General features: G+C 36.1%; 2 protein-coding genes across 2 annotated transcripts; both read right to left on the bottom strand.

The window, feature by feature from the left end:
• Window positions 1-4,590: 4,590 nt before the first annotated feature.
• On the bottom strand, window positions 4,591-20,187 carry LOC128205010 (uncharacterized). Its single transcript, XM_052906405.1, has 5 exons — window positions 19,770-20,187; window positions 17,205-17,363; window positions 16,513-16,711; window positions 5,269-8,528; window positions 4,591-4,944 (listed from the first exon to the last, which is right to left on the bottom strand). The coding sequence occupies exons 4-5, from the start codon at window positions 7,966-7,968 to the stop codon at window positions 4,591-4,593; spliced, it is 3,054 nt and encodes a 1,017-aa protein (XP_052762365.1). The 5' UTR covers window positions 7,969-8,528; window positions 16,513-16,711; window positions 17,205-17,363; window positions 19,770-20,187.
• A 14,485-nt stretch (window positions 20,188-34,672) lies between these two features.
• LOC128205009 (uncharacterized) lies at window positions 34,673-67,546 on the bottom strand. The gene is made up of 16 exons (XM_052906404.1): window positions 67,185-67,546; window positions 64,620-64,778; window positions 63,928-64,126; window positions 52,684-55,943; window positions 52,029-52,359; window positions 46,252-46,348; window positions 45,260-45,325; window positions 42,843-42,948; window positions 40,661-40,735; window positions 40,000-40,086; window positions 39,534-39,637; window positions 38,625-38,811; window positions 37,571-37,735; window positions 37,046-37,246; window positions 36,108-36,216; window positions 34,673-34,785 (listed from the first exon to the last, which is right to left on the bottom strand). Exons 4-16 carry the CDS (start codon window positions 55,381-55,383, stop codon window positions 34,673-34,675), a joined length of 4,341 nt encoding a protein of 1,446 aa, XP_052762364.1. The 5' UTR covers window positions 55,384-55,943; window positions 63,928-64,126; window positions 64,620-64,778; window positions 67,185-67,546.
• Between the last annotated feature and the right edge of the window lie 51,091 nt (window positions 67,547-118,637).

The raw sequence follows: 118,637 nt of genomic DNA, 5'->3' as shown, positions 1-118,637 counted from the left end.
GTATTTCAATATGGGAGAGAAAAAGTAATCAAATACGCCAGAAATTCCCCATTTCGGACTAGAAAATGTTCAAAGTACATTGGGGGAGTACCCCCCCCCACACACACACCCCACATGCCCAAACTTTAAGCTCAATAGTTTCCACTCTGAAGGAGGGGCGCAAGTGCCTTAGTTACACCCCAAGATATAAAGCAAGTACAAGACCTTATTTCTGAAATAGACTATCCGTGGGGTCAGTCTTGACACAAAACTTTAATATAAGCTATGAAACGTGTGAGGTGTTGATCTAGCCTGAAAAATAAGGCATTGATCTGTAAATCTGGACTAGATGTGTATGTACTTTTGGTCAATTTTTGCTTAACTCGACGGGCTCCTTGCTACTTTTGAGAAGTAGCTTGTTTTTACCCTGAGGGTTCAATGTTTCTAAATAGAAATACGTAGGTGAGAAATAGCACAACCCTGAGGGGCATATTGTTCGTATATAGAAGTTCATTTGCCAGTTTTGGCTCAACGCTAATGGACTCCTTGCTTCTATTTAAAAGTTATTTCGTAACGTTTGGCCCATCCCTGAGTAGGTCAGTTTGGTCTATCCCTGAGTGGGTCAGTTTTGCTCAACTCTGAGTGGGTCAGTTTGGTCCATCTCTGAGTGGGTCAGTTTGGGTCATCACCGACTAGGTCAGTCTGGCCCATCCCTGAGTGGGTCAGTTTTGCTTAACTCTGAGTGGGTCAGTTTAGCCCTTCTTTGTGTGGGCTAGTTTGGGCCATTACCGAATAGGTCAGTTTGGCCCATCCCTGAGTTGGTCAGTTAGGCTTAACTCTGAGTGGGTCAGTTTAGCCCATACCTGTGTGGGCTAGTTTGGGCCATTACCGAATAGGTCAGTTTGGCCCATTCCTGAGTTGGTCAGTTAGGCTTAACTCTGAGTGGGTCAGTTTAGCCCATCCCTATGTGGGCTAGTTTGGGCCATTACCGAATAGGTCAGTCTGGCCCATCCCTGAGTTGGTCAGTTAGGCTTAACTCTGAGTGGGTCAGTTTATAAAACCAAATTTGGTCATAATGTGTTTTGGCATCCCTGTCGATAATTTTTCCATACCATAACCATTGACCATTTCGATAACCATCCATATCGCTCTAGTCACTTGGGAGTTATCGTCCTTTGACTATAAAAAATAAATATAATCAGTCGTGTCCGATCAATAACTTTAGAAGCCTTTGAAAAATCATCACTACCAGGCGTATTTTGTGACATTTGACGCTCTTGTTTCTATATAAAAGTACATGGTTCAATAAGACTCAACCCTGAGTGGCATCATCATCATCATCATCATCACCACAACCACCACCACCACCACCACCACCACCACCACCACCATCATCATCATCATCACCATCATCATCATCATCATCATCATCATCATCATCATCATCATCATCATCATCATCATCATCATCATCATCATCATCATCACCATCATCATCACCATCATCATCATCATCATCATCATCATCATCATCATCATCATCATCATCATCATCATCATCATCATCATCATCATCACCATCATCATCATCATCATCATCATCATCATCATCATCATCATCATCATCATCACCATCATCATCATCATCATCATCATCATCATCATCAAAATCAGAAGCAGCATCCAGCATTGACCTTTTTGTAATTTTTAAAACTGCACAAGAATAAAAACGAAAGATCAATTAAGATAATTTATTAATACATTTTATTTTGCATCATTTCTTGCAAAAAAATATATTTTGCATAGGCATGTATAACAAATAATTTATCAGAATACATTATTATCAATGATTGCCATGAAAAAATAACGGCATGGAATTGCATCGATTGTATGTACAATTCTTCTCACAAACAATTCTTGAACACGAATGTTCCTTGCATTGAGTATACATGATTTTATACAATACATGAACTCAATATCGATCCGCTGAGGAACTGGTAGTGCATGTACATAACATTTGCAAAAATAGCTACATGTTTGACAAAACCATCTTTACATAATGCATGTTTAGTACACAATATTACTATCAAATTTTATGAATATAAATGCTTGTTGCATTAATTTTCACATTATTATAAATATAAAACTCAACAAGAACTTGTATTATATATACATAACATTTGTAAACATTTTACATGTGTAACAAATATATGTTCATAGTGCATGTTTAGACAATATTATGAATTAAATTGTTTGCATCCAAAATATTTTCTTATAAAGTCGAACCCCGTTGACTCGAATTCGCTTGGCTCGAATTCCTCGTTGGCTCGAACTGAATGTTTAGGACCGATTTCTATATTATACTAAACAAAGGCATTCCCGCTTGGCTCGAGATTTCTGAGGCTCGAGGTATTTTCGCCGGTCCCTTGGAGTTCGAGCCAACGGGGTTCGACTGTATATAAGTTAACACAACCTATGACACATGAGCGCAAGTTGAATCTTGATTGACAAAATTTACAGAAGGTTCCACGTAAGTTTTAGCATTCATACTGAGTCCATTATCAATACATAATATGGGTTCAAAATGATGGTAAATCTTTATTTTATTTTAATAGTGTTTTTATTGCTTTCAGTAGAGCATTGAAATGAACACTGTATACAAACTAGTCGCAAACATAACTGTTTATACAGAGTCTTGTCACCGTCTGAGACCCACGACTTACACATTCCGCTCACTCCATGCAACAGATAAATAGGTCTCCCGTGGGTATCCGACGATGACTTTTCGTAAAACATTTCAAAGTAACTTTAAACCTGTACTCTCACAAATTTTTGATTTTTATTTTATTTATTTTGCCTCAGAATTAGCTGATTTGGTAGCAATGCCTTAATACAGTCATAAAAGATAACTCACAACAGAAATGTTCTAAATTGTTTGGGAAATAGCCGATAAAATTATATTTCTTAAAGCATTAGTAACATTTCTAGCCATAAAACACCAATTTTACATGAATATGAAAACAACGGTCTGCTCTTTTGTCAGCAGTCTTATGTCACTGATTTCCAGTAGAAAAGGCTAAGATTGGCTCATTTCAGAAATAAAAGAGTCAAAACAATCAATCTGTGAGAGTGCAGCTTTAATACAACGAATAAACAAAATACACTACTCCTGTAAATAGAATGTCTTTTCCACAGATCCAAACAGTAACAATGATGATGAATATTTCTGTGTTGAAATATAAAAAAAGGAATATCTAAAGTAAAACGATTTTCAAAATATGAAATACAAATCGGTTTCAGTTTTTATCAATGTTTGTTTGTCACTAGAATGTTTTCAATACATACAATACATACAATATACAGACAAGAAAACTGCATAAACAACATGTTTAAAGAGACTCACTCAAAGATTTTATTAAACTTGAAATCGAGTTCTTATACATATTATTACGCGAACACAAGAACGATTACTGGCATATCTATAATAAATATTTAGTGGGAACTTCTGACCCTTTTGACTGGTCCCTTTAATATATGTTTTTATATGTTTTCATATGTAAAAACATTGAACATTTATAAACCCACAGAACTATCGTAAACTCTGCAAAAACATAAAGTACACGCATAAATATACTAGCAATCGTATTTTTAAGTTCCAAACTTTATATCAGCATATATTTATTTGTAATATCTTTTTTTGCATTTAAATTCAGTTTCTTTGTGACAGACGTATAAAAAAGCTACATATTTTTTCTCTAATTTTGTAAACGTTCTTTTTAAATATTTGAAACGGGATATAAAAACATGTTCTGTAGACAGATGAATCACACCAAAAATGAATATTCTTATGTTTAAGCTAACTAAATATGAAGCTAACGTCACTGTTATATGCTTCTTAAAAGGTACAATTTGTTTGGATCAAAATTTTAATATATTGGACAGGCAGATACAAACAAAGTACAAAAGTTAAAATACAACAAATGCTCGCTGTACATAATTTGTACAGCGTGATGTCGAAATATCCACAAAATATAAAAAAAAAACATCTGAAAGGTTTTGGCACCCAATTCTGCGATTAAACAGGGGACAACTCTATAAGACGATACGAAATATGACGTTGTAAGCCGAAACGGAATATGAATTTGTAAGCCAAAACGGAATATGACGTAGTATGACGTAACGGAATATGACGTTGTAAGACGTAACGGAATATGACTGTGTAAGACGTAACGGAATATGACTGTGTAAGACGTAACGGAATATGACGTTGTAAGACGTTACAGAACATGACGTTGTAAGACGTAACGGAACATGACGTTGTAAGACGTAACGGAACATGACGTTGTAAGAAGTTGTAAGACGTAACGGAACACGACGTTGTAAGACGTAACGGAATATGACTGTGTAAGACGTAACGGAATATGACGTTGTAAGACGTAACGGCATATGACTATGTAAGACGATACGGAATATGACTATTTAAGATAAACGAAATATGACTGTGTAAGACGAAACTTTATGTACAAACATTAAATGGTAAAACTATTCATTTCGCTGGATCGTTAAATTTAAAGATGCACTATATAGATTTCTATCCAATGCGAACTTTAGTTAATTTGATTTCATCTGCAAACTCTTCAACACAATGTGATTCTCGCTAATAATGTCTTCACCGCAGACGGTGTTGGAAATGCTAGACTGCTGTGTTTCTATCTTGACTTCCTTGATCTCCCAAACCCGTCGTAAACATTCAATCGCCGAATCTAATTCCTCTTTTGTTGCACCCAGAACAGGACAATCAGAGAAACTGATATCTGATACACGGAGCCCGACAGGCAGTTCGACCATTCCGCCTGCAGCATTGTCTGAGGCTTGAATAGGCTCTGTACATGTCAGTAAGGTTACAAGCTGCTGGGCTTTAACTATTTTCACCTCTTCAAATTCAACCTTTTTCACAGCAATCGTCTTGATAAAATCAAAAACATTAATGTCAAAAAGCATAAAGCGAAACTTGAATGATTCAAACTTCTGAGCATAAGTTCGACTAACAGTCAAGGAACTGAATATTTCCGAAGATAAGTTTTCAAACCATATTCTTCTACAAGGACAACTACTTTCAGATATGAACTGTAAAACATTGTTGCAAACTTCTGTTTGTGCTCCAAACAATCGAACCTCCTCCAGATGTGGAAGGCCTAATGTCCCTATTTGTAATATATCACATGTTCTGAGTGTTTGTAACTGTACACATTCCGATAAATCTACGCTATGAATATTCGTTGTATGTACTAAGCTTAGCATCGTAAGTTTGCTTGAGAACTTGGACCCGCCAACAAAGGAAAACTTCACGGGCGGTATTTCTGGTATCAGTTCAGGCTTCACGTAAACCCAGAACTTCTTTAGACAAGACGGGTTGATGGTTACGCGGGACAGACGGGTATTCTGTATAGTTATGTTTGAGAGATGTGTGAGACCGCTGAGATCCAGGTGAGTATCTGCAGGGAATGTCAATTTGACAAGCCGCAGTTTCTGAAGTGCATCACAACGTTGCATGCTACGTACAACGCATATACCTGTTACAGAATCGGATGAGGTATTTTCTATAACTAATGTATGTAATTGCGGACAATTTGCCAAATCAAGGGGAACATCCATGGTCACGTGCACTAAGCTGAGTTCTTTTAGATTGGAAGAGAATTGCGACCCGCCAACAAAGGACAACTTCACGGGCGGTATTTCTGGTATCAGTTCAGGCCTCACGTAAACCCAGAACTCCTCTAGGGAAGACGGGTTGATGGTTACGCGGGACAGACGGGTGTTCTGTATATATATGTTTGAGAGATGTGTGAGACCGCTGAGATCCAGGTGAGTATCTGCAGGGAAGGTCAATGTGCCAAGCCGCAGTTTCTGAAGTGCATCACAACGTTGCATGCTACGTACAACGCATATACCTGTTACAGAATCGGATGAGGTATTTCCCATACCTAATTGCTGTAATTGCGGACAATTTGCCAAATCAAGGGGAACATCCATGGTCACGTGCACTAAGCTGAGTATTTTTAGATTGGAAGAGAATTGCGACCCGCCAACAAAGGACAACTTCACGGGCGGTATTTCTTGTATTAGTTCAGGCTTCACGTAAACCCAGAACTCCTCTAGACAAGATGGGTTGATGGTTACGTGGGACAGACGGGTATTCTGTATATATATCGTTGAGAGATGTACGAGCCCGCTGAGATCCAGGTGTGTATTTTTGCAAAAGGTTACACCGTCTATGAATATTTCATGCACATTTTGTGGAAACTGAACGGTTATATCCGTCGTTAATCTTACCAATGATATATCAGTCAAACACGTTAATTCACTGAGATCCAGGTGCGTATCTGCAGGGAAGGTCAATGTGTCAAGCTGCAGTTCCTGAAGTGCATCACAACGTTGCATGCTACGTACAACGCATATACCTGTTACAGAATCGGATGAGGTATTTTTCATAACTAATTTCTGTAATTGCGGACAATTTGCCAAATCAAGGGGAGCATCCATGATCACGTGCACTAGACTGAGTTTTTTTAGGTTGGAAGAGAATTGCGACCCGCCAACAAAGGTCAACTTCATGGGCGGTATTTCTTGTATCATTTCAGGCCTCACGTAAACCCAGAACATCTCTAGGGAAGACGGATTGATGGTAACGCGGGACAGACGGGTGTTCTCTATAGTTAATGATGAGAGATGTGTACATTTCGAAAGTACGATATGGTCATCGCGAAACTTAACATCGTCTACCAGTAAGTGCACCAATGAATTTGAGAAAAAGTTCTGGTCTATTGCTGTAGTAAATGAATAGTTGCTAATGAAAAGTGTTTCCAATTCAATAGCGCTTTCTTGTAAAAGTGCATGATCAGTTCCAATGCCAAAATCTGCGTTAAGCAGTGAGTGTTTCAATGAAATACGTGGCTTTTTAATTCCGTTGTCGAAACATTCTTTGTGGGTCATTTTTATTGTAGTTTGATATGCAATTAGTTCGGATTCGTAAAATGTGCCATCTCTAACAAACAACCGTTTCCTTTCATTAAACGTATCTAAACACTTGCGACCATTTTCGTAGTTCATCACACATAAAAAAGACAAAATATCGGGTGACACAACAGAATCAAAATTTTCTTTGAATTTTCTCCAAATATCACTATCAAACCCTTGCGAAGATAGAAACACACATGCAAGCATCTCCTTATAAGTCTGATGTAAAAATGTGTACACATTGCTCTCTCCTGATATAGTTTTCAAGCTTGTTTTCGAAAGAAGTCCAGATTTGAGAAGTAACGTCGTTTCATCTTTCCTAAGTTCCCTTATTTGGTGTTCTTCCATTAAAGATTTATTATCGCCTAAGAGTGAATAGGCAGCCAGTTTTCCAATAGCGTAAATTAGTTTTGCTAAACCACAGCATGCGTAATTTCTTTCATCAAAACATTCGGGAAGTGCATGTGGTTGACCATTGTTCTTGTAATACTCACTGAGATCTTGTACGAGTGATTCCTCCTTCTTTTCGGTACTACGTAACATCCGTTCTATCATATTTGCGTATACATGCGACCTTGTCTTACCAAGGCATGTCAGTTCGGTCTGACGAGGTACTAACGTTGTACCGGAATCTGAACATAATCTGTGAACGGTTGCATTGACCGAACATGTTTTATTCTCACTGCGTTTATCGTGATAGATACATAACAACTGCAGCGCAAACATTGGATTTTCGAGCTGAGATTCTAAACATTGAGTTTTGACAGCGTCTAAGAAATCATCTGTATCATATGATGTCTTGAAATGCTTGTTCAAACATCCGTTCGCAAGATTCACAAGTTGTTCGGACAAATCTTGTTTCATAACCTCAATTTGTGCATGTGTATATTTTCTTGGCATACTTATGTTTGCAAGTTTCCAAGGACGTGATGTAATGAGAACAGTATACTTTCTATTTACAGGCATAGACATTATCAAGGGAATTTTACATTCATCTAAGCCGTCTAAAATGAACAAACCGTTTTCTTTCGACAATATATTATCAAAGGCTTTATTATCCCGCGTTAACTTTGTGTCAACAGATTCCGTATGCGAGAAAATGATATCCTCTAATTTAGCGCGTTGGTTTTCACATAAATTGATGTAAAACAAATAAGTAAATTCCTTCAAATACTCAATAATGCTAGAAACGTTTTGGGTGCCACTAACCGTTGATTTCAGATCGGTCGTTCCCTCTTGAACCTTACACCACGATAAAACTAAAAACTTACAAAATGATGTCTTTCCAACACCAGCGTCTGCGGTGAGAAATATGATACCTTTCGAACTGAACAACTGTTCCAAATTCGAAAGAGGTTCTGTAATCTGTTCTATTGATGTCTTGTCTTTATGAATCGACTGAAGAATAACCCTACTAATGTTTGGCCATAAATAGAGGTCCTCAAGTCCTGAATCTTCCAGATCTAAGCAATGACCAAGCGGTAGCGAGCAGTTATTTGTGCCATGATATACGATGAGACCTTTCTTCAGATCTGTAAAATAAAGGACCAAGCAATAGTGTGCAGTTGTTTTCTGGTGATACATGATAAGAGCCTCCTTCAGATCTGAAAAATAAAGGGCCAAACGTTAGCGTGCAGTTGTTTTCCGGTGATACATGATTAGAGACTCCTTCAGATCTGTAAAATAAAGGGCCAAACGTTAGCGTGCAGTTGTTTTCCGGTGATACATGATTAGATCCTCCTTCAGATCTGTAAAATAAAGGGCCAAACGTTAGCGTGCAGTTGTTTTCCGGTGATACATGATAAGATCCTCCTTCAGATCTGTAAAATAAAGGACCAAACGTTAGCGTGCAGTTGTTTTCCGGTGATACATGATAAGATCCTCCTTCAGATCTGTAAAATAAAGGGCCAAACGTTAGCGTGCAGTTGTTTTCCGGTGATTCACGATAAGATCCTCCTTCAGATCTGTAAAATAAAGGACCAAACGTTAGCGTGCAGTTGTTTTCCGGTGATACATGATAAGATCCTCCTTCAGATCTGTTAAATAAAGGACCAAACGTTAGCGTGCAGTTGTTTTCCGGTGATACATGATTAGATCCTCCTTCAGATCTGTAAAATAAAGGGCCAAACGTTAGCGTGCAGTTGTTTTCCGGTGATACATGATAAGATCCTCCTTCAGATCTGTTAAATAAAGGACCAAACGTTAGCGTGCAGTTGTTATCCGGTGATACATGATTAGATCCTCCTTCAGATCTGTAAAATAAAGGGCCAAACGTTAGCGTGCAGTTGTTTTCCGGTGATACATGATAAGATCCTCCTTCAGATTTGTTAAATAAAGGACCAAACGTTAGCGTGCAGTTGTTATCCGGTGATACATGATTAGATCCTCCTTCAGATCTGTAAAATAAAGGGCCAAGCGTTAGCGTGCAGTTGTTTTCCGGTGATACACGATAACAGTCGCAGTAAGATCTGTAAAATAAAGGGCCAACCGTTAGCGTGCAATTGTTTTCCGGTGATACACGATAACAGTCGCAGTAAGATCTGTAAAATAAAGGGCCAAGCGTTAGCGTGCAGTTGATAATTCGGTGATACTTGATAAAAGCAACCGTCAGATATGTTTAATGAAGGACCAAGCGCTAGCGTGCAGTTGTTTTTCTTGGTGATACAGGATAACAGTCGCCGTCAGATCATTATCATGGAAACCAGAGAACGGTGTTCCTGCTTTATAGAGTATTTTTCTTCGATTACTAATATCGTATATTATACCTCACATAAATTTATCCCTTCTTTATATATATAATCTCGATCGGTTCGTATATCACAGTATTTTGATGAAAATTCAGTTTTATGACGTCAGCGGTCAATATTATATTTTGGGCCGGTCTGGACCTCGCCGAAAATGTAATATGGACCGCTGATGTCATAAGATTTGATAGTGCGGCTTGCTATTTTCACAACGGCGAAAAACATGTCGCAAGTAAACATTATCAGGTTTGTTAAAAAACACATTTAAATCGCTTTAAAAATATTGACTTATAATGAAAAGTGTTCGGTATAATATAAGAAATATAACACACCACCTCGGGCCATATGGCATATTAAGGACCGGTCAGTCAGCCCCCGAAGGTGAATGGATCTCGGCTAGTGCCTGAGTCCATATACACCAGTGGTGGCTGAATGGCCGGTCCTTATAATGTCATATGACCCTCAGTGGTGTGTTATATTTCTTAAGTAAGATCCCTGCCCGAAACACACATTTTTAAATACACATGAATGTATTGTAAAATAAATAAACGTTTTATAAATACAATTCGATGATAGAAAGACCATTGATGCAACACATCAAAGGGTGCCAAAATTTAGCATGTAAAGTTCGTTGGAAATGAATGACAAACGAATTATAAAAATAGCTTTTTTAAATAATATTCTTTCATCGGTTTTAATTAAACACCACGTGACGGCTCTCGTCCAGTCTGTGTCTTACAAATAGAGTGGGAATGATACGCCGAGAAGCCGATCGTGATGTACACTGTGATATATGTATCCGTAACGTGAAATATTGCGATACGGTTCTTTTAATATTATTTTTAAATATTTTTTCCGGTGTCAATTACAAACACCACGTGACTACTCTCGTGCGGCAATGTGTATATTGGATATATTGCGATATATATATTTTATTTTAAGCACTATTTAAGTAATTGCAGATACGCAGATGATATTGACCCATGAATCATGAATAAATACTTTTCATCAACATGATATAACTGGTTTTTTGTTATCATATTTAAGATTTTTTTTTATTACAGTTGAATGATTTTTAACAGTATAATTTATGCATTTGTTGCAAAGAATACAAAATTATTCTAATATTTACAGTAAAATCGGATCGTACTTTTGACGGGATGATGTACAATTCTGTTTTTGACAGAATCAAGTCTTGGATTAAACTATTTTTACGTCTTATTTGCATTGTGTCGGTCATTGCCTGGCGTTTGGAAAACTATTAAGTATATAGGTTACTTCTATTTTACGGTTAAAGCTTTAAAATATATGTTCAGATGGGAGATAATGCCGTGTAGTAGTCAACCATATTGTTATGCTGTACGTCATGCCATACTTTGGTTAAAATTGTTTTGTTAATTGAAACCATTTCCATAATTTCAGCGTTGGGTTGATTACAAACTATTTGTTAGATGTTTTTACACCTGTTATTTGAAATATGCAACTGTGTTTGTAACAGGTTGGCAAACGCCAACGATTTAGGATGTTGCTAATTGCCAAACAAAGGAGGTGTCAGTCGAAGCCATACTGACCTTAGCTTACTGTATTATTGTTTCTTTGTATCTAACTTAGAACCTTGACATGTTTTGAACTATTTGAAATCAGAAGTAATTAGTTTGAGCTGAGCTGACAATCTTTTTGAAGTATTTCCTGTTTTTCTATTAGTTTAATTTATGTAATGCATGACCGAGCCGCACAATATAAGATAACAGATTTTTAAATGTTGAGAGGAGAGGAGAGAAAAAAGGTAGTTCTTAATAGAAAACGGACTCTTGAAATTTGTCTGAGCTCGGAGATGGTTTTACCACAGTCCAGCAAACTATAGCGTTGTCGCTGTTATACAATATATTTGGTGTTAATTTTTGGACTACAAATACTGTGTTATTGCATCAAGTATTTGTTAAGGAAAGAACAACAGAATAAAATCGTGAGAAGAACTTGCTTCGTGAAAAGGATTTGGTTTGGACTTCAATAGCTAATTCCCCATAGGTGTCAAATAACGGGTTTATAGTTAAAAACTCACGGCACAACAATATCGCTAACACTAGACCGCTGAAAATGTTTTCTGCTACGCTTTTCTATAAATAAATTACGTCTCTGGTCGAAGACGTTTCAAAATTTCATCATTCAGAACAATCTTTCATAACAATTTAACGTTTATTGCTTATAAACTGTTTTAAACGATATCATTAATATCACAAACGGAAACATATCACCCGAATCACTCAGGGTTACATGCAACTAATACTTACAAATAAGATACGAAACGTGCTTTGAACGGCATCATGCACTAAATAAGGTAAGTAACTGCATAACGTTACTTAAGATGAAACAACAGACATCCGAATTGTTGTATTCTAGGCTTTAATAAATACAAATTATGTATTATATTCACAGCTAGAGAACAAGCTGTACACATGTTGATCAACGTGTTGTTGTATTATCTTTCAGAGAAATTAGAAATTACGAAATTAATACCAACTTTCCTTACAAAGTTTTGACTATGTTAAAAAACATTCTATCATTAGTTATAAATTAATATTCGTGTAATTAGACGTGCATTGTGCTTTTTTAAAACCTTAAATACAATTTTAGATAAGCACGATGTACGTCTATTTACACGGATATTACTTAATAACTCAGCGGAGCACCGGCATTTCATACAGAGCGCCTCGTTCCCACAAGGCGTCAATTAGCCGTTAATAAGAGGATGTTTACCTAAGGCTTTTCTGATGAACAAATATACATGCATTTGGGAAACGTGTTTAAATGGAATAAAATCGTATTTGCAATTTTGATTTATATATTTCTTATCAGTAATTTGCATCGTCGTTATTAGAATAGAACATCAAAAGTTCGATGTAACGCAACATTTTGTAACATGTGGACCATTTTTCCTCAAAATCTTGGGTTTCAGAGCAAACAATTACTTTATATCAAGCACTTTTATTTCGATGATCGTGAGTTCAATTATTCAATCTTTAAATAGAGTTAAAACGTTTTACAAAATTCGCTGGGAAATTTGTGTAAGGGTGTGTCGTAAGTTTGAAAGGATATGAGGTATGTTTGACCATAGACAAGATGGTTGCCGTAACGCGGGGAGTTGTGTAGAAGGATGTGATATACGTCTTATAGTATATGAGGTATATGTGACGACCATAGACAAGATGACTGACGTAACGCGGGAAAATAAACGGAAGGATGTGTCATACTTCTGAATGGATAGGAGGTATGTTTGACGACCATAGACAAAATGACTGACGAAACGCGGGAAAATAAACGGAAGTATGTGTCATACTTCTGAATGGATAGGAGGTATGTTTGACGACCATAGACAAAATGACTGACGTAACGCGGGAAAATAAACGGAAGGATGTGTCATACTTCTGAATGGATAGGAGGTATGTTTGACGACCATAGACAAGATGACTGACGAAACGCGGGAAAATAAACGGAAGGATGTGTCATACTTCTGAATGGATAGGAGGTATGTTTGACGACCATAGACAAGATGGCAGACGTAACGCGGGGAAATAAACGGAAGGATGTGTCATACTTCTGAATGGTTATGAGGTATGTTTGACGACCATAGACAAGATGACTGACGAAACGCGGGGAAATAAACGGAAGGATGTGTCATACTTCTGAATGGATAGGAGGTATGTTTGACGACCATAGACAAGATGGCAGACGTAACGCGGGAAAATAAACGGAAGGATGTGTCATACTTCTGAATGGATAGGAGGTATGTTTGACGACCATAGACAAAATGGCTGACGTAACGCGGGGAAATAAACGGAAGTATGTGTCATACGTCTGAATGGATAGGAGGTATGTTTGACGACCATAGACAAAATGGCTGACGTAACGCGGGGAAATAAACGGAAGGATGTGTCATACGTCTGAATGGTTATGAGGTATGTTTGACGACCATAGACAAGATGGCAGACGTAATGCAGTGAAAATAAAAGGAGGGATGTTGTGAAGATGGCTGCCGTAAAGAAAAGCGTTTTAGTTATAACAGAGCGTATTTGCCCAATGCCTTCTTTTGGTGTATGAAATAACAAACAGTTTATCAAAGCACACTTCCTTAATAATTTAAAGATGTGTTGCTACTCCCAAATAAGATGTACCACAATTCATGAAATTGTTTTAATTACCGAAAAGGATGTATAAATATCGAAAACAATTGTTTTACGAATGATAAATTTGGCTTAATTTGAATGAAAGGTACAGGAAACACTGTGTTTCTGCCTTATGAGACGATTTCTGTAAATTGACTTACCAGTTAATTGATATTTGTGCGTTTCAGCCATTTTTTACACGGTTACAATCTCGTTATCGGTAGTTAATATTTTCCATAAATGCATTATTTAGTAAGCAGTTAAAAGTTTATTTCTCAATGATGATGTTTGTTGTACATGTGCATGTATCAATTTAGAAAAGTAGTTGCACTTAAAGGCAAAAATACCCCCCTTTCAACAGAAACCGTCAAATGTTCCGACAGTGTTAAAAGTAAACAGATCAATTAATAAAATTATGTAAATATATTTCCATTTTTAAATCATTTTCAACAAAAAATTTCAGCATTCTTTTTTTCGAAAACGTTTAATTGACTTCAATCACAATAAAGGGAATATCACTTGTTTAGTAAGCCTGAAAACATGCTCTCTGCGGGCGCTTTTGACGTTATTTGCGAGTATCGGGGATTTAGTCTCATTGGAGCCCCAGTGACTGATACAAACGTTATTTTGAAGTATATTGACTACTTCACTACGTATAATGTATCCAACACAATCCATCTTATTAAAGTGACACTCTTTTCTAATTAAATGAGAATGCGTTTTTAAAGGATTGGTTACATGTGCCCAGGCGGTATAATATGGAATGCCGTTAGGGCCATCGCCTGTAAATGTGTTGATCTGAAACGCGATACTCGATAGGACGATGATGAAAACGATGATCACGAATCTACGTTGATGAAAACGCGGCAGTACGATGATAAAAACGTGACCAAACGACAGTACGATCATCATCATCATCATCATCATCATCATCATCATCATCAACAACAACTATGACAATTACGCATCATATATATCGTTATCACCATTTTAGTCATCGTCGCATCATGTTTAGCAATATGTCGTCGTTGCATTATTGTTATTATAATTATCATCATCCTAGTCGTGATCGTCGAATTATCATTACTTGTATTATCATCATTGTCGTCGTGTCGGATTATCATATCATTTTCATCACCTTAGTCGTCGTCGTCGTTTTAGTCACATTATGATTTGTTTTATTATCATTGTTGTCGTCGTAGTCGCATCATCATCATCATCATCATCATCATCATCATCATCATCATCATCATTATAAGGGAGGGTCGGGTTCCCCTGCAGAAACTTCTAATTCATCATAGTCACTAGAAAGCACTCATTATTATGTCGTGTTCTTAGAAGAAATGTTTGTGGATCATTCTAGACGCTATTGTTCTAAGAATACAGCCTATATTTTTTTCGGTAGTAGTACTAGTAGTGGTGGTGGAGGTGGTGGTTGTATTAGTATCATTGATAAAAAAAGGCAGGTGCTCAGGTTAATTTGACGTTACGTCACTTTACTTCAGTCTTTGTCATTCGCTCTAGCGGTTCGCTATTGTTAGTTTTTCCAATCAAATGGAGAATTAACAAGACGTTTGTTAAAGGAATGTATGATTAACATTAAGTTGGTCGTTTTTATGATCGTACAATTCCGATAATGGCAGATTGTAAAATCCTTCTGAAACGCACACCTGCATCTGACATTATGCGCATGCGCACCGGATGTCAAAAGTACGATGATGAAAACCCGATAGTACAATGGTGAAAACGCAACAGTACGATGGTGAAAACGCGATAATACGATGGTGATTAGAAGACAGTTCGGTAATAAAAAACGCGACAAAACGATGATAAAAACACGACAGAACGATGATGAAAACACGACAGAACGGTGATGAAAACGCGACAGTAGGATGATGAAAACACGACGGTAGGATGATGAAAACACGACAGAACGAAAATGAAAACGCGACAGTAGGATGATGAAAATGCGACAGTAGGATGATGAAAATGCGACAGTAGGGTGATGAAAACGCGACTGTACGGTCAGGAAAACGTGACAGTAGGATGATGAAAACGCGACAGTAGGATAATTAAAGGGCGACAATTTGATGATGAAAACACGTCAGAACGATGAGGTGAACGCGACGGTGGGATGATGAAAACACGACAGTAGGATGATGAAAACGCGACAGTACGATGAGGAAAACACGACCGAACGATGATTAAAACGCGACACTAGGGTACGATAATAGGATGATGAAAACTCGACAGTACGATACTACGATAACGAAGACGTGAAATCACGACACTACAATGATGAAAACGCGACAATACGATGGTGAAACAACAATAGTATATCGCATTATTATCATCATACTGTCGTATTATCGCGTTTTCGTAATCGTACTGTCGCATTTTAATCATCGTACTGTCGTATTTTCGTTATCGTAGTTTCATGATTTCGCGTTTTCATTATCGTACTATCGAGTATCGCGTTTCAGATCAACACATTCACAGGCGATAGCCTTAACGGCATTCCGTAGTATGAACGCAAAAAGGCACGCAAGAAAATTCAGTGAAGCTTTCTTGCAGAAAGCATTAACTTTATTACAAAATAAAACACTGACCTGATTTAAATAAGGACTGATCACTTTCATTCAACGATTTTATGTTTTGAGTGGCTATATTTTCAGCCGTTTGTAAAGCAAGGACGCCTTCATCTGTTTTCCTCTGAAGCACGTCAACAAGGTCAATCGCTTTCCTCTCTAGCCCTTCAAGTGCTGCTTTGATGTCTGAAGGTGGAATCACACAGTCGTCACTCTCCAGCTGTAAAGAAAATTAGTATGTCTATATTTATTACATTCGGAACTCCTCGGCCATTTTCCTCTCATGTAAAAGTGAGACAATGCGATAATCTTCTCTCAAAGTGTCAAACTTAAATGGCCCTGAGCCAATAATCAAATACACAGGAAATTTGCCCCTACTCACACCAAGTGCAATTAACAAAAAACGCCAAACATTCCATAAACTAGGCCTTTAACTAAGTCTTTAATTAAAACTTAGATCAACAATTACAAGCTAAACACTACATTTAATTAATCATATCATTCCAAATGTTACGAGCTTCTTCTACTGATGTCCCGGCATACATCTGGTGTTGTTTGCGATAAAAATGGCTGAGGAGCTCTGAAATTATTAATTACTAACCACATGTGTACGCCGACGTACACAAAAATAGAAAAAAAACCCATAAAGTTCATGTACACCTCGAACATTAAAGCGATCCTTTATATATAGAACGTATTCCACAACGTCTTACCTTATCAAGCTGGTCTATGGCATCTTGCGCACGGGGATTTGCTTTGTGAAATGTTGGGTCAGATAATAAGGCCTTCAGGTCTGTAAACCAGACTTTCAAGTTATCGTCAGTAACTTCCGGTTTCGGGGCATGGCGGACATGCTTCCCAACATCTCGGACCTGCGTAAGGGAATCATTATATTGTGAATAGTGATGTAAGCTCAAGGTAAAACGCCCGTCGTTAACTATTTATGGGCGAAAGGTGTAAGGTCTGTTAACCGTTAGTGAACGCAGCTAATGATAATGCGTCAGTTGACCATACTTAAACGTGGTTAAAGCTATAGTGCCACTTATCTGTTGCCAGATGTAAGATAATGTTATGTAGAATATAACCATAAATGGACTCAAGCTTAAGGTTTAACGTCAACAATTTATGGGTAAAAGTTCAAGGAAAAATACCGTCGTTATTTTTTTACGAAAGCAAACTTAAGGAACTTTAACCGGTTATGGTCGTGCGCTAATGGTTGAACGTCTGTTCACCGTATATTCGTGAAATAAAGGTATAGCGTACATCGTTAACTGTTAATACATACACTTTAAAGGGACTGTACACCAGATTGGCACCAAAAAAGTTTTTTTTTCTGTAACGAATCTCAGGACAATTATTTAATAGAATGTGTTACGCTTTGATATTATAATTGTACAGAAAAGTACCGAAATGTAAAAAAAGTGTGTCGGATACCGAGTTCGAACCCGTGTCGCCAAATTGCAGACCAGCGTCGTATCCACTGAGTTACGACGGCGTACTATACTCGGGTGACATAATTTAGCTATAGACCTATCTCAGTAATATCACGTGATAACATCGACTAGCCAATCACGCATAAGGAATGAATTCTACTACTGGCAGGTAGACATACCCAGTAATCTTTTTTAATGGAAAAATACGAAATAACTGCTAAACTTAAATACATTGTAAACTATGTGGTACTTCAGTTAGTAAGTTTCAATGCATTGTACACATTGAAACCATGTTTATATCAGTTTTTGACAATTTTCTTTTCCTTGCAAATTGATCATCTGGTGCACAGTTGCTTTAAATGAACTGCCTTTCGTCAATTGTGAATAATTCTGATGAACGCAACTTCTTCGGATATGTTCGGATTTAGAATGAACGCATAACAACATACATGAAGATTGAATCTACTTCATCTTGTTATTTATGTATTTATATATGGTGTCAGAATGCGTCGAAAAACTTAAATTGACATTTAATAAAGATTTAATTAATGATATGTGAAATGTAATGAAGTCATTAGTGTTAAAATTTTACGTTTTGAATCAAAGTTATTTCAAGTGGTTGGTCTTTGTCGAGCTATTGTGACGTAAATTGTTAAACTGTTTCCGCTTACGGTCGGGTCGTTCCATTTATGGAATAGGTGAGAAATAATAACTGTAAGCTTTTCTGACATGAAATGAATAATTTGTAACAACTCCTGAATAAAATAATGAACTATTGGTGTAAAAGATAATGGCATAAACCCCGCAATATATTCCTTAAATGGATGTAAAGTAATGCTATGACATTGATATGAGCTTAAGGTATGACGTCGTAAGCCGTTAATGGACGTGAGCCAAGGGTATTACATCCGTTAACCGAATACGGACAAGAGCTTAATGTTTAACGTTAGTTACTCGTTTACGGTCGCAAGCATAGTAAACATGTGATATAACACTTGTATACTTAGATCTTATTATATATAACATGTTGCCCAGCTTCATACGCTAATTAACCCCACATGATGTTAAATCAATAAATGCTGTACATATTTTTTTGTATTACTCAACAATCGTAAAATAAAGCCAGCTGTTACCTTATGTATACATCTTATTTGTCAAAATATATTTCTCCATTCAAATACCTACCATAGTTGAAATTTATAATATCTATGAAATGCGTAAATTGAAGTTATCGAAAGGTAACGAGTGCGTATAAAAGACCTTTTCTAAAGGCATATCTTTGCGCAAACGGACCTTTGCTCGTTGATGTGCAAAGTGATGTAAATGGACGTTATCTTGACTTCATATATTTGTGCAGTGTAGATATGGACATTACATGAAGGTGACAAGTGCATAAATTGACGTGAGATACGATACGAAATGTCAGAATGGGCGTGCTAAATTTTAAAGTACGTAATTTGTCCAAAGCAACAGGTATAAATTGCGAAAATTGACCGAAAACAAATGTTTAAAATTAGTAAATAGATCGAAAGCTGAAGGAATAAAGTGAGTAAATTATCTTAAAACAAAAGTGATGAAATGATTGCACTAAACCAAAAGCTAAGGGTATTAAGTGCGGTAAAGGACGTGAGTTCACGGTAGCAAGTTCGTAAATGGAACTATTTGACATTTCTCAATATTTCTGTAACACATTATTCAGTAACTCATATTTAAGGTCAAAATCTGACGAATGTTTTGCGTCACTTTGATTATCAATAAAGTATAAACTTTAAAAGCTAAGTTTGTGTAGAGAATGCATTGCGCTATAACTTTGATGTAAGTAATAAGGCATTACACTCTACGTACCTTGGTGCAAAGATTGCGTTGAAGGGATAGGTCAGCGGTAAATTACTGTTGAAATTCTTTACAGTTGATGTAGACACTAATTATCCCGTTTAAGTCAGTATCGTCCTCATTGTCCACATCTGCGTAGCCATCTGGGGGCATAAAGCACTTGGCAATATCCCACGCGTTTACACACCATTTCCTTGCATCAGTATTCTTCCATGATGGTTTCCCAAATCTGTGTTTCTGTTCTATGACATCACGGAGCGTATCACAAATGTTTTTTGGGCATGGCCTTGTTGGGATTAATATCTTCGTATTTTGGTCCATGTGAAATTTGCACCTTCCCGAATCGCAGACTTTATTTCTTGGATTACACTGCACAATTTCTACTGTCCTACAGCTATTGCAAATTAAACCTATATCCATCCTTTTATGGATTTTGTCGGAAACAGTGTTACGATAATCGTTACATTTTATTATAAGGCACGGACGAAACATACGACTCTTGTGAAAACGGCATTGTCATGCATTGCAAATCTTGTTATTAGGGTCGCACGGTATTACTTCAACAATGGAGCAGTTCTCACAGAGGTCAGGAACAAGATGTTTTATTGCTATTTTTAACGTTTCGGTGCGAATGTCATCACAAACATTACAAGCAAACGAAGCAAGTCCTTGCTTTGTAATGTTCACAGCCACCGACCCCTTAAGCCAGTTTTGGCTTCCGGGTGTTGTCAATATTTTCTTGTAATCCTCCATTTTACCAGCTATCGTGATAATATCCCATTCGAGTTCTTTAGTGGCAACAGCTTCTTTATTAGTTTATGGTCGGCATTCGTCTTTCGACAATCATTTAGTGTTTATAAGTATATGACATCGACTTGTCTGCAACATAAGTAAATAAAAGCATCGAAAATGGCATTGAAGTGTTTCAAAACAACAAACATCAAATCTATATGACAACTGTTAAAGTCTGAGTATATGAAAGAAATTAATATTATAAAAAATGAAATTTTCTTGGTACTAAATTTATTCATGCACTCGGAACGAAATGATGTCCTTTTATAATTGAAATGAGTTGTCTTGATTCTAATTACCTTAGTAAAGAGTGAATCCTCACATCACCGCTTTATTTCTATCTCATGAAAATATCAATAATAATTGCAGTCATATTAAAGGATTTTCAAGCACAGGAAATGATTCTCTTATAAAATTCACAAATGCATCCGATTACTCTGAAGGTTCGTGATAAATATGGAAATGAAAAGATTCTCCAGATCAGTGGTATACGGCGTGATTTCAAAATCGGTGAAGGTAAGAACACTTTGTTGGAGGGTCATTCAAAATTTAGTTAAAAAGAACTTCATCACTTTATTCAAATTAAGAATGCCACAGATAATTTCAATGTTATTGACTATCTGGTAACGTCCAAGAATGAGTTTGTAGCGTACTGCTTTCGGTTGACCTCATCATCGTCATTGGGAACGTTTATTTCTTCGTTTGCCACGTTGCTGCCGGACTGTGCTGGTTGAATGACCGCATCACTATGTTTGTGGTCGCCATGTAAATCAACATAAGTAGACTTCTATGTGACAGTATATTTCGTCAAACCGCTGCATTTTGTCTGAAATAAGCCATTTGCAAAATGCAATAAACCTGCTACCCGGAGATACGGAAATACGGACGCTTATGTTTCCTTTTATTGTGCGGTGATTAAGAAATGTCAGGTTGTCTAATACCTCGTTGCATTTTATATTTGAAAACAAACATGTACTAAACTAAAACACTGCTTTGCAAATGATTTGCCTCTCATATGTAAAAGTCGTCGGCTTTTTCTATACAGCAAAACTGACGCGTGACCGATCTGTTAGCCTGGCGTTTGGTGTCCCCACCAACGCCATCACATGACCATTTGTCGGTCATGAAGCATTTGCACCGCAAAAGCATCTTGTAAGGATTAGCTACAACATAAGACATATGTTTGTTTCGGTACTGACTAGTAAGTGAATCTGAGGTTTAGTGAATGGTTGGCTTATGCATCGATGTACCTGATACAATCAACCGTGATTCATGCTATACAAGGTAACCCTCATGCGTATATTAAACGTGATTGTAAAATGCAGAGCATTTATATACATGTATGTGTATTTATTTAATTTATACGTTAACATGGTGATTATATTGTAAACGCTGTACGTTGTACGAGCCTTTATACTATTTCTGTTCCGTTCTTAAAACCTGACAATAAACAACAAGTTTTTTTTAATTAAATTTCACTAATGACGATGATTTATAAATAACAGTCCACAACATTCTGTTTGAAAAATACTATTTATTATAACAATGCTTTCATGAACATACGTATCTATAGCATAAACATACGTAATCTTACAGTGAACATGGACATTTTCATTGAAGCATTTATTTTAAATGCGAACTAACCCATCAATAAGTACCAAGCTTAAGACTTGTAGTTTTACAACTTAACAGAAATGAAGCTAATATTTGGTTGCTCGCCTGCTGGAAACAGGTTATAAAATCTAAGACATTTAGAACATGAAGGGGAAGTCTTAATGCCTAGGAAGGAAATCGCTCGCTTCACTCGCTCCGTCATTCTTAATCATTAAGAGTTTACTTTTTGTATTCTCTACAATAAACAGTAGCTAGAACGACCCTCGTGCGGGTTTTCAAAATGTCCTCATTCAATCCAAAGTCAGGACCGTCTGCTACTTCTTTGTATGCACTTGAAAAGACACAAAGAGTGCTCTCATAAAAACAAAAGAAGACTGGAGATTTTGTTTGATATAATGTACAATAGATGTAATAAAATATAAGACCAGTCGCCGGGTGAAGCATTTATTAGGCTGTTAATTAAATGTTTGGGTTTCAATTTTGTACTAATTGTCAGAAAACATTTAGGTATGCAATGATGATGATCATTGTCAGAAAACGTTAACGAGCTGGCGTAATTTACTAGACTTTAGAAACATTGATACTTGGAACAAAATTTCGTTTTGAAATGCTGTACTGTATTCACTGTTTATGTCCATATACATTTTCCTCGGTCATAAGAATGTAAATGTACAGATCACCTAGCTGTGAATTTAAAACCATTTATATTTTTCATTAAGCATCATTTAAAATCATTGATAATTAATTAATGTTCTAACTATTTCAATGAGCTATGTAATTAAAACATAAAGTAACATATAATACAGCGTTGGTCCTGGCTGAATACAAGTTTTATTTTAATTAACGTGATCTTCTGGAAAATAGAGATGCATCCATTATTTTCTTAAGTAACTTTCGTTGCACCCGTAATTTGTCATTTGACTAGTAGATTATATCATATACTATGGATGAAATCATAAAATATGTACGGTGGGCCCATATGTATAACATATATGTGTAAACGGTATATTTTGGACTTTATACCCTTAAATGCCTTGTCGTACAACATACTGTTGTCCGCAGTCGCCAATAGAGTAAGCCCCTATCGCCATTGGGGCAGTATTAATCATGAGCTTTGTCGTTTTTTGTCGTTAATTGAAAATGCCATTCATAGTTTTATCAATTTGCTAATATATGAGAGAATTGAACAATCATAAATTAGTATAAATAGATATAAACATATAAATAATGAGCACAAATTGAAGAAAATCAAATTATTATGTTGCCATTCGTAACGTTTATACAGATTTAAGAATAATTATTTTATTCATAAAATCATTTTTGAAATGGCCCCCTGACAATTTGTTCACAAAAAATCAGACATACTTTTATGATTTGTATCTGATGTGTATTTAAAAAAACGTACAATCACGTTAAACCCGGACCCCTATCGTTAATTCATGTTCCTTCGTCGCGTGAAAAGTTGACCCTCGTTGAAAACTAATCAATTCTAGTATCCAATAGCAAACATAGTCAATAATATGGTCATGTTTCACTGAATGTATCAATTTTATATGTTAGTTATTTATACCAAACACTCCAATTAGCTACACCAATCTTAGATCCAATCGGGATCGATATTGGTAACCACCCCAACTGTAGTCGATCCCAATAGTCGCATGCACGTGATTGACGTCGCGTGGAATAGGTCTCAATTCTCTACCATAGAGGATCCCGTGATCAAAATGGACCAGACAACATTTATTATAAAATAAAACATATGTTTGATAAAAAAAAAAACATTTTTTTAACAAACAATTGTAAAAACTGATTAAAGAAAGAGGAAACATAATGATACACCCAAAACGTTTGTGTTATAACGTTATACAAATATTGGGCACATTTATTGGGTATATAATAACTTGTTCTCAAACTTGTAGGTTACGTTTTCTTACATCTTGGTTTACGAACCTTAGGGCCCGATTTATCAAAGTTCAGGAAAAAACGTTTCGGGTGATGTTTTTCAATGATCATGTAGGAACTGTACGTAACCCAACAGTTACATAGGCTCACACGATAACCCTTCCGCCAATCAAATCGCAGGAATTCAGTTGAGATACTTCTGGTTTGAGTTACCCACAGAAAAACTTCTGGTGAAAGAGGTCGGAACACAGAAAAACCGGAAAACACTTTAATGTTAATAAGTATATACAATCAAGAATGTACGGCTGGGGTTTATACTATTTTGTGTTTGAGGGGTGAATTACATATACCAACATATTAACATTCTTACACAGTGATAGGTGCTGATATTAACAGAACAGTGGCCAGGCAGGGTTTTATGTGGTTACCTGTATGTAGAGATTGATCTAATCACGGAAGAAACCATGCTCTCGTACGCTATTGTTTATGATAATATCAGCAAAATCTAAATTTAAATAACATGATAAATTCAATGCCACCTCTAAGTAACGCCTTCCAAAGATTTTTCCTATCAAGCTAGATTATGATTACATTTTTACCAACTACACATCAATGAACCATGCTGTAATTCCTATATATATCATGCTACTTTTGCTATTTAATTGTATATGATTATCCATTAATAATAAGTCACACTCAAGAACCAACCATTTTACAGTGGTATGCATATTAGCGGAACCGTGCGCATGTGGATTGTCGGGAAAACTAGTTGATGTTAAATTATCACTGTTGTTCAGTGCTCAAATTTATCTTACGTTTTTTAATTGTTACATGAATATATATAATAAGGAACAGCTTTTGTAAATACTTGTTCCAATATTGGTACCTATTTTAACTATAAGCTATTACTTTCAGGTACTGTTTTGTATGTTTGTTATTCATGTTAGAAAATAGCTCAATGGGCTAATGTTTTCTTGTTATCATATACCCGACTTTAAAAAGAAATAATTTTATTTTGTATCTTGTATATTTGATATATGATAAATTTGAAGGTAAATCTAATTGATTTGAAGTGACATTTGCTCAAACAAAGATGTATAGATATGTATACATACATGTGTGTAAATCTTAGTTTAGTAAAAGTGCATTTAATTATAAATGATTTAATTCTTAGGGTTTTTTTACATTGGAGTAAACATATCAACAACGCATATAGTTTATTCTTTTATTATAAATATACATTACGATCCAGTGGCGGGTCGCTCAAACACCCTCCCCTTTCCCTAAAATTGTCGAAGTGAACATTTTTATCAATATGGTCTGGATAAATCCCGGATAATTAGATTTGTGGTAACCTTAATATTACCTTCAGCTGGAAATCGGTGTCCGATCAATATATGAAAAACGCTCAGGCCAAGATACCTCGAACTTGGTAGAGATCTATTAAACATGGCCTTACTTTTGTCATGTCAGTTGCTCAAATGTCAAGGTCGTGGTGACCTTAAGCTGAAAATCCGATTTCGTTCAAAAACTGAAGGCTTATATCCACGTACCTCAAACTTGGTATCCTGATTTAATGTATCTGCATCCTTTTAGTTACGTTTCAAAACATTCGCGACGTCTTGTTCCTATTTGGAATTTGGAATAGTAAATGATAAACTTATAAATAACATATACTATGTTTCAGCTAAGTCGTGAGCCATAACTTTACTGAAACTAAATAAATATTGATGCGGTTTAACTTTAATTCCATGTACTGAAAGCTGCACGCTCATAGATTGACCGATTTGACAACTTTTTTATTTGTTTTATTTCAGAATCAGCTGCTTTTGGCAACAATGTTTTCAAATTAGTCATAGAGGATAACACACAATAGAACAGCTCTCAATTGTTTGGAAAGTGACGATTTGTTTCATTTGCTTAAAGCGTTAGTAACGCTTTTATCTATAAAACATCACTTTTCAAGCGTAAATGTTAAAATCTGCGACCTGATATTTTACCAGCAGTCTAATATCACCGTTTTCAAACATTTACGCAAAATCTTGGCTCATTCCCAGACCAAAACTTCAAAAAAAGTCTAAATGGCCAATCTGTAAGAGTGCAGCGGTATTTTAAATAAGTTTTGTATATACAATAAAATATTTTTGTATTATAACTATTACAATGATAACATGTATTGATACATGCTTTCCATAACTTTTTGCTTTGTGTTATGTATTAGTCATATTTTATTCGGTCATATAATATGTATTAAGTTATTTCAAACTTGAACTTTATATTGGTTATTGAACATGTATTTATTGAATATAATTTTGATTGATAATGAACAATATCTTTCAGTCTAAAAACATATTCTCATGTTGATTTTAATTTCTATAGAGTTCCGTTTATAATTGTAATAGTGCTATTAAATGTCCCTGGTCCCAGCGTAAAATTAATTAATCAGTATTTTCCCATGACCCGAAATATACTGACTATTGTTCTAGTCAAGTATCTCGTTCACTCTTTGAATTTGTATCTTACAAAGAAAAACTGATTGTATAAGAACAGATTATTACACTGGCGGGTGCTTCATTGTTCTCAGTTAAAATAACAAAGATATATAATAACTAAAGATTAAGCGGAGCACAAAAGAAGTGTCCAGTCTTATCTACAAAACGAGCCAATTTATACAAAATGTCACCATTTTAATTCTCTGCGGGAGATTTTCGAAACAAATACGCAATAGTCAATTACCCACACAGGCGTTCAAATTGACTGAACTCCAAACCTTTGGCAAAAGTAGATAGAGGTGTTTTGTGTAAATTTGAAACATTTGGAAGTGCGTTAATTTGTTAAGAATGCAAACGCTGTGAATAGCTGATTAATTACTGGTGTCTTTGAAAAGTTCACTCGTGGTTGATTAATAACGCGCTAGTATTGTAACTCCCATCTCCCGTCCCACAACTAGTATAATAATGGTTTTAACCCGAGGTAACATTGGTACTATACTAAAAAGAATCAAGTATTTTTCGTTGTACAGCCGATCTCTGACGTTTATTTCATTAATCGTTAAAAAGGTATCCCATTTCTGATACAACTTCAACACTGATCACTTTTCAACAACGGTTTTTATTAAAATTTAATGTTGAAATGACAGTGTCATTTATTAACGCTTATTTTCAACAAAGTCAACATTTAATATTACACCGGATGACCCCCCCCCCCCTCTTGGAACCAACCATGTATTTACTATAATCTAGACCAATGGCTGCGGTTTTAATTGTAACAACCATATTTAGACACCATCTTAAATACTTATATATAAATCCGACCTACAATCCCGATATTTTGGGGTAGTTAGATCGGATATAAACGATTTTAAGTGTTAAGTCTTATGTTTTAAGCGGAAGGATATCAAGCCAATGGTTAAACACAATCAATAAGAGACAAACAACATAAATACATCGTTAATAACGAAAGGTTTGGAATTCCGTTATGCAACAAATTACTAAAGGTTCCGTCTTGCAACGAAGTACAGCGGGTTTCCGTCTCGCAACGCAATATTAGGGGTTTCGTCTTGCAACGTAATATTGGGAGTTCCGTCTCGCAACGCAATATTGGGGGTTCCGTCTTGCAACGCAATATTGGGGGTTTCGTCTTGAAACGTAATATTGGAGGTTCCGTCTTGCAACGTAATATTGGGGGTTTCGGTCTTGCAACAAGATAATGGGGTTTCGTCTTGCAACGTTATATTGGGGGTTCAGTTTGTGCAGCGTTATATCGGGGTTTCCGTCTCGCAACGTAATATTGGGGGTTCCGTCTTGCAACGTAATATTGGGGGTTTCCGTCTTGCAACGTTATATTGGGGGGTTTCCGTCTTGCAACGTTATATTGGGGGGTTCAGTTGTGCAACGTTATATTGAGGGTTCCGTCTTGCAACGATATATTGGGGGTTCCGTCTTGCAACGTAATATTGGGGGTTTCGTCTTGCAACGTAATATTGGGGGTTTCGTCTTGCAACATAATATTATGGGTTTCGTCTTGCAACGTAATATTATGGGTTTCTTCGTCTTGCAACGTAATATTGGGGGTTCCGTCTTGCAACGTAATATTGGGTGTTCCGTCTTGCAATGTAATATTGGGGGTTCCGTCTTGCAACGTAATATTGGGAGTTCCGTCTTGCAACGTAATATTGGGGGTTCCGTCTCGCAACGTAATATTGGAGGTTTCGTCTTCCAACGTAATATTGGGGGTTTCGTCTTGCAAAGTAGTATTGGGGGTTTCGTCTTGCAACGTAATATTAGGGGTTCCGTCTTGCAACGTAATATTGGGGGATTTTTCGTCTTGCAACGTAATATTGGGGGTTCCGTCTTGCAACGTAATATTAGGGGTTCCGTCTTGCAACGTAATATTGGGGTTTCGTCTTGCCACGTAATATTGGGGGTTCCGTCTTGCAACGCAATAAAGGTGTTTCCGTCTTGTATCAAAATAATAGGGTTCCGTCTTGCGAGATATTGGGGTTAACATTCTACAACGAAATATTGGAGTTTACGTCTTGCAACGAAATATTGGGCGTTCCTTATGCCTTGAGGTTTTTTACGCAATCATCAGGGTGTGTAACTATCCCATGATTGTCAGTTTAACACACCATTCATTGACTCTTACCCGATTAGGTAAGATCCACTTTGCCTCGGGGAAATAATGTTTAAGAAGTTATAAAGGTACTTTTGATGGTAATATACAATGAAATAGTAAATGCTGATTGGTTGGATTAGAGTAAGTGCGGTCTAGAGGAACTAATGATGTCAGACACACGTTTATTCAGTGGAGGCAACTCTAACAGAACAAGTAAGCGTAATGACATTTATCTGTGTCCGTAACACGCCAGGTCCATTCCGGCTATCATGTCAAATATATTCCGCTTATCGCGTCAGGTCCATTCCGCTTATCACGTCATGTCCATTCCACTAATCACGTCAGATTCATTCCGGTTATCATTTTAGGTCCATTCCGGCCAACGCGTCAAGTTCATTTTGGATATTAAGCCATGTCCATTCCGGCTATCACGTCAGGTTCAGGCCGGTTTTGTCGTAAGGTCCATTCCGCTGATCACGTCAGGTCCATTCCGCTGATCACGTCAGGTTCTTCCAGCTATAACGTCAGGTTCATTCCGGCTACCACGTCAGGTTTGTCCGGCTTTCACGTCAAGTCCATTCCGCTGATCACGTCAGGTCCATTCCGCTTATAACTTTAGGTCGATGCCGGCTATCACGTCAGGTCCATTCCGGCTGTCACGTCAGGTCCATTTCAGCTATCACGTCAGATTCATTCAGGATATCACGTCAGGTCCATTCTGGCTATCGTGTGAGGTCCATTCCGGCTATCATGTCAGATTAATTCCGGCTATCACGTCAGGTCAATTCCGGCTATCGCGTCAGGTTCATTCCGGCTATTACGTCAGATTCATTCAGGCTATCACGTCAGGTCCATTCCGACTATCACGTCAGGTCCATTCCGGCTATCGCGTCAGGTTCATTCCGGCTTTTACGTCAGATTCATTCAGGCTATCACGTCAGGTCCATTCCGACTATCGCGTCATTCCAATTACGGCTTTCACGTCAGGTCCCTTCTGGCTATTACGTCAGGTCCATTTCGGGAATCACGTCAGGTCTATTCCGGCTATCACATCAGATTCATTCAGGCTATCACGTTATGTCCATTCCGGCTATCGCGGCAGGCCCATTCCGACTATCGCGTCATTCCAATTACGGCTTCCACGTCAGGGCCCTTACGTCTATTACGTCAGGTCAATTCCGGCTATCGCATCCAGTCCATTCTGCTTATCACGTCAGGTTATTCCCGGCTATCAGATCAGGCTTTTTCCGGCTATTACGCAAGGTTCATTCCGCCTATCGCGTCAGGTCCATTCCGGCTATCGCGTAAGGTCCATTCCGGTTATCACGCAAGTCCACTCCGGCTATCACGCAAGGCCCATTCCGTCTATCGCGTCATGTCTATTCCGGCTATCGCGTCATGTCCATTCCGGCTATTACGCAATGTCCATTTCGGCTATAGCGTCAGGTCCATTCCGGCTATCACGCAAGGTCCATTATTGCTATTACGCAAGGTCCATTCCGGCTATCACGCAAGGTCCATTCCGGCTATTACGCAAGGTCCATTCCGGCTATCGCGTCAGGTCCATTCCGGCTATCACGCAAGGTCCATTCCGGCTATCACGCAAGGTCCACTCCGGCTATCATGCAAAGTCCATTCCGGCTATCGCGTCATGTACATTCAGGCTATCGCGTCATGTCTGTTCCGGGTATCGCGTCATGACCATTCCGGCTATCGTGTCATGTCCATCCCGCTTATCACATTAGGTCCATTCCGGTTGTTTTACTCGCCTCCTTTTTAGGCAGTGCTTTGCCGCTAGGCTGTGAATCAAGCTCGTACTAATATTATCTATTATCTAAAACAAGAAATGTTAATTCAGAATTAATACAATAAAAGGCAGTTCATTAAATGTACCTTTAAAGACCGTGGTCTCTTTGATACCATAATTTAACTTAGCTTCTACGACAATAATAACACAGCACTTTTAAAACTCTTCTGCAAAAATACTATTTTAAAACAATATAAATGAAAATAACACAATGTCCTATAATTGACTAGAAAAGAATCAATGACTGAATACATAAAATTATTTTCAAGTTCCGTCGATCCAGAGATAAGGTATTATCAAGTTCTGTCCATCTAGACATACAACAAGGTATTATCAAGAGCCATCTAAAAGCCATATCTGCAATATATCAACAATTCAATATATATGTATAACTTAAATTGATCTTTCATCAGAAATATCTTAATATCTTTACCTGCAAATACATTAAATTCAAATATCTGTTGAGAAAATACAGGTGCATCTATTTGTTTTACAAAAACTAAACTAACTAATACTGCAATCTTAAAGGCTTTATCAAGGTTTTACGTCATAAAATTAAACCATTTATTTCAAGCAGCTTTATAGTTCATCTCTTCATAAAAGACATTCAATGATAAATATTTTGGCAAACAAATTAACTGTAATCTTGCACCATAAAATCGACGTCCAAATGTTAAAGTTCAAAGCAATTGAATGTCCTCACATGCACCTATATATTAAAGGCATTTAATATATACTATGCGAATGCCATAAATAAAACTAAGCATGCAAATATAGACTCAGAATTAAACCTATTAATATAAATGAGTTAAATTACGAAATGGAATTACTCTAATGTTCGGTGAAATACTTGAATAATATAATTCATGTTAATGGCATTCATATACGTACAGGAGCGACAACATATGACATCACATAACGATCGAAAAGAAATTCAGTATGAAATGCTATACATGTAAATAATTTCAATAATTTTCAATGAAATGATCAGGAATACTAAACAAGTAATGCTAAATTTAAGACTAATGTTCTAGTCTCAGAATGAAAGAATGCTATTTAACCTCCTAATTTGGATATTTATACATGATAAACCTAGGTTAATAAAACGGATAAAAACATTTTAAAGACTGTCGTCTGTTTAAAAATCCTATGCAACAGCAGTCAACAAGTCTGTCTATATGTTTGCTACATGCGTAATCACGATCTGCACCAGCAGAAGTTAACCAACATAATAGATGGCTAAACATGGTACAGTCTGTCTAAAACATTTGTTAAAAAGCGAAGTCATCGTCTGAAGGTGTCAGTGCAGGCGATCGTAACTGATTATTACTGTTGCTTAATGCATAATTATGGTCTACAACACCAGCAAAAGAAACTTAAGCAGACGGCAGAACATTCAGACCGGAACTTTTTGTCACAAAAACCGTAGATTATTGGGTTGGCCATGTTGTTGATGACAAACGATCGTAGAAATATGTTGTAAACTGCCACACCAATCGGAGACATATCCATGAGAAAATCGGACTTGAACGATATGGCAACCATTGGTATTAAATGTGGTATAAAGCTTAACACGAACACAACAGTGATAATGAATAATATGAGGGTCACTTGCTTTGTTCTCAAGCTTGGACCTCTGTTAGATATTGATTCACTACGTGGAGTTGCCAAACGATTATTTCCTCTGTTCTTCCGCTGAGATTTGGGCGTTGACGCATCCGAATAGCTTCCCATACGGGTCTTTCTTAGAATCAGAATTGTCCAATGAAAATCGAGCAGAGGAGTTCTCGCTTGAATTTGGAGCATTCCCAATGGTTGTGCCATTTTGTTTTTCTGTGCCCCGGTTGGTGTCATTGACTAACTCCATATCACTGTCGGATTCTGCAAATGAGTCCTTTGTTTTCCTTGAAATATTATAAAATAGTTAGTCAAATACAAGTGCTAATAATAGTAACAGTTGTTGCCTCATGTAATTATATAGTAGTGTGACAGGGGCCATGCATTCCTCTAGAAGTATTTTTCAGAAACATTCCACCATTTGTGTCATTGATATTGCATTAACACGGAAAAGTTTTGAAGGCGTACAATAGGGCACTAGGTCCTTATTCACCGGCGTGTTGAGTCTTGGTCAGAAAAGTGAATTCTAAATTGTTTTAAAATATTTATAAAATAACATTTGTTTACAAAACATGTTGTTTTTTTATTGTAGAACAGATGATTTTATGAAAACGTTCAACAGTGTTTAATATAATTGCTCTTGAAATAGCATTTGTACAATAAAAACAATATTTTGATTTTCCGGGTCTGAGTCTCAAACCCGGACTGAAGATCGAAAATACGGGGACAAATAACTATATATGAATATGAAATATCAGTGTTAACTATCTGATGTAAAAATCAATTGCATTTATGAAGCTTGTACATTTTATACATGTAAACTGAACTTGAAGCGTATGTAAACACTTTCGAAATAAAATCGTTTTCATCCATTTCCTGTAAATGTTTCATTGCCGGAAACGACTTTCAAGAAATACTAGGGATAAAACGATGATCGAGTATTGTCGAAAGTCGATTATTTGTGTCCGAAGTCGCGATAATCGATTTCATTATTCCATAATCGATTATCTCTAATGTACGGCAAAGGTAAGTAACCGTGTTGTGTATGTACTGATTTCCTTTAAAACGGGAAACGGTACGGACTTACGGGGTTATACGGCAATTAGAAATCAGGGGAGCTAACTCTCGCAACATCCGTTTCAAAATGTCAGCCCCTATGGACGAACGTGTCTTTTTAAAGAAAAAAATCATCTTCATTGTAATATCAAATATAAAAAAAATTATCAAGTAAAAATGATTATTTATTCAGCATTTCCCCATGTTATATCTTGCTAGAAAAATATTAAATTCATTTCGACATAATGTCATGATAATTGATAAGTATTTCATGTAACAGATTGGATTTTGTTTTTAAATGCTACATGTAAATACATTTTGTACTACATTTTTGTTCCAAATTATGTAATATCTTTATTAAAGTGATGAAAATGCTGATAATTATGTAAATAATTCATCAGTTTATGGTTGATCTTTTTAATAAATATAAAACTACTGTCTGGTATATACTTGTAGTGTGGGAAAATCAAGTTTTTATTTTCAATATTTTAGAATTAAGTTATCTCCTAAAAACATTTTACTAAATTATCAATTGTAACCTGGAATGTATAACAAAACAGCATATAAAACATAACTGATTGAAATATGTTTATTCATTTAAAGACATGTATGTACAAACCAATATAGTTTTGGATATATTTGTAATATATTCACTTGTTCCGTTTTGATTATATAATCGATGATTGATCGAAATGGCTCGTCCGATTATTTTCGATGATCGATTATGACTTTGGTCCGATTTTGAATCCCTAAGAAAAACCATCTTTAAAATGTAAACGTTGTTGCTTCTATATGAAATGGCATACAGAGGATAATTGTTCGTTTCCGTGTTAGATCGTAAACAGTTACATTCCGTGAGTGACGCGTTCATAATGGTTTTCACGCTTGACGTTTACACGGTGAAATATACTGCGATCTTACAATGAACCAAATAAAAATATGCTATGCCTAAAAATGGTATAATAAGACATTTTTCTGCATTTTATCAGTAAAATGCGCTATTCTGTATGTTAACGTAACGTCATTTCGGAAACGCAGTCGTTAAAATGTGTATAAACCACCTGGAAGCATATAATATGTTAATAATTCGTTACTATTACAAAACCACTCCGGGTCATTAAATGTACAAGTCTATGAACGTTTTTACTCCGGTACGATGAAAGAAATTTCGACTTGTATAATAAATAGACGGTCACAATTTGTTATCAGTAATTGATATTGTCCATAAATGCATTATTTAGTAAAAAGTTAAAGGTTAATCACTCAAAATTTATGTTTGTTATACATGTGTATGTATCGATTTTAAATATGTGAATCACTCGTATATGTCGGAGAATATCTTTGTTTTTAAACAGCAACAAATGTTTGTAAAATGGTTATTATTTTACCCAGTTTAAAAACAACAACACACACAGTGAATTAGAAGTGAAAACAAATGTGAATCTAAGAGCCTCCTAACAGAAACTCTATTCTACAATGGGCAATAACTCTACCAATGAAAATGCTGCACTTACAATCCGCCAGACGTGTGAACCAGCAGCGATACAAGGGTAGATAATCCAGGATACAAACAGTTGTTCGCCAATAACGCGTATTTGAATTCATCTTCACAAACGACATGTTCTGAAAAAGAGGAAGGAAAATTAGTGGAATGTAGCCTTTCATTAATTTGCCTGACTTAACAAGCTAAGAAACAATAGTTTACAGTCAAGGACTCAGACAGTTCTTTGTCAATAACGCATATTTGAATTCATATTCATATGCAACATGTTCTGGAAAGAAGGAAGCAGAATTAGTGGGATGTAACCTTGTTGTTTTACAGTTAATCAATAACTAGTGTTTGTGGCCGTAATATAATTTCTGGTAAATGACTTCAAAAGGTTCAGGAGATATTCCAATTGTCAATATAGATTAACTACAAACAAATTAATATCTTCTTTTCTGGCTTAATAGACACTGATTCTTTAGAACTCACTACCTATTTAATATTTTAATATATATATGGAAAGATTAAAGTCATATTCTAAAAGGTTAAATACCTTTAATTTTGTTAATTTCAAAACAAAACATCCCTAGGAAGATAAAAAATATTAACAAGTAGGCAAAATACAACCAAACTAGGTTTTCAATGATTCAAGTCAAGTCAAGTCAAATAAATTTTATTTATAAGTCGGAGCATTAACAATAAAACACAAGCTATGCAGAGCTTTTGATACTGACTACTAATGATTGACAGAACAACTTCAGCTTTCATTGCGAGATTCAGTTTCAACTGTTTGTATATTCAGTAACAGTGACCTTCACCTTGACCCCAGTGGCCCAAAATGCATTCCCATGAAAGGTTTCCATAAACTCTTCCTAAATACCAAGTACAGCAAATACATGTCAACCCTAACTTAAGTTATTCATTTTCAATTGTTTTTCCATTTTTAGTAACAGTGACCTTGACATTGTCCCCATGGATTCCAAAATGCAATTCCATGAAAGGTCTCCATAAACTCTTCATAAAAATCATGTTAAGTTAAGATACAACCAACCCAACGAAAGTAATTCAGTTTTAACAGTTTTTATATCTTTAGTAACAGTGACCTTGGGCTTGATCCTAGGGGCCCAAACGCAATCCCATGAAAGGTCACCATAAACTCTTTCTCTATTCAAAGTTTGGTCAAGATATGTCAACCCTTATAAAAGTTATTAAGTTTCATAGGTAAGTTTGATGTTGAATGCCAGGACACCCAAACAAGGACATACGTCATTCACTCTTCGAAGGGTTCACTATGAGAAAACCTGGTTAAAGCCTAGCTACAACAACAAGTAGCTATGGTACCGCATGGCTATTCCAGTTTAACTTTGTGCTGCATGGCTATTCAAGTATAGTGCGGTTTGGCTATTCAAGTTAACTATCAAGAAAGTTTCATTTTCAAATCAAAATCAATCTTTCGTACCTGCAAACTTGACGTGGATTTTGTTCTCCGGTTTAAAAAGCTGGATGTACTGTTTACACTTTGGAGCAAAGTCCTTCACAGCCCATGACCTCAATATCGTGTGCTGGTCCTATAAAGTATAACAATAAGTAAATTTATCAACCGCAAAAGAAAAAAACTGGATATACTCTTAGCACTTTCCAGCAAAATATTTGACGGCCGATGGCCTCCACAAGTGTTTTGATCCTATAAAAAACACCATGATCAACAAATCAAATAATAAAAGGTGAAATATCACAGAAAAAGTCTGATGTTATACATATTGGAGCTTCTGAGCAAAACCCTTCACTGAGTGAAGGAGGGAAACCCTTTCCCAAGCAAAACCCTTCACCGAGGGAAAAAGCAAAACCCTTCCCCAAGCGAAACACGTCGCCGAACGAAAAAGCAAAACCCTTCCCCACAGCAAAACCCCTTCAACAAGCGGAACCTTCACAGACTGAAAACCTTCTCTGAGTAAGTCCCTTAACATGATCTTCCCGTCGCATGACCTTGTGTGCTGCTTGCTCATAGCAAAGATAATAAGGAATATATAAAAGGCCAAAGATCAGAGTAAAAGCAGCATGGTTATATTGTTTACACTTCGGGACAAGGTCTTTCACCATACATGATCTCAAAATTGTGTGCTGATCCTAGAATAGACAGTTATAACAGTGATAACATTAAGTGGCAAAAAGGTCAGAGTAGTGGTTATAATTGGTGCAAAGGTCCTATGCTAATCCTGCAAAAAGTGAAGGCATTGGACAATGTCTTATGCATTATTCTAGGTTTTAATTTAAGGTTGAATATTAACTTTAATCGTTTAATACAACATTACGCATGCTTTATTGAGATTAAGTTAACAGAGTGCCAACAAAACATACATAGTCATCAGGAAATTAGCCTTTGAAACAAACACTTACAGCTTGTGTCCTGTCTTTGATGTAACGAGGTGCGAGAATAAAGCAGGCCTCTGCGCTGGCTATACGACACCGTTTCAGGTCTGTATCCTTGAGAACGGATCCCCGCATGTACACGACGCGCTGCGACCATTTTGGGTCCTTCAGGATCACTTGCATGTTCACATCCATTAGTTCCGAGGCCATCAAGACCACAACATGTTCCTGAACAAATATTGTTATGTTATTTAATGCAAAACAACAACTTTACCCACTTGCATTCAATATCACTTTAGCTTCTATGACTCATTTCATGGAACTGTTTATTTACACAGATATGTGTTCATACAAGGACATATCATCTTTAAACATTTAGCAGTCTAAGTGAAAGTAGCTTAAAAAACAATTCATAAGATTTTATTTCTAATTCACAATAAAAATAAATCAAACTACAAACTCGCAAACACGTATTTTTTTATCCTGTAAACCAGCAATAACACAAAAATATACATTCACCATTTTCAGAATCAGATCACTTCTTATTCTTACCTCTAGTTTTGGATGAGCATAAAACTCGAGCAAGAAGTCCATGACAGTGTCTGTCTGTAGGGTACGCGAGACAACGACCACATGTTTACACCCTGCCGCGCGTCGTTCACTGTATTCACTGCCAAACTTCATACGCTCCGCAATCGTGGAGGCTATCATCTGGATCTGTGACCACAAGGAAATAGTTTGGGTTGGAACAGTTTTATTTCCACTCATTGCGATGAAAGCTGAGAGCTTGTAGAACCAAGCTGAAGTATTTTTCCTGGTAGAAACCAGTATTAGAGTAATGGTTAAAAAACCAAGAGAAATTGCTCCAGAATGGTCTTGAACCCATGCCTCTTAGGTGATAGGCAGTCGTCCTCAATACCGAAGGACTGACAGATTGGTAGTTTTCACATTATTTTTTTAATTTTTGTCTCAGAATCAGCTGATTTTGGTATCATTGAATTCAAGTCAGGCATATAAGATATCTTACACTAGAACAGATTTCAGTCGTTTGAAAAATGGACAATTTTTGATATTTTCTAAAGCATTAGTAACACTTTTAGCCATAAAACATCAATTTTCGACCATGAATATGAAAAACTGCAATCTTAAGTCAGCCGTTTAATATCACTGGTTTTAAGACATTTACATAAAAAAGGCTCATAGCAAGACAAAATTTAAGAAAAGTTGTGAAAACGGTATCTGAGAGAGTGCAGTTTTACAGGCAAGAGTTTCAAAATATAAACAATTCAATACCATGCTAGCACTCGTACATTTTTCTCAGTCAGACAATGATATGAAGACGAACCAAGGCTAAAAACAAAGGGCATAACTCAACAATTATTAAATGAAGAGTAATGGGCCTTCCTATACATGTGTGTATTGTCTCTGGCAACATGTGTACCAAATTTCATTCAATCATCTTCAACAGTTTTTGAGTTAAGACCTAGGTAAAAGTTATAGCACGACGGTGACCACACTGCTTAAAAAGGTGCAAACAATGATCTTAAAGCTATAACAATACCTTGACTTGTTTTCTTCAAAATTTAGACAGGTAAAAATGTCTTACCTGCATCGGAATAAAGGCAAATGCTATACAGATCATTAGGATCATGAACACTTGTGACGGCCAGATATCGGGCGATATGTCCCCGTAACCCACAGTTGAGAACGTTACTATCACAAAATACACTGCGTCGAACATGTTGAGTTGAACCTCAGCACTTGCTCGCTGGATGTGCTGTATACCACAGATCCTGGAAAGGGAAGTTAGAAGCGCAAGATAGGAGCACTGCCAGTGGATGCCAATGGTTGCTAATATTTGTCAGGCTACCAATGGGTATGCTTAATATTTTAGATCCGTAACTGACTGAACTTGATTCATTGATGCCAGGTTTTTAAATGTTTTTTTTATCTGAAAGACTAAAATGGTCGTACAAAAAGCACAGCAGCATTTGAAGATAAATTTTGAAATACATCTTAAATGTTCATGATTACAACAACAGTGCAGCAGAGCAAACACAGAGGTTCCTCAGTGAAATGCGGAGAGAACTCATTTATTATCAAAGCTAAACTTATGGGCCTTCCTTGTGTTTTTTCTCTGGCAACATGTGTACCAAGTTTTATTTGAAAATATTTAAAAATAATTGAGTTATGGTGTAGGTTTAATTTTCAGCCCTACAATGCTGAAGACACCAAGCCTATCACAATGCCCTGATCATTTTTCATTGTAAACAGACAGGCTAAACTTGAGATAAAGTGGTAATAATATCAAAGAAGAAGTTTATGATACTTAAGACAATTCACAACACTTTATTCATCAAACAGATCTGAGAAACTACATGTATGTGTTTAGTGAAGATCAACAAAAATACAGACATGGTAAAGATCATCCAAAATATGAACAACAAAAATGTTAGCATGATAAAGAAAGATCAACCAAACTTTGTTCATGTTAAAGATCAACAAAAATACTTACGTGGTAAAGATCATACAGAAAAGCGTGGCGATGAGAATCAGACACTGTTGAGAGAGTGTCACAGAAATAGTCTGGAATCGCTGTCTAGTACGATGCAGGTCATTCTGAAATACACGATATCATGTTTTTTTACTGGATTCTTAAAATTAATCTTCATTTTTTTGGTTCAGAATTTTCACTCATTTGAATAAAAAATAAACCTTAACTCAAACAAGTATGCTGGAGTTTTGCAAAACTTTGAACACCAAAAAGGTATGGATAATTGCTTTTATGGAATATCAGCTATGCAAAACCTATATGCCTAACAAGGCAAAAACTATCAAAGGTTTACTTGCATATTAATGGTTAAGTTAATAATGTCTATCAAGTGTTTGTGGTAAGAACCAGAAAATCAAACCCCAGGGCAAGTGCGGAAACTGGTAAAAGACTTCCCTAATGTCCCGTGTGCAACAATAATAAATCTTACCAGTAATCTATCGAGAGCTTTCTTCACAAGCCAACATGATAGAAATGACGGTACAAAAAGGTTCTGTAGCAGCGGAGGATAGCACAGCTGAAATGATAATGGTGCAACTACTTCAAACTGCATGAAAACATTCTGATAAGTTAAGCACCTTCTACAGTATTAAGAGGGTGGTGAAAGCAAAATGAGCAAATGGGCAAAATTTTGTTTAATTTGCTTTGATAAAATTTGAAAAGCTCCATGATCATCATGATTGTAAGTTGTTTTTTTTTGCATACCACAAGTGTGTCCATTAAACTTCCACAGCAGTTAAGATTTGAAAATCAACAATGATGACGTTTACAATGCTGTTAACTTTAACAAAAATTGTGAACAATCTGCACTATGAGTATTAGGTTTAAGTCAATTTATTTAAGACTTCAAAAGACCAAAATAAATGCTGACTTTCTTAGTGTTGAGCACGAAATGCCTCTATATTGGCCAGAAGGCATGCAGAACTCTTACATAACCGACTTAAAAACCCAAATAAAGCCTAAATGGAAAGCAGTCAGCTGTATCAGCTTGATAAAATTTTGGTTGCCAGAGCTCTTCTGAATAATTATATATGAATCTGTCAGACGATCCTATTGGCCGAGGCGTAAACCTGAACACTAATCTCACTTACTGTCACAATAAAAGGGACGGAGCTGAACACCTCCAGGATGAAGTTGGCTTGTAGAAACTGCTCACTTCTATTACCCTGCAAAATACATATAGATAAGATTAAATCATACCGACATAATGAATAGTGACAGTTTGATTTTAACTTGAAACAGCAAAAAAATAGGATTTGTGTGATACCATTTATTTATACAGGGTCTGTATTCAATCAACAACTTTGAATCTGAGTGTTTTGATTGGACCGTAATAATTGGCTAATAAAATGAATGAAATCACTCAGGCATGACTTAGGATAAAGATAAGAATTATATTAAAAACGGCCCCTGGAGTCAAAGCCCCACACTTGTGTGTTTCGTAGACTCATCCTCTCAGAATGGGAATGCGATAAAAGATGGGTAATAAATGGTAAAATCTGTTATTTTGAACATGGAATTAATGATCTAAAAGCAATTGAATTTTAGAATAGAAATAAAATTTGTGTCATTCAAAGTCTTAACTTTTTTGGTAAATTTAGGCCATGTATTTAAATGCAGACGACCAATGTGTGTTTGATGACAAAAACAAGGATTAAAAGTTATTTACATAAGCGTTAGTACGCTTGTCTTCCAATCCATTTAGAATTATTTTATATAATTTTGAATTATTTGTATATTGTGCAGTCATTTTTGTGTATCCTTGAACTGATTAATATATTTAAACAAATTAAACAAAACATTGATTCATTAGAGCTGGTGTCAAATGACCATAAATGTTGTTTTAGCACAAGTATCAAATGTTTATGTGCTTAGATCAAATTAACGACAAACTATGCTCTATGTTACTAAGTTCATCTACGAAAAGAGGCTGGCTATTTATCATAGGCAATTTATTAAATTAATTCCTTACTTTGTTCTGATTAATAATTCTACTAACTATTTGCATACTAAATCAGTCTGTCAATCATTCAATAAGCGTTCTCAAAAACAACAATTAACTAATAAATCTGCACATGCAAATACACTTACACAAACAGATTCACATTTATTTCTTAAAGCGATATTTAACATTAACTCACATTTAGATGGAAATACATTAGATGGAATATGTCTCACACAACAATCTCCAATCACAAACAAAATTGGCCACGAAACAATATGAATATGCACAACAAGATTTCTTTAACAAAATAAAACCATTGAAAAAATGAAATAAACATAACATTTACAAAAAAAAATTCCCTAAAAATACCAAGATATTGTAAGAGAGGAGGGAGTTGACTTAAGGAAGCCGCACACGGGTAAATGTATCTACTTTAACATACATTAATAATTCATTTCAGGCCACAATAAATAATAAAGAGTTCTATTGGTGTTTCCCTTCCTGCTCTTAAAGCTGCAGTCTCACAGATTAGCAACTTTTATTTTAATTTTGTCTTGGAACGGGCTAACTTGAATGTCATAAATGTCTTGAAACCTGTGATACAAGACTGCTGAAAAAAGATCAGATCGTAGGTTTCCATATCTACATTCGAAAATGGTTTAATGGCTAGCTTTAAGAAAAGTGAGTTTTTCGGCAGTTTTTCAAACAATTGAACTTTAAGCAAAATGAGTTTTTCGAAAGTTTTCCTTATAATTGAGACCTGTTCTATTGTGCTTTACCTTATTTGACTGAATTGAAGGCAATGATGCCAAAAAGGCTGATTCTGAGACATAAATTAAAAGAAAAATCAATACCGTAAATCTGTGAGAGTGCAGCTTTAAGGGTGGTTGCATGTGGGTATTTTTTGTTGTTGTTTTGAAATGAAAAAAAAATAATTTGGTTCCAGTAGAGGAACAGTCTAGGAAATTATTGTGGTTTAGACGAGAAACACCAAACAAACTATTACTGTACTGTGGCCTCATACTTACATATTATTTATTCTGTTGCGTAAGGATATACACAAAGTCATAATTAGATTTTACTACCTTAGGAAACCTGGTTCAACTTTTATAAAAAAATTGCTTACTGAAACAAACTTCAAAGGATCAAAATTATTCATATAAAAATACCTCTGAAGACATTTATCAATTTAACTTACAAAAACATTCATGTGATACAGGAATTTAGTGTTGAAAGGGACTATCTGTTACCCAACTCATCTATAATTTTTAAAATTTATGCTTTGTTACTAAACACCCAACAAATATCTTGGAATTTTGTCTTGTTACCTTTGCGACATAAATTTTTAATAGACCCTTGACGAACGTTATCACAGAGAGGACAACTTGCATGACCCACAGCCACATTGGACGATGGACCCATAACATCACATGCCTGTAAAATAATATATAATCTCGTTATATTGGTAACAAATACCCTTCAGAAAACCCTCAGCTGCATCGAACGATGGACCCATAACATCACATGCCTGTAAAATAACATCTAATCTTGTAATACTGGTTACAAATACCCTTCAGAAAACCCACAGCAACAGAGGACCTTGGACTCATTATTAACATCACATGCCTGTAAAACAATATATAATCTAGCTATATTGGTAACAAATACCCTTCAGAAAACCCACAGCATCAGAGGACCTTGGACTCATTATTAACATCACATGCCTGTAAAACAATATATAATCTCGCTATATTGGTAACAAATACCCTTCAGAAAACCCTCAGCTTCATAGGAAGCTGGAATCAAAACATTTTGTTTAACTAAATGTCATGGCTTGTAAGCTAAATGATTAGCGAGAATAACGCATCTAAAAATAGATCAGTTGAACTAGTACCATGTGGGCAAGTGGTTTGTTTGTCTGTACATTAACATTAATATCAGAACGGTATTAAGAATAGGTTCAGCTTAACTGTGCAGGTAAATTACAGTGCAATTCATTATTTTTTCTTAATTTTGGAATGTTGTCCTTGACAACCTGGTAAAAAAACTGTTACACTCTGCACACACAACCCTCGTGATGGAATTAATACACGTACGCGCCCTGAAATTTAATAACTCAGGTTGTGCATGCAGTTACATTTTCTAAAAAACTGTATCCCTCAATACTTAAAGTATGTTTTAGATAATTTTGTTTTACTGAAGGTTAAAAAAGGTGTACATAGGACCTTGACATTGATATTTATATAAGCACAATATGTGGTTATTTACCATGTGTTTTATTCAGTTATGTAATGATCCATTTATTCACCTTTAATGTGTATTAAAAAAATGCACTTTTGTTACAGAGTAATTGAAGATACTAGCAGCATAAAATTGCATGAAAAACAGCCATTTAACATAATTATGCAAAAAGTTGAATTAATTTGCAAAAAAGTTGAATTCATTATGTAACTTGATAGTGTTATAAACGAAAAATAATTATAAGCATGTGTCATCTTAATTCTTTTAGATAACAATTATCAGAAATAAGGAAAACATATCTATATATTACCACTTTAAACCTATTTTATTTATTCACACTTTTTAAAGAGTGCCATATTTAATTCTATGTTAATCTGAATGCATCTTTTCATGAAAATATTTGTATGTACAAAGAATTGCAATAAACTTCACTTTAAATGAAATCAAAGTTTAACCGCTTTGAAAACAAATCCACTTTAATAGTCTATAACACCCCAATAAAAGGCAGGTGCTTTTAATGACAAAATGGGTATTTTTTAAAAGAAAGAAGGGCTTAAAATGGCTCATTTTTTACAAAAAAAACTCTTTAGAGATAAAAGGGGAAAAAGCAAATGTCAATAATAAGAATTCTATTTATAAGGTTCTTACTTAGAAAATTCTTTCACATTAACTATTACATTAAAATAAAGATGAAAACTTCATGTATATAAAATGCTCTTTTATGAATTTATCATGCAAACATATCATATCAACACAAGTTATGTTCATGATCATTTTTCAAAACTAAGGTTACAGAAGGACACAAAGGATATTCAGTTTGTCAAGTGTCAAATTTCATAGAGTGATTCTGTTTTAAATCTGTTTTACAATCATGACATGGGAAAGAGAGAAACATCAGTGGTCTTACAATGAAAAGAGCATCATATTTTATCACCTATTTCTCAAATGTTCACCTTGAATTACAACCACTTTGAAGTAATTTGAGAAATGTTAAATCCTAGATTCTGCCTTGACCTAAATGTACCAGTAAATCAATGTTATGTTTGCATTATGAAGGAGTTATTGCCCATGAATAGAAAATTATAGCAGTAATAATTTAGCTATTAATAAATCAAGGGGCAAGAACTCCTTCATAATGAATAATCAATCAATTTGAAAAGTTAAATATCGTAAAAAATTGATATAAAGGACAGTATGTTTTATTTGATGATTAACACACATACATACACAAAAAGACAAACAAGCTGTTTTTATACTTGTTGCACATTTAAATATTTATTGTCTTAAGTGTAAGTATTTTTCATCCAGATATTCATATTTTTTGTGGTGCAATCAATTTATATTTTTACCAATAAAAGAGCCATTGGAAACAGTTCCAAAAAGACAAAAAATATCAGACTGATGAAAAGATACTCATTATCTGGTCAACATCCAGTATGTCATGTGTTCTAATTCAATTAATCAAATAGTCAATACACAATAATTTGCCACAAAACCACCTTACCAGTTGACCTTAGATGAACCTGAAGATTGTTTTGTGCCGTTGACGACTTGGCACGGATCGCCAGAACTGGAAATAAAGCATTCTGTAAGTCAAGGTTGACAATAATTCATGATATAAAGGAAAGCATTTTTGTTTCAGTGTAGGACGCAACATATTTCATCAAGTGATATAGAAGAGAGCATTTTTGTTTCAGTGTAAGATCGCAACATATTTCATCAAGTGATATAGAGGAGAGCATTTTTGTTTCAGTGTAAGATCGCAAAATATTTCATCAAGTGATGAAGATGAAAGCATTTTTGTTTAAGTGTAAGATTGCAACATATTTCATCAAGTGATATAGAGGAAAGCATTTTTGTTTCAGTGTAAGATCGCAACATATTTCACCATATGAGTACCAAGAGATTTATTTCACGAGTGGCATTCACGAGATGAAATTAAATGCAATCGTACATGTAAAGAATTTTTTGTTACATTATGTTGAAGAAGAAAAAGGGTATAAAAATGAAGTTAAAAAAGGAAAGGACGCCTTATTGTATCCAAATGTAATGTTAATAAAGAAATGACACTGATGAAAATGAGTCCCAGTTTGTGAGTTTTAAAATTTCTAAACAGTGGAAAAGCTCTAACTGAAAATTTGAAAATTCAGACTCAAGCATGACTTTGGAATTGACCCGGTCTTCACTATATTATTCCGATAATAGTACAAGATATACTATGGAAAAACAGGCTAGGGAAATTTTGCAATGCATGAATTCAACCGTAAATGTTCAGTATTTCTGTATAGCCTAAGGTGTGTTTCAGGCCGTCCAATCAAATGTCTGAATTTTACCTCATCAATTATTCGCGAGTACAATGTTTATGCAGTCCATTTGCCCAGTGTATCCAATGGAATTGCATGTTATGAAAAGACTAGGAACAAGCATGGACTTTTTAAGCTTCCAGCGTTTGTAACAACTGGTGGATCAAGGGTTGTTCAGATTAAAAAATCTTACCACTCGTACGTTGACATATCATCAAGAATGACTCGTACGAAGTAGAGTATACACACCAGGCTCTTCGCAATGACGTCAAACACCGTGAAAGCCAGACCTGTAAATAGCAATTATAAAAAGTAAGTGCATAAACTGGATATAAATATCCTGTAAGTTCGCTTTGTATATTTGTATTCAAAGTAAAATGAGTATCTATTTGAGATGAAAAAAATGAGCCCAAATTTTAATTAATGGACTGGAAATAAGTTTTGTCATAAACAAACACAAATTTTAGACAGAGTTGTGAGCTATACGAAAGTTATGCATTGATAACATGAAGTGATAATGTCAATCAACCAATCACGCAACACCACATCCGTAATTAATTTTCAATCGCGTTACAGACACTAATGAAATTTGTAGTCTTCAAATACGATATTTGAGCAAAATTCAATATTTGCTGAAGGCTCCCAGCTTTTGGAAAAAAAAAAAATTGTAATTGAAAAAGTGCATTTTACAAACCATGGGCGAGTCACTTTAAACTACACTTCTCCGTTTCACTGTTTTAAAACAAATCAATGACGCGGAAACATTTAAAGGCTGTTCCTCAATTATCTATGCTCTAGGCTGATCGATAGAATATAAGACCTTTCCAAATAACAGTTATCAGGGGCGGTCCAGGAATTGACGTTAGAGGGGGTGTAACTTAAAGGCGCATCTTTTTGCCTTAAACTGTTTGCGTGGCGTTACTCCATCAAAATGTTGTTTAAAATTCGTAGTCGGTAAAGGTGCATTATGAGCGTATTTTATTATATATTTTTTAAGCTAATGACATAAAAAGGAAAATTGGACGACTTTAGAGGGTTCACGCACCTGAAGCCCCCACCCCCTTCTCTTAATCCGCTTGTGGTTATAGAGGTACAAATAATACTCAGTGTGTCGTCTGCAACATTACTCAATGTTGATTCAATTTTAATGGTAAGAGACCTCATTGCCATCAAATTCTAAATGTATGACTCTTGTAAATATTTAAAAAAAAAACTGTTAAGAAAAGCCCAGATGTCAAAACAAATAAATATCATTAAATACCTCATCGCGGGATCATACTGTGTTGATACCACAAGCGGGTGCAGAGGGAGGGGGGGCAGGGGGGGGGGTGTGCACACCTTTTTATTATTTTACTTTGTATTTCAATATGGGAGAGAAAAAGTAATCAAATACGCCAGAAATTCCCCATTTCGGACTAGAAAATGTTCAAAGTACATTGGGGGAGTACCCCCCCCCACACACACACCCCACATGCCCAAACTTTAAGCTCAATAGTTTCCACTCTGGGGGAGGGGCGCAAGTGCCTTAGTTACACCCCAAGATATAAAGCAAGTACAAGACCTTATTTCTGAAATAGACTATCCGTGGGGTCAGTCTTGACACAAAACTTTAATATAAGCTATGAAACGTGTGAGGTGTTGATCTAGCCTGAAAAATAAGGCATTGATCTGTAAATCTGGACTAGATGTGTATGTACTTTTGGTCAATTTTTGCTTAACTCGACGGGCTCCTTGCTACTTTTGAGAAGTAGCTTGTTTTTACCCTGAGGGTTCAATGTTTCTAAATAGAAATACGTAGGTGAGAAATAGCACAACCCTGAGGGGCATATTGTTCGTATATAGAAGTTCATTTGCCAGTTTTGGCTCAACGCTAATGGACTCCTTGCTTCTATTTAAAAGTTATTTCGTAACGTTTGGCCCATCCCTGAGTAGGTCAGTTTGGTCTATCCCTGAGTGGGTCAGTTTTGCTCAACTCTGAGTGGGTCAGTTTGGTCCATCTCTGAGTGGGTCAGTTTGGGTCATCACCGACTAGGTCAGTCTGGCCCATCCCTGAGTGGGTCAGTTTTGCTTAACTCTGAGTGGGTCAGTTTAGCCCTTCTTTGTGTGGGCTAGTTTGGGCCATTACCGAATAGGTCAGTTTGGCCCATCCCTGAGTTGGTCAGTTAGGCTTAACTCTGAGTGGGTCAGTTTAGCCCATACCTGTGTGGGCTAGTTTGGGCCATTACCGAATAGGTCAGTTTGGCCCATTCCTGAGTTGGTCAGTTAGGCTTAACTCTGAGTGGGTCAGTTTAGCCCATCCCTATGTGGGCTAGTTTGGGCCATTACCGAATAGGTCAGTCTGGCCCATCCCTGAGTTGGTCAGTTAGGCTTAACTCTGAGTGGGTCAGTTTATAAAACCAAATTTGGTCATAATGTGTTTTGGCATCCCTGTCGATAATTTTTCCATACCATAACCATTGACCATTTCGATAACCATCCATATCGCTCTAGTCACTTGGGAGTTATCGTCCTTTGACTATAAAAAATAAATATAATCAGTCGTGTCCGATCAATAACTTTAGAAGCCTTTGAAAAATCATCACTACCAGGCGTATTTTGTGACATTTGACGCTCTTGTTTCTATATAAAAGTACATGGTTCAATAAGACTCAACCCTGAGTGGCATCATCATCATCATCATCATCACCACCACCACCACCACCACCACCACCACCACCACCACCACCATCATCATCATCATCACCATCATCATCATCATCATCATCATCATCATCATCATCATCATCATCATCATCATCATCATCATCATCATCATCATCATCACCATCATCATCACCATCATCATCATCATCATCATCATCATCATCATCATCATCATCATCATCATCATCATCATCATCATCATCATCATCACCATCATCATCATCATCATCATCATCATCATCATCATCATCATCATCATCATCACCATCATCATCATCATCATCATCATCATCATCATCAAAATCAGAAGCAGCATCCAGCATTGACCTTTTTGTAATTTTTAAAACTGCACAAGAATAAAAACGAAAGATCAATTAAGATAATTTATTAATACATTTTATTTTGCATCATTTCTTGCAAAAAAATATATTTTGCATAGGCATGTATAACAAATAATTTATCAGAATACATTATTATCAATGATTGCCATGAAAAAATAACGGCATGGAATTGCATCGATTGTATGTACAATTCTTCTCACAAACAATTCTTGAACACGAATGTTCCTTGCATTGAGTATACATGATTTTATACAATACATGAACTCAATATCGATCCGCTGAGGAACTGGTAGTGCATGTACATAACATTTGCAAAAATAGCTACATGTTTGACAAAACCATCTTTACATAATGCATGTTTAGTACACAATATTACTATCAAATTTTATGAATATAAATGCTTGTTGCATTAATTTTCACATTATTATAAATATAAAACTCAACAAGAACTTGTATTATATATACATAACATTTGTAAACATTTTACATGTGTAACAAATATATGTTCATAGTGCATGTTTAGACAATATTATGAATTAAATTGTTTGCATCCAAAATATTTTCTTATAAAGTCGAACCCCGTTGACTCGAATTCGCTTGGCTCGAATTCCTCGTTGGCTCGAACTGAATGTTTAGGACCGATTTCTATATTATACTAAACAAAGGCATTCCCGCTTGGCTCGAGATTTCTGAGGCTCGAGGTATTTTCGCCGGTCCCTTGGAGTTCGAGCCAACGGGGTTCGACTGTATATAAGTTAACACAACCTATGACACATGAGCGCAAGTTGAATCTTGATTGACAAAATTTACAGAAGGTTCCACGTAAGTTTTAGCATTCATACTGAGTCCATTATCAATACATAATATGGGTTCAAAATGATGGTAAATCTTTATTTTATTTTAATAGTGTTTTTATTGCTTTCAGTAGAGCATTGAAATGAACACTGTATACAAACTAGTCGCAAACATAACTGTTTATACAGAGTCTTGTCACCGTCTGAGACCCACGACTTACACATTCCGCTCACTCCATGCAACAGATAAATAGGTCTCCCGTGGGTATCCGACGATGACTTTTCGTAAAACATTTCAAAGTAACTTTAAACCTGTACTCTCACAAATTTTTGATTTTTATTTTATTTATTTTGCCTCAGAATTAGCTGATTTGGTAGCAATGCCTTAATACAGTCATAAAAGATAACTCACAACAGAAATGTTCTAAATTGTTTGGGAAATAGCCGATAAAATTATATTTCTTAAAGCATTAGTAACATTTCTAGCCATAAAACACCAATTTTACATGAATATGAAAACAACGGTCTGCTCTTTTGTCAGCAGTCTTATGTCACTGATTTCCAGTAGAAAAGGCTAAGATTGGCTCATTTCAGAAATAAAAGAGTCAAAACAATCAATCTGTGAGAGTGCAGCTTTAATACAACGAATAAACAAAATACACTACTCCTGTAAATAGAATGTCTTTTCCACAGATCCAAACAGTAACAATGATGATGAATATTTCTGTGTTGAAATATAAAAAAAGGAATATCTAAAGTAAAACGATTTTCAAAATATGAAATACAAATCGGTTTCAGTTTTTATCAATGTTTGTTTGTCACTAGAATGTTTTCAATACATACAATACATACAATATACAGACAAGAAAACTGCATAAACAACATGTTTAAAGAGACTCACTCAAAGATTTTATTAAACTTGAAATCGAGTTCTTATACATATTATTACGCGAACACAAGAACGATTACTGGCATATCTATAATAAATATTTAGTGGGAACTTCTGACCCTTTTGACTGGTCCCTTTAATATATGTTTTTATATGTTTTCATATGTAAAAACATTGAACATTTATAAACCCACAGAACTATCGTAAACTCTGCAAAAACATAAAGTACACGCATAAATATACTAGCAATCGTATTTTTAAGTTCCAAACTTTATATCAGCATATATTTATTTGTAATATCTTTTTTTGCATTTAAATTCAGTTTCTTTGTGACAGACGTATAAAAAAGCTACATATTTTTTCTCTAATTTTGTAAACGTTCTTTTTAAATATTTGAAACGGGATATAAAAACATGTTCTGTAGACAGATGAATCACACCAAAAATGAATATTCTTATGTTTAAGCTAACTAAATATGAAGCTAACGTCACTGTTATATGCTTCTTAAAAGGTACAATTTGTTTGGATCAAAATTTTAATATATTGGACAGGCAGATACAAACAAAGTACAAAAGTTAAAATACAACAAATGCTCGCTGTACATAATTTGTACAGCGTGATGTCGAAATATCCACAAAATATAAAAAAAAAACATCTGAAAGGTTTTGGCACCCAATTCTGCGATTAAACAGGGGACAACTCTATAAGACGATACGAAATATGACGTTGTAAGCCGAAACGGAATATGAATTTGTAAGCCAAAACGGAATATGACGTAGTATGACGTAACGGAATATGACGTTGTAAGACGTAACGGAATATGACTGTGTAAGACGTAACGGAATATGACTGTGTAAGACGTAACGGAATATGACGTTGTAAGACGTTACAGAACATGACGTTGTAAGACGTAACGGAACATGACGTTGTAAGACGTAACGGAACATGACGTTGTAAGAAGTTGTAAGACGTAACGGAACACGACGTTGTAAGACGTAACGGAATATGACTGTGTAAGACGTAACGGAATATGACGTTGTAAGACGTAACGGCATATGACTATGTAAGACGATACGGAATATGACTATTTAAGATAAACGAAATATGACTGTGTAAGACGAAACTTTATGTACAAACATTAAATGGTAAAACTATTCATTTCGCTGGATCGTTAAATTTAAAGATGCACTATATAGATTTCTATCCAATGCGAACTTTAGTTAATTTGATTTCATCTGCAAACTCTTCAACACAATGTGATTCTCGCTAATAATGTCTTCACCGCAGACGGTGTTGGAAATGCTAGACTGTTGTGTTTCTATCTTGAATTCCTTTATCTCCCAAACCTGTCGTAAACACTCAATCGCCGAATCTACTTCCTCTTTTGTTGAACCCAGAACGGGACAATCGGAGAAACTGATATCTGATACACGGAGCCCGACAGGCAGTTCGACCATTCCGCCTGCAGCATTGTCTGAGGCTTGAATAGGCTCTGTACATGTCAGTAAGGTTACAAGCTGCTGGGCTTTAACTATTTTCACCTCTTCAAATTCAACCTTTTTCACAGCAATCGTCTTGATAAAATCAAAAACATTAATGTCAAAAAGCATAAAGCGAAACTTGAATGATTCAAACTTCTGAGCATAAGTTCGACTAACAGTCAAGGAACTGAATATTTCCGAAGATAAGTTTTCAAACCATATTCTTCTACAAGGACAACTACTTTCAGATATGAACTGTAAAACATTGTTGCAAACTTCTGTTTGTGCTCCAAACAATCGAACCTCCTCCAGATGTGGAAGGCCTAATGTCCCTATTTGTAATATATCACATGTTCTGAGTGTTTGTAACTGTACACATTCCGATAAATCTACGCTATGAATATTCGTTGTATGTACTAAGCTTAGCATCGTAAGTTTGCTTGAGAACTTGGACCCGCCAACAAAGGAAAACTTCACGGGCGGTATTTCTGGTATCAGTTCAGGCTTCACGTAAACCCAGAACTTCTTTAGACAAGACGGGTTGATGGTTACGCGGGACAGACGGGTATTCTGTATAGTTATGTTTGAGAGATGTGTGAGACCGCTGAGATCCAGGTGCGTATCTACAGGGAATGTTAATTGGAAAAGCTGCAGTTCCTGAAGTGCGTTACAACGTTGCATATTACGTACAACGCATATACCTGTTACAGAATCGGATGAGGTATTTTCTATAACTAATGTATGTAATTGCGGACAATTTGCCAAATCAAGGGGAACATCCATGGTCACGTGCACTAAGCTGAGTTCTTTTAGATTGGAAGAGAATTGCGACCCGCCGTCAAAGGACAACTTCATGGGCGGTATTTCTTGTATCAGTTCAGGCTTCACGTAAACCCAGAACTCCTCTAGGGAAGACGGGTTGATGGTTACGCGGGACAGACGGGTGTTCTGTATATATATGTTTGAGAGATGTGTGAGACCGCTGAGATCCAGGTGAGTATCTGCAGGGAAGGTCAATGTGCCAAGCCGCAGTTTCTGAAGTGCATCACAACGTTGCATGCTACGTACAACGCATATACCTGTTACAGAATCGGATGAGGTATTTCCCATACCTAATTGCTGTAATTGCGGACAATTTGCCAAATCAAGGGGAACATCCATGGTCACGTGCACTAAGCTGAGTATTTTTAGATTGGAAGAGAATTGCGACCCGCCAACAAAGGACAACTTCACGGGCGGTATTTCTTGTATTAGTTCAGGCTTCACGTAAACCCAGAACTCCTCTAGACAAGATGGGTTGATGGTTACGTGGGACAGACGGGTATTCTGTATATATATCGTTGAGAGATGTACGAGCCCGCTGAGATCCAGGTGTGTATTTTTGCAAAAGGTTACACCGTCTATGAATATTTCATGCACATTTTGTGGAAACTGAACGGTTATATCCGTCGTTAATCTTACCAATGATATATCAGTCAAACACGTTAATTCACTGAGATCCAGGTGCGTATCTGCAGGGAAGGTCAATGTGTCAAGCTGCAGTTCCTGAAGTGCATCACAACGTTGCATGCTACGTACAACGCATATACCTGTTACAGAATCGGATGAGGTATTTTTCATAACTAATTTCTGTAATTGCGGACAATTTGCCAAATCAAGGGGAGCATCCATGATCACGTGCACTAGACTGAGTTTTTTTAGGTTGGAAGAGAATTGCGACCCGCCAACAAAGGTCAACTTCATGGGCGGTATTTCTTGTATCATTTCAGGCCTCACGTAAACCCAGAACATCTCTAGGGAAGACGGATTGATGGTAACGCGGGACAGACGGGTGTTCTCTATAGTTAATGATGAGAGATGTGTACATTTCGAAAGTACGATATGGTCATCGCGAAACTTAACATCGTCTACCAGTAAGTGCACCAATGAATTTGAGAAAAAGTTCTGGTCTATTGCTGTAGTAAATGAATAGTTGCTAATGAAAAGTGTTTCCAATTCAATAGCGCTTTCTTGTAAAAGTGCATGATCAGTTCCAATGCCAAAATCTGCGTTAAGCAGTGAGTGTTTCAATGAAATACGTGGCTTTTTAATTCCGTTGTCGAAACATTCTTTGTGGGTCATTTTTATTGTAGTTTGATATGCAATTAGTTCGGATTCGTAAAATGTGCCATCTCTAACAAACAACCGTTTCCTTTCATTAAACGTATCTAAACACTTGCGACCATTTTCGTAGTTCATCACACATAAAAAAGACAAAATATCGGGTGACACAACAGAATCAAAATTTTCTTTGAATTTTCTCCAAATATCACTATCAAACCCTTGCGAAGATAGAAACACACATGCAAGCATCTCCTTATAAGTCTGATGTAAAAATGTGTACACATTGCTCTCTCCTGATATAGTTTTCAAGCTTGTTTTCGAAAGAAGTCCAGATTTGAGAAGTAACGTCGTTTCATCTTTCCTAAGTTCCCTTATTTGGTGTTCTTCCATTAAAGATTTATTATCGCCTAAGAGTGAATAGGCAGCCAGTTTTCCAATAGCGTAAATTAGTTTTGCTAAACCACAGCATGCGTAATTTCTTTCATCAAAACATTCGGGAAGTGCATGTGGTTGACCATTGTTCTTGTAATACTCACTGAGATCTTGTACGAGTGATTCCTCCTTCTTTTCGGTACTACGTAACATCCGTTCTATCATATTTGCGTATACATGCGACCTTGTCTTACCAAGGCATGTCAGTTCGGTCTGACGAGGTACTAACGTTGTACCGGAATCTGAACATAATCTGTGAACGGTTGCATTGACCGAACATGTTTTATTCTCACTGCGTTTATCGTGATAGATACATAACAACTGCAGCGCAAACATTGGATTTTCGAGCTGAGATTCTAAACATTGAGTTTTGACAGCGTCTAAGAAATCATCTGTATCATATGATGTCTTGAAATGCTTGTTCAAACATCCGTTCGCAAGATTCACAAGTTGTTCGGACAAATCTTGTTTCATAACCTCAATTTGTGCATGTGTATATTTTCTTGGCATACTTATGTTTGCAAGTTTCCAAGGACGTGATGTAATGAGAACAGTATACTTTCTATTTACAGGCATAGACATTATCAAGGGAATTTTACATTCATCTAAGCCGTCTAAAATGAACAAACCGTTTTCTTTCGACAATATATTATCAAAGGCTTTATTATCCCGCGTTAACTTTGTGTCAACAGATTCCGTATGCGAGAAAATGATATCCTCTAATTTAGCGCGTTGGTTTTCACATAAATTGATGTAAAACAAATAAGTAAATTCCTTCAAATACTCAATAATGCTAGAAACGTTTTGGGTGCCACTAACCGTTGATTTCAGATCGGTCGTTCCCTCTTGAACCTTACACCACGATAAAACTAAAAACTTACAAAATGATGTCTTTCCAACACCAGCGTCTGCGGTGAGAAATATGATACCTTTCGAACTGAACAACTGTTCCAAATTCGAAAGAGGTTCTGTAATCTGTTCTATTGATGTCTTGTCTTTATGAATCGACTGAAGAATAACCCTACTAATGTTTGGCCATAAATAGAGGTCCTCAAGTCCTGAATCTTCCAGATCTAAGCAATGACCAAGCGGTAGCGAGCAGTTATTTGTGCCATGATATACGATGAGACCTTTCTTCAGATCTGTAAAATAAAGGACCAAGCAATAGTGTGCAGTTGTTTTCTGGTGATACATGATAAGAGCCTCCTTCAGATCTGAAAAATAAAGGGCCAAACGTTAGCGTGCAGTTGTTTTCCGGTGATACATGATTAGAGACTCCTTCAGATCTGTAAAATAAAGGGCCAAACGTTAGCGTGCAGTTGTTTTCCGGTGATACATGATTAGATCCTCCTTCAGATCTGTAAAATAAAGGGCCAAACGTTAGCGTGCAGTTGTTTTCCGGTGATACATGATAAGATCCTCCTTCAGATCTGTAAAATAAAGGACCAAACGTTAGCGTGCAGTTGTTTTCCGGTGATACATGATAAGATCCTCCTTCAGATCTGTAAAATAAAGGGCCAAACGTTAGCGTGCAGTTGTTTTCCGGTGATTCACGATAAGATCCTCCTTCAGATCTGTAAAATAAAGGACCAAACGTTAGCGTGCAGTTGTTTTCCGGTGATACATGATAAGATCCTCCTTCAGATCTGTTAAATAAAGGACCAAACGTTAGCGTGCAGTTGTTTTCCGGTGATACATGATTAGATCCTCCTTCAGATCTGTAAAATAAAGGGCCAAACGTTAGCGTGCAGTTGTTTTCCGGTGATACATGATAAGATCCTCCTTCAGATCTGTTAAATAAAGGACCAAACGTTAGCGTGCAGTTGTTATCCGGTGATACATGATTAGATCCTCCTTCAGATCTGTAAAATAAAGGGCCAAACGTTAGCGTGCAGTTGTTTTCCGGTGATACATGATAAGATCCTCCTTCAGATTTGTTAAATAAAGGACCAAACGTTAGCGTGCAGTTGTTATCCGGTGATACATGATTAGATCCTCCTTCAGATCTGTAAAATAAAGGGCCAAGCGTTAGCGTGCAGTTGTTTTCCGGTGATACACGATAACAGTCGCAGTAAGATCTGTAAAATAAAGGGCCAACCGTTAGCGTGCAATTGTTTTCCGGTGATACACGATAACAGTCGCAGTAAGATCTGTAAAATAAAGGGCCAAGCGTTAGCGTGCAGTTGATAATTCGGTGATACTTGATAAAAGCAACCGTCAGATATGTTTAATGAAGGACCAAGCGCTAGCGTGCAGTTGTTTTTCTTGGTGATACAGGATAACAGTCGCCGTCAGATCATTATCATGGAAACCAGAGAACGGTGTTCCTGCTTTATAGAGTATTTTTCTTCGATTACTAATATCGTATATTATACCTCACATAAATTTATCCCTTCTTTATATATATAATCTCGATCGGTTCGTATATCACAGTATTTTGATGAAAATTCAGTTTTATGACGTCAGCGGTCAATATTATATTTTGGGCCGGTCTGGACCTCGCCGAAAATGTAATATGGACCGCTGATGTCATAAGATTTGATAGTGCGGCTTGCTATTTTCACAACGGCGAAAAACATGTCGCAAGTAAACATTATCAGGTTTGTTAAAAAACACATTTAAATCGCTTTAAAAATATTGACTTATAATGAAAAGTGTTCGGTATAATATAAGAAATATAACACACCACCTCGGGCCATATGGCATATTAAGGACCGGTCAGTCAGCCCCCGAAGGTGAATGGATCTCGGCTAGTGCCTGAGTCCATATACACCAGTGGTGGCTGAATGGCCGGTCCTTATAATGTCATATGACCCTCAGTGGTGTGTTATATTTCTTAAGTAAGATCCCTGCCCGAAACACACATTTTTAAATACACATGAATGTATTGTAAAATAAATAAACGTTTTATAAATACAATTCGATGATAGAAAGACCATTGATGCAACACATCAAAGGGTGCCAAAATTTAGCATGTAAAGTTCGTTGGAAATGAATGACAAACGAATTATAAAAATAGCTTTTTTAAATAATATTCTTTCATCGGTTTTAATTAAACACCACGTGACGGCTCTCGTCCAGTCTGTGTCTTACAAATAGAGTGGGAATGATACGCCGAGAAGCCGATCGTGATGTACACTGTGATATATGTATCCGTAACGTGAAATATTGCGATACGGTTCTTTTAATATTATTTTTAAATATTTTTTCCGGTGTCAATTACAAACACCACGTGACTACTCTCGTGCGGCAATGTGTATATTGGATATATTGCGATATATATATTTTATTTTAAGCACTATTTAAGTAATTGCAGATACGCAGATGATATTGACCCATGAATCATGAATAAATACTTTTCATCAACATGATATAACTGGTTTTTTGTTATCATATTTAAGATTTTTTTTTATTACAGTTGAATGATTTTTAACAGTATAATTTATGCATTTGTTGCAAAGAATACAAAATTATTCTAATATTTACAGTAAAATCGGATCGTACTTTTGACGGGATGATGTACAATTCTGTTTTTGACAGAATCAAGTCTTGGATTAAACTATTTTTACGTCTTATTTGCATTGTGTCGGTCATTGCCTGGCGTTTGGAAAACTATTAAGTATATAGGTTACTTCTATTTTACGGTTAAAGCTTTAAAATATATGTTCAGATGGGAGATAATGCCGTGTAGTAGTCAACCATATTGTTATGCTGTACGTCATGCCATACTTTGGTTAAAATTGTTTTGTTAATTGAAACCATTTCCATAATTTCAGCGTTGGGTTGATTACAAACTATTTGTTAGATGTTTTTACACCTGTTATTTGAAATATGCAACTGTGTTTGTAACAGGTTGGCAAACGCCAACGATTTAGGATGTTGCTAATTGCCAAACAAAGGAGGTGTCAGTCGAAGCCATACTGACCTTAGCTTACTGTATTATTGTTTCTTTGTATCTAACTTAGAACCTTGACATGTTTTGAACTATTTGAAATCAGAAGTAATTAGTTTGAGCTGAGCTGACAATCTTTTTGAAGTATTTCCTGTTTTTCTATTAGTTTAATTTATGTAATGCATGACCGAGCCGCACAATATAAGATAACAGATTTTTAAATGTTGAGAGGAGAGGAGAGAAAAAAGGTAGTTCTTAATAGAAAACGGACTCTTGAAATTTGTCTGAGCTCGGAGATGGTTTTACCACAGTCCAGCAAACTATAGCGTTGTCGCTGTTATACAATATATTTGGTGTTAATTTTTGGACTACAAATACTGTGTTATTGCATCAAGTATTTGTTAAGGAAAGAACAACAGAATAAAATCGTGAGAAGAACTTGCTTCGTGAAAAGGATTTGGTTTGGACTTCAATAGCTAATTCCCCATAGGTGTCAAATAACGGGTTTATAGTTAAAAACTCACGGCACAACAATATCGCTAACACTAGACCGCTGAAAATGTTTTCTGCTACGCTTTTCTATAAATAAATTACGTCTCTGGTCGAAGACGTTTCAAAATTTCATCATTCAGAACAATCTTTCATAACAATTTAACGTTTATTGCTTATAAACTGTTTTAAACGATATCATTAATATCACAAACGGAAACATATCACCCGAATCACTCAGGGTTACATGCAACTAATACTTACAAATAAGATACGAAACGTGCTTTGAACGGCATCATGCACTAAATAAGGTAAGTAACTGCATAACGTTACTTAAGATGAAACAACAGACATCCGAATTGTTGTATTCTAGGCTTTAATAAATACAAATTATGTATTATATTCACAGCTAGAGAACAAGCTGTACACATGTTGATCAACGTGTTGTTGTATTATCTTTCAGAGAAATTAGAAATTACGAAATTAATACCAACTTTCCTTACAAAGTTTTGACTATGTTAAAAAACATTCTATCATTAGTTATAAATTAATATTCGTGTAATTAGACGTGCATTGTGCTTTTTTAAAACCTTAAATACAATTTTAGATAAGCACGATGTACGTCTATTTACACGGATATTACTTAATAACTCAGCGGAGCACCGGCATTTCATACAGAGCGCCTCGTTCCCACAAGGCGTCAATTAGCCGTTAATAAGAGGATGTTTACCTAAGGCTTTTCTGATGAACAAATATACATGCATTTGGGAAACGTGTTTAAATGGAATAAAATCGTATTTGCAATTTTGATTTATATATTTCTTATCAGTAATTTGCATCGTCGTTATTAGAATAGAACATCAAAAGTTCGATGTAACGCAACATTTTGTAACATGTGGACCATTTTTCCTCAAAATCTTGGGTTTCAGAGCAAACAATTACTTTATATCAAGCACTTTTATTTCGATGATCGTGAGTTCAATTATTCAATCTTTAAATAGAGTTAAAACGTTTTACAAAATTCGCTGGGAAATTTGTGTAAGGGTGTGTCGTAAGTTTGAAAGGATATGAGGTATGTTTGACCATAGACAAGATGGTTGCCGTAACGCGGGGAGTTGTGTAGAAGGATGTGATATACGTCTTATAGTATATGAGGTATATGTGACGACCATAGACAAGATGACTGACGTAACGCGGGAAAATAAACGGAAGGATGTGTCATACTTCTGAATGGATAGGAGGTATGTTTGACGACCATAGACAAAATGACTGACGAAACGCGGGAAAATAAACGGAAGTATGTGTCATACTTCTGAATGGATAGGAGGTATGTTTGACGACCATAGACAAAATGACTGACGTAACGCGGGAAAATAAACGGAAGGATGTGTCATACTTCTGAATGGATAGGAGGTATGTTTGACGACCATAGACAAGATGACTGACGAAACGCGGGAAAATAAACGGAAGGATGTGTCATACTTCTGAATGGATAGGAGGTATGTTTGACGACCATAGACAAGATGGCAGACGTAACGCGGGGAAATAAACGGAAGGATGTGTCATACTTCTGAATGGTTATGAGGTATGTTTGACGACCATAGACAAGATGACTGACGAAACGCGGGGAAATAAACGGAAGGATGTGTCATACTTCTGAATGGATAGGAGGTATGTTTGACGACCATAGACAAGATGGCAGACGTAACGCGGGAAAATAAACGGAAGGATGTGTCATACTTCTGAATGGATAGGAGGTATGTTTGACGACCATAGACAAAATGGCTGACGTAACGCGGGGAAATAAACGGAAGTATGTGTCATACGTCTGAATGGATAGGAGGTATGTTTGACGACCATAGACAAAATGGCTGACGTAACGCGGGGAAATAAACGGAAGGATGTGTCATACGTCTGAATGGTTATGAGGTATGTTTGACGACCATAGACAAGATGGCAGACGTAATGCAGTGAAAATAAAAGGAGGGATGTTGTGAAGATGGCTGCCGTAAAGAAAAGCGTTTTAGTTATAACAGAGCGTATTTGCCCAATGCCTTCTTTTGGTGTATGAAATAACAAACAGTTTATCAAAGCACACTTCCTTAATAATTTAAAGATGTGTTGCTACTCCCAAATAAGATGTACCACAATTCATGAAATTGTTTTAATTACCGAAAAGGATGTATAAATATCGAAAACAATTGTTTTACGAATGATAAATTTGGCTTAATTTGAATGAAAGGTACAGGAAACACTGTGTTTCTGCCTTATGAGACGATTTCTGTAAATTGACTTACCAGTTAATTGATATTTGTGCGTTTCAGCCATTTTTTACACGGTTACAATCTCGTTATCGGTAGTTAATATTTTCCATAAATGCATTATTTAGTAAGCAGTTAAAAGTTTATTTCTCAATGATGATGTTTGTTGTACATGTGCATGTATCAATTTAGAAAAGTAGTTGCACTTAAAGGCAAAAATACCCCCCTTTCAACAGAAACCGTCAAATGTTCCGACAGTGTTAAAAGTAAACAGATCAATTAATAAAATTATGTAAATATATTTCCATTTTTAAATCATTTTCAACAAAAAATTTCAGCATTCTTTTTTTCGAAAACGTTTAATTGACTTCAATCACAATAAAGGGAATATCACTTGTTTAGTAAGCCTGAAAACATGCTCTCTGCGGGCGCTTTTGACGTTATTTGCGAGTATCGGGGATTTAGTCTCATTGGAGCCCCAGTGACTGATACAAACGTTATTTTGAAGTATATTGACTACTTCACTACGTATAATGTATCCAACACAATCCATCTTATTAAAGTGACACTCTTTTCTAATTAAATGAGAATGCGTTTTTAAAGGATTGGTTACATGTGCCCAGGCGGTATAATATGGAATGCCGTTAGGGCCATCGCCTGTAAATGTGTTGATCTGAAACGCGATACTCGATAGGACGATGATGAAAACGATGATCACGAATCTACGATGATGAAAACGCGGCAGTACGATGATAAAAACGTGACCAAACGACAGTACGATCATCATCATCATCATCATCATCATCATCATCATCATCATCATCAACTATGACAATTACGCATCATATATATCGTTATCACCATTTTAGTCATCGTCGCATCATGTTTAGCAATATGTCGTCGTTGCATTATTGTTATTATAATTATCATCATCCTAGTCGTGATCGTCGAATTATCATTACTTGTATTATCATCATTGTCGTCGTGTCGGATTATCATATCATTTTCATCACCTTAGTCGTCGTCGTCGTTTTAGTCACATTATGATTTGTTTTATTATCATTGTTGTCGTCGTAGTCGCATCATCATCATCATCATCATCATCATCATCATCATCATCATCATCATTATAAGGGAGGGTCGGGTTCCCCTGCAGAAACTTCTAATTCATCATAGTCACTAGAAAGCACTCATTATTATGTCGTGTTCTTAGAAGAAATGTTTGTGGATCATTCTAGACGCTATTGTTCTAAGAATACAGCCTATATTTTTTTCGGTAGTAGTACTAGTAGTGGTGGTGGAGGTGGTGGTTGTATTAGTATCATTGATAAAAAAAGGCAGGTGCTCAGGTTAATTTGACGTTACGTCACTTTACTTCAGTCTTTGTCATTCGCTCTAGCGGTTCGCTATTGTTAGTTTTTCCAATCAAATGGAGAATTAACAAGACGTTTGTTAAAGGAATGTATGATTAACATTAAGTTGGTCGTTTTTATGATCGTACAATTCCGATAATGGCAGATTGTAAAATCCTTCTGAAACGCACACCTGCATCTGACATTATGCGCATGCGCACCGGATGTCAAAAGTACGATGATGAAAACCCGATAGTACAATGGTGAAAACGCAACAGTACGATGGTGAAAACGCGATAATACGATGGTGATTAGAAGACAGTTCGGTAATAAAAAACGCGACAAAACGATGATAAAAACACGACAGAACGATGATGAAAACACGACAGAACGGTGATGAAAACGCGACAGTAGGATGATGAAAACACGACGGTAGGATGATGAAAACACGACAGAACGAAAATGAAAACGCGACAGTAGGATGATGAAAATGCGACAGTAGGATGATGAAAATGCGACAGTAGGGTGATGAAAACGCGACTGTACGGTCAGGAAAACGTGACAGTAGGATGATGAAAACGCGACAGTAGGATAATTAAAGGGCGACAATTTGATGATGAAAACACGTCAGAACGATGAGGTGAACGCGACGGTGGGATGATGAAAACACGACAGTAGGATGATGAAAACGCGACAGTACGATGAGGAAAACACGACCGAACGATGATTAAAACGCGACACTAGGGTACGATAATAGGATGATGAAAACTCGACAGTACGATACTACGATAACGAAGACGTGAAATCACGACACTACAATGATGAAAACGCGACAATACGATGGTGAAACAACAATAGTATATCGCATTATTATCATCATACTGTCGTATTATCGCGTTTTCGTAATCGTACTGTCGCATTTTAATCATCGTACTGTCGTATTTTCGTTATCGTAGTTTCATGATTTCGCGTTTTCATTATCGTACTATCGAGTATCGCGTTTCAGATCAACACATTCACAGGCGATAGCCTTAACGGCATTCCGTAGTATGAACGCAAAAAGGCACGCAAGAAAATTCAGTGAAGCTTTCTTGCAGAAAGCATTAACTTTATTACAAAATAAAACACTGACCTGATTTAAATAAGGACTGATCACTTTCATTCAACGATTTTATGTTTTGAGTGGCTATATTTTCAGCCGTTTGTAAAGCAAGGACGCCTTCATCTGTTTTCCTCTGAAGCACGTCAACAAGGTCAATCGCTTTCCTCTCTAGCCCTTCAAGTGCTGCTTTGATGTCTGAAGGTGGAATCACACAGTCGTCACTCTCCAGCTGTAAAGAAAATTAGTATGTCTATATTTATTACATTCGGAACTCCTCGGCCATTTTCCTCTCATGTAAAAGTGAGACAATGCGATAATCTTCTCTCAAAGTGTCAAACTTAAATGGCCCTGAGCCAATAATCAAATACACAGGAAATTTGCCCCTACTCACACCAAGTGCAATTAACAAAAAACGCCAAACATTCCATAAACTAGGCCTTTAACTAAGTCTTTAATTAAAACTTAGATCAACAATTACAAGCTAAACACTACATTTAATTAATCATATCATTCCAAATGTTACGAGCTTCTTCTACTGATGTCCCGGCATACATCTGGTGTTGTTTGCGATAAAAATGGCTGAGGAGCTCTGAAATTATTAATTACTAACCACATGTGTACGCCGACGTACACAAAAATAGAAAAAAAACCCATAAAGTTCATGTACACCTCGAACATTAAAGCGATCCTTTATATATAGAACGTATTCCACAACGTCTTACCTTATCAAGCTGGTCTATGGCATCTTGCGCACGGGGATTTGCTTTGTGAAATGTTGGGTCAGATAATAAGGCCTTCAGGTCTGTAAACCAGACTTTCAAGTTATCGTCAGTAACTTCCGGTTTCGGGGCATGGCGGACATGCTTCCCAACATCTCGGACCTGCGTAAGGGAATCATTATATTGTGAATAGTGATGTAAGCTCAAGGTAAAACGCCCGTCGTTAACTATTTATGGGCGAAAGGTGTAAGGTCTGTTAACCGTTAGTGAACGCAGCTAATGATAATGCGTCAGTTGACCATACTTAAACGTGGTTAAAGCTATAGTGCCACTTATCTGTTGCCAGATGTAAGATAATGTTATGTAGAATATAACCATAAATGGACTCAAGCTTAAGGTTTAACGTCAACAATTTATGGGTAAAAGTTCAAGGAAAAATACCGTCGTTATTTTTTTACGAAAGCAAACTTAAGGAACTTTAACCGGTTATGGTCGTGCGCTAATGGTTGAACGTCTGTTCACCGTATATTCGTGAAATAAAGGTATAGCGTACATCGTTAACTGTTAATACATACACTTTAAAGGGACTGTACACCAGATTGGCACCAAAAAAGTTTTTTTTTCTGTAACGAATCTCAGGACAATTATTTAATAGAATGTGTTACGCTTTGATATTATAATTGTACAGAAAAGTACCGAAATGTAAAAAAAGTGTGTCGGATACCGAGTTCGAACCCGTGTCGCCAAATTGCAGACCAGCGTCGTATCCACTGAGTTACGACGGCGTACTATACTCGGGTGACATAATTTAGCTATAGACCTATCTCAGTAATATCACGTGATAACATCGACTAGCCAATCACGCATAAGGAATGAATTCTACTACTGGCAGGTAGACATACCCAGTAATCTTTTTTAATGGAAAAATACGAAATAACTGCTAAACTTAAATACATTGTAAACTATGTGGTACTTCAGTTAGTAAGTTTCAATGCATTGTACACATTGAAACCATGTTTATATCAGTTTTTGACAATTTTCTTTTCCTTGCAAATTGATCATCTGGTGCACAGTTGCTTTAAATGAACTGCCTTTCGTCAATTGTGAATAATTCTGATGAACGCAACTTCTTCGGATATGTTCGGATTTAGAATGAACGCATAACAACATACATGAAGATTGAATCTACTTCATCTTGTTATTTATGTATTTATATATGGTGTCAGAATGCGTCGAAAAACTTAAATTGACATTTAATAAAGATTTAATTAATGATATGTGAAATGTAATGAAGTCATTAGTGTTAAAATTTTACGTTTTGAATCAAAGTTATTTCAAGTGGTTGGTCTTTGTCGAGCTATTGTGACGTAAATTGTTAAACTGTTTCCGCTTACGGTCGGGTCGTTCCATTTATGGAATAGGTGAGAAATAATAACTGTAAGCTTTTCTGACATGAAATGAATAATTTGTAACAACTCCTGAATAAAATAATGAACTATTGGTGTAAAAGATAATGGCATAAACCCCGCAATATATTCCTTAAATGGATGTAAAGTAATGCTATGACATTGATATGAGCTTAAGGTATGACGTCGTAAGCCGTTAATGGACGTGAGCCAAGGGTATTACATCCGTTAACCGAATACGGACAAGAGCTTAATGTTTAACGTTAGTTACTCGTTTACGGTCGCAAGCATAGTAAACATGTGATATAACACTTGTATACTTAGATCTTATTATATATAACATGTTGCCCAGCTTCATACGCTAATTAACCCCACATGATGTTAAATCAATAAATGCTGTACATATTTTTTTGTATTACTCAACAATCGTAAAATAAAGCCAGCTGTTACCTTATGTATACATCTTATTTGTCAAAATATATTTCTCCATTCAAATACCTACCATAGTTGAAATTTATAATATCTATGAAATGCGTAAATTGAAGTTATCGAAAGGTAACGAGTGCGTATAAAAGACCTTTTCTAAAGGCATATCTTTGCGCAAACGGACCTTTGCTCGTTGATGTGCAAAGTGATGTAAATGGACGTTATCTTGACTTCATATATTTGTGCAGTGTAGATATGGACATTACATGAAGGTGACAAGTGCATAAATTGACGTGAGATACGATACGAAATGTCAGAATGGGCGTGCTAAATTTTAAAGTACGTAATTTGTCCAAAGCAACAGGTATAAATTGCGAAAATTGACCGAAAACAAATGTTTAAAATTAGTAAATAGATCGAAAGCTGAAGGAATAAAGTGAGTAAATTATCTTAAAACAAAAGTGATGAAATGATTGCACTAAACCAAAAGCTAAGGGTATTAAGTGCGGTAAAGGACGTGAGTTCACGGTAGCAAGTTCGTAAATGGAACTATTTGACATTTCTCAATATTTCTGTAACACATTATTCAGTAACTCATATTTAAGGTCAAAATCTGACGAATGTTTTGCGTCACTTTGATTATCAATAAAGTATAAACTTTAAAAGCTAAGTTTGTGTAGAGAATGCATTGCGCTATAACTTTGATGTAAGTAATAAGGCATTACACTCTACGTACCTTGGTGCAAAGATTGCGTTGAAGGGATAGGTCAGCGGTAAATTACTGTTGAAATTCTTTACAGTTGATGTAGACACTAATTATCCCGTTTAAGTCAGTATCGTCCTCATTGTCCACATCTGCGTAGCCATCTGGGGGCATAAAGCACTTGGCAATATCCCACGCGTTTACACACCATTTCCTTGCATCAGTATTCTTCCATGATGGTTTCCCAAATCTGTGTTTCTGTTCTATGACATCACGGAGCGTATCACAAATGTTTTTTGGGCATGGCCTTGTTGGGATTAATATCTTCGTATTTTGGTCCATGTGAAATTTGCACCTTCCCGAATCGCAGACTTTATTTCTTGGATTACACTGCACAATTTCTACTGTCCTACAGCTATTGCAAATTAAACCTATATCCATCCTTTTATGGATTTTGTCGGAAACAGTGTTACGATAATCGTTACATTTTATTATAAGGCACGGACGAAACATACGACTCTTGTGAAAACGGCATTGTCATGCATTGCAAATCTTGTTATTAGGGTCGCACGGTATTACTTCAACAATGGAGCAGTTCTCACAGAGGTCAGGAACAAGATGTTTTATTGCTATTTTTAACGTTTCGGTGCGAATGTCATCACAAACATTACAAGCAAACGAAGCAAGTCCTTGCTTTGTAATGTTCACAGCCACCGACCCCTTAAGCCAGTTTTGGCTTCCGGGTGTTGTCAATATTTTCTTGTAATCCTCCATTTTACCAGCTATCGTGATAATATCCCATTCGAGTTCTTTAGTGGCAACAGCTTCTTTATTAGTTTATGGTCGGCATTCGTCTTTCGACAATCATTTAGTGTTTATAAGTATATGACATCGACTTGTCTGCAACATAAGTAAATAAAAGCATCGAAAATGGCATTGAAGTGTTTCAAAACAACAAACATCAAATCTATATGACAACTGTTAAAGTCTGAGTATATGAAAGAAATTAATATTATAAAAAATGAAATTTTCTTGGTACTAAATTTATTCATGCACTCGGAACGAAATGATGTCCTTTTATAATTGAAATGAGTTGTCTTGATTCTAATTACCTTAGTAAAGAGTGAATCCTCACATCACCGCTTTATTTCTATCTCATGAAAATATCAATAATAATTGCAGTCATATTAAAGGATTTTCAAGCACAGGAAATGATTCTCTTATAAAATTCACAAATGCATCCGATTACTCTGAAGGTTCGTGATAAATATGGAAATGAAAAGATTCTCCAGATCAGTGGTATACGGCGTGATTTCAAAATCGGTGAAGGTAAGAACACTTTGTTGGAGGGTCATTCAAAATTTAGTTAAAAAGAACTTCATCACTTTATTCAAATTAAGAATGCCACAGATAATTTCAATGTTATTGACTATCTGGTAACGTCCAAGAATGAGTTTGTAGCGTACTGCTTTCGGTTGACCTCATCATCGTCATTGGGAACGTTTATTTCTTCGTTTGCCACGTTGCTGCCGGACTGTGCTGGTTGAATGACCGCATCACTATGTTTGTGGTCGCCATGTAAATCAACATAAGTAGACTTCTATGTGACAGTATATTTCGTCAAACCGCTGCATTTTGTCTGAAATAAGCCATTTGCAAAATGCAATAAACCTGCTACCCGGAGATACGGAAATACGGACGCTTATGTTTCCTTTTATTGTGCGGTGATTAAGAAATGTCAGGTTGTCTAATACCTCGTTGCATTTTATATTTGAAAACAAACATGTACTAAACTAAAACACTGCTTTGCAAATGATTTGCCTCTCATATGTAAAAGTCGTCGGCTTTTTCTATACAGCAAAACTGACGCGTGACCGATCTGTTAGCCTGGCGTTTGGTGTCCCCACCAACGCCATCACATGACCATTTGTCGGTCATGAAGCATTTGCACCGCAAAAGCATCTTGTAAGGATTAGCTACAACATAAGACATATGTTTGTTTCGGTACTGACTAGTAAGTGAATCTGAGGTTTAGTGAATGGTTGGCTTATGCATCGATGTACCTGATACAATCAACCGTGATTCATGCTATACAAGGTAACCCTCATGCGTATATTAAACGTGATTGTAAAATGCAGAGCATTTATATACATGTATGTGTATTTATTTAATTTATACGTTAACATGGTGATTATATTGTAAACGCTGTACGTTGTACGAGCCTTTATACTATTTCTGTTCCGTTCTTAAAACCTGACAATAAACAACAAGTTTTTTTTAATTAAATTTCACTAATGACGATGATTTATAAATAACAGTCCACAACATTCTGTTTGAAAAATACTATTTATTATAACAATGCTTTCATGAACATACGTATCTATAGCATAAACATACGTAATCTTACAGTGAACATGGACATTTTCATTGAAGCATTTATTTTAAATGCGAACTAACCCATCAATAAGTACCAAGCTTAAGACTTGTAGTTTTACAACTTAACAGAAATGAAGCTAATATTTGGTTGCTCGCCTGCTGGAAACAGGTTATAAAATCTAAGACATTTAGAACATGAAGGGGAAGTCTTAATGCCTAGGAAGGAAATCGCTCGCTTCACTCGCTCCGTCATTCTTAATCATTAAGAGTTTACTTTTTGTATTCTCTACAATAAACAGTAGCTAGAACGACCCTCGTGCGGGTTTTCAAAATGTCCTCATTCAATCCAAAGTCAGGACCGTCTGCTACTTCTTTGTATGCACTTGAAAAGACACAAAGAGTGCTCTCATAAAAACAAAAGAAGACTGGAGATTTTGTTTGATATAATGTACAATAGATGTAATAAAATATAAGACCAGTCGCCGGGTGAAGCATTTATTAGGCTGTTAATTAAATGTTTGGGTTTCAATTTTGTACTAATTGTCAGAAAACATTTAGGTATGCAATGATGATGATCATTGTCAGAAAACGTTAACGAGCTGGCGTAATTTACTAGACTTTAGAAACATTGATACTTGGAACAAAATTTCGTTTTGAAATGCTGTACTGTATTCACTGTTTATGTCCATATACATTTTCCTCGGTCATAAGAATGTAAATGTACAGATCACCTAGCTGTGAATTTAAAACCATTTATATTTTTCATTAAGCATCATTTAAAATCATTGATAATTAATTAATGTTCTAACTATTTCAATGAGCTATGTAATTAAAACATAAAGTAACATATAATACAGCGTTGGTCCTGGCTGAATACAAGTTTTATTTTAATTAACGTGATCTTCTGGAAAATAGAGATGCATCCATTATTTTCTTAAGTAACTTTCGTTGCACCCGTAATTTGTCATTTGACTAGTAGATTATATCATATACTATGGATGAAATCATAAAATATGTACGGTGGGCCCATATGTATAACATATATGTGTAAACGGTATATTTTGGACTTTATACCCTTAAATGCCTTGTCGTACAACATACTGTTGTCCGCAGTCGCCAATAGAGTAAGCCCCTATCGCCATTGGGGCAGTATTAATCATGAGCTTTGTCGTTTTTTGTCGTTAATTGAAAATGCCATTCATAGTTTTATCAATTTGCTAATATATGAGAGAATTGAACAATCATAAATTAGTATAAATAGATATAAACATATAAATAATGAGCACAAATTGAAGAAAATCAAATTATTATGTTGCCATTCGTAACGTTTATACAGATTTAAGAATAATTATTTTATTCATAAAATCATTTTTGAAATGGCCCCCTGACAATTTGTTCACAAAAAATCAGACATACTTTTATGATTTGTATCTGATGTGTATTTAAAAAAACGTACAATCACGTTAAACCCGGACCCCTATCGTTAATTCATGTTCCTTCGTCGCGTGAAAAGTTGACCCTCGTTGAAAACTAATCAATTCTAGTATCCAATAGCAAACATAGTCAATAATATGGTCATGTTTCACTGAATGTATCAATTTTATATGTTAGTTATTTATACCAAACACTCCAATTAGCTACACCAATCTTAGATCCAATCGGGATCGATATTGGTAACCACCCCAACTGTAGTCGATCCCAATAGTCGCATGCACGTGATTGACGTCGCGTGGAATAGGTCTCAATTCTCTACCATAGAGGATCCCGTGATCAAAATGGACCAGACAACATTTATTATAAAATAAAACATATGTTTGATAAAAAAAAAAACATTTTTTTAACAAACAATTGTAAAAACTGATTAAAGAAAGAGGAAACATAATGATACACCCAAAACGTTTGTGTTATAACGTTATACAAATATTGGGCACATTTATTGGGTATATAATAACTTGTTCTCAAACTTGTAGGTTACGTTTTCTTACATCTTGGTTTACGAACCTTAGGGCCCGATTTATCAAAGTTCAGGAAAAAACGTTTCGGGTGATGTTTTTCAATGATCATGTAGGAACTGTACGTAACCCAACAGTTACATAGGCTCACACGATAACCCTTCCGCCAATCAAATCGCAGGAATTCAGTTGAGATACTTCTGGTTTGAGTTACCCACAGAAAAACTTCTGGTGAAAGAGGTCGGAACACAGAAAAACCGGAAAACACTTTAATGTTAATAAGTATATACAATCAAGAATGTACGGCTGGGGTTTATACTATTTTGTGTTTGAGGGGTGAATTACATATACCAACATATTAACATTCTTACACAGTGATAGGTGCTGATATTAACAGAACAGTGGCCAGGCAGGGTTTTATGTGGTTACCTGTATGTAGAGATTGATCTAATCACGGAAGAAACCATGCTCTCGTACGCTATTGTTTATGATAATATCAGCAAAATCTAAATTTAAATAACATGATAAATTCAATGCCACCTCTAAGTAACGCCTTCCAAAGATTTTTCCTATCAAGCTAGATTATGATTACATTTTTACCAACTACACATCAATGAACCATGCTGTAATTCCTATATATATCATGCTACTTTTGCTATTTAATTGTATATGATTATCCATTAATAATAAGTCACACTCAAGAACCAACCATTTTACAGTGGTATGCATATTAGCGGAACCGTGCGCATGTGGATTGTCGGGAAAACTAGTTGATGTTAAATTATCACTGTTGTTCAGTGCTCAAATTTATCTTACGTTTTTTAATTGTTACATGAATATATATAATAAGGAACAGCTTTTGTAAATACTTGTTCCAATATTGGTACCTATTTTAACTATAAGCTATTACTTTCAGGTACTGTTTTGTATGTTTGTTATTCATGTTAGAAAATAGCTCAATGGGCTAATGTTTTCTTGTTATCATATACCCGACTTTAAAAAGAAATAATTTTATTTTGTATCTTGTATATTTGATATATGATAAATTTGAAGGTAAATCTAATTGATTTGAAGTGACATTTGCTCAAACAAAGATGTATAGATATGTATACATACATGTGTGTAAATCTTAGTTTAGTAAAAGTGCATTTAATTATAAATGATTTAATTCTTAGGGTTTTTTTACATTGGAGTAAACATATCAACAACGCATATAGTTTATTCTTTTATTATAAATATACATTACGATCCAGTGGCGGGTCGCTCAAACACCCTCCCCTTTCCCTAAAATTGTCGAAGTGAACATTTTTATCAATATGGTCTGGATAAATCCCGGATAATTAGATTTGTGGTAACCTTAATATTACCTTCAGCTGGAAATCGGTGTCCGATCAATATATGAAAAACGCTCAGGCCAAGATACCTCGAACTTGGTAGAGATCTATTAAACATGGCCTTACTTTTGTCATGTCAGTTGCTCAAATGTCAAGGTCGTGGTGACCTTAAGCTGAAAATCCGATTTCGTTCAAAAACTGAAGGCTTATATCCACGTACCTCAAACTTGGTATCCTGATTTAATGTATCTGCATCCTTTTAGTTACGTTTCAAAACATTCGCGACGTCTTGTTCCTATTTGGAATTTGGAATAGTAAATGATAAACTTATAAATAACATATACTATGTTTCAGCTAAGTCGTGAGCCATAACTTTACTGAAACTAAATAAATATTGATGCGGTTTAACTTTAATTCCATGTACTGAAAGCTGCACGCTCATAGATTGACCGATTTGACAACTTTTTTATTTGTTTTATTTCAGAATCAGCTGCTTTTGGCAACAATGTTTTCAAATTAGTCATAGAGGATAACACACAATAGAACAGCTCTCAATTGTTTGGAAAGTGACGATTTGTTTCATTTGCTTAAAGCGTTAGTAACGCTTTTATCTATAAAACATCACTTTTCAAGCGTAAATGTTAAAATCTGCGACCTGATATTTTACCAGCAGTCTAATATCACCGTTTTCAAACATTTACGCAAAATCTTGGCTCATTCCCAGACCAAAACTTCAAAAAAAGTCTAAATGGCCAATCTGTAAGAGTGCAGCGGTATTTTAAATAAGTTTTGTATATACAATAAAATATTTTTGTATTATAACTATTACAATGATAACATGTATTGATACATGCTTTCCATAACTTTTTGCTTTGTGTTATGTATTAGTCATATTTTATTCGGTCATATAATATGTATTAAGTTATTTCAAACTTGAACTTTATATTGGTTATTGAACATGTATTTATTGAATATAATTTTGATTGATAATGAACAATATCTTTCAGTCTAAAAACATATTCTCATGTTGATTTTAATTTCTATAGAGTTCCGTTTATAATTGTAATAGTGCTATTAAATGTCCCTGGTCCCAGCGTAAAATTAATTAATCAGTATTTTCCCATGACCCGAAATATACTGACTATTGTTCTAGTCAAGTATCTCGTTCACTCTTTGAATTTGTATCTTACAAAGAAAAACTGATTGTATAAGAACAGATTATTACACTGGCGGGTGCTTCATTGTTCTCAGTTAAAATAACAAAGATATATAATAACTAAAGATTAAGCGGAGCACAAAAGAAGTGTCCAGTCTTATCTACAAAACGAGCCAATTTATACAAAATGTCACCATTTTAATTCTCTGCGGGAGATTTTCGAAACAAATACGCAATAGTCAATTACCCACACAGGCGTTCAAATTGACTGAACTCCAAACCTTTGGCAAAAGTAGATAGAGGTGTTTTGTGTAAATTTGAAACATTTGGAAGTGCGTTAATTTGTTAAGAATGCAAACGCTGTGAATAGCTGATTAATTACTGGTGTCTTTGAAAAGTTCACTCGTGGTTGATTAATAACGCGCTAGTATTGTAACTCCCATCTCCCGTCCCACAACTAGTATAATAATGGTTTTAACCCGAGGTAACATTGGTACTATACTAAAAAGAATCAAGTATTTTTCGTTGTACAGCCGATCTCTGACGTTTATTTCATTAATCGTTAAAAAGGTATCCCATTTCTGATACAACTTCAACACTGATCACTTTTCAACAACGGTTTTTATTAAAATTTAATGTTGAAATGACAGTGTCATTTATTAACGCTTATTTTCAACAAAGTCAACATTTAATATTACACCGGATGACCCCCCCCCCCCTCTTGGAACCAACCATGTATTTACTATAATCTAGACCAATGGCTGCGGTTTTAATTGTAACAACCATATTTAGACACCATCTTAAATACTTATATATAAATCCGACCTACAATCCCGATATTTTGGGGTAGTTAGATCGGATATAAACGATTTTAAGTGTTAAGTCTTATGTTTTAAGCGGAAGGATATCAAGCCAATGGTTAAACACAATCAATAAGAGACAAACAACATAAATACATCGTTAATAACGAAAGGTTTGGAATTCCGTTATGCAACAAATTACTAAAGGTTCCGTCTTGCAACGAAGTACAGCGGGTTTCCGTCTCGCAACGCAATATTAGGGGTTTCGTCTTGCAACGTAATATTGGGAGTTCCGTCTCGCAACGCAATATTGGGGGTTCCGTCTTGCAACGCAATATTGGGGGTTTCGTCTTGAAACGTAATATTGGAGGTTCCGTCTTGCAACGTAATATTGGGGGTTTCGGTCTTGCAACAAGATAATGGGGTTTCGTCTTGCAACGTTATATTGGGGGTTCAGTTTGTGCAGCGTTATATCGGGGTTTCCGTCTCGCAACGTAATATTGGGGGTTCCGTCTTGCAACGTAATATTGGGGGTTTCCGTCTTGCAACGTTATATTGGGGGGTTTCCGTCTTGCAACGTTATATTGGGGGGTTCAGTTGTGCAACGTTATATTGAGGGTTCCGTCTTGCAACGATATATTGGGGGTTCCGTCTTGCAACGTAATATTGGGGGTTTCGTCTTGCAACGTAATATTGGGGGTTTCGTCTTGCAACATAATATTATGGGTTTCGTCTTGCAACGTAATATTATGGGTTTCTTCGTCTTGCAACGTAATATTGGGGGTTCCGTCTTGCAACGTAATATTGGGTGTTCCGTCTTGCAATGTAATATTGGGGGTTCCGTCTTGCAACGTAATATTGGGAGTTCCGTCTTGCAACGTAATATTGGGGGTTCCGTCTCGCAACGTAATATTGGAGGTTTCGTCTTCCAACGTAATATTGGGGGTTTCGTCTTGCAAAGTAGTATTGGGGGTTTCGTCTTGCAACGTAATATTAGGGGTTCCGTCTTGCAACGTAATATTGGGGGATTTTTCGTCTTGCAACGTAATATTGGGGGTTCCGTCTTGCAACGTAATATTAGGGGTTCCGTCTTGCAACGTAATATTGGGGTTTCGTCTTGCCACGTAATATTGGGGGTTCCGTCTTGCAACGCAATAAAGGTGTTTCCGTCTTGTATCAAAATAATAGGGTTCCGTCTTGCGAGATATTGGGGTTAACATTCTACAACGAAATATTGGAGTTTACGTCTTGCAACGAAATATTGGGCGTTCCTTATGCCTTGAGGTTTTTTACGCAATCATCAGGGTGTGTAACTATCCCATGATTGTCAGTTTAACACACCATTCATTGACTCTTACCCGATTAGGTAAGATCCACTTTGCCTCGGGGAAATAATGTTTAAGAAGTTATAAAGGTACTTTTGATGGTAATATACAATGAAATAGTAAATGCTGATTGGTTGGATTAGAGTAAGTGCGGTCTAGAGGAACTAATGATGTCAGACACACGTTTATTCAGTGGAGGCAACTCTAACAGAACAAGTAAGCGTAATGACATTTATCTGTGTCCGTAACACGCCAGGTCCATTCCGGCTATCATGTCAAATATATTCCGCTTATCGCGTCAGGTCCATTCCGCTTATCACGTCATGTCCATTCCACTAATCACGTCAGATTCATTCCGGTTATCATTTTAGGTCCATTCCGGCCAACGCGTCAAGTTCATTTTGGATATTAAGCCATGTCCATTCCGGCTATCACGTCAGGTTCAGGCCGGTTTTGTCGTAAGGTCCATTCCGCTGATCACGTCAGGTCCATTCCGCTGATCACGTCAGGTTCTTCCAGCTATAACGTCAGGTTCATTCCGGCTACCACGTCAGGTTTGTCCGGCTTTCACGTCAAGTCCATTCCGCTGATCACGTCAGGTCCATTCCGCTTATAACTTTAGGTCGATGCCGGCTATCACGTCAGGTCCATTCCGGCTGTCACGTCAGGTCCATTTCAGCTATCACGTCAGATTCATTCAGGATATCACGTCAGGTCCATTCTGGCTATCGTGTGAGGTCCATTCCGGCTATCATGTCAGATTAATTCCGGCTATCACGTCAGGTCAATTCCGGCTATCGCGTCAGGTTCATTCCGGCTATTACGTCAGATTCATTCAGGCTATCACGTCAGGTCCATTCCGACTATCACGTCAGGTCCATTCCGGCTATCGCGTCAGGTTCATTCCGGCTTTTACGTCAGATTCATTCAGGCTATCACGTCAGGTCCATTCCGACTATCGCGTCATTCCAATTACGGCTTTCACGTCAGGTCCCTTCTGGCTATTACGTCAGGTCCATTTCGGGAATCACGTCAGGTCTATTCCGGCTATCACATCAGATTCATTCAGGCTATCACGTTATGTCCATTCCGGCTATCGCGGCAGGCCCATTCCGACTATCGCGTCATTCCAATTACGGCTTCCACGTCAGGGCCCTTACGTCTATTACGTCAGGTCAATTCCGGCTATCGCATCCAGTCCATTCTGCTTATCACGTCAGGTTATTCCCGGCTATCAGATCAGGCTTTTTCCGGCTATTACGCAAGGTTCATTCCGCCTATCGCGTCAGGTCCATTCCGGCTATCGCGTAAGGTCCATTCCGGTTATCACGCAAGTCCACTCCGGCTATCACGCAAGGCCCATTCCGTCTATCGCGTCATGTCTATTCCGGCTATCGCGTCATGTCCATTCCGGCTATTACGCAATGTCCATTTCGGCTATAGCGTCAGGTCCATTCCGGCTATCACGCAAGGTCCATTATTGCTATTACGCAAGGTCCATTCCGGCTATCACGCAAGGTCCATTCCGGCTATTACGCAAGGTCCATTCCGGCTATCGCGTCAGGTCCATTCCGGCTATCACGCAAGGTCCATTCCGGCTATCACGCAAGGTCCACTCCGGCTATCATGCAAAGTCCATTCCGGCTATCGCGTCATGTACATTCAGGCTATCGCGTCATGTCTGTTCCGGGTATCGCGTCATGACCATTCCGGCTATCGTGTCATGTCCATCCCGCTTATCACATTAGGTCCATTCCGGTTGTTTTACTCGCCTCCTTTTTAGGCAGTGCTTTGCCGCTAGGCTGTGAATCAAGCTCGTACTAATATTATCTATTATCTAAAACAAGAAATGTTAATTCAGAATTAATACAATAAAAGGCAGTTCATTAAATGTACCTTTAAAGACCGTGGTCTCTTTGATACCATAATTTAACTTAGCTTCTACGACAATAATAACACAGCACTTTTAAAACTCTTCTGCAAAAATACTATTTTAAAACAATATAAATGAAAATAACACAATGTCCTATAATTGACTAGAAAAGAATCAATGACTGAATACATAAAATTATTTTCAAGTTCCGTCGATCCAGAGATAAGGTATTATCAAGTTCTGTCCATCTAGACATACAACAAGGTATTATCAAGAGCCATCTAAAAGCCATATCTGCAATATATCAACAATTCAATATATATGTATAACTTAAATTGATCTTTCATCAGAAATATCTTAATATCTTTACCTGCAAATACATTAAATTCAAATATCTGTTGAGAAAATACAGGTGCATCTATTTGTTTTACAAAAACTAAACTAACTAATACTGCAATCTTAAAGGCTTTATCAAGGTTTTACGTCATAAAATTAAACCATTTATTTCAAGCAGCTTTATAGTTCATCTCTTCATAAAAGACATTCAATGATAAATATTTTGGCAAACAAATTAACTGTAATCTTGCACCATAAAATCGACGTCCAAATGTTAAAGTTCAAAGCAATTGAATGTCCTCACATGCACCTATATATTAAAGGCATTTAATATATACTATGCGAATGCCATAAATAAAACTAAGCATGCAAATATAGACTCAGAATTAAACCTATTAATATAAATGAGTTAAATTACGAAATGGAATTACTCTAATGTTCGGTGAAATACTTGAATAATATAATTCATGTTAATGGCATTCATATACGTACAGGAGCGACAACATATGACATCACATAACGATCGAAAAGAAATTCAGTATGAAATGCTATACATGTAAATAATTTCAATAATTTTCAATGAAATGATCAGGAATACTAAACAAGTAATGCTAAATTTAAGACTAATGTTCTAGTCTCAGAATGAAAGAATGCTATTTAACCTCCTAATTTGGATATTTATACATGATAAACCTAGGTTAATAAAACGGATAAAAACATTTTAAAGACTGTCGTCTGTTTAAAAATCCTATGCAACAGCAGTCAACAAGTCTGTCTATATGTTTGCTACATGCGTAATCACGATCTGCACCAGCAGAAGTTAACCAACATAATAGATGGCTAAACATGGTACAGTCTGTCTAAAACATTTGTTAAAAAGCGAAGTCATCGTCTGAAGGTGTCAGTGCAGGCGATCGTAACTGATTATTACTGTTGCTTAATGCATAATTATGGTCTACAACACCAGCAAAAGAAACTTAAGCAGACGGCAGAACATTCAGACCGGAACTTTTTGTCACAAAAACCGTAGATTATTGGGTTGGCCATGTTGTTGATGACAAACGATCGTAGAAATATGTTGTAAACTGCCACACCAATCGGAGACATATCCATGAGAAAATCGGACTTGAACGATATGGCAACCATTGGTATTAAATGTGGTATAAAGCTTAACACGAACACAACAGTGATAATGAATAATATGAGGGTCACTTGCTTTGTTCTCAAGCTTGGACCTCTGTTAGATATTGATTCACTACGTGGAGTTGCCAAACGATTATTTCCTCTGTTCTTCCGCTGAGATTTGGGCGTTGACGCATCCGAATAGCTTCCCATACGGGTCTTTCTTAGAATCAGAATTGTCCAATGAAAATCGAGCAGAGGAGTTCTCGCTTGAATTTGGAGCATTCCCAATGGTTGTGCCATTTTGTTTTTCTGTGCCCCGGTTGGTGTCATTGACTAACTCCATATCACTGTCGGATTCTGCAAATGAGTCCTTTGTTTTCCTTGAAATATTATAAAATAGTTAGTCAAATACAAGTGCTAATAATAGTAACAGTTGTTGCCTCATGTAATTATATAGTAGTGTGACAGGGGCCATGCATTCCTCTAGAAGTATTTTTCAGAAACATTCCACCATTTGTGTCATTGATATTGCATTAACACGGAAAAGTTTTGAAGGCGTACAATAGGGCACTAGGTCCTTATTCACCGGCGTGTTGAGTCTTGGTCAGAAAAGTGAATTCTAAATTGTTTTAAAATATTTATAAAATAACATTTGTTTACAAAACATGTTGTTTTTTTATTGTAGAACAGATGATTTTATGAAAACGTTCAACAGTGTTTAATATAATTGCTCTTGAAATAGCATTTGTACAATAAAAACAATATTTTGATTTTCCGGGTCTGAGTCTCAAACCCGGACTGAAGATCGAAAATACGGGGACAAATAACTATATATGAATATGAAATATCAGTGTTAACTATCTGATGTAAAAATCAATTGCATTTATGAAGCTTGTACATTTTATACATGTAAACTGAACTTGAAGCGTATGTAAACACTTTCGAAATAAAATCGTTTTCATCCATTTCCTGTAAATGTTTCATTGCCGGAAACGACTTTCAAGAAATACTAGGGATAAAACGATGATCGAGTATTGTCGAAAGTCGATTATTTGTGTCCGAAGTCGCGATAATCGATTTCATTATTCCATAATCGATTATCTCTAATGTACGGCAAAGGTAAGTAACCGTGTTGTGTATGTACTGATTTCCTTTAAAACGGGAAACGGTACGGACTTACGGGGTTATACGGCAATTAGAAATCAGGGGAGCTAACTCTCGCAACATCCGTTTCAAAATGTCAGCCCCTATGGACGAACGTGTCTTTTTAAAGAAAAAAATCATCTTCATTGTAATATCAAATATAAAAAAAATTATCAAGTAAAAATGATTATTTATTCAGCATTTCCCCATGTTATATCTTGCTAGAAAAATATTAAATTCATTTCGACATAATGTCATGATAATTGATAAGTATTTCATGTAACAGATTGGATTTTGTTTTTAAATGCTACATGTAAATACATTTTGTACTACATTTTTGTTCCAAATTATGTAATATCTTTATTAAAGTGATGAAAATGCTGATAATTATGTAAATAATTCATCAGTTTATGGTTGATCTTTTTAATAAATATAAAACTACTGTCTGGTATATACTTGTAGTGTGGGAAAATCAAGTTTTTATTTTCAATATTTTAGAATTAAGTTATCTCCTAAAAACATTTTACTAAATTATCAATTGTAACCTGGAATGTATAACAAAACAGCATATAAAACATAACTGATTGAAATATGTTTATTCATTTAAAGACATGTATGTACAAACCAATATAGTTTTGGATATATTTGTAATATATTCACTTGTTCCGTTTTGATTATATAATCGATGATTGATCGAAATGGCTCGTCCGATTATTTTCGATGATCGATTATGACTTTGGTCCGATTTTGAATCCCTAAGAAAAACCATCTTTAAAATGTAAACGTTGTTGCTTCTATATGAAATGGCATACAGAGGATAATTGTTCGTTTCCGTGTTAGATCGTAAACAGTTACATTCCGTGAGTGACGCGTTCATAATGGTTTTCACGCTTGACGTTTACACGGTGAAATATACTGCGATCTTACAATGAACCAAATAAAAATATGCTATGCCTAAAAATGGTATAATAAGACATTTTTCTGCATTTTATCAGTAAAATGCGCTATTCTGTATGTTAACGTAACGTCATTTCGGAAACGCAGTCGTTAAAATGTGTATAAACCACCTGGAAGCATATAATATGTTAATAATTCGTTACTATTACAAAACCACTCCGGGTCATTAAATGTACAAGTCTATGAACGTTTTTACTCCGGTACGATGAAAGAAATTTCGACTTGTAGTCCAGGGAAAATAAAAAAAATGGGGAAAAAAATGCACAGAATTTCTTTTGGTGGATTTGTGTAATATCAGGCATCACATTTAACATACTAAAAGTATGAACAATCACATGGTGCAAAATGTGATTTTTGGGGTAAAATGTTGGAAATATTAAATAAAAGTGGGAATTTCTGGAATCTGCCAATAACAGTGTCCAATTTTGCAATAAAATAACCAAATTATTGTATGTAATAGATATTATAAAACAGTTTAATATACCGAAAGTTAAGGAATATCTTGTTTTGAGAAAGATGATTTTTGGGGTAAAATGTTTGAAAAAATAAACGAAAATAAGGATTTCTGGAATTTGCCAATAATATTGTCAATTTATGCAACAAAATTACCAAAATTGCTGTATTGAATATATATTATACTACTGTAAAACATACTTAAAGAATAGAAACTACGTAAATTTGTGAAAAGTTATTTTTGGGGTGAAACGTTTGGAAAATTGAACCTTTCGAATGCCATGTTGTTCTTTTCGATAACTCGTGGCTTGTAACAACACTATAATTTAATAGCTAATTGCGACCATACTGATACAGTCCCTAATAAAACACTGATATAAGTATCGTTGATTTTAATTATTAATTTAATTTGAAATTAATTAAAAAATCCTCATTCTTACCTTTTTGGTCGTTTCTGGAGAGCGGGCCCCGGGCGTTGTACGTGTTCTCCTTGATAAAATTATGGTGTGACATAATCGTACGACCAATCCGGAAGTAGAAAATCATGACGACCATACATGAAACGCTGAGTAGCAGCTGCAAGACGAAATACGCTTTGGGTAAACTTGAATCCTTCATCCGCGGGTCAATGAAGCACTCCGTCCCGTTTATGTTTTTAACCCCGGTTTCTACGATGGTGCCACCGTATACGAATATTTCCGGAAGCGCCACGAAGCACCCGAGGACGAACGCCAACGCGCACATGATTTTTATTTTACGGGTAGACATTTCCGGTGAAAACGGGTTGCATATCCGACGGTGGCGCTCAATAGCGATAGTGATCACGATGAAGGCCGACGCGACCACGAAGAACACGTGCAGGAAGCGGAGGGTCTTACACGCGGCCTCTGAGGGGAACATGTACGGGAAGAGCATGTTGATAATTAGGAGGGGCATCACGACGGTGCAAACCACCAGGTCGATCCAACCCAGCCACAGGATGAAGCATCTGAAACGAGGGAAATATCAGTGTTTTCATTGTAATCATAGGAATGTACGCCTGTGTTAGATCCAACTGATAGTAAATTTTAAAGTCTTTTTCGTGTAAAATATTTACAAAATCATTAAATTGGGACCAACTGGTCAGAAATAACTATATATATTTTACTTATTTACTTAAGCTCGATATTTAAGGCAGCTTTAAGCTAAAATGACCCACTAAAAGTCCGTTTTCTTGGTAAAAATCGTTACTGTGAGAGAAATTCCCTGGTTGCGATCGAACACATAAGCGCCTGGTTGAAGGGCGGACACGTATGCCACTAGGCTATTATCAATTTCAAAGCTTTTGACAGATCAAGAGGCAAAAGTCAAGCTACCTTTATATGTTTTCTTAAACACCACGGAATACAACTGAAAACTTCATATCAAACAGTTTTAACCATGTCTGTGATTGTAATATATTGCTTCAAGAATTCCCACATTTTTACTAAGAAATAAACTTAAGCCACGAATATAAACATTACTACATGTATGTTTATATACATGTTGTATTTAATAAATTAATAACTAATAAAACATTAATATATACTATCTTTAAAGCTTGATTCAAACTGTTGTCCGGATATTAAATACTACTGACGTATTTGAAACAGATATATTATCAAGTAAGGTAAGTTTATCCTAATATCAAAAAAAATATGAAGGGCGTTATTAACTACGAGTAAGGTATACGTTGGTGAGCTAAAGGGGACCTCCAAGTAACACCCAATATTTAGAATACCACAACCCAACCGAGAGGTACAGAACATTTGGTTGATGTGTATCTCTTCTGGACTGTTCACAACTCGGTGTTAAAAGTATAGACACAATGCCGCGTCTACATGTAGACTAACAAGTTCTTTGGTTGCGCAAATGCAATAACAAAGGTAAGAGTATGAGTGTTTAGGTGCGTCTAAACTAAAGACATATGGATGATGCAGCAGCACCCATAAGACCAGCATGGGCACCCCTTTTCGTTCATACATGTTCTTTGACTCCATGACAAAGGTAAGAGTATGAGTGTTTAGGTGCGTCTAAACTAAAGACTTATGGATGTTGCAGCAGCACCCATAAGACCAGCATGGGCACCCCTTTCCGTTCATACATGTTCTTTGACTCCATGACAAAGGTAAGAGTAGGTCTGTTTAGGTGCGTCTAAACTAAAGACATATGGATGATGCAGCAGCACCCATAAGACCAGCATGGGCACCCCTTTTCGTTCATACATGTTCTTTGACTCCATGACAAAGGTAAGAGTAGGTCTGTTAAGTGCGTCTAAACTAAAGATATATGGATGTTGCAGTAGCACCCATAAGACCAGCATGGGCACCCCTTTCCGTTCATACATGTTCTTTGACTTCATAACAAAGGTAAAAGTATGAGTGTTTAGGTGCGTCTAAACTAAAGACATATGGATGATGCAGCAGCACCCATAAGACCAGCATGGGCACCCCTTTCCGTTCATACATGTTCTTTGACTCCATGACAAAGGTAAGAGTAGGTCTGTTAAGGTGCGTCTAAACTAAAGACATATGGATGATGCAGCAGCACCCATAAGACCAGCATGGGCACCCCTTTCCGTTCATACATGTTCTTTGACTCCATGACAAAGGTAAGAGTAGGTCTGTTAAGGTGCGTCTAAACTAAAGACATATGGATGATGCAGCAGCACCCATAAGACCAGCATGGGCACCCCTTTTCGTTCATACATGTTCTTTGACTCCATGACAAAGGTAAGAGTAGGTCTGTTTAGGTGCGTCTAACCTAAAGAGTTATGGATGATGCAGCAGCACCCATAAGACCAGCATGGGCACCCATTTCCGTTCATACATGTTCTTTGCCTCCATAACAAAGGTAAAAGTAGGTCTGTTTAGGTGCGTCTAAACTAAAGAGTTATGGATGCTGCAGTAGCACCCATAAGACCCGCACGGAAACCCTTTTTCGTTCTATAGAATTAAATTCTTAAGAGCAACAAACAACTCTTTTGCTTTGATTGTATTAAGAGTGGACACACAAGTTTTGACATCATGACAAAGGTAAAAGTAGGTGTGTTTAGAAGCGTCTAACCCAAAGAGTTGTGGTTGCTGCAGTAACACCACTTTATATTTGATAAAAAATTGTGGTATGAGTATTGATACGTACAAATCTTTACATATTTGGCAATTGAAATCGTTGTACTTCAATCAAACAAAATTCCTCACATTTTTATCAAATTCACATTAAGTTTTTCACGGCCCAGTACAATGTATCCGTTTTCTTAACATTACTAAACTTAATACATATTATCATGCATAAAAATACAACCTGTATGTAGACCTTCTACATGAATGTGCGTGGACCTATTACATGCTTGTACGTGGATTACATGATTGTACGTGGACCTATTACATGCTAGTACGTGGATTATATGACTGTGCGTGGACCTATTACATGCTTGTACGTGGATTACATGATTGTACTTGGACCTATTACATGCTTGTACGTGGATAACATGTTTGTACGTGGACCTATTACATGCTTGTAGGTGGATTATATGACTGTGCGTGGACCTATTACATTCGTGTACGTGGATTACATGACTGTGCGTGGACCTATTACGTGATTGTACGTGGATTACATGACTGTACGTGGACCTATTACATGCTTGTACGTAGATAACATGTTTGTACGCGGACCTATTACGTGCTTGTACGTGGATTACATGACTGTACGCGGACCTATTACGTGCTTGTAGGTGGATTACATGATTGTACTTGGACCTATTACATGCTTGTACGTGGATTACATGTTTGTACGCGGACCTATTACATGCTTGTACGTGGATTACATGATTATACGTGGACCTATTACATGCTTGTAGGTGGATTACATGACTGTACGCGGACCTATTACGTGATTGTACGTGGATTACATGACTGTACGCGGACCTATTACATGCTTGTACGTGGATTACATGTTTGTACGCGGACCTATTACGTGCTTGTACTTGGATAACATGACTGTGCGTGGACCTATTACGTGATTGTACGTGGATTACATGACTGTACGCGGATCTATTACATGCTTGTACGTGGATTACATGTTTGTACGCGGACCTATTACGTGCTTGTACTTGGATAACATGACTGTGCGTGGACCTATTACATGATTGTACGTGGATAAGATGACTGTACGTGGACCTATTACATGCTTGTACGTTGATAACATGTTTGTACGTGGACCTATTACATGCTTTTACGTGGATTACATGACTGTGCGTGGACCTATAACATGATTGTACGTGGATTACATGACTGTACGTGGACCTATTACATGCGTGTACTTGAATTACATGTGTGTACGTGGACCTATTACATGCTTTTACGTGGATTACATGATTGTGCGTGGACCTATTACATGCTTTTACGTGGATTACATGATTGTACGTGGACCTATTACATGCTTGTACGTGGATTACATGATTGTGCGTGGACCTATTACATGCTTGTACGTGGATTACATGATTGTACGTGGACCTATTACATGCGTGTACGTGAATTAAATGTTTGTACGTGGACCTGTTACATGCTTTTACGTGGATTACATGATTGTACGTGGACCTATTACATGCTCGTACGTGGATTAAATGACTGTACGTGTACCTATTACATGCTTGTACGTGGATTACATGATTGTACGTGGACATATTACATGCTTGGACATTTTACATGATTGTACGTGGATAACATGTTTGTACGTGGACCTTTTACATGTTTGTACGTGGACCTTTTACATGTTTGTACATGGACTTATTACATGCTTGTACGTGGATTACATGATTGTACGTGGACATATTACATGCTTGGACATTTTACATGATTGTACGTGGATAACATGTTTGTACGTGGACCTTTTACATGTTTGTACGTGGACCTATTACATGCTTGTACGTGGATTACATGATTGTGCGTGGACCTATTACATGCTTGTAAGTGGATTAAATGATTGTACGTGGACCTATTACATGCGTGTACGTGAATTACATGTTTGTACGTGGACCTATTACATGATTGTACGTGGATTACATGTTTGTACGTGGATTACATGTTTGTACGTGGATTACATGTTTGTACGTGGACCTATTACATGATTGTACGTGGATTACATATTGTACGTGGATTACATGTTTGTACGTGGACCTATTACATGATTGTATGTGGATTACATGTTTGTACGTGGACCTATTACATGCTTGTACGTGGACCTATAACATGATTTTACGTGGATTACATGATTGTACGTAGACCTTTTACATGATCGTGCGTGGACCGTTTACATGCTTGTACGTGGACCTTTTACCTGATTGTACGTGGACCTGTAGGTCTGTTTAGGTGCGTCTAAACTAATGAGTTATGGATGCTGCAGTAGCACCCATAAGACCCGCACGGAAACCCTTTTTCGTTCTATAGAATTAAATTCTTAAGAGCAACAAACAACTCTTTTGCTTTGATTGTATTAAGAGTGGACCCACAAGTTTTGACATCATAACAAAGGTAAAAGTAGGTGTGTTTAGAAGCGTCTAACCCAAAGAGTTGTGGTTGCTGCAGTAACACCACTTTATCTTTGATAAAAATTGTGGTATGATTATTGATACGTACAAATCTTTACATATTTGGCAATTGAAATCGTTGTACTTCAATCAAACAAAATTCCTCACATTTTTATCAAATTCACATTAAGTTTTTCACGGCCCAGTACAATGTATCCGTTTTCTTTACATTACTAAACTTAATACATATTATCATGCATAAAACTACAACCTGTATGTAGACCTTCTACATGACTGTGCGTGGACCTATTACATGCTTGTACGTGGATTACATGTTTGTACGTGGACCTTTTACATGATTGTACGTGGACCTATTACATGCGTGTACGTGAATTACATGTTTGTACGTGGACCTATTACATGCTTTTACGTGGATTACATGATTGTACGTGGACCTATTACATGCTTGTACGTGGATTAAATGACTGTGCGTGGACCTATTACATGCTTGTAGGTGGATTACATGATTGTACGTGGACCTATTACGTGATTGTACGTGGATTGCATGACAGTGCGTGGACCTATTACATGCGTGTACGTGGATTACATGATTGTAAGTGGACCTATTACATGATTGAACGTGGATTACATGGTTGTGCGTGGACCTATTACATGCTTGTACGTGGATTACATGACTGTGCGTGGACCTATTACATGCTTGTACGTGGATTACATGAATGTAAGTGGACCTATTACATGCTTGAACGTGGATTACATGGTTGTGCATGGACCTATTACATGCTTGTACGTGGACATTTTACATGATTGTACTTGGATAACATGTTTGTACGTGGACCTTTTACATGCTTGTACGTGGACCTATTGCATGATTGCACGTGGATTACATTTTTGTACGTGGATTACATGTTTGTACGTGGATCACATGTTTGTACGTGGATTACATGTTTGTACGTAGACCTTTTACATGATCGTGCGTGGACCGTTTACATGATCGTACGTGGACCTTTTACATGATTGTACGTGGACCATTAACATGATTGTACGTAGACCTTTACATGATCGTAAGTAGACCTTTACATGACTGAACGTTGACGTTTTATATGATTGTATGTGTACCTCATACATGGTTGTACACGGATCTTTCACATGACTGTATAAACACCTTTTACATGACTGTACGTGGACCCTACATGCTTGTACGTGGATTGCGTGTTTGTACGTGGACCTTTTACATGATTGTACGTGGACCTATTACATGTTTGTACGTGGATTACATGATTGTACGTGGACCTATTACATGCTAGTACGTGGATTATATGACTGTGCGTGGACCTATTACATGCTTGTACGTGGATTACATGATTGTACGTGGACCTATTACATGCTTGTACGTGAATTACATGATTATACGTGGACCTATTACATGCTTGTACGTGGATTACATGTTTGTACGTGGACCTATTACATGCTTGTACGTGGATTATATGACTGTGCGTGGACCTATTACATTCGTGTACGTGGATTACATGACTGTGCGTGGACCTATTACGTGATTGTACGTGGATTACATGACTGTACGTGGGCCTATTACATGCTTGTGCGTGGATTACATGTTTGTACGCGGACCTATTACGTGCTTGTACGTGGATAACATGACTGTGCGTGGACATATTACATGATTGTACGTGGATAAGATGACTGTACGTGGACCTATTACATGCTTGTACGTGGATAACATGTTTGTACGTGGACCTATTACATGCTTTTACGTGGATTACATGACTGTGCGTGGACCTATAACATGATTGTACGTGGATTACATGACTGTACGTGGACCTATTACATGCTTGTACGTGGGTTACATGTTTGTACGTGGACCTTTTACATGATTGTACGTGGACCTATTACATGCGTGTACGTGAATTACATGTTTGTACGTGGACCTATTACATGCTTGTACGTGGATTACATGATTGTATGTGGACCTATTACATGCTTGTACGTGGATTAAATGACTGTGCGTGGACCTATTACATGCTTGTAGGTGGATTACATGATTGTACGTGGACCTATTACGTGCTTGTACGTGGATTGCATGACTGTGCGTGGACCTATTACATGCTTGTACGTGGATTACATGATTGTAAGTGGACCTATTACATGCGTGTACGTGGATTACATGATTGTAAGTGGACCTATTACATGCTTGAACGTGGATTACATGGTTGTGCGTGGACCTATTACATGCTTGTACGTGGACATTTTACATGACTGTACTTGGATAACATGTTTGTACGTGGACCTTTTACATGCTTGTACGTGGACCTATTACATGATTGCACGTGGATTACATTTTTGTACTTGGATTACATGTTTGTACGTGGATTACATGTTTGTACGTGGATTACATGTTTGTACGTAGACCTTTTACATGATCGTGCGTGGACCGTTTACATGATCGTACGTGGACCTTTTACATGATTGTACGTGGACCATTAACATGATTGTACGTAGACCTTTACATGATCGTAAGTAGACCTTTACATGACGTTTTATATGATTGTATGTGTACCTCATACATGGTTGTACATGGATCTTTCAGATGACTGTATAAACACCTTTTACATGACTGTACGTGGACCCTTTATATGATTACACGAGGTTTGTTTTACATGATTCATAATCCTGACGCCAGTCCTTTGGAATCGAAGCATACATTTTGACTTCACTTCGATTTTATACACTCCAGTGGCAATTTCAATGAGTCCTTAAATGCAGTACGTATCATGTCAATCAGTCAACGTTACATAAGTGAATCAATTTTATCGTGTATCATGTATTTTTTCTGCCGTCACATTACGTTTGGTGATGTTAGTTTACGCTATTCCAACACGCTTGCATTATTTCGTTTCGATACCAAATATCGCATTCTCACGTTGATAAGTCGTTTTAGCGTTGCATAATGGTGTCAGCGGCGTGTAATGGTTTTACGTCAACATGACGTGACGTATCAGGATGCTTTGTGGTCGCTTCTTAACGGTGGTAACTAATTAGCGTGTTTTCCTGTTCACATTTTCACGTATGGTGCCTAAAACAATAGCACAATATCAGTAGGATTTTAATCTATTAATATTCATTACAAGTATTTAATATTTCGTATAAAATGTATTTATATTAAGTGTTCAAACTTATGCTTTTTTCAATTGGATTTGATATTTTATCTAAATTTGACGTACATTTACTGTATATATTTTTTTTTATTTTTTTTTTTAACAGAAAGATGATTTATTTGGATTTAAACATATTGTTTCTCATCCATACAAATAATAATAACACAAAATGATGGTAAATAAATACAAATAATACAGAAACAAAACATATTAATACAAACAAGTGTGATTAAAGGATAGTATTTATAAGCGAATTTCTTATTTCATTAGCTTTGCTTATATATGTACACAATCGATTTAACACCGATCTTTTATTTGATGAAAACAACTCAATCAATTTCCACATACTCGGGTTTCTAGTGTAATACTTGCTTATATAACGTTTCCTAATGTCTTTGTAACAATCACATTTTAAAATAAAATGAAACTCATCTTCAATGTCTCTTAAAGCATTAACACATAATACGCATTGTCTATCTTCTCTATTGACACGTTGCGGTCCATATCGTCCAGTTTCCCCACGTAATTTGTGACCAGATACACGCATCCTCGTTAACAGCTACGCAGTGATTTGTTTGTAACAATGTCCAGATATTGTTCAATTCAAGGTTATGTTTTAAATGTTTGTACACTGTCAACACACCATTATTTTGTAGACTCTCTCGCCATTCTTGCATGAAATTGTCTATAACTGTCTGCTTAAACATAGGTATAAACTGCTTAGTAATAACAATGTCTGGATTATTCCATACATAAGTGAAACCAAATTTGTCGAGAATATTCTTAATATTGCTACACCAATTATGTTTTCCATTAACAAAGTCGATATATGATAGATCGTTCAAAGATTTAATAATACAATTGTCTGTATTGACGACCTTAAGCCAGTATTTAATTAGCCGTATATATCGATTTATATGCAATGGGTATCGACCAATTTCTCCGTAAACGCTACAGTTACTTGTGGAAAGTTTAACGTTAAGTAGTCGTTTACAAACTATTAAATGCAGCCTCTCTACTTCCTGAGACTTCACATACCCTCAAACTTCACATGAATAATTCAATATTGAGCTAACAAATGCATCAAAAAGTTGACAACATGTTTTGGGTGTAAAGTTAAATGATTTTAAATTTGACATAAGCGTGTTCATAGCCTTAAGGCCTTTTCCCGTTAGCATATTCTGATTTAAAGCGAACGATCCACTCGAGCTGAACACCATTCCTAGATAATTGAATTCATTTACTGTATCTAAGTTTACATTGTCATATGTCCCTTTTTTTACCTTGTCTCAAACGACCTCTCTTTTTAAAAACGATGACCTTTGTTTTGTCGGTATTGACTTGTAATCCCCATTTATCGCAATAGTTTTTAAGCGCATTCAAGCTTTCCTGTAGATCTTCCGGAGATTCAGCTATCAAAGCCATATCATCTGCATACATAAGCAGAAGTAAAGTCAATTCCTTGATTAAAATTCCACTTGTAGGAAGTGTTTCAATATAAAGTTCCATATCTTCTACAAATAATGAGTAAAAAATCGGAGAACACACATCCCCCTGCTTCAAACCGACTGCTATTTCAATAAAATCGGACATCTTTTCACAATGTTTGACTTTGCACCGCACTTTGTCATACATAGACCGTACTATACGAAGCATTTTCCCAGAAACACCGAGTTTATATAGCTTATACCATAACGCAGAGTGGTTAATAGAGTCAAAAACTCGTTTCATGTCGACCATGGTTACATACAAGCGTTTGCCGTTGCTTAGCATATGCTCAATCAAGCAATTTAAACTGAAGATTGCGTCCACTGTTGAGTAACCCTTTGTAAAACCGAATTGGTAGTTTTTCATGTGTATCGCCCCAGGTCATAAGTCGAGTGTTAATAATGCTAGTAAAGAGTTTTGCCATTGAACTCATAAGGGTTATCCCTCTAAAGTTTGTGACTTGGTCCTCGTCGCCTTTCTTGTACACGGGTACTATGATAGATTCCATCCAACTGTCTGGAAAAAATCCACTATTAAATATAAGGTTAAATAAATCGGTTAAATGGCCAAGTACTATATCTCCGGCTTCAATAAAATATTCATTAATAAGTCCGTCTTGAGACCCCGCTTTCGCTCGTTTTAATGATTTTATCGCTTTTGTCACTTCCGCTGGAGTAATGTCATTGTCAAGCTCCTCATATATAGGATCGTTAGGGTCTGATGGCCGTTCCGAGAACTGTTCAGCCTCAGGATTGGAGAATCCATTTAAACCGTCCGACAGCGTTTGGAAATACTCTTGAAAATCTATAACTTGTATATTATTCCCGCGCTTTGCCTTACGCTTTGAAAAATATTTCCAGAAGTACTTCGGTTTTTTCTTCTTTAGCCCTTCAATGTCTTTCATTTTAGTTATCGTGTGCGACCTCTTTTTATTCATAGTCAATAGTTTATATGCATGTTTGGCTTTTATAGGAAATGATTTATTTGGATTTAAACATATTGTTTCTCATCCATACAAATAATAATAACACAAAATGATGGTAAATAAATACAAATAATACAGAAACAAAACATATTAATACAAACAAGTGTGATTAAAGGATAGTATTTATAAGCGAATTTCTTATTTCATTAGCTTTGCTTATATATGTACACAATCGATTTAACACCGATCTTTTATTTGATGAAAACAACTCAATCAATTTCCACATACTCGGGTTTCTAGTGTAATACTTGCTTATATAACGTTTCCTAATGTCTTTGTAACAATCACATTTTAAAATTCTCAGGATTGGAGAATCCATTTAAACCGTCCGACAGCGTTTGGAAATACTCTTGAAAATCTTTAACTTGTATATTATTCCCGCGCTTTGCCTTACGCTTTGAAAAATATTTCCAGAAGTCCTTCGGTTTTTTCTTCTTTAGCCCTTCAATGTCTTTCATTTTAGTTATCGTGTGCGACCTCTTTTTATTCATAGTCAATAGTTTATATGCATGTTTGGTTTCAAATAAAAGTTGACGGTTTTCATCACTTTTTAAGGCATTAAACCGTTTAACGGCTTCCATATAGACCCTTTTCTTTTCATAGCACTCTTTATCAAGCCAGGCTGCACGTTTGATAGGTTCAAACGAAGCATGATTAGGTTTACCAGTTTTATGTCGTATCTTCGTGAATAATGGCATTGCGACAACATTTATGATTTCAATAAACCTTTCAACACAATTATTTACATTGGTTTTATCCATTGTGTTAATGTTCAATGATATTTCATTTAGTTTCGGTAGTTGGGAAATTAAACCACGTCTAAATTCCGTTTTAAGTTCATCATTCCATCTGATATATGTATGCTCATCTTCATCATTGACACGCTGACCTACTATTCGATCACTATGGAGTACAACATGTAACGGTGCGTGATCAGAGTAACCGTTGAAGTCCATCACTTTAAAAACCGTAATACAATTAAAATCCTCTTCCTTTGATAATAAATAGTCTATTGTACTACTGCCAATTTCACTCAGGTACGTAAATTTACCGCTATGATCAAGACGACCGTTACATATCCTTAAGCAAGTAGCCTTACATAGATCAATTACCTTTAATCCCTGGCCGTTAAATGTTTTATCTTCGTTTATCCTAATCAAAGGTCTATCAGCAATATAGCCACCAGGATCAAAGTTTGAATTAACATAGTCATATGGAATAAAATCCGGTTTTTCACCAACTCGGCCATTGAAATCCCCGGCCGTAAATACTTTACCCAAATTTTGAAATTCAAAAATATCTGTTTCTAATATTTCAAACAGATTACAGTTTATTGTGTTGAATGCCGGTGAATTCTCACCCCACATATAAACAGCACCCAAGTATATGTCTTCTTCAAAATTAAAGAAACTACTGTCAAATTCTAACCATATGATGGTATCGTGGTGATTACGAGTTACAGAAATTCCATTAGCAAGATTTTCTCGAATGTATATAACTATATCGCCGCTGTTTCGTCTTGCTTTCTTATGTTGGAATTTCCTATAAAAGTTAAACACCTTAAATCCATCGATATTGATATTGCTATTTTGTTTTGTCCATGATTCAAGTAACACTATGACATCATAAGTGTGAAGTAACGATAGAAAGTCATCGTCTTGAAGTTTATCTGAAGTTAAACCTTGGCATTTCCAAGTACATATTGTAACGTCACCTTCCTGCTCTACCTATTGAACCTTTCCGTACTTTCCGTCTGTGTAGATCTGGCCGTCCACAAAGAGTTTGTTATATTTCATATAAGCATCCTTTCCGTCTTTTCTGGCTGCCAGCATTATAGGGACAAGTTTGCGTCTTTGGTCAGCTACTGATGGCGGAAATTGGTCATGCATGTATTTTCCAGATCTATCTGGGATATTAGCTCTTAGAGTCTTGAACGATGCCTTGTCTTGCATTTCTTTAAATGACACCAATATATTTCTGGGTATGTGACTCGTTTTACGACCGACTCTGTAGACCTTTTCAAATTTCATGTTTTTGATTTGATCTTTGTCCATTCTTATGTCGGTAGCGAATTCCCTAATCAATATTTCCGTCTGCTGATCAGACTCACTTTCAAGTTCTTTTATTCCGCCTATAATCAAATTCTTGATCATCGACTTTGATTCCAAATTCTCAAGTGAAGATTTAAGATTTTTGTTTTCGTTGGAAAGCTTTTCCAACTTCGACTCGTTGACCTTTTTCAATGTCCTTAGTTCGTTTCTGGTTTCGTCCGTTTCAATGCTATTCAAATCAGTCCAGTTTTCCATAGACGTCAAACGCTCATCATTTTTAGTCAACCTTTTGTCTAGGTCTGATCAAAGTTATGACATTTTGCTGTCTACTTCGCCTATTCTTTGTTCTAAAGTTTCAAGTTTTTATAATCGTTTATTAACTTCATCAAATCGGGATGATATAAGCATCACTATATCAGCATTGGTGATTTCCCGGCTGTTACTTCCGGATCCGGTTTCCGATGGAATATAAGCCGTGCATTGCAGGGTTTGTCATTGGGGTTGACATGGCTGTAGGGTACGGGATCCCCGGCTGCATTCCTGGTTGCATGTGCATAGTGGGTGTTTGTGGGTAATTTTGGGACAACGGGGAAGACTGGGAAAATTGGCTGCCATACTGGCTAATTGAATGATTTGGAAGCATGCCTACCGGTGATGCTGTAATACCGTTAAATACTCCAGAACAAATACTATTGTCAAACACAGAGTTGTTATATTGACCGTTACTTTGGCCGTTGGCGATTGATATGTGCTCACCACTCTTGTTCGAAATTGCTGCAATTATCGAGTCACAGTATATGGTATTTTTCCTATATACGCCTCTTGAGTTTCCCGCCTGAATGTGTTCTTTGTTTGTCTTTTTTGGTCTTGGAGTTTCACCTTCACTGCTCTTTTTCCTTTTGTTTTTACCCTTTTCGGCATTTCAACTACATATCCATAAAGTACATCACAAACTGAGTAAATCCATATAAAATATATCCAATAAACTTCACAATAAACACACTAAATCCAGAGTTTTAGTCCGCTGAATTTACACACGTCTCACACGTCTCACATGTTTCACACACCATTCGGTATATTGGTAAATCAGATGCCAGTCGATATTGGTTTTAATCAGGTGAACAGGTACACAAACAAAGGCAGGGTCAGGAGACAAAACATTATTATTTTGAAGACTAAGCAGGTAACTATTTGTTAGTATGTAGTTGGCATAATGAAATAATCGCATGACAATCGTGGTTGGTGACCACGTTTAATTTGATAATAACATACTATTAAACATTTCACTTCACATAATGTAACATTCAGCATACTGTCTACTGTATATATATAAATCTATGAAACACATGTTTACAATAATGAAAAAAATGAGCTCGTCATATATAATATTCCGTTTACATAGATTCTCCACTTTATCAACTTCCACCGATCATAAAACAACAACCCTAATCATTGAGAAGCACTTATGAAACAACTTTGATTCCGTGTTTAAGTATGTATGATTTCATTTGATTACTGTAATTTTTATCTAAATGCTACCACTGCATTCAGATTAAGATACAGCTTTTTCTTTCTCAATTGAAAAAATGTCCTGATCGGTCGAAGGCCATTCGTAATGATTTTGTTTACTTAACAAGCTCCGGCTATTCATAAATTCATCAAGGTTAAATGTACCCGTACGAAATAAAGGGGCGGATTCCGGGCGGAATTGAGGCGGAATCGGTGAATTCCGCCTGGAGTATGGACGGAATCATTATTCCGCCCGATATCCCTACAAGTTTCTACTGGATTCTGGGCGTAACATATTGGAAGTTCCAGGCATAAACAAATTACGGGCGTATTTATATACTTTAACATTCGTGTGACACTGAATTTCGTACTTTGTTTTTTTCTACGAAACCTTTGGGACGGAATATCCTACTTAAACATTTTAGTGGAGCGTAAAGCCTAATATTTTCAGCCAAAAAATCCAAAATAAATCGAAAGTCATGAACATTATTGAATTGTTTTTGTTTAGATTTCACATAGCGATTTAAGCTAAACATCTTCCATGCTTTCATCTGAACACAGCATAATCCATGTAACATAAAATATGCAACAAAAATAAAAATAAGACTACAAAGGGGAGTCAAACACATAAAGAAAAAAAACATGACCCCATGATATAAATTTACACTCAGCTTTTATGAAATAAGTGTTACTTGTGTCACTAATTGAGACACTATAACATCAACCACTAATAGCAATTAAAACTAAACTTAGCCCAGTCGGCTATAAATAATTGACTTCTACTCGATTCGAGGTCATCATGTACAATACTGTGCTTCAATATTTGACTGACCGATAAGCCTCTTGGGCTATCAATGGGGTACAAAATCCAGCTGTTTATAAATACCCGCCTTATCTTGCACAAATCTGGTCGGATTTCCCTTTGAGAACCTTAACCTTTATTTATTCCGGTCATGTGTTTCACAAGATGCCCACACTGAAACCATTAGTGATAGACATACATGTACCGCGCTTTCGAATAATGGATAACTAGAGAACTAAGAACACATTTGAACTTGCGTGAGAAACGTTATGGTAGTATGTATTGACCAACAGATGGAACATTAACCGTGATTGATAAGAATAACGCGGATGAGGTGTCTTCAAAATTTTGAATCGCGAAATAAAATGCATATGCTGTGTGAGACTGGCGGATAATCAAATGCAACAATTCAAAGGGGTACGTGGTTGTGAAAGATGGAGGTAACTTTTCTATTCCTCGTTTTACCAGTACTGGTTTTGAAATTGTGTTTGTCTGTTCTCACTTTTATAACTATTTTGTTTGATTTACACCGAGTAAGTTCGATGCGATTAAGAATGCTTAGTTTATGCTTTACAAAATATTTGGTTGGGTATCAATACTATGTTTATTACAACCATATTACCTTATATTTGCCTTGTTACATAATTTTCACCCGAAAAGCATTCTCGCAATCATTAAACTTCACAAAGAAGTTCATATGTGCAACGAAAAGAAGATATCAGCATTAACCCTTGGCTTTCCGCGAAAGTTTCCGAGGAATTACAATTGCTGTCGGAGTTATCAAAATGAAGCTTGCCGGAATTTACCGAGTTCACATAAATTCAGAGTTAAGCAATATAGCACTCGTCTTATATCACTTTTATAAGTGTGTTGTTGTTGTTTTGGGAAAAAAAAGCTTTCGGTTCTCTTATGATAAGAGAGCTTACACTTTCGGTTTAATAAAAAAATATAATGTCTTATTTTCAGAGTATGTGATATGACGGAAAATGCTGCCTTGACGTTCCCTAAAGAAGATTTAAATCTGGCCACCACAAGAGGAACACGTATGCGCGATAACAGTTGACAAATACTAGATGACTGAACAATAAAGAAGTACTCATTCTACTGTGAAGTGTACTAGTGACTTGAATTATATTTTATAGCCAATATGATAATTTAACTTTTAATTTTTCTGCGTATTTATATTTGAAATGCAGAATAAATTGAGCAAGCTTTAGTATGGTTATTCACATTGTTTTTCAGTCCGTTAATTAATCATAGTTTTCGCATGTATATTATTGCGCACATAAAATTAAAATTAATAAAACTCCATGTGACATATGTATGAATATCCGCCCGTAAACTAAAATTCTGCCAGTAACTGAAATTACGTCTGAATCTGAAATTCCGCACGTAATCTAAAATTCCGACCAGAACCGAAATTCCGTCTCATTCTGAATTTCCGCCTGTAATCTGAAATTCCACCCGTAACAAAAAATCAAACTAAATCTGAAAATCCGCCCGTAACCTGAAATTCCGCCCGGAATTTGAATTCCGTCCAACCTCATTTACATATTTCGCCCCAAAAACCCGGCCGGAACCAGCCAAATTTTATTTAATAAAGGAAATCTTTCTATAAAGATAATAATTGTAAAACACTCCATAAACGCTGACTCTTCGATAAATAAACATCTGTTTCTTCTAATAACATATTATGGTGTGTCGTAAAAGCTAATCCGATAGATTAGTAATATTATATACATGGCGGAAAGAATAATAACAAGGAATAAACATCCCCTGATTCCGATAACAACATACTTGTAAGCTTTAAGCCTACTCTCTGTATAAATAAAAACAACATGAACGGTAATGACGGTTTCAAAACCCAAACTATATTAACATTCGGAACACCCAACGAAATACATTTTATCGAATGTATTCGTCGCTATAAGTCATCGATATATTTATAATTGCTTGTACAAACTAACCGTAAATGCGAACGCACGGTTACCAAGGTTCTCACGTTCTTACATTTGACGTCCCTGGACTCACAATTCTGCAGTTGACCCACACGATTTCAGAATTCCAAATTTTAACAAAGAACAATCGACTCAAACATTTTTCTGAAATCAAACTTATGAACTTACTATTTTTTTCTCTTACGCAAGTGAAAACTCCGGATTACCGATAGGTTAGAAAGTACCTGTTAAAAACGTATGTTTCCTCGACATCTATGCAATACACCATTCTCTACCATCAAAGACTTTACTTAAAATATAATATTCTCAGATTTAAGCGTATTAAACACGTAACAACCTACTCGTCAGTAAATAATTATGATAAATGTGCTTATCACAAGAACTCCCAATTGGTGATCACATTTCTGTTTCAGAAACGCTTGAGCATAGCTATAGTTTGAACTGAAAAGTTCGCATGTAACTGATAAAACGTCTCTCGGCGTCCAACATGCACCATAGTTCACAACACCTCATATTCGTAAGACAATTTTAGGTTGAACGCATATTTATATACTCTGTAATAATTATAAATTGGGCAATCGCCCATTGTTCAACAGGATGTTTAAACAATTTTATATTATTCCTGACGTACGTCTTAATCTAGAAAGACGTCAGAGTGTTGTCTCTAGTCCTGAAGAAGAATTGTTTTCACGAGTAACTATATCAATTCTGGGAATAAAGCAATAATTTATATTATTTCGTCTGCTTGAAACGATCGGTGTTAAGATATTTAACAATAATGTAACATATACTTACAACCTGCCTTCAATTCGCAGACGATCTGGTGAAGATATTTAACATGGCAGACGATCTGGTGAAGATATTTAACATACACTTATAACCTGCCTTCTACTCGCAGACGATCTGTTGAAATTATTTGACATACACTTTTAAACAGCCTTCTACTCGCAGACGATCTGTTGAAATTATTTGACATACACTTTTAACCAGCCTTCTACTCGCAGACGATCTGGTGAAATTATTTAACATACACTTTTAACCAGCCTTCTACTCGCAGACGATCTGTTGAAGATAAAAAACAACTTAACATTATATATCATCTCGACATCAGCACAAATGGTCGAACGAATTCATTTTGTATCAAAAGCTACGTGGCCACAAATTCCCAAGCAACAAAAACACACGAAATATCCTCTATATTATCTCCCAAATACAAATTGCCCGCAATAATTACAAATGTTTTGATATACCAAAAAGGATGAATAAATGTCGAAAACAATGGTTGTTATGGAGGATACCGAGAATAAAAGACATTCACGGAGCATACTTTTTATATGTTAATATTTTTTTATGCACTTTTCCATAATTCGATGAAAGCAAATAAAACAACTTTTTTAAATTTAGTTTTCACGATTTTGTATTGCAACTTTCGAAATAGTAAACATAGGCTGAACATAGGCTCAATTTTATCAACGATGGCACCGTTACAATGCAATTTGGTCACTCCAAGAAGTAAGATTAATAGTTTCAAAACAAATGGCTGTATTGCTACCGTCAGACTCACCTAGTATGAATTGAGTATGAACTGAGTCAATATATAATTCGTGAAATGAAATGTGGTTAGGTCAGACGCATATCGGACGACTACTTAAATTTGATGAATTTATATTAATTGACATACATCAACTTGTTTGTGTTCAAAGTTATTTTTGTCTACTGGCCAAGCCTTTCTTGAATACTTCCGATTCACCTGATTAAAATCAACCACATCAAACAGCTGATTTACCATAATAAAGAACAATATATGTGAAAAATACTACAGTCCCATTGGAAAAAATATTCTTTAGAACACTTAGTGACATGAAAGCATTAAGCAACTATAAAAAAATCGAACTCACATTATCCTAGATAAAACATTATATGTTGCATGGGAACACACTATTCATACAGATCGAGAATTTAGCTGAAAGCTTACCTTATTAGTACCTTTTTCCTTGAAGTATTTTGTCGTGTGCGCTTTCAAAAGATGATCCCATAGTCCAAAAAAGAAAATCAAAATGATGTTTTATTTTACAAAAAAAGTATAATATTTAAAGACATAAATTGCCATAGCAACAAAATTCGAATGTATTACAAAAATATATTCATTGTATATTATCTGTTTCCATTCCTATATGACAGCACTGTGTGTGTGTGTGTGTGTGTGTGTGTGTGTGTGTGCGTGCGTGCGTGCGTGCGTGCGTACGTGCGTGCGTGCGTGCGTGCGTGCGTGCGTGCGTGCGTGCGTGCGTGCGTGCGTGCGTGCGTGCGTGCGTGCGTGCGTGCGTGCGTGCGTGCGTGCGTGTGTGCGCGCGTGCATTTGTACGTTCGTGTGTGCCTGCGTTCGTACGTGTTTGCGTGCGTGCATGTGTGCGTTCTTACGTATATGTTCGTGCGTGCGTGTACCTGTGTGCGTGAGTGCGTTCGTACGTGCGTGCGTGCGTGCGACGTGCGTACGTGAACTATATGTATAGTTATTAAATGGATAGAATACACATAAACGCATTTTTGATTTTTTGTGTGTTCTAAATTTGTCTTATTCTATGCTTGAAAATGCACAAAGAAAAAAACAAAATAGCAACAGAGAAAAGGCCAGTTAGATCAGCAGGACCTCTTTCTTTGTTTGTTTGAGTTTATCAAGGTCTGCCCGCACCTGTATGCTGCATTACGGGCAATACCCAGACAAATCCATATGATGAAGAAACAAAGTGAGAAACAAGAGGTACCCAAGCACTTTGAGAAGAGACCTCTTGGCTCTTTTACATGCTCGATGTAAAGCACCGACTGACGAGTACTGAGTACACCATTTTCCCAGAACTACCCTTTAAATTCCAAGCACTAGGCTAGGGAGCTACTGTTACTATATTTTAACGTCTTTCAGGTTGACGCGGCCGGGGATTGAACCCAAGACTTTCCGCACACGAAGTGAACGCTTTTCCACTGAGCTTTCGGGTCCGTCAAAAAGGAGGAAAAAATCGAAACGCAATCATAGAGCCGGTACACATTAGGACATTTATTAAATTATTTATTAAATGATTTTCTGTACATCCTATCTCCTTTACAAATTGGTTCTTAATCAGTTTTCTGTGCTGATGACGATTGTTTGTGATTTAAAGAGCGTCGTCATCCCCGAGGTGTAAACTGTCATCCAGATGTGTGTGACGTCATTCAGAAGTGTGAGACGTCATCTGAATGTGTATACATCCAGATGTTTGTTATATCATCCAGTGGGACTTCCTTCAGATATGTGTCATGTCCTATAGATGTGTGCTACGTCTTAAAAATGTCCGTGACGCTATCTTGATTTATGTGACGTCATCTAGATATGTGTACTGCGATTGTTCGATTTTGTAAAAAAATGCATGTTCAAAAGAGCGGAAAAGCTCATTCATGCGATACTAAGTGATTCCGCAAGATAAAACAACTTTGAAAATAAATTTTAAAACCAATTTCCACGTGAACAAGTACGTGGATACACGTTCATTGGAACGTACGTGGATGTACGTACACGTACACATATGAAGATCGTTGATATACGTACAAGTACACGTATGTGGATATACGTACAAGTACACGTATGTGGATATACGTACAAGTACACGTATGTGGATATACGTGCAAGTACAAGTACGTGGATATACGTGCAAGTACACGTATGTGGATATACGTACAAGTACACGTATGTGGATATACGTACAAGTACACGTATGTGGATATACGTGCAAGTACAAGTACGTGGATATACGTGCAAGTACACGTACGTGGATATACGTACAAGTACACGTACGTGGATATACGTGCAAGTACACGTACGTGGATATACGTGCAAGTAAACGTACGTGGATATACGTACAAGTACAAGTACGTGGATATACGTGCAAGTACAAGTACGTGGATATACGTACAAGTACACGTACGTGGATATACGTACAAGTAAACGTACGTGGATATACGTACAAGTACAAGTACGTGGATATACGTACAAGTACAAGTACGTGGATATACGTGCAAGTACAAGTACGTGGATATACGTGCAAGTACAAGTACGTGGATATACGTACAATTACAAGTAACTGTATATACGTACAAGTACACGTACGTGGATATACGTACAAGTAAACGTACGTGGATATACGTGCAAGTACAAGTACGTGGATATACGTACAAGTACAAGTACGTGGATATACGTGCAAGTACAAGTACGTGGATATACGTGCAAGTACAAGTACGTGGATATACGTGCAAGTACACGTACGTGGATATACGTACAAGTACAAGTACGTTTATATACGTGCAAGTACAAGTACGTGGATATACGTACAAGTACGTGGATATACGTGCAAGTACAAGTACGTGGATATACGTACAAGTACGTGGATATACGTGCAAGTACAAGTACGTGGATATACGTACAAGTACGTGGATATACGTGCAAGTACACGTACGTGGATATACGTACAAGTACAAGTACGTGGATATACGTGCAAGTACAAGTACGTGGATATACGTACAAGTACACGTACGTGGATATACGTGCAAGTACAAGTACGTGGATATACGTACAAGTACACGTACGTGGATATACGTACAAGTAAACGTACGTGGATATACGTACAAGTACAAGTACGTGGATATACGTACAAGTACAAGTACGTGGATATACGTGCAAGTACAAGTACGTGGATATACGTGCAAGTACAAGTACGTGGATATACGTACAAGTACAAGTAACTGGATATACGTACAAGTACAAGTACGTGGATATACGTACAAGTAAACGTACGTGGATATACGTGCAAGTACAAGTACGTGGATATACGTACAAGTACAAGTACGTGGATATACGTGCAAGTACAAGTACGTGGATATACGTGCAAGTACAAGTACGTGGATATACGTGCAAGTACACGTACGTGGATATACGTACAAGTACAAGTACGTGTATATACGTGCAAGTACAAGTACGTGGATATACGTACAAGTACGTGGATATACGTGCAAGTACACGTACGTGGATATACGTACAAGTACAAGTACGTGTATATACGTGCAAGTACAAGTACGTGGATATACGTACAAGTACGTGGATATACGTACAATTACAAGTAACTGGATATACGTACAAGTACAAGTACGTGGATATACGTGCAAGTAAACGTACGTGGATATACGTACAAGTACACGTACGTGGATATACGTACAAGTACAAGTACGTGGATATACGTGCAAGTACAAGTACGTGGATATACGTACAAGTACAAGTACGTGGATATACGTGCAAGTACAAGTACGTGGATATACGTGCAATTACAAGTACTTGGATATACGTGCAAGTACAAGTACGTGGATATACGTGCAAGTACAAGTACGTGGATATACGTGCAATTACAAGTACATGGATATACGTGCAAGTACAAGTACGTGGATATACGTGCAAGTACACGTACGTGGATATACGTACAAGTACAAGTACGTGGATATACGTGCAAGTACACGTACCTGGATGTACGTGCAAGTACAAGTACATGGATATACGTGCAAGTACAAGTACGTGGATATACGTGCAAGTACAAGTACGTGGATATACGTGAAAGTACAAGTACGTGGATATACGTGCAAGTACAAGTACGTGGATATACGTACAAGTACAAGTACGTGGATATACGTGCAAGTACAAGTACGTGGATATATGTGCAAGTACAAGTACGTGGATATACGTGCAAGTACAAGTACGTGGATATACGTACAAGTACAAGTACGTGGATATACGTACAAGTATACGTACGTGGATATACGTGCAAGTACAAGTACGTGGATATACGTACAAGTACAAGTACGTGGATATACGTGCAAGTACACGTACGTGGATATACGTGCAAGTACACGCACGTGGATATACGTACAAGTACAAGTACGTGGATATACGTGCAAGTACACGTACGTGGATATACGTGCAAGTACAAGTACGTGGATATACGTACAAGTACAAGTACTTGGATATACGTACAAGTTTACGTACGTGGATATACGTGCAAGTACAAGTACGTGGATATACGTACAAGACCATGTTCGTGGATATACGTGCAAGTGCACGTACGTGGATATACGTGCAAGTACACGCACGTGGATATACGTGCAAGTACAAGTACGTGGATATACGTACAAGTACAAGTACGTGGATATACGTACAAGTATACGTACGTGGATATACGTGCAAGTACAAGTACGTGGATATACGTACAAGACCATGTTCGTGGATATACGTGCAAGTGCACGTACGTGGATATACGTGCAAGTACACGCACGTGGATATACGTGCAAGTACAAGTACGTGGATATACGTACAAGTACAAGTACGTGGATATACGTACAAGTACACGTACGTGGATATACGTGCAAGTACAAGTACGTGGATATACGTGCAAGTACAAGTACGTGGATATACGTACAATTACAAGTAACTGGATATACGTACAAGTACACGTACGTGGATATACGTACAAATAAACGTACGTAGATATACGTGCAAGTACAAGTACGTGGATATACGTACAATTACAAGTAACTGGATATACGTACAAGTACACGTACGTGGATATACGTACATGTAAACGTACGTGGATATACGTGCAAGTACAAGTACGTGGATATACGTACAAGTACAAGTACGTGGATATACGTACAAGTACACGTACGTGGATATACGTACAAGTAAACGTACGTGGATATACGTACAAGTACAAGTACGTGGATATACGTACAAGTACAAGTACGTGGATATACGTGCAAGTACAAGTACGTGGATATACGTGCAAGTACAAGTACGTGGATATACGTACAATTACAAGTAACTGGATATACGTACAAGTACAAGTACGTGGATATACGTACAAGTAAACGTACGTGGATATACGTGCAAGTACAAGTACGTGGATATACGTACAAGTACAAGTACGTGGATATACGTGCAAGTACACGTACGTGGATATACGTACAAGTACAAGTACGTGGATATACGTACAAGTACACGTACGTGGATATACGTACAAGTAAACGTACGTGGATATACGTACAAGTACAAGTACGTGGATATACGTACAAGTACAAGTACGTGGATATACGTGCAAGTACAAGTACGTGGATATACGTGCAAGTACAAGTACGTGGATATACGTACAATTACAAGTAACTGGATATACGTACAAGTACACGTACGTGGATATACGTACAATAAACGTACGTGGATATACGTGCAAGTACAAGTACGTGGATATACGTACAAGTACAAGTACGTGGATATACGTGCAAGTACAAGTACGTGGATATACGTGCAAGTACAAGTACGTGGATATACGTGCAAGTACACGTACGTGGATATACGTACAAGTACAAGTACGTGTATATACGTGCAAGTACAAGTACGTGGATATACGTACAAGTACGTGGATATACGTGCAAGTACACGTACGTGGATATACGTACAAGTACAAGTACGTGTATATACGTGCAAGTACAAGTACGTGGATATACGTACAAGTACGTGGATATACGTGCAAGTACAAGTACATGGATATACGTACAAGTACAAGTACGTGGATATACGTGCAAGTAAACGTACGTGGATATACGTACAAGTACACGTACGTGGATATACGTACAAGTACAAGTACGTGGATATACGTGCAAGTACAAGTACGTGGATATACGTACAAGTACAAGTACGTGGATATACGTGCAAGTACAAGTACGTGGATATACGTACAAGTACACGTACGTGGATATACGTTCAAGTACTGGTATACGTCATGTTTCGCAAACTCTCTATCGATCTAACGTGAAACAGACGTTATTTTTGTATTTTTTAAATCATATCGTTTAATATATTTACCAGGCATTTGTGTTTAGTGTACACACTTTAATGTTTGGGAAAATAGCCATACAACATTGATTATACGTTTTGCCACATATAACTCTTCGGAATCAAAAACACATAACAAAACTTTAAAAAAATGTATTTCGAAGAGAGGCTGCTCAATTGTTCGTGCTTGTTTAATCGTTCTTTATTTCCCTGCCTGATAGGTGTTTTTTTGTTTTGTTTTTTAAATTGAAAGTTCACGTTAAACATAGAATCTATTAGGTATGGCCTCACATTAATACGTACAGCCTGAGGCTGACGTGCCAAGTATCCATCTCAGTATCAATTCGTCACTTCAAGCGTCATCTATTGAAAGCTTGCGCCTCCTTTGGTTGAAAGACAATTTTAAATATTTATGTTAAAATTGACGTTGAAAAACGCTTTCGATCTTTTCACCGAATAGTGCGTGCGACGTTGTTTTCTGAAGTCATAAGGAGTACTTATTTTATTTTGATTATAAAAATTCTTGAAAATCGCGTTTCTACAGATAATTTATTTTCATTTTGTGTAATTATTTTCGAATTATATAAATTCGCGATCTATTGAAATGCCATACTTTATTTTCAATAAACTGTTCAGTAAAAATAACCATAAATTTTGCGATGTTGCACGTAACTCACCTTACATTGGGGTGCCGGACGGGTTTTTTCCATCCCGACCAAATTCACTGGAGATTCTTCAAGAACAGTTTTTAGACTGTCGGCTGCAAGCCGACAGTCTTTAGAGAGCGGTATTTCAGAAACGCGACTAGTACCTGCTTATGTGTATTTAACGCGTTATTGCCTTTTTTATGACAAACATTGCGTGTTACTCTTAGTATAGTTGTACCGTTGCAATTTGATGAGTTTTATTGAACAAAATAATGAAAAATAATGAAAGTATAGCATTTACATACGAAGTCATTTTACCCTACATTCAATAGTAAGCTACACCACATGTTTGCACCCCGTGTGACGTCACACATATCCCGGCATTCAAGACTGACCCGGCAAACCCCGACAAAGAACTTATTTTATGAATGAAAGCTATTAAGAAATAAATCATACGCGGTTAAAGAGTTCATGTCATGTAATATTTTGTGAAATAGCTTTTATGTTTCAAATGTGTTTTTTTTAGCAGCAATCGAACTATTGTATTTGTTTGAGTAAATTATTTGGATTATACCTATCACAGTGTGTCAACGTTATGCCTATTGTTATTTTGGACTATAGGGTGTAGTTTTTAAAGTCATACACAATATGGCGGCGATTATGCGGAAATGAAATTGTATGTTACTTCGAACACGTTCTTCTACAAAATAACCGACCTGTATTTAGTGCTATTGCTTTAACATCAATCGAAGCAAAAATGGCATCAATGTATGCGTCTAAAAATGTTATATTTAGATGGAGACAATCCAGAAATGAGCTGCCAGGAAGTGATCGATTTCGGACACAAAGGTACATCTACATTAGTCTGAAATGAATGTAGGACTAAGTGAACCACTTCCCAAGTGAACCAGGACTAAGTGAACCACTTGGTGAGACGTAGTGAACCATCTATATGTTATATAGGGAATATTGTCTTAATGTTATATTATGTTTCAGATTTTATTTTCCTGGTTATAAATGATTCAATTTATAGGTAATGAGAATATATTGTTAATCATATCAAAGTGTTTAATTATTAGAATTTTGTATTTTGATATAAAAATGTTTTGAAAAAAGAAAAGAAAAATGAACAACAAAATACCTTTTTTTAATCCTTATAATGAATATATATTATCAATATATCCTACTTTGTTGAATTTTATTCAATATATGTTCAAAAACTTCTCTATGTTTGTTATTTACACCTCAATCATGTCCCAAAAATAAATAAGTCTTAAGTGTAATATATGGATAATTGTACTCAAATTTTAATAGACCTTATCAGTTTGTAAACAGCTCACTTACAGAAGCTGTGAACAAACATAGTGAGATATGACTTTTATTATATCAATTTTTTTTCTATTTGGAACTGCCAGTTCATGACAACACGTCAATTTTTTTTTATATAAAACAAACATTACATACAATATATATAAATATATATATATATATATATATATATATATATATAGAAGTGGAACAGTATCATTTAACAAATGAGGTGAATAGTAAACATTTTGATAATGCCTTAACCGTATATTGTGATTTCATTAACAAAAGTGTTCAAAAAACGTTTTGAATTGCTTTTATTGTTCAAGTGAGTTTGAAGAACTTTCAAATCATTATATAAATGGTACATAATATTTATCGGTTTGGATCTCCTTTCACAAATAAAGTATGTCTTATAAATGCAATAGGCAATCTGACTTAAAACAATGTTTACAATATTATACTCTTTTTGGTCAATTTTATAACCTATTACTATATATCCTTAACTTCTTTTTGTTTTGTATTCCACATCTTTAAAAAATCTCATGTATAGCATTCCAGAAAGTTGTCAAAAATGGACATTTATAAAAAAAAGTGTTCGTAGCCTTCTACTTCATTACAATAAATACATTAAGGGCAATCCTTCAACTTCCATGTAAATAAATTTAAATTTGTTGCTACACTATTATGCAATACATTTATTTTGAATTGTTTGACTTTATTATCCACAATGGACTTATGAACGATACCATATACATGTATATTTGATATAATTGCTTATTCGTCATATCTTTAAAAGGTTTATTTTGGATAGTTTCAATTATTTTGTACTGTAACATGTGTTGTTAATTTATTGATATGTAATAAATATCATAATATTTATGCATCTATTGTATTTATGTTACTTTCATGAAGTGAAAAAAGCTACTATTTTAAATGTCATGAAACGTAAAAGTCTTAAGTTTCATGCCTTTTCAATTTCTAACAGCTAAACAAACATCTTTAACAGTGTGGCAAATGTGTGAAGCAATGCATTCAAATGGCGATAATTACTAGTTATTATCTCCTTTCAGGCAGTGTGCCATCACACAATAGCCACTATATAATACATATGTGGTTCACTTGGTCCTGAAATGGTACACTTAGGAACTGGTTCACTTGTGAAATAGTTCACTTCGTCCTGCACCCGTCTGAAATAATAGACGTGTTATACGGGATTCTTCCAATCCCTAACGTCTAAAGGGTTTTGTGCAAAAAGCGGGGCTGTTTGAAAAATATTGAAATTGTATTGTAAGTGAAGTATTTTATGGTTGAAATGGATAATAAAGTAAAGATTTATATTCATATTTTACCATGGAAGTGCAAAGCTATTTTGCAAAAAAACAAGCATTTAATGCATTAAAACACATTATTCACCTTTTCATTAAAAGGAAAGTTGACTGACACAGACAACAATTATGCCAAGTGGAACAACTTGACCCAATCGTAATAATACTGCCACCTCCAACAAGCTTCGAGATAATACAATCGTAACAACTTGGCCTTGGCCGAATAATCTGAACACCTCAGCCATTATCCAACAGGGATTGACTATCTCGAAGCTTACCGAAGATGGCGAGTTGTTACAATTGATGGCCGAAATGTTCCGATTATTGTAAAATTGTGAACTGCAGCCTTGCAGGTGCCCTTCATGTATATTTTGTTATGTTTTGACAGAATGAAATGAAGAAAAAACCATCAAACTCATAATTATTTGCTTGATATTACTTTTTGGTTACGGAATTTATATAAAATAACATTATCTGGTAATATTTCTTGTTTTTATGATATGTTATAGATGCAATATGCTTTAACCCGGAATCCCTATCGGAATAACTACCCACTTTTCGTTCGTACAAAACAATTTGTACGTGAAGGATTTGCTGTATCAAAAATCGTAAAAAATCTGTCAACGTACAATTATTATGACTAGAAGGTACATCTAGCTGATCTACATCTCTTAGTCTAAATATTTGTACGTTGACAGACTCTTTTTACGATAAAAAAAAATGTATATATATATATATATATATATATATATATATATATATATATATATATATATATATATATATATATATATATATGGCAAATCCTTCACTACAACATCTTCATGTTACTTTCAATTCAGAGTTGATTATTCACTAAAATTATTTCGCATTTTTAATTGTTGTTTAACCTGAAACGTCTCAACCATCAAAAAAGAACATATATGCTTCAATAGTCTAAAAAAAATAGACGTGTTATATGGGATTCTTCCAATCCCTTACGTCTAATCGGGTTTGTGCAAAACAGGGTGGGGGTTGAAAGATATTGAAATCGTAGTTAGATTTAAGTATTATATGTTTGAAATAGATATTAAAGGTTTTATATTCGTATTTTAGTTATTACCATGTAAGTGCAAAGATTTTTTTCACAAAACAAGCATTTAATGCATTTAAACACAACCATTTTACATCTATGTAAATCTATGCACCGCAGTCTTGCAGGTGATCTTCATGTATAACAGTTTATATCATTATGTTTTGACAGTATGAAATGAAGAAAAACACTCATCAAACTAATAATAATTCGTCAGCATTAATTTTTTGTGTACATAACTCATATTTTAGATGAATATAATTATCTGACCCAGAATCCCAATCGGAATAGCTACTCACTTTTGGTACAAAAAAATTGTATGTGAAGGATATGCCATTTCAAAATTTGTAAAAAGATCAGTTAAGTTACTATTATTTGGACTAGTGCTTCAAGTGTTTGATTTATTGACTCTATAATGTATAATGCATCTGTCAATTGTAGAGCCAAGCTGGGAGCTGCCTAAAAATCAGTTACCCAGTTAGCTCAGTTTGACAGATCTCCATGCAAGTGTTCACATGGTCGTGGGTTCAAGCACCATACCAGTAGCATCTTTTCTTAAAGGTTTACTTTAGAACCCATCATCCAGGAGTAAACAATTATGATTTTTTTATTAAATATTACAGGCCATGTTCGTTTGTAAACTTTCAGATTGAGAAGTGCCTGGATACAAGGCTAGTATTGTTAACATCATCTGATACAATCAACTGGAACAAAGCTGAAATGGCTGCCTGACCTGACTTAAAAATTGGATGGTAGTACATCAGACTAGAAGATTACAAGTATTGAGGTGGACAAAATGAAACCTGAGCCTACCAAAGCTGACAGATTGCACAAGAAGCACATAAATGCAGGTATTTACTGAGATATTGTAATTATTTTTTGAAACTTCTCATTCATTTAGGAAGTTCAGTTGAAACAGAGTTGGCAAAAAATGAACAAAGGTATATACATTTTGAATTCTAATTCAAATGAGAACTTTACTGGCCAGCACAGAATGGTAAAATGCTAGTCTACCAATATAAATGTGCCTGGTTCGAATCAGTAAAGCTGATGAATGTACTGGTTGTGTAGCCAGGATGTGAGTAGGTCTACACTTGGCTGATAATGCATATCATATGTTTAAGCTGCACTCTCACAGATTTTCTGTTTTACCAACTCTTTTTTTTATTTCTTGGTCTTGTAATGAATTATTTTATGCGAATTTCTGAACACTGGACATAACAGACAACTGGAAAAAGGGGATCGCTGCTTTCTTATATTAATTCAGTCAAAAAAGACAACTGAAAATATTGGAACGCTGTTTTCTTATTTTAATACGGTCAAAAGATGATGTTCTGTGCCAAAAATCTCATTATTAGTAAAGTGTTAGTAATGCTTTTAACCATAAAACCAATAGTTACAAATGTAAATATAAAAAACATGATCTTATCTTTTGTCAGCAGTCTTATTTCATCAGTTTTCATACTGCTTTTCATTAGCTTATTCCAAGCCAAAAAGTAAAAGAAGTTGTCAAAACCTTCAGTGACTGAGAGTGCAGCACTCTTACAGATTGAATGTTTTGACTACTTTATTTATTTTTTGTCTTGGAACGGGCCAATTTATGTGAAAATGCATGTTAACCATTCATATAAGATTGCTGACAGTAAATTTGTCAGAAAATGTTTATATTTAAGTTCAAAATGTTTTATGCATTTTTCTTAAACCGTTAGTAACGCTTTAAGCCATAAAACCTTTGTTTTCGACCTGAAATATGGAATCTCAGTAGTCAGTAGTCTTATATCACTGGTTTGCAGATATTTTAGCAAAAAAAATAGGTCATTCCAAGACAAAAAATACAAAAGTTGTAAAAACAGTAAATCTGTGAGAGTGCAGCTTTAAATTACTAAATGTTTTGATTTGGCTCAATTTTCACCTAAAATCTTATAGTTTTGTGGCATCTAAATGGTTTGTTTTGAACAACATTACATGTTCATATGTATATATTTGTTCTTAAATTTGTAATTTAGATTGGAAGATTCATTCTCTGGAAAGTAGAAAAGGGCATGTTACATACTGTTATCACTGCCATGACAGAAACCATATTAAGGAGCTAGTCCACCTGTAGGAAGAATTGCGCTATTGGTTGGAGCAGCACTATTACCCAGCCATACACCCGCACTTAGTTTGTCATAGGGAGCATTTCTGAGCAGTTATGGAGACCACTAACTATGCAGGTATGTCATAATCAAAATCTTGGTTTATATATTTTTTTATAATTTAGCATCTGTTGAGAAGAAATTTATTTCTAGATTGAAGGCACACACGATAGATTGATGCCCAAAAATATATTTCTTATTTTAATGCATTATCATGTCTAACTCATTTGACTTAAATGATCAAAGCAAAAGAAATGCAAATGATTAATATGCAGATATACAAATGTAAGCTTTATTAACTGGGGAAATTGTTGCCACTTGTCTATTAATTAAAGAACACATTTATAATTAATAATGTTTAATCTGTACACAAATCATATGCCTTCTTTGTTTTAACCATCAATGTCAAAGAGTCCAGCATGATAATGCATTAAATTGAAAAAAATGCATTAATTTATATGAACCCTTTAAAACAAAGACATTTCCTAAATCCAATAAAAAATAATTAAATATTGATGCAGAGTTCAGTTAGAATATGATATAACTTTTTTTGCAGTTGTTGCAGTGAAACTTGCACCAGTGTGTTTTCTGTGGAGATAAAGAGATAGTGTCCAGCAATGAAGACCCAACTCAAGATCTGACCTTGTAAGGCCAATATGAAATAACTGTGTGGGAAAATGGGAAAAACCTGCAGTCAGGAATGCACGGAAATCATCAAAAGAACAGTGTTAAATTAATCTTGAATAAATTGACATTTATTTTGCTTGACATATTTATTCATGGTGCAGTGAAAACATTCTTTTTTTCTCATGGTTATTTAAATTTAGAATTGATAGGAGGGAACATCACTATGTAGTTTTATGTTCATAGTCAGATCAAAACCCATGTACATGCCCAAATGAGCATTCGAAAATATCAAAATGGTACTTGTTGTATGTAGTGTAAGTTAATTAACTTAATAAACAAAAATATTTAATCAATTTCAATTTATTATGCCCCTTTCAAAGAAGAGGAGTATATTGCTTTGCACATGTTGGCCGCTACGTCCGCCTGTCTGACAGTAGACCAAAGCTTTTCCGGGTGATAACTCTACAATTCCTAGACCTATTGTCAAACTTGACATGAAAGTTTGGTTTAACCAGTAGATGACCCCTTTTGATTTTAGGGGTAATATGGTCAAAGGTCACAGTGACCTTGAACAGGAAGGTGTCAAACCATACATCTGACTGATAAGTTGACAATGCCTGCACCTATGGCCCTCAAACTCAACATGGAGGCTAAGTCTGACTATTAGAAGATCCTATTGATTTAAGGGGTCATTGGGTCAAAAGTCAAGGTCACAGTGACCTTGAATGCTAAAAGGTTGTACTAATAATGACTGGACAAAGTCTGCACCCATGGCCCTTGAACAACTTGACTTTGGGGTTGGGCCTGACCAGTAGGTGAGCCCTATTGATTTGTCACAGACCATTGAACGCAAAAAAACTTGCCCGTGTGACAACTCGACAAAGTCTGCACCCATGGCCTTCAAACTTGAAGTTTAAGTTTGGGGTGACCAGCAGATGACCCCTTTGGATTTTGAGGTCAAGGTCACATCTCCAATATTGGTCATTAAAACTGTGTCATTTACTTATTCCCTGCTGCTAAGAGGATACATGTTTATCAGCAAATATCAGCCATCATCTGAATATAAGTGAAAACTGTACCAACTACCCTCATACTTTGAATAGCATAATCTTAAAACTGCCTCAAAGGCATCTTTTGTCAATGAAAAACCAGCTGTCATTTCGATCCATGCATATTTCATTCAATTGTCCAGATATTCTTGACAACATGGCGCTCATTAATGCTGCAGATTTGAAATTTAAGACATTAGTTTTTTTTCTTCAGCACCATGCAGATTTATTAACACTTTTATAATAAAAACAAACTAGAAAACAAATTTTAAAGATATTAGTTTTTTTCATGGTATGATGCCACAGCACCATGCAGATTTGTTTTCACTTTAATATCAAAGAAAGTAACTCGAGCGCAAATTTTGTAGATATGCGGACTCTGTTGATAGAAGTTCTGGGAGGCATTTTTAGGCTTGAAAGAGCATTTAAAGTTATATTTTTATTATGTCCCTTGAATCTTGGGTATAGTTTGTATTGTATTTGCATTTTAAAGACATTGGCTTCAACAGACCATAATGAAATGAAGGAATGTAATTGCTTACTGAAACTGTTATAAGCGACGTCATAAATTGAAGCAATTTTAACATAATGAATATGCATTTAACTAATTTAAAGCGGTTCAAAATTAGGAAATTTGAATTAAGAATCTTGTAGGCCATTGGATACATGATTAAGTAGGGCCAATATATTTGTGCTTATTATAATCACATTTATCCTTCTTCATCTACCTTAAAGAGTGTTCATCATTTGTATGAAATCATTTGATCGCGTTTCATTTGAAAGAACTTTGCGGTAGTGTTTGCTTGCTTCAGTTACGTCACCGACAGTCTTGCAGCGCTTTCAGCGCTTTGATTAAATTTGCATAGCATGGAGGTGTTCTGTACATTCTTTGTTCCGCCATAATCTATCAGAATATTAATCTCAATGTAAACTATTCCACGCCTGTAATGACCGTCACTCTTGTTCTCATCGTACAAAGGGATATGCAAAATTGCAACTCTTCTTCTTCTTTTTCTTCTTCTTCTTCTTCTTCTTCTTCTTCTTCTTCTTCTTCTTCTTCTTCTTCTTCTTCTTCTTCTTCTTCTTCTTCTTCTTCTTCTTCTTCTTCTTCTTCTTCCTCCTCTACGTGACTTCTTTTATTATGGTTGAACTATTTTGGAGACGATGAAATATTGAATATTATCTGCCATTGCCGCTTGTGTACAACGGAAAAACTACTTTCCGCAAAACATCTCTTCGACCGGGTTTGGATGAACCTATCTTACACGTTCGTCCATGTAAGTAACTTATAGCCTTTCGATCATTGCAATGTTGTACTTTTCAAATCATTGCCATGATGTCTATTTTCGATCATTGCAATGGTGTCTCTTTCCGATCATTGCAATGGTGTCTCATTCCGATCATTGCAATCGTGTATCTTTCTGGTCATTGCAATGGTGTTTCCTTCATATCATTGCAATGGTGTCTCTAGTGATCATTGCAATCGTCTCTCTAGTGATCATTGCAATTGTGTCTATTTCCGATCATTGCAATGGTGTCTCTAGTGACCATTACAATGGTGTCTCTTTCATATTATTGCAATGGTGTCTCTAGTGATCATTGCAATGGTGTCTCTTCCATATCATTGCAATGGTGTCTCTAGTGATCATTGCAATGGTGTCTCTTTCATATCATTGCAATGGTGTCTGTAGTGACCATTGCAATGCTTTCTCTTTCCTATCATTGCAATTAGATTTGAATTCAACTGAAATCGTTTCATGTATCTTCACTATTGGAATGGTTGCTTTCATATCACTCATTTGAATGTACCTGTAAAATTACAATCTCATACGCAGTGATCTCCCTTGAAGAGCAGATTAAATACTAAAATAGCTGGATTTCAGATATATCGGTGGTGTTTTCTTAATTGATTTTTACACGAATTAATGACATCTGCTATTTAAGTTATATTTCAATTACGTTATTAAAATTGCAAATATAATATATTTTATTTAAAAAAAAACACATTTTAATTGTTAATGACGTAGAGCGATGTTGTACATCATCGCGTGATATGCGTGGTGACACTGATACTGTCCGGCAAATGGAAGTTACCGTTGTGTGGAGTTTGGTTAAATGACAATACCTCACGTGATGTTCCATAGCTAATATAATATGGGGTATAACCTTAAACATTTGGCTTTAGTGCTGGGCCAGTTTTACGAAAGATATAAGAATACAATAAATGTTCCCGCCTGAAATCGCGATGTTTCACGTGACCCACGAGGGGTAGACGGATGTTCCAGCACGGCTAAATTCACCGGATATGCCTGTCCTGTGTACTCGAACAAAGTGTGCAATGTTGACGGCTTACATGCAGCCTTAAACATTTTGGCTGTACTGCTGGGCCAGTGCTGGGCCAGTTCTACGAAATAACTAAGACGACAACAAATATATCCTGTAATCCTAAACCAATAAGTCAGCCTATAATCAAAAATGTTGCGTAATATATTTCTTAAAGAGTTTTTATCATCTAGATAGAATTTTTTTTGATAATCACAATAAACCATTTTTCATTGATCAAAATTCAATTTAAGTATAAATTTTGGGTAATTGAAATAAGCTACTGAATTCTGTTAAGCTTAAGAATTTTCGAGAAATTAGGGCCGGAGTTTCAATTTTCAAGTTGTTATGAAATATCTTTTAGTGTATTTTAAGGATGATGTCGTCAAACCGACTGTTTACTAAAAAAAAAACAATTATAAATTAATAAATCGTTATGTTTATTTTTTACAAAAAGAACATTTTCTAAACAAGCAATACTTTAATATGACAGTACATATTATGGCATTACATGTAGTCAGATTTAAGTTTCGCAAAATTAAGGAATTATGATTGGCGCATCTCCCGAAACTGTTCAAACTCAAATGCCCTTGTCAACTATCATCGGTCATGCGTAAACAGTGATACACGGGTTTTCACACCTTAGCAAATTTCCTCTTAACTGTTATTGCAATTTTTACAATTTGCGAAAACACCTAGCAATTGTTTGTTTATTTTGGAACATGCGTTCGGGATAAATTGT

Source organism: Mya arenaria, chromosome 10 (assembly GCF_026914265.1).
Source record: "Mya arenaria isolate MELC-2E11 chromosome 10, ASM2691426v1".
Taxonomy (NCBI): Eukaryota; Metazoa; Mollusca; class Bivalvia; order Myida; family Myidae; genus Mya; species Mya arenaria.
The sequence above is the reverse complement of the archived record's forward strand: the minus strand, read 5'-3'. Positions and strand labels throughout refer to the sequence as shown.

Coding starts and splice junctions, on each gene's coding strand:
- LOC128205010 (XM_052906405.1), bottom strand. CDS start 7,968: ATGTCTATGCCTGTAAATAGAAAGTATACTGTTCTCATTACATCACGT. Junction 4,945..5,268: donor AACTTACGATGCTAAGCTTA/GTACATACAACG, acceptor GATTTTATCAAG/ACGATTGCTGTGAAAAAGGT.
- LOC128205009 (XM_052906404.1), bottom strand. CDS start 55,383: ATGTCTATGCCTGTAAATAGAAAGTATACTGTTCTCATTACATCACGT. Junction 46,349..52,028: donor GAATCACATTGTGTTGAAGA/GTTTGCAGATGA, acceptor TGCTATTTACAG/GTCTGGCTTTCACGGTGTTT. Junction 42,949..45,259: donor GGTTCATCTAAGGTCAACTG/GTAAGGTGGTTT, acceptor ATTATTTTACAG/GCATGTGATGTTATGGGTCC.